The 144179-nt window shown below is 37.5% G+C and overlaps 1 long non-coding RNA gene across 2 annotated transcripts; it reads right to left on the minus strand.

The window, feature by feature from the left end:
- Positions 1-12798: 12798 nt before the first annotated feature.
- On the minus strand, positions 12799-111672 carry LOC137856258 (uncharacterized). Of its 2 annotated transcripts, none has more exons than XR_011096317.1 (3): positions 111324-111672; positions 106751-106859; positions 12799-13011 (listed from the first exon to the last, which is right to left on the minus strand). It is a non-coding gene; the product is annotated as an uncharacterized lncRNA (long non-coding RNA). The 2 variants fall into 2 exon arrangements; XR_011096318.1 differs by having other exon boundaries at positions 111317-111449.
- Positions 111673-144179: the final 32507 nt, after the last annotated feature.

Genomic DNA, 144179 nt, shown 5'->3' on the forward strand with positions numbered 1-144179 from the left:
GCTAAGACTCCTAGGGTAGTGACTAATGGGCCATACTCTAACAGGAGGTCAGTGATAAATGGTGTACCACAGGGGTCCATCCTGGCAGGTTTAGTGCCTTTATCAATGACCTGGAAGAGGTGAGGGAATACACTCTCATAGAGCTGACAGATGACACTAAACTGGGGAGCAGAATGTAAGCAGAAGCTGCAGGACCGAGACTTGTCTAGTCTGGAGAAGGGGGGACACCTAACAGCAGCTATCCAGTACTAACAGGGAGGTTGTTAAGAAGATGGAGCCTCACACTGGTGCATCACGGGAATACGAGAAACTACAACTAAAAATTCAAACGAGATTCAGACCAAGTATAAGATGAATCTTTTTCACTATGACAGTCAAGCAATGGAGGAGGTTACCCAGAGAGGTTGTACGGTCTCCGTCTTCACCGATCTACAAGACCTGACTGGATAAAGTCCTAAGCAACCTGGTCTGATCTCACAGCTGGCCCTGCTTTGATGAACCTTTGGGTCTCTTCCAACCTGAAGTATCCTATAATCCCATCATTTTTTATAAACCGTGTGTTATTTTATATCCTCTCCCTGGAAATTTCCCTAAAGATGGATGAGAGGAGACTTACACATCACCTGGATCTTTCTCTTCAATAAACCTGGTCTCTTCCCTTTTCTCCTACCGCCAACTTTGAAAAAGATCTACATCTACAGATCAGAGCAATTTAGAAGAGGAAAAAGAAGCACTGCAAAAACAACCATCTGTCTGCCTGATTTTGACTTGAAATTAGGGGCTGCATATATTCAAGTAACTAAAACCAACCAAGGACATTGCCACTGAGATCAAATACTGTAGTCCCACTCATATGCACACTTCTTGTTTCCTTCAAGATAGAGTGGCTGCATCCATACTGCCTACTGGAAACAACCCACTGATCCACACCATGTTCACACACTTTCTAGAAGAATGCTAATTGGAATGCTAACATGGAAATCCATACCACAAAATATGTTAACAGCTAAGCAGGGCCTTAGGCCAGAGCTCAAGTTGGTGCCATGGCCCTCTTCTATTTACTCAGACTGACCGCTCCAATGGAGTCACATATTTCTCCACGTATCTACAATGGATTCAAAAAATGAAGTACGACAAGTAAAGATCAAGTTTAAAAAAAAAGAAGAAAAAAAAAAGTAGAGCAGTAAATACTGTCTTAAAGGGCGATAACGGCAGCATCACATTTTCTGTTCACCAACAACTCATAATAGTGTGATAACACTATGAGAAGCATTACTTTTATACGGTTCACCTCATTCAGTTCATTTCACTATTATAATACACAGGTTTCATCTTAAATTTGCCCTTATGGAATCCTGCCATGGTCTATTTGCCTTTCCCATTATACCCTTCACACCCACTGAAATAATCTCAAAAAATTTTCCCTCGTATGTCCATCAGTACTCAGTCACCACGAGACCAGTAATACCATTTCCTGTCTGTCCTGCATTACATGAGCCTATCTTCATGCAAGTCAACATATTTTTGCAGGAGTCAGCCAGTTTTACAGGGCCTTTAACGCCAAATGTGCAAAAGTATCAACTATGTCCCTTCATTTTACCTTAATGAGGTGTCAATGAAAACACAACATGCAACTGGAATGAAAGAACTTTGTCCAGCTCCTGCAGACCTCTAAAAATAAATGTATTTGGCAGCAGTTTTCAACGATATAACCTTTAACAAATATTTTAGCCACATTCCAGTTCCACATGACAGGTGTTTTTCAGGCAAACCTTACATGCTGGTATAGCACATAGAGGGATGGCAAGGTGCTGTTAGGGAATGCAGGACTTTATTCTGCTCATTATGAAAGATCTCACTGAAACACATCAGATTTGGGACAGAAAAAGCAGCAACTAAATATTATTGCCTAATATTATGCACAGAAGGAAAATAATAAAATGCCCTGGATGCTGAATTACTCAATAAGGCTTCAGCTGTGGCACAGCTATCCAGCAGGTGCTCAGGTGACTGAGAAGAGTGAGGTACCTTGCTCGCGCAATCACTCTTAGTTACACATATATACATCATCTGCTAAAAACTTCCACCATCCATTTCATGATAGTGTGTCATGCTTAGAGGACATTGGTCTTGACACTCCAGAAATTATATTTGCTAGGTAACATTCTATCAGTGTCATTGCCATTCCCAAAAGATAGATTAGATTAAGAAGTTTATTGAGATATTTTTATTCATTTACCAGAGATTTCTATTTAACATATACACACCGAGGTGTGATGCAGCACAGCACTGAACAGGGACCTTTGCAAAACCACAACCATGTCATGGGCCTAAAAGCTTACATTCCTATCTTCTGGTATTCATGTGCTGGATACAGCCCCTGCTGGTCAATCACTGGGCTCTCCTTCTCCAGTATCAATAATTTGACAGGGTTCTACTTAGCATTCCTGCTAGGGAATGGAATCGATTTTTTTTCTAAGTCTCCAGACTCACGAAGAATGGTGTTTTTCACAAGACCAGACTTGCACGAGGCTCTGGCTTTTTTGTTTTTACTGAAGGTGTAATTATTGACAGATTATGAAGACAGACTATTTGATTTGGGCAAAGCTATCAGTGATGACTGCCTTTTATAGGTAAGGGATTATAAACATACCTATATAAACACCATGAATGTGGTTATCCTAAGAAAGCTATGCTCTGTTTCAGTGCATAAGCCCCACATATCTGTGATTTTTAAGAAACTCGGTTCTGTTGTTTTAACAACACTTAAACTAGTAGGTTTTGTTGGCATCAGAGATTATGCAATTTCAAACTCTCAATTGACATAGCTATCTCAGCAAATGTATTTACTGGAAATATATTCTGAGACACACAGATTCTTATCTAGAATACAATGGGCAATGCAACAGTAATCCGGGCAAGAATATAATCAAGAAAACAAAAAGTTAGAGAAAAAATTGCCCTACGCAGCAAATCAAACAATACTGCAAACAGTTCTCCAAGACGCTGGACACTGTTTCTGCAAGCTGAGTCTTAAATATATCTTAGGTTATGGGTGACAAGGGATCTTAAAGTATTAAACCTACATATTCAGAAACTACCTCAGATGAAATTATGCCATTATCACTGCCTTTATTTTCTTTGCTAGCACACTGTGAATTTCCCTCCAATAAGCACTTGAGTAAGTGCTCTGGAGTGAATGAATGAATTACTGACTGAGCTGTCAGACTGTGAAAGCTGTCCTAAAAGTGTGAATATAAAGCTGTTCATTTACTGGTTTTGACATAAATAATAATCAGGTTAAGCACTGAAGCATATGAAGGATCAAAACAACATAATGACAGGCTATCAAAACAGTCACAGCATTCCAAAACTGCCTCATAGATCGGAATACAGGAGCTGAAAGAATGAATACATGTAAGTGTTTTTAATCATCGTACAACAATGCTTTAATCCAAACAGAAGCTCCATACTTAGAAGGGAATTAGCTTTGGTGATGAACATTTACAATGGCCAGGAAGACCTTTCCTGTATGAGGAGGGAGCAGTACAGATGAAACCAAGTATTTATGTGAGGGTAATAATGGTGTAGAAGTCAAAAGTAGGCCAAGAGGGGGGAAAACGGCAAAAACTAAGGAATGTCATGCTTATTAAAAGGTTAGTGAGAAAATGTCCTGTTATGTCTGGTATCGTCATTCCATACTTTTAGGACTCTCCTGCTTCACAGCTGCTTGGGCAGACATGTCTTAAAAACCAAAACAAACAAAAAAAATTACAGGAGAGAAAAGCATACTGACTACACCCACTCAATGAGCAAACTATATGAAGATTTCTACTTTAATAGACTTTAGCCTGTAAGACCAAATCAATAGCTCTAGAAACGTCCATGAAATGACTATGAGAAAGAGTGGGAAATGTCATGTTTGCATTTCCTAAATAATACACAAACCAAGGGAATTTGGTTTTATGCCTCTTCAATTTTGATGAGTCTTTTCACCTTTCCATTGCCCCTAGCATTTCCATAACCTGGAAACTGAATCAAACTGATCTGAAGGAACTTTCTTTGATTATGTTAGGTGGATAGAAGATAGCAAGTATCTGCTAAATTTGATCACATCACCCTCATCCAATATCTTTCTTTGATAAACTGACTTTCTTTGATAAATTAACTCATATCCTATCAGAAATGCTGTAGATCTAATCTCTCTGGACTTGACAAGCATTGAAATTCCTCTCTAATTAATAATCAATTGATTATTAGTTTTACTTCCTGAACAGTTAATAATTAAGAGTAATTATTAATTATTTGTATATGATATTAGACAATTAATATTAAGCATGGTTAATAATATTTTACTATTAATTAGAACAGATGGTTACCCATTTAGCAGGAAAACAGAAGGATTAATAAAATAAATATAAAAGACAGGGGGGCAGAAAATATTGAAACTGAGACAAGTACTGATGACATAGGATATACAGGGATTACCAACAGAGTTCTCTGAGTATTACTCTTATTTTCATATTGTCACTAATAAGCTTGTCACAGAAAGGAAAAAGTGAGAGATGTGCCAATTAAATTTGGTGACAACATGTTAGGAAACTTCACTTATGCAAAAAAAAGATACAGAATAGCATAAAGGAAGAACTGAATGATCTTGAGCACTAGAACAGAAAGTATGGGATAAAGGAAAACATGAAAGGTTATATCTTTCAGAGCTAAAAAGAATTATTATTCATTAGAAGCTGGTTCATCCTATACCGGAAACTACATAAGAAGGAAAAAATGTGAGTTTACTAAGTAATCATTGGAGAACTGTGTGACAGCAGTGTTATGTGCATATGAAAACAGACAGAAGTGGAATGTGTAAGAGGCATTTCCAAGACAGAACTGGGGAAAAATTAAGAACTGCACTACTGTGACTAGATCTGTAACACTCTACCATCCATGGTCAAACCATTAATCAGACTCGGGGAAGGGGTAGCAGAAAGATCTGGGGAAGAGAGGCTTTTTAGCTCTTGAGGAGTAAACTGACAGCACAAATTCCTAATGCAGGAACTAGGACTAAAGAAAATCTCTTCAACTTAAATGTGATTAGATTAGATGATTCTTGAAGTGGAATTGGATTCTTGAACTGGATTCAATGATTTGAAGACGTACATCATTCCTGTGTTCCTAACCACTTTGACTATGGCATTATCTGTTATTCAGGTTCAAGTATATAAAAACCTACTGAAGTGGCTGTGCAGAGCTGCAGTAAAATAGTCCAGAGGTTTCCACCATATGGGCTCATGCTGTGAAGATGGAAATAGAGAAACTTATTGTGCATCTATGGATGAAAAGGGGAAGCTATTCAACTGGGGAAAATGGAACAGGCAATATTAGAATACTATTTTATATTTCTGCATATCTGCAGAGATAAAGAGAATTGTATTTTATTGATTACATGTCTATAGGTTGGCAAACGTATCTTCTGAGGAGCCCTTTTGTGATGCTGTTCCTACGTTCTTCTGTATGAGGATTCAAAACACAAAGTTGCTGAGTCATAAAACAAAATAGATCAGGAGCTCTCTAATAAGTATTGAATATCCTGGTAATTTCAGTGCACACACAGGAACTCCTCTGTGTTGGCTAGTGGAAAAGCAGTGAATGTCTCCTAGATTCAGGAAGCTGGAGATGTTTTTTTTCAATTTTCTTGACAAGAATTTTGGAGGCAAATACACTGAAAAATCACATTTCCCTCTTCTTCAGACTTGATTTTATGTGTATCAGGTCTAAAGTGGTAATGGATCATTGGGAATAGTCAACTTTGCAAATACATGTAAACTGAGCACAATGATGCGTTTCAGAATAATTTGAGGAAAAATACAGTTTATCAGATAAAAAAGCTGTTGTTTTGATTACAAACGTGAGTATCTCTGTAATTTGCTTAAAGTTTTCCATCTTCTGGAACTTTAGTTTGCATCTCTAAAGGATTCTAGTTGAAGAACTGACAGATGAACTGTCTGACTTCACACAGGACATGCTAAATGTAAGAGCACAACCCAACCCACCTTTACTGATTTGTCTACTTAAATAAAGGTCTCTATCTCACCTGAAGCTTTAATTTCAGAGTTTAAACTCTAACACTCTTGGAATATTCAGCCAGTGATGTAGACCAGAGTTCTGGCTCTCCATGCTGATAGAGAAAATTCAGGAATCGAATTCTGAGCAAGACCAGTTCATGTGGACTGAAAAACAGCCTTTGTTAAACACACTAGTCTACAAATTCTTCCATACCCAGAGAAGGAGGCAATTTATGTAAATGAAATGGGCTATATAATAAAGAATGTTGGAATACAGAAAGCAAGCAATAGATAAAAAAGATTTTCTAGTTAAAAAAAAAAAAAAAAAAGATACTAGATCCTGCAACACATACATTTTTGAGGTGTTAAAATAACTTCTGAAAAGCAGTGTTTTGTGCTTGTTCAGCCCTCCATCTCTAAACTACTATTTTTATGTGAACAGAGCTTAGGCCAGGTTTGTTTTCTTTCCAGTATGCTTGGCCAAAGCTCCCTAAGCTAAAGAAATGCAGGTAACATACTGTGCTTCCCAATTATACAAGAAACATGTAGAGCTTTCTACTGGCCATTCAAATCATAGTAAAACTGCAGCAGGGCAGCCATAATTTGATCTTCAATATTTTACAATTATTAATACTAGATTATGCATATATATTTTTTCAGGTAATATGCACTTGGCTGCTCAAGTAATACATTTTCAGAAATACTGAAGATGAATATTAACTGTCACATTTTGCCAGCTCTTGGATTTATCCTCGCGTGCACCTTATTGAGGAAACAAATAATTTTTAAACTTTGGATAACAAACTACATTAAAAAGAGAGATATTACATTTTAAAAAGAGATATTGATAGAATATATAGAGATGGGAAAAGAGGTGCCATACATTGTAAACAGTCTGCATTAACTTCATCCCATTTAGTCAGTATCAGTTTGCTAAGGTATAAAGTGATGGAAAAAATAGTTTGGTTTGAACTGATTTTCATTCACTTATAAAACTGCCTCTTGGGGTAAGCAAGTGAGTACCTACAAACTTATGTTTGCAGAGCAAGTGGGAATCTGTTAGAAATTACATCTAGATAAGGTGTATAAGCTGTGTAGTGAAATGCCATGGAACATTTGTTTTTAATACAGAAAGAGTTGGACATGACAGTAATTCTTGGACAGGTGACTTCCTGCCAGTAAAAATGTTTTCTAAATTTTTATTGAAGTGCTTTCCAATTCCTGCAAAATAGTTATTCTGAGGTACAAAAATCAATTCTGACATACACATTTTTAACATTTACTTTAATGCTTCTTTTGTAAAAAGAAAAGCAGCAACATGGGCATGCACATCTTTTAAAAACTCCAAAAGCCCAGGATCTTTTCCCTGGATATACTGAGTTGTGGATGCTTAGAGGAAAGCTATGTGGTGCAAGCCATGTGTGGATTGGTTCTTCCTCTGGTATAACAATGTCTGGCAAACAAGAGAAAGATGGTAGCCACACCATCCTGTGAATAACCACTGATAAGACGTAATCGTGAATTTGTATCTTTTCCAGAATGCATACAAATATTCATCTTCCACAGAGAACCCCTACTCCCCCTAACAACCCCCCCTCCCATATACATACACACAAAATGAGCAATTTGTGTCATGTTTGATAAAGAAAATGCCTCTTTCATTATGAAATGTGACTGCAATTACACCGTAATTGTATTACCATAGTTTTTTTAATAATTTTAGTCTTACAGAAATGTTTGAGAGAATAATAAATGGAAAATTGAAAAATTGCCTCCCTTCATCTGAGACAGAGAGTTTATCAGTGTTGAGGCTGCCTGTTTAGAGCAGAGGCACTTAAAATCTCCAGCAGTAATGTGGCCTATTACACTTTAGTAGAGAAAAATTCTAGGTCAGATCCAAAAATTCCATAATTGCCTCCAGCAGATCACTGAGTGAACAAGACCAAACTGAAAGGCATTCATTTCTTAGCCATGCAGGGACTTATCACCAAAGACATTCAGTCGGTCTTGTCCAGATTTGAACTAATACTTGGAAAAATGAAGCATAGCAAAAAGGGTTACTCAAATAAGGACAACATTTGAAAGTACTTCGTGCATTACCTAAATTATTCCTGCTAATTGAAGTTTTACAAAAGTAATATAAAAGGAAAAAAATATCTTCAGTCATAAAACTTCAAAATTTATCATTCAAACTAAAATACAGTCTTCTTTCCAAGCATTCGTCTTCTCCTTCTCACCCAAGAGACCTACGTGAGAGAAAGGAGTCCCTTTCCTCTTGCCTTCCCTTCAAAGTATGGCCAAAGCTTCTTTGATCATGAGGTCAAAACAGATTGTTTTTAGAACAACCTCAGGAACTATAGAACAACTCTCAGGAGTTCCTGAGAAAGCATTTCATCCAAGGAGAAAGCATTTTGTGTCGCTGCCCCAAGTATTAACAGAAATGTTTCCAACAGTAATTGCACAGTAATACTTTATGCTTGCATTTGCATTGTTCATATTTACTATTTACACTTTATAATTTCTTGGTCAAAAATGGCAAAAATATAGGCCATTTTTTCTTACAGGATATCACACCTATCATCAAAAATCTGTATTATAGAGTGTATCTGTAAATGTTCAGTACTCAGCCATTCCCATGAGAGCCGACGTTTTGAGATTTCCGAAAATCAATGCCAATGAACTCAACTACATAAACATGGATTAAGGACCATGGCTTTGAACCCCTGTGGGAGGTCATCATTGCAGATCTTTGCAGTAAGAAAACTGTAAACAGTTTTTACTTGTTTTGTTTTGCCACAACTAAACTTCTGTTTGATTCTGTCTGAAACTTGCAGTGAATGACTTCAGGGTTTGTTTTGCAGTCGATACATTCACAGCTGGGAGTCATTCATTCAGACTGTGGTTAACATTCAGAAGATGCTAAAAGTGGTTTAAAACAAAAGTTTGGCTCTAGGTATAGTCTCAGTGTTTTACAAAGACACCTCAGACAGGATTTAGGCAGACAGGCAATCCTGGCAGCTCATCTACATCATGAAGTGGAGTGCAGCACAGTGATCCCTAAACCAGCAGAGATCCAAACCACAAGTTCACAAAGAACAGGAGAGTGCTGCATAGAAGTAGCTCAAGCTGCACTGTTGTTTGCATTATTAGCTTTGCATGCTGCCAGGAACGGTGTTTCCTCCCCACCCACTCATCACTTTTCTGTCTAGAATTTTCACAAGCCAGCTTTGTACTCACAAACATAAAAATGTTTGAAATCAAACAGAAAATTACAGTTCAGGTGTCTCATGCCTATGTATTACCCCCTGGTTTCTAAATTGTTCTATTTTTACCGTCTGGTGTTTTAAAAGCATCCCTCCCACCCTGAATAAGTCGTGCAAGGCTGTGGCACAAACCAACAGTCTAGAGGCCCCTCTACAACTCCAGAATAGGCTGGGCACATCTATCTCACACTCAACCCATCAACATTCACCCGATACATTTAAGTTTTGGTATCTGTCAGCTTCACTGAAAGAAGTGTGCAAGTGTGCCACTGTTTTGGAAGGGGAAGGATACCACCTGCACAAAGTGAAGAGTGAACTAAAAGAGGTCACAAGGAAGAGGAAAGTTGGGGTCTCTACAGACCTGATTTTTCTGAAAAAGCAGGCATGCCTTTAAAGTTTAATTCCAAGAGTTTTCTTGTCTGAAGACTCCCAAGTGCAAGAAGGTGCCCTACTCCAATCCACCAGTCAGAGAACCAAAAGAATCAGACATCCGGGGTAAACACATTTTGAAAATCCCTCCTTCCATTACTGGCTCCTATCAGTGCTGCTCTGTGGTATCTAGCTCTTCCCACATACAATATGAGGACTCTAAATTTTTGATTCACAGCCACAGATTTGATGGCTTAAGGGATGCTAAGGGTATATCTGCTCCACAGAGTGAAGATGATCCACTGATCCCAGAGCTGTCTGTACAGAGAGGAGCATGTCTCAGAGACAGGGAAGCACAGTATAACCTTTTCCTAGAACCCAGGAAGAGCAGTCACACTAGCACTGAGCTAGTATCATGCAAGCTAGCAAACCCTTCCTTTCAGTATGTATCATAAGCTTGACTGCAGCGTCAGGCTGGTATAACTGAACAGTGTGCAGCTGCAATATTGCTGGTCATAATTACATTATGTATTTCAGCACTTCACTCTACTCCAGGTTGCCCAATCCAACTGGTCGTATTTGGCAAGCAGAGATGTTTGCTTTGCCCTCTGTCCTTCCCATCAGTCCAGTGAAAGACAGCTAACTACAGAGAGGCAGCTGAAAAGAGAGGCTGCTGAGCCAAAACAGAAGCGGAGGACACAAAAAAAAGATAGGAATATCTTAAATAGCCTTTGTGTAAAAATGTTAAAAATATTTTGTTAGCCAAATCATAAAACCATTGGAAGATGATTATTTTGCATTGGCCACACAGGATCTTTATACATATACATATGTTCACATGCTGAACAGCCTTTAAGTCATGCTGTCAGCACTTCTCAACATTCAAGTCCAGAGGTAATTTCTACACCAAAGTATCTAAAAGATAAGAATGATGCAGCAAAGCCTCCACCATTCCAGTTTTAATTAAATGAAGGTTGGCATAATGATCACATAAAACCATAAACAGAGACAAATTATATATAAACAGCACAACTAAAGGTTGATTGAAATGTTAAAGATCAGGAGTGATAATATGTAATTAGCCATGATTGAATCACTTAAGGCTAACTGTTGGTGCATAGAATCTCAGAGGAATGGGTTGTAATTTTGCAGTTTATCTCACTGAATAGCTCCCTGAATTTCAGTTTTGACTGAGGGGTTTTACCAGTAGTTACTGTTTCTGAAATAACAGCTGATTTCAGGCACCGTGTTTGATCAAAAGCCTCAAAATAATTGCTCCCCTTTCAGGTAATGAAATTGCAAGTTCAGATAAAAATGTACCTTCTGGAGTCATTGAAATTTATCTAGTACCTAATTATTTATAAATGACAGTTAATTATAGAAAAAAATAGTTATATGTAAGGCTTTAGCAACTGTAATGTTCTGGAACTTCCCTTGGTAAAATATCAGTATGTAGTGGTTTTCTTTAGTGAAAAGATGTTTAATTTTTTAATCTTCATGCATTACTGCATCAACTGAGCAAATAAAAAAGTATTAAAAATAGAATGGCGAGGCTCCATAGAATTATTATTTTTTTAGTTTTAATAAACATAGGTTTAATATTATTTATATCTTCACATCCTAAGCATAATTGCAGTTCCTGAGAAAGCTTGAAAAATATTGGCAGTTAATGAAAAGGAAAGCAAAAATTTGAAAGAATAAATAGAAAAAAGAATTAAGGCAATGACTTTACATAGCAGATCACTATTTGTAGTGTTGTAATTTTTTTTAATTCCTGATTTAAGATATTCAGTCTGTAAAAATCAGGTTGCTTAGACATTACAACTGATATTCCTAAAAATCGGAGCAAAAACATTTCTTCATAGTATTAGTCCCAAGTAATACCAGTAATAAAATAATATGTATGTATTATAAAGAAGAATGAAAGTCCTAATAAAGGAATAAAAATGTACACATACAGCAAAAATCAATGGAGAATTTTGGACAGTTAATATTTTCCTATGGGCATAATGGATATTTTCATGAAAGAAGGTTTATTCTATCTCAAACTCTGCATAATGCTTTAATTTTAAAGCTTTCAGTGTATGATGATAAAGAGGATATTTATTTTACAATACTATTATACGTGCTCTCTTTTTTTCTTACATGAGCAGATTTCATAAAAAATACCCAAACCAAAGAAATTATAATATATATATTAACAGTCATCTTCATGCATATGAAGTGGAACATCGACATTCTCTGTCTGAAATGCTGAGATCATTTACACATCTGGAAAATCTAAAAGTCTAAAGCTGTACCCATTGACAATCATAGAAGGAAGTGGCCAATTCATCTAACTAGACTAGATAATTTTTTTTTTTGTCTTTTTGGTACCCCTATAAGCCATGAAATACTATTTTAGCATCCATTAAGACAGAAGAGGGAATTTCCCACTTTGTAATTGCATTCATAATATGATAACTGTGCAGAAATTGGTTGATGAACTAAACGCACTTTTAGCAACCTAAAAGAATTATATTACCTTAGACCATTACCTTAGATTCTGCAGATTTCTCTACGGGAGAAATCAACTTTCCCCCAGCAATGAAGACTGGTTTCCACCAGTGGTCTCCTGAAGATATGATCAGACTGACTGAACGTCCTTACCTGAAGAAGGTACTTCCAGCTCCAAGGTTTGTAATGGAATATTTATTTACTGAAGAGCCTTTAGTATTTCACCTCTAAGTATTTATCTAGAGAATTTCCTTTCATAGAAATGTCCTTTTCACACAATTTGTTTTTAGAACATTTTCTTCCCTCTGCTCTTTTTCATATTCAGAGCAATATGTGAGAAAGAAATGCTTTAAAATAAACTAAGAACAGCAACAGCAAAAATGTCATTTTCCCTTCAGATAAAAGGAATATAAAATTCTATCCGCAGTTACATCCATAAGTTAACAAGATAGCTTATCCCATTTCATAGTAAAATTACACATTTAAGAGACTATATGATTTAGGCTCAAAGGTCAACAGTAAAAAGCAATGCTATATTTACTCATGGCTGGGTCTTTTGCCATTCATTTATGCTATTTTAAATGTATATGCATAAAAACACTTACAGATCCATATTCAAGGTTGCTGGATGGTGACCGGAGTGTACTTTTTTGTTGCCTGACATGCCCAGAGTCTTTGAAGCATGCAGCTATTCATTGGACCTTGGGACTGGATTATGTTGTTGTGCACTAATGTTCATTGTTTATATAATTGTCATTCCAACATATTGCTCATTCTTATTTTTTTATCTGCTTCAGACTGCTAGGCTTCTACTATGCCTATAAAAAAAGAAAAAGATAAAGTCAATACTTTTCTTCAGTACGCATGGCGTCTCAGAAAATGAATTGTAGCACTGCACATTATTAGATGTGCAGGTAATGATGTATTCCCTCTGCCAAACTCTTTACAGATAATAAAAATTACATGCTTGTTGCAGACACACTAATTATGTGCAGTTATGGACAAAAAAAAAATTGAATCCCTTCCTGAGCTGCAGATTAGTTTGTATTGAACACTGCCTTTGGCAAGGCATTTGTGAATTCTATTTTAATTTTCTTAGCAGCAAATTAGAAATATATTTGAAAACTATTAAATTTGAAATACAGCCACTGAAGCTGATGAATTAAATTGATAGTGGAATTTCTCCACTATCTACTCTTGACTAAAAGGAAGGAAATTATTTCTTTGGCTCGCACAGCAGGAGTTCAGTGTTTCATATAAGAAGGGTATCTAGAGATGACAGACAAGACCAGGACCATGCCAACTGCCACAGAAACATATGTAACTACAGTTTCTTTTCATCAGCTCAGTAAAGAATGATTTTGTGTAGATTCTTTCCTTTACTATTAATAACATGGGAACATCCAGGGGAAAAAAAAAAAAAAAAGCCAGAGCTAGACCAAGACAGACCACTGTGAAGCTGAAATTTCTACAGCCCTTAGAAAGGAAGGCATCTGGTCACAGGTTGAGTCACCTCCTGTCTGGCCCTAGCATTGCAGACGGAATGTATCACTGATTTCTCTCCTCAGCCTACTGTCTGCAAAAGCCTAAGTTTCCAGACACATCCACTCCGTTGTGCTAGGCTTTTTCAGCTGACAAAAGACGTGTTTCTAATTGCTTTGTCCTAGATTTGGGATGTGGCATGGCACTGGCAAAAAAAAATCAGTTATCATCTTCAAAAGAATCTCTTTCAAGACGTAAAAAACTTCAGACACTGGATTAAAACACTAGGAACTCCCATGCCTTTTAAAGAGAGAAAACTCTGCTGTATGCCTTAGAAACACATAGCTTAATTAGGAGAAAAAATGTCGTGGACCTTTTAGTTCAAGGGAACATCCCATGTCACTGTGCCTATTAGTAGCTCTAGCTATAAGAACCAGAAAACAAAAGCAGAAATACCATTATAAGATGAAATAAAACCTTAATCGTCATCCATCCGGAGCTGCAGGATTTATATCTCACATGAAAAAGGGCAGCCACACGGATTCATCACTGAATGTTCCTGGCCTTGTCTTTGCATCAAAGTAGCAGCTCGGAGACCCCAGACGTGACTGAGGCCTCTGTCCTCAGGTCTGTACAACAGGCTGATACAAAGTCAGCCCCTGCCCAGGTAGTTTGCCATGTTCTCAAACTCCATTACTTTGTACAATTCCCTCTCCGTGACACTGTGTCACTCCCTGCCCTTCTTTAAATCACCTTTATAGGTGATTTAAAATTTAGCACACAGAATCCTCACAAAAGGCACCAGAGCTCAAGCCAGGTCAGGAGGGCCAGCAGGACAAGTGACAACGCCAGCATTTCAGCTCTTCTCCTCAGCTTCTCAGAGCTGTGCCACCACTGATACTGCCTACAGGCACCTCCAATTTATACCAGTAAACCTGGGGGCTGCAACAGATCTGACAACAGAGAGGAGGGAAAGCAGGTCAGAGACTTGCCGTGCCACCTGCTTGACCCAAGTTTGTGCACACAGGCAGCAGCTGCAAAGGTGAAGGAAGGGAGAGGACATCCATGCTACCACAAAGACACCTCACTTCAAGGAAATTCTCTTTGTTCACTTAAGTGTCATAAGGTCCTGAAAAAAAAGTGTAGTATATATGTACTGCTGGGTGAATGATAGTATCTCTGTGTTATTACAGATCTCTCTACCACAAAACAGAGGCCTAGTGTGACACCACACAGCCTTAGCAGCTTGTATTCAGAAGCAAATTAGGCACTGAGCTAAGACACATTCTCCATCTACGTCTGTCTGGTAGCAAGCCTAGACCATTTAGGCTGTGCTAGCCTTGAGTCATAAGGATTTAGTCTCTGAATTTGGATCCCCCAGCTCTCCATTCTGCAGTTACTACTGCAGAGAAAGCTCAGAACCATCTGTACTGTCGATGCCAACTCATCCTTTAACAAACTCCCCTCAAAAAAGAAAAGATGAACTGTAGTAAACCAGGACTAGCTACAGCAAGATGAAGCCAGGTCTTGTGTTCATTCTTTCTATTTTCAGCAGAGCTGCTACCAGCAACAACACTGCTGGAGCAGTCAGCAAAGAGAACGACACCCTTGTGCTCACCCACTCGGTTTATATGAAAAGAAACGTCTGTTGCTCCTTTCTTTGCTTTGTGCATTTATGCAAGCTTATTATTTTATTCTTTCAGTTACTACAACCTCCTTCCCTCCATAAAAACCATCACTGGAAACATCTATAAGGCAGATCAGTTATTCTGGTCAGAAAGATTTCATTTTCAATTCCCATTATCATACCAAGGCAATGCAGCAACAAAACTCATAAGGATATATTCATTGTTAATTATACTTATTGTATAAACAGATTGTCATTTAGCACACGTCATTTAGATTACAAGATAAAGTAATGAGAAGTCATTACATACTCAATAAACAAAAATACACTTCAGGCTACATTACTGTAAAACACTTTTATCCATTGAAAGAGTGCTAAAGGAACTGACAGTCCGCAATCCAGTCTATTTCCAAATACAAATTAACTTTGTTGTCTCTAAGTTCTCCATGGGGGAGAACACAATCACAATTTTCTAAAATGCTTTTCTTTCCTCCTGCTTTGAACTCCCTTGTTGCTTTGAACTTCTTTCTTGAAAGGGCCCAAGCATAAATGGAAACTTCCATTAGATGGAAGGGACAATGCCATGATTATTGTAAAAGCACTGTCAAAACACACGAGGAAAAGCATGTTAAAAAAATAAAAATAATTAACTTATTTTTCTCTATTCCTTACTTCCGTTAGCTTAACAGAGTGTTCAGAATCTGCAGCCAGAACCAACTTTTGTTATCTCACTGGATCTCTGCAAGCCATCCCTGAGCCAAATACAAGAAAGGTGCTACAAAAGTATTCATACAGCTAACACTATATAGAAGCAAATATTCAAATACATTTCAAGAAAGCTGGTTTGGATAAATGTTTTTCATGTCCTTCTCCATTGGCACAGAGGTGAAAATTGTCCAAGGTTATTCAGGCAGAGAAATCTATTGCTCACATATATTGGGCAATATTTCCTCTAGCTAAGTATTTGGTCCAATTTTCTTTTTTTTTTAGGCAAATTCCCCAGGTTCATGTTGAATTAAATAAGCTACCTATACAGCACTCTTATTTGGTCAGATATCCTTCCATCCCAGTCTTCTCTGTTTACTTATAGCACAAGAAAACTCGCTATCAGAAAGTACTAATATTTACTTAAAACTCTTTAAATCTAGAAGAGAATAAACCAAAAGACATTTGCAGTGTGACCCCACAAACTAAGATTTCAGAGATGAATGGGGAGAAAAACATGATAATAAATGAGATGTGCTTAAAACCTCTTTAGATGTGCTTTAAAACCTCTTTAAGCACATTGACTGCTAGAGCAAAGTAAGCCAAGGAATACAGTTTTGTTTTAACACCATTCTGAGACAAGATGAGAAGGGCCAGATAAACGAGCTGTACCAAGTTCTCATGAATTGCCACATATTTATGGACTACTAAGAAAGTAGATGATGAAAGGAATTAATTCCTGATTTACATATTCTACTAATAAAGTGGCAAGGTCTTAAGGAACAAACACAACAGCTGCAAATTATGTAATTACGTATCTGTATGCAAATTTGCAGACATCTCATAAATGTTAGAATACTATTTGCAATGCTAATTAAGTGCCTTTTATTGCCTCTGCATAATTCCTACATGTGATTCTGTGCCAGATGTCGTTGTAGCATGCAAAACCTTTATTGTCAGGTTAGCTGAGGTAGCACACATTAACAGTGCTCATAAAAATCCTATTTTTAATTAAATTACCTGCAGTGTCTCAATAATTCCTCACTGTTTTCCTGTCCAAGTCAGTTGGATGATTCCTTTTTTCAAATTGCACAGGTGAATCACAATTTCCAAAAGCATGGAAGTATTTCTGCCTCACCTCAGCAATATTAAATTTAAAAATAAAAAGTGGGGGGGAGAGAGAAAGGGAGGGAAAGGGAAGTATCACCTCAAGAAGCCAAGATCAGTTCCTCACAGAAGTTTAACAGGGAGCACCACAGTGTCAAGGGACAGACAAACAGGGAATACTGCTTGTAACAAATCTGAAAGTGTCTCAGAGCAGAAAGTAGACTTATGAAGACTGCAATCAACAAGTGGCATCACTAAATCTCTCCTTTGGATTATAACTATAATGTTTAGTGTAAGTTGTAAGCTGGAACCTTATTTCCTCCTTAAGGTGTTTTTGATGAAAGGCCCAGTTTAAAAAATGTCTTCCACACACATTTCCTGATCTTAGGCCAAGTGACTTAGCAGGAAGACCAAAGAAAACAACATTTGTGAGAAGAAAAAAACAAGAAAATTAACTATTTATTCCTCTGAAAAAGTGACTGTCAATTATTTTGTATTTGTATAGGATCCAATAAAGTATAAATAGACCAAAAAAGTTCTTCTCTTTTAACAATTTCTCATCAAAAAAAGCTTAGTAGAAACTTTATGATACCCTTAATTTAGACCACCTTCCTGTAAAACTTAAAACCATGAAGCAATATTAGACTTTTCCCATGCAGTCAAGGAGGTGCAATCATTTTAGCTGGCCAATCCGTGCTGATTGAAGGAACAAATTTGTCTTCTGAGCAGCTGGATTCACACGCTTTCCCATCCTGACTAGGTTTCTCAATACACTCATCTAAAGCTTTAGCATTGGGAGAGTAATAATGTGATTTATGGAAAGAATTTTACCCACAGTTCAGTGTGAACTATGAAATCAGAATTCTCCACAAAATAAATTCATAGTAACCTATCTGGCTCAGCTCAGAATAAATCTCAGACTGTGGACCAAGATCTAGACTTTTTCTTTTTTTCAGCTTCCAGGTCATGGAATATTCCATCAAGAATGACTACTTGTGAGATTTAGGACTATTAGAGTCAAATAAGAAAAGTTGCAGGGGTCAGATCCAATTGCAAATTATATCATCCAATCGCAATTTACCTGGAGTATGGCTGGGGGCCTGCATGACCCAAGTGAAAAAACAAAAAAAAAAGTGCAGTCATTAGAAACACTTTCTTGAAAGGGGTGATAGAGAATCTGCAATAAGCTCTGTCAGATAAAGGGTGCAGTAAATTTGGGCTGGACAACATGATCAAACAAGCTATCCATTCAGAGCATTAAGGAAATCTGTCTTGCTTTCATCTGACTGAGCACTGATTTTCTAGACAAGCTTTATCTGGCAATTGTTCTTTCTTGACACCGTGCTCAGAGCTGGGTCTCCAAACTGGAAAACAGAAGGAGCACTCAAGTGTTTATACCATATGTGCATCAGCTGTCCACAAGGCCAATCCTTTACAAGGCAAGTCTCTGGATGGCTTGGACTTGGCAACATTATTAATTCAGAAAGAATTCTTCCTAATGAACAAAAAGAAAAATAAATCAAAACTGAACACAAAAAATATCACTTATATATCTACTGCTAATAAACATTGTTTGAGCATTAGGGTAGAGAATGGCATGGTTCTCTAAAGTCATAAATAAACCATATGAGTTGAAAATGAATTCAATTTTTTAATGTTTGCTTAACAGTGGGATATTTATGTTTCACAAAAGTCTTCACAAAATAAAAATGTTAAAACGTGCAAATACCAAGTGCAAACAGTCAAATGTCACAGAGTTGTGTCCTTGAAATTTGAGGTATTGACATTGCAAATCTATCTTTATACTATGATTTCTTGTCTTATTTAACTGTGTGAATATTAAAACTAACAAGTAATGATTTCAGATGCAGACTACAAATATTCTTAATTGGATGAAAAACCAAAAGACACATGAGCCAACGTTTAACTACAAGACTTCTGCATTCCAGAAAATCAAGTAACATATTTGAGAGGGACCAAAGTTCAAAATCTGGATTTAACTATTTAACGGTTGATAATCAGGTCTTAAGGTATTGGTCCAAATATAAATTATTGCCTGATCTTGGTTCACTTATTTTCAGTCCCATAAATTCTACTTCATTCCCAAAAGTACTCTTATACATTGTAATGCAGATAACATTAATAAATTGTTTTTCACTGTCATCCACATGGTCATTAACTCTGGTCTTTTGATCTTGCCAGCAATACTGTGGAAACCTTTGTATATGCACCATTTTCTCTTCATTTCCTCCTGTAAAATGATGCTAAGAAAAAAAAAAAAAATCAAAAATATTCCCTACACGGTTACTTTGTTCCCAGCAAAAGCAGTTACTATTGGCCAGGAACATTTGCAATGAGCCTAAAAGACAGGCATAGGTTTCGTGAGCTGTGTTAATAACTGCTGTGGGGAGGTTTCTGTCAGATTCCACAAGACACTTTGAAGAAACAATTGTTAAAAATGAAAAGAGATATTGGATTTTAATCTCAGGTTCTATTCTGCTTTAAAAAGCAAATTTAAACAATTTCCGATGAAGATGAGTTCTGAAACTAAAGTGGGTATGTCTCATTTTGACAAAGTTGAACTGAAACATTTTGATTTTCCCTATTATTTTAATGGAAAAAAAAAATGAGCAACAACGCAAGAGGCTTCAGTATATCTGGACAGTTTTCTTAAATAAGAAAACTTTTTTTTTTTCCTGAAAAAAATCGCATGTATTTCCATAACACGTTTTCCAAATTAGTGGAGTTTCAGCATTTACCTTCTTTTATCATCTCAGAAAATCCCACTTGCAGTTGTTGTAGGTGTTTTAAAAGGTAACAAATATCACCAAAGTAGAGTAATCTTGAGTGATATGGAATTTCAGAGTAGCAAGATCTAAAGAACAAATTAATTTGGCTACTGCTCAGCTGCTTCCCAGCAAGCTGGCTCAAGAAGCTCTGCTCCTTTGAGATTATGGTGCTCTATTTATTTCTTTTTAGCTAGAAAAATTCCCATTTAATGGTTTTGCTAAAAGTATATCCAAGAAAATTTATGAATTAATAATAGGTAAGCCCCGCACAATTAGATGATAAATCCAAGGGTTATTCAAATTGCTAGGATTAGCATAAGCCAGATCATAATACTGTGAGACGAATCTTTCTTGCAGTAAGATTTCTGCACTTTGGTTAAGGGCAAAAAAAAATGCTTTTTTTTTTAATACTTCAACAAGACTTGTGTGGGGAGTAGTCTAGCAATGCTTGCCTGGCCTTCTTAGCCTTTCTAGTTGGGTAGTAGTCATGACAGTGACCAGGGAATGGTCCCACACTACTGAACAAACTGGAGCTCTTTACTCACTTTTACCTACCACTTTATAATCAACACTCAAGAAAGAAGGGAACTAGAATGGGAGCTGAGAAGATACAGCAAACCGACACCCAGTCCTACCAGAGAATGCGAATTGATCTAATTTGTTTATTTTCTATAAACATTTAAAAAATATATAATAGAGGAGATGCAAGTATGGAGGGCAGATGAAAGGATGAACTTGAATTGTGGCTATAACACTCCAGGAAGAAAGGGCCTGTTTGTAAAATAACAATTTCTGTCTTTCCTGATGGAAATTCTAAGGGGAAGAAGAAAAGATCTGTTTTATTAGCGTAGGCTGCCTGTATTTTAATGTGGACAACTGTGGTACAATATTCCAAAACTCAGTCTTGCCCCAAAACCATACACAATAAAAACACTTGAAGACTCAGCAGTAAGCTAGACATAGCATCATATTTGAAATGAAATACTGCACACAGCGTGAAGGCCGAGGATATATTTTTAATTTTCCAGAGAAGCCTGCAAAATTGTGAATTGAAATCGGTAAGTTTAAGAGGAAGTGGGATATGAACCAAGGTTTTGAAATCTATCAAAATCACTTGGCCATTTTTATCTCCCACAAAAACTAGATAAGATTGGGAACACATATACTTTAATACAGAAGTCACATAAGGCCAAGCAGAGCGCTGGGATTTATTTTACCTTTAAGACTTGAAAAAGAAGACACAGTATATGACTAAAAGTGAAAGATATTCCCCAGATGTTTTTTAAAAGCTTCCAAAAATAAACCTCAGACTCAGTCAGTGTTAATAGGGTCAGAATTTCCATGCCAAGTAGTGATACCAAGGGGACTGAAGAACAGAGATGTATTTCTAATGTACAAATAATGACTTGTCTCCTTAGATTTTTATAAAATACCAGGCAAACAGTTCTTCAGCCTTTGTGCCTGCATACTCAGAGGATTCCTCTGCTGCAAGCAGTACAACTTGTATAGTAGAAGCACAAGTAACAGCAGCACAAATGAACTCCATGAAAACATTATTTACCAGCCATCCAGCCTGTCCTCATACATGTTTTCACCTACACAGCCCTTCAAGCTGTAGAACTGATAGACTTGTGGCACAGCTTTAGAAAACAGCATACTTAAAAACATTACAAAAAATATGGCATATCCTTCTAATTTCATTGCAAGGAAGTTATTTGCATTGCTTCATAAATCTGGTGCACAATCTGGTATTTTTGTAAGTCAGACATCATGGCTTCATACTTCACATCTCCTTTTTTCCTTCCATGTTCCTGTATGGTGAGTAGTGAAGTCTGTCAGTAGTTTCCTGCATATATCATAATCTGCTTTTGCTCAAATAAAAGAACTAAGATGAAAGACTTACAAAAAAATAAATAAATAAATAAATAAAATCATTTATCTTTGAGCTGTTCAAATAATTCCTTAACTATTCTTGCACTTCATTCATTCTGGAAAGCAATTCTCCTCAGTTTGCTACGTAAGTGTGCAGTACAGGGATGGGCTTTCCATTTACACTTCTAATGGTTTCCAAGGAGATCCAACCAGCCATTCTTAGAGTTCAAGGTCAGACAGTTTTGGTCTCAGTCTTTTGGCTCATTAATTTGTTATTACGCTGAAGTCAAATCCATTATGGGATACAGGTACAAATCCATTTGGAGGTAGAGGCCTTTTTTTGTTGAGTCTCCAGCTTTCTCTTTGCTTATTGAGAAGCCCCTTTTGAGCCAGCTCTCTGTGTCGATAACAATCCCCGTCAGTCAAAATAAGATTTGGGCTCTTTCAAATGCAGTTACCATTATGTTTACTGAGTGCATTAATGTTGACATATCTTTACAATAATTATAACAGAAAAAGAACCTCAGTATACAAACTGCTTGATTACATCCCTCTCTGCAGTAGAGGTGACCTTAATCTTGTTACGGATGTGTCCTGAAGGGAATGAGAGAGAACTTGCTTGTAAACCTCAGCCTCTTTGTATACACGTGTGGCATGGCACACCCACCTGCAAACAATCACCATCACTTCGTTCATGCACAAAAAATCACCTTCTGATTGACTTTCTCAAACTGAATACCATACTGCTGTTAAGATAGCAACAGTCAGTAGGACCCCAAAGGTTATGAAGGCAAAGCAATATTTGTCTGCCACTGAAAGTTTCCTTAACAAGATTAATACTCTCTCTTGCTTCACTGGTACTCGTTCCAGCCCTGTACACAGACTCTGATGCAGAGGACAATTAAGCAAGTGAAAGTCACTCTGCTAATTTACATCCCCTCTGAATGATGTTCAGACACAGTAGGAAATGTGTGCATTCTTCACAATTCTGAAAACATTAAATCCCTCCCTGGATACTGCAACTAAACTACTGCAAATTTCCAAAAGCTGCTCTGCCTCTTAATATAATTAAAGGAATCTTGGTATTCTAGCTTCTTGCAGCTGTTCTTTACCATTGCAAGTAACCTGTCTGAAAATTCAGCTCCTTGGTAGGAAGAGAAGACTGACAGATGGTGAATAAATTCAAGGCTAGTTTATTTTTATAACTGGAAAATAACTTTCAGACATCCTGGTGGTCTACAGATTGTTTCCAGGTCTTTTCTGTTTTAATGAAAGATAAAATATGACTTGGATTCATGTTCAGGCAATTTAATTTTAGCCAAATTGCAGAGAAAAGTAAATGCCAGCTCTTATTCTAAACTTTAACCTTCTGAATCAGTGAGACGTTTATCTTATGCAAAAAAAAAATATTGCAATAATAATAATACTTTCTGGTTTACAACTGATTTACCAGGAAATTAATATTTGGTTTTATGAACACATTAAGCAGATGGTACCTATTGTTGAAATTATCCCACAAAAGTACATCTAGTTGGACTTGGTTACAGTGCAATGTATTAGACTTTTAAGAAATTGGAGTGGTTGTTTTTTTTCATTTTTTTCTAACAAGCCATTTTAAGTCTATAGCATGCAACCTGGGAACTAACTGCGGTGACTCCATAGCTACAGTAACTTAAAAATGATTGACTTAATCACTTTCACTCATAAGAAAGAAAGAAAAGAGCATATTAATGCAAATAGCTTACATAGTTGTTAGAATTCTGGTCTATCATTAGTTTCATCAAAATCAGTGATACACTAAGTAGCCATTATAAAAGTCAAAGAATGGATTAGAAACTTCTGAATCCACTGAATTTAACATTAAACTTCCCTTGAGTTTCTGCAAAGACTCAATTTTGTCTTCATATAGCACTCTTGAAGCCATGCAAACATATCTGGAAGCAACTTGCAGAGAACTGCTGCCTTTCTTTTACAATTTAGATATCCCATTCCATCAAAAGGTTGCTCACTACAAACCGCTCACGATGAAAGGGAGTGGGATAATGACTGTACTTGTACTTTGAACTGTCTTGTGACAGACTTGCTCATACTCTTTCATCACATTAGATTCACTATCCTCTCGTCACTGGAATTATGTGCGGTGCAGTCAATAGAAAAACTCCCTTAACTTTAGAAGTTTTAAACCAGTCCCATATCCCATGAAACTTTACGTATTATTTAAGGACACTTATGCTCACAAGCATGTTTGATTGCAGTTGACCATGTCCTGTTTCCAAATTAATGAACGCAGTAAGTGGCCTGGGCTCTTGTAAGGAAACGGGCAACCCTGTCACCCTCACAGGTGAGCAAAGGCTAAAGAAAATACTTGGGTATTAGACACGTCTGCAAGCTATCTTTTCATTTCCATCATGTAAAGTCAAGCAAAAGGTGGAAATAATTTTTAAGAACAACTTCACACGTCATTTAATGAAATCCTAGCACTGAAAGAAATAGTTAAATAAACTATGGCTCAATTTGATGTGAATGTATACTCACACACCTGTAGGTAATCTGATCCTCTTTACACACAGTAACTGCAACTTTATCAGAGATTTTCCAGGCTACATGGCTAAAGCTAAGGTTCTAAAACCATTTAAACAGAGGTTGGTGGCCTGATTTTCAACAGTGGTATTTCTGCCATCCATTCTTCAAGACTTTGCTGCAGAAATATCAAAGCAACTAAATGAAAATATCTGTCTGATTTAGTCAGAATAGAACAATAAGACCCTAATAAACCACTGAGTGCTCAGCAGAGTGGAAAATCAAGCTAACAAATCAGGTATTAAAACCAAACACAAGAAATTGATTTTAGGTACACAGATACAGATCCATGTCTCCTAACTTCTGTCACTTAATCTCATTCCAGGCTCCTCTTCTGCTAATTGGAAAGGGATTCAGATACAGAAAGAAATTCACATGCTATTTGAACATCTCTAGGAACCAGGGAACTTAATGAGATAGGTATGATACTCCCAATTTAGGCGTCAAAATTAACAAGTTGGAGAAATTCAAACTAAGTTTGGAAAGCCCTGGCCACACAAGGAAAACAAATTTACATAAAGGTGTTGCACTTATGCAAATGTAAAAAGCTCCACAACAGACTTCTAAACACCACTGTTGATTATAATTAGGTGTAACAAAAAAACACAACTTTCCCTCTGTTTCAAAAAAACGATGTATAAAGCAGAAAGCCCCAATTAAAACAATCTGAAACTTTGTGGCAGCTTATTACAACATATCAATATCAAAGTGGTGAATAAACCAGCGAGCATCATTGACCTGCAAACTTGGACTCCTCTGCTCTGCGGTGGTGACAGGAGGCCTGCTGAGGAGGTCGGGCAGGAGAACCAGCAGGAGCCCCAGCGGGTTTCTGATTAAAACGTGCAGCTGGAACAGCGTCAAAAACCAAGCCACCAACACACAAACCGCCCCCGAGAAGTTCTGTGCTTTCATATTTTTATATTTGCATGAGCAAATGTTGCTCCTGGTTTATGGAAGAAGGCATGCTACTTCAATTAGCCACTATGCATCACAAACCACAATTGGAAAGCTGTAGGAAGGGTCCAACAGGTTTTTAAATCAACCTGGCCTTTCCTCAGGATAATTATTTGCAGACATTCAGCTGTAAAAAGTATTTTAGTCAGAGCATACAGGCGGCCCTCACTGCATGATGTGGCATCTCCAAGTGTCTTGTCAGTTTTTGACAGCTTTCTGCCGGTTACTGACAAACCTACCAGACGGGTGGGTACCTATGAGAAAACGCCTTGTGGCCAGGTGCCCACCCGGCTCTCAATTCATTCTTTTGCAGCGCACATTTGTGGAGAAAAAAAAAAAAAATGCATTTTTACTTTCTGCTTCATGTTTTTTGTCTGCATGTCCTCCAGACAGTCTCATTCCCAGAACATGCAGCAGTGAAAAACTTGTAATATTGCGGCCCTCTCCTTAAAAAGTAACTCAGGTGGTTTTGTTTGTTTGTTTGTTTTCCTAGGATCAAAAGTTAGCTTTCTGTGAGCCTCCAGAATGTACTTCTGTTATCAGTCATTGTACTTTGTGTAGTTCTCACTGTTCCAGGATGTTTATGTCTAAAAATTTCTCTTTTTTTTTTTAACTTTATCAGGTGACTTGGGGAACAGTATGAAAACCTGCCTATATCCGGATACCATCAGAGTGTGTCCTGAAAGTTCGAAAAGACAAGCTGAGGAACAAACTCCATTCTCACTGAGGTCAGGGCTCTAAGCACACAGCAAGACAGGCTTAAACTCCATTGTCATTGAAGTTTGGGTACATGCATTCTGCTTTCTTGCTTGTCCCCAAGCAAAACCAGCTACTGTTTATCTCTTAAACTGGGCCTTTGAAGACCCAGAATGACTGTTGCCTGTAACACGGAAGAGGGTTGAATGATCCTCAGTGTGTTGGGGGAAGCTTTGTCACTGGCTTCAATAGCTCAGGAATTTTGCACCTGATTATTTCTTCTCATATTTCATGCACAGCAATAAATCACACAGATCATTGAGTGAATGAAGGCCCACTAAAATCAGCCATGAAATTCCCACTAACTCCACCCTGGCCTGGTTTTGGCACTTTAAACAGCAAAATGAAACAAGATTCCTAGTCTCTGGTGAGCTAAGCCTAGTCTCATTGAAGAAAGAAATACACCAAGAAGTCGTATTCCCTATCAGCTCCTGGAGGTAAGGCCCTTCAGCAAGGGTAATTTAGCAGTGAAATTACATTGTCTTTTCTTGGAAATCTCTGTGATCTTCACCATCTGCTTCATGTGACAAAATAAAGTTGTTGATTTGATGCTGCATCTTCTATGTCAGAATAAAGGCCAGTTTCAATTTGCATCAAGCAGAAAAAAAGAAAAAAAAAAAGTAATTATAAATTATAATGAAAACAAGCACATGCTTTTCTACATTTTAATGAAGCAAAGGTAGCTGCACTGGTTTACAGTTCCAATCAAATTCAGATCACGTTAGTTGGATATTTCAGTTTCAGAAGAGTAAGACTGTAGCAAGCAGGTATAGTAAGAGCTCTAATGAGTTTCCTCACCACATAAAAATTATCCAGCAAGCTGTACAAAGATCACTCAAATGAAAACAAATACTCAATAAAGCAGATAATTGACTGCAATCTTATTTAATAAGATAGCCCCAAACTGCCCTGCAAAAATGCCAAAGCAACTAAATATAAACGTTTGTCTTTGTTAGCAAAGGAAGAAAAACTCCTATATTGTTTCAGAGAACTTCTATAGAGTTTTATGTGAGTCTGAAGTATTTTAAAAATAATTAACTATTTTATGTTGCAGTTTCTGGTTTGAAGTTTTATTTCAGCTTTGAATCCAATGGTTTATGGTCTTGAATCCTTGTTATCCTCTGAACTTGTCAGCATCAGCTTTTATTTTTGGTGCTGAAAGAGGACACTAAAATAGATTCTGAGCACAAATGTTTTTTAAAAGATCTAGCAATTTTTAGCTGAGGATATCCTAATCTAAATCACATTTGAATGTATTCATATACACAAGCACAGTCTAATGACAATGCAGAGTATTTCTTCCTTCCTTCCTTTCTTGCTTGCTTGCTTTTCTCATTATTATTGATCTCCCTCACATCTTGAGAACAAAGTTCATGGAAATAATCTTCAAACAAGATTTCCAGAATCTCTTTGTAGCCTAAATAATATTAGAATATATATATATATATATATATATATATATATATATATATATATATGAAAATTCTTTCTACAGAGCTGTTTTAATGTCATTCCCCATGGGAAAGCCTGAAATATCACAGAAAACAGAAACCCTCTGGCCAGTAAGGTACTACACATCCTGGTGTGAATCAAGCTAATTCTGTATTGCTCTGTCCTCAGCATTAAATGTGAACTAACGTACTTTGCTTGGGCAAGACACAAATAGTCAGATATTTGACCCCTGTCATTTCAGAAGGTAGAGCAGAGGTAACATTCAATGTGCTTTTCAACCCCAGCTGTAGGAATCACTTATAAGGGATAGAGTATTCAGTAGGTCTAAATCGTTATGTCCATCTTACCCTCCACCTATCTGTCGAGTCAACCAATACAGGTGATAAGTTAATGACAACAACTGTTTTTTAGAGTAACATCTGTATTCAAATTACAGAAGCTTCATTCTATAATCCATTTATACTTTAATAGACAGTTTTATAAATGACACAAAGCAAAATATAATTCTATAAAATGAATAAACAAATGTCCATTGTCTTCTATGTCAGATTTTTTGCAAGTGGGTTACTAATGATGGAGCAATTCCTCCTGGGAGTCTCACAGCAACCAAGGAAGTGAAACACCCTTTTTCCTTTGACTCCGTAACAGAAATTGCCACAGGTTCCCACAGCTTCTTCCCTGAGTAAATTTTTCCTCCTTACAAATACTCATAGTGTAAAGCGTTGTCATATTTGTTAACATAACTTCTATAAAGCAGTAAAAGCTCCTAGAAAGAGATTTAGGCAGATGCTGACGCATGAACTGTTGGTGAACTCTCAGCAGATTCAGAGGTTTGGATGACTATATTAACTTTGATCCTTATCTAGACTTTGTGCTTCTTTCTTCCTTACCCCATCAACAAACCTCCAGTCTTCCTTTCTTCCCAGTTACAGTCAGCCCTTACCGTACCACACTCTGGCCTGTCCATCCTCACCACACTCTGGCCTAATTCCCTCCTCAAAGCACAAAGGCTGACAAGGCAGCTGCTATGGGGCAGCCAGACTTCCCCACTTCAGCAGGTTTTCCATTCTCAAGGAAAGTGTTTAAGTGGGTTATTCTTCCTCTTCACCTACCCACCATTCCATTTTGATGGGACAGCATAAACCCACTGCTGCATCTCCCTAAACTCTCACCTCTAGATTTTTGAACTGAACTTCTAATATTTTGAGTACTGAATGATTCATAAAAGTGAAAAAGCAAAGACATGCCAGGCCTTCCAACCAGAACAGAAGCAAAGGAGAAAGAAAGCAGAACCTACTCCTCTGCAGCCTCCCCTCTGCCACAGGAAACAGACTGTGCCAAGGCATTTATATACTGCGTCCAAGAGGCCACAAGCCACACTACTTTGCATCACAATTCAAGCCCATTTATCTCACTAAGCTGAGATCCATGGATTTATACTGATGATGATGATGAATGGTATGTGTGACACTGTTAAACTTCTAGGGAAAAAAAAAAAGTCTCTGAAATAATATTTTCATATATTTGGAGAAGAAGGGATGCTATTAGAGTAATAGCAAGGAAAAATATATTAGAGTAGCTTCCTCATTGGTAGCAATTTGAACTGAAACAACTCACTAGCAGAACCCTCATGCATCTCCTGGCTTCTGTTGAAGGAGTGACAAGGAGGAACAAGACATGACATAACCTACATGCAAACTCCCAAATGGGCACACATCCCAAAACTGCAACATCTCCACAAATACATAATAGGTTCCAAGTAAAAAGAAGCCTCTTGTACCATCTCAAAGATGCGTATTCCAGTTCCTTTCTTTCTCTCACTGAGGTACTAATCCTATGATTACTTCCAAGCATCGTAAAATTACAGGATTTCATTTTCATTCCGCAGCAGATTTCCACTGTCAGAAATCCCAATAACATAGAGCCAAGCCTCTGTGTCAGATGACACTTACATTCAATTTTTGTCACTGATTTATTCTGTTGTCTTGAATAAACCAGTTAAACACTCTGCCTCAGTTCCTCCTTCTGCAAAGCAGAGAAACTAATCCTTAATCCCAGGTAAAGTCTTTTACCAGCTGTTGCTAAAAAGTGCTATGTATTTACTTAATATTACTACTAGGTCTTATTAATTTTTTTATGCTAAGTGTCGTTTTACAATTTCAGATGGATTTGGCAATTGTACATAGAAAAGTTCTATTTCCTTGACCTAGTTCAGAATAACTGATTTCTGCCTCATATTCACCTCTAGAGTTTCATTTCAACATGAAGCATCTCTAATACAATTGCATAAATCAATTCATTAAGCAAAGACATCAGCAAATAAATGGAAGAAAATGTTCCTTTTAGATCTAAGTCTACAAGGTCCCTAGCAAGCTTTCCTGTGGTCAGAAGCATAAAAGTGGACAAATATTAGCAATTGTGAAATCCTTCCCGAATCTAAAAAGCACAGAGGGGGCAAATTCTAAAGCCAAGGATCTTCTGTGGGCTGCCTAGCTGCCCCTTTTCTTGGGGTGGAATGGGAACACAATAAAAGCGCATCTTCCCAAATTTCCACAGGTATTTTTGCTAACACATAGTCTTCATTTGCGTCATCTGTAATATTTCAGCCAGGGCACAGATGGGATCTATTGGCATCCACAAAAGTGCACCTATTGAGAAGAGAATTAAAATAGCGAGAGATCTAGAATCCTTTGGCATGCTGCTGGTCTATCCTGCAAATCTATAAAGGAAAGAAAACTGAAAAACATTTCTTTGTGAGGGAATTAAAGGAATGTGATTCAGAGGCATAAAAGAAAAGTAAGAGCACAAGTTATTTCAACGGAAGTAACACGAAAATATATCCCCAGCTGTGATAATATTAGTATAGTGACCCATAACTACATACTAAGCAAAGTGGAAGTTGTGATCATAAAGGTGCTGAGGAAGAAAAAAAAAAAAAAAAAAAAAAAAGAGGAGGAGAAGGGGAGATAAAGTACTACTTTAAAGCAAATCCAAATGCAATATCTATCAACCCACCTGCTATTTGTTTCTGTCAGACCTGTCAGTCAGTGATTTTAGATGAGAGATTGGAAGCAATAGCATATCTGTCTGCTGGTAGATGCCACAAAATTGTCCTTCCAGAATGCGGCATCTTGTGGGCATGAGAGAATCAAGGGAAATGTTGCTGCTGAGACTTGAAAATGGAAATAAATAGGATGATTTTCAGTTACTGTGCTTGCAGTCTCCCATGACAAGTATGTTCGAAGCAGCTGAATGCTTAAAATAGGATACATTAAAAAGGGCAAAAATTGGTCCAGAGTTGGCCCAAATCTCACTTGCCTTTTGTAAACTGTAATTTACAAAATTCCCTCTCACTTCAATCAGTTAGTGGAGGTAGGTAGGGGATGAATGGGGTTCTGTGCAAGGTAAAATTACATCAAATAGCAGCATGTTGCCTATAAACAGCCTCCTCTGTCCCCAGTGCAATTTATGGCAGCTTCAAGAAATGATCTAATTCTTGCTTCCTGTACTTCCCTATCAAGCAGAGAATCTCCATGCTGTAAGATATCCTAACAGGCACCATTTATGTCAGAGCCTGGAAACAAGACCGCTGTATAAGCATTTTGTCAGCTTTCTCACTGCCATATTACACAGCAAACCGATTAAAGGAGTGTTATTTAAACTTTTAAGTCCAGTGTGCAACAAGAAAAGTACTCTTGCCACCTTATCACTTTAGAAAGATGCAGCAGCAACACCTGATTTACATTGATTTTTTCACACAGATACTTTAGATGCATTCCCACAATTTAGAGTCAATATATCAATGCACCGTAGGTAGGACGGTATTTGAGTACAGGCTTTTTCATCCACAACACTGGGAAGATTTGTTCATACCAGGTAGTAATTCTTATATCCTTGCATTTCTCCCAAGGGTGGGATTTCCTCAAAGGAAAGGAGAGAGGGTGCAGATCGGTTCCTGCCGAGGTGGCAAGGAAATGGCAGGTGACTCCAAGGCGCGGGGACAGAGGCAGGGGCAGGCCCAATAAGGAGCCCGGAGCCACAGGCCTGGTGAGGAGAGCCACCTTAGGGAGACCCTGCAGAAAGAGGGCAGCGAGAGGCTTTTCTCAGTCACTCACATCATCAAATAAAAATGTTTCTGGAGGAGTCTCAATCTCTCACAGGGGAGCGCAGAAGCAGAGGTCCTGTATCACATTACAGAGGTGCCTTGAAAGACTCGGTGTTAAGGAGAACCAGAGGTGTCTATCCAATGTTTATATCCCAGAGAGAGGGGACCCATCTCCACGTATCATTTGCAATCTCACCAAGAAGTACTGACTTCACGTGTAGACTCACCAATTTCAGTAGGTTCATAATATCATCCTTTGTATTTGAAATACCTGAGTTACACAAACATACCCTGTCTGTGCCCCTAAATTGTATCTGTGATGGTCTGCTCTGAGCTCCTGTAATATACAGTCATAGTGCTAACGTGAATAACCTGAATTCCTGTGTAAAGCAAAGCACAATATTTAGGAAAAAAAAAAAAAAAAAAAAAAGAAAAAAAAAAAAGAAGACCTAGGTCTAAACTGTTACATTTCCATCAAAAGAAAACATCCTTCAATGACATCTATGGCAATACTATGGCTTTACAAAATACTTCACTGTAAGCAAAGCACACTATTTGGCCTTGAAAATAAAAGCTATTAAACTTCATTGTTCCACATTTCTTTGTTGATTAATTCCTGGGTCAAGTGTATTCATTTTTAATATATGCACACAAGATGGAAGTCATTTTAATGCATTGAAAATTACTCATGTTCTTAAGAAAGGCTAGAGGGATCTCATAGAGGTAATTAGCATGGTAAGAATGAGTGACAATGCTGAAGGGCACAATAAGAGACAATATCAAAGTGCCACAACAAAGCTACAGTGTGAGACATGGTTTCCTTGAAAATGTGCACAAGCACTATTTTTATGTGCAGTCCATGCTGGGGAGTGGATGAATAGTAAAGAAAATGTCACTCCACTACCCTTAAAAATACATTCTCAATAGGTTTAAATGTGTCCACCACCTGCTAGCAAATACTTTTACTATTTTACAATTATTTCCACCCAACTGCTTTAGGATTTACAGCACATTTTTCAATGTGATGAACATTGATGATTCTAGGCCACTTGCCTGTCTGCAGCAAATTGAAGTCTGGAGCCTCTAAAGGTGTTTAATTGGCAAATCAAAATAAAATATGTGAAATAAAATAAAGTAAAACGTGAAAAATAAAATAAAGTAAAATAAAATAAAATAAATCAACACTATTAGCAGTTAAAGTGCATGTAACTAAATACAAACAAACTAGTTTTCTGGAGGTTTTCTTCTGAACTCCTTTTGGTACTGCACTACTTTTAGTCAAAGTCTGCATCAGTTCAAGTGAAGTTAAAAGTGTAAAAAATTATCAGTGAGCATTTTATTAATGAATGTATAATCCCTTCCCCAGGATATCATTCTCTGTACACTCCTGCAATAAATTCATTTTCCTTAAAGATGAAATGTTGCTGATTGCAATTTTTTGGGGTCATATCACCCAGGCAAACAAGAGCAGAATCAGAAATGCTGGAGAACACTCAGTATTCATACAACAGACTGTACATGAAAGTGTTGGAATTGAAACGCAAACTATTACTTTCAGCAGAAATATTTAAGTGCTGTCTTAGGATTTGTGAGAAACATTTTACTTTTTGTTGCCACCATTAAGAAAAGTAAGTGCTTATTTGAAAGCTGAATCCCAAAAAAGGATGGATGGATTCTGCTCAGTTCAGTGAAAACAAAACAAAACAAAACAAAAAAAAAAAAACAGAAGGCTGATGTTTCAGTCTTGTTCATAAAAGACTCAACAGAACTAGTGACCAACGAAGACTCATGGCCCAAGATATGCATCTTACCTTCAGAAAGAGAGTCTTTCTCCTGCTTCCCAGTCTGCTATCACAGTCTTTAAACTGCTAGGCTAGTCCAGTGCTACAAGACAGAAAGAACAAGGCTGGAGATTTCCAGAGACACTGACAGAACAAGGGGACTGCAGCAACTGGAACAGCATCACTGCAAAATGATGCGCCAAAAAAATAATGTTATGTCAATACAGAACAAGGCATTGACAGAAAACCCAGATGCCCTTTCTAGTTGTGTATTAGACTTCCATTGAAACTGTGAACAGTTATGAGACAGATCGCTGTACCTCCAGCTCTCAGTAAACCGGGGATAATACTTGCTTACACCTTGATCCCTGTAGAGGAAAATGCCTATTATTATGTTTGCTATACACAAGGAGGCCAGGCCAGATCTTAGCCTGGGATGTCTTTGTACTGCAGCAATACAATAATCAAGTGCAAAAGATGTGTGAAGTTTCAAAATCAAATCGTCTCTCACAGAGAATAACTGAAATAACACGGCAGCTACAGGGCAGAACAGTCTCCTTTATCAATTTGATTTTCTACATAACAGCTTAAGTTGTCCAATGTCATTCCATCATTTTAAAGCAGAATTGCAATGCCACACAGATTGCAAATATATAGCAATATTCATGTTCTACAAACTCCTGCTGTCCACAAGAAGACAGTAATCCATTTGCTTATGAAAATTCAGTAATCAGACCAAATGCATATGTAAGAAGCAAGGCACTGTTGAACCGGTGCTCTGCCTGAATTAATTTTCCAATACACTGATTATTTAGCTGAGTGCATAGTCAATAGCATGGTGATGAGTGTACTGTAAAATATGATGAAGAACAGACTTCACTATTTTACTGCCTTTGTCATGGATATTGGGGAAAAAAATGGATTTTACATGAAGCTATTTGATGAAACTAGACCCTCTGAATATTACATGCATATAAAATTGAAGTTATTTTCCTACTCTCATGTAGTTTTGCCACGGCAACTTTATAGGACAAGCAGCAGAAGAATTGCTCATTTCCAAAAGCAAAACAAAATTGCAGATTTTTAAGAGTATTTCTGCAGATCTGATGGCCAAACAGTACAACTAATGCTATCAGGGCATATAATCCTTTTGTTTTAGCAAGATATGTAGTGTTTCAGTTGAAACCATTTTGAGGTTACTCTGTGACTGAGTATTCTGCCTAATGGAGAAACAAATCAACCAGTGAGTGAATAGGGTTCTGCCATGCTGGGCACATTTTTAGCTCCACATGGGGCTGATATTAGCCTGTGGGCTATTCTCCTGAAGGAAGAAATTCTCTTTGCCTCCTTGTTTAGCTCCTTATAAAATGGAGCAGACATCCCCAATAATATACAACTAGGAAAAACTCTTAAGCTTATATCTCAGCCAGCAGATCTTCATTGCCAATTTCTTATCACTAAGATGACATGAAAGTCTAAAGGATAACAGATACTATAAATACTTGCAGGTATATAACTTTAGATGAGTTCTTTAAAAATAATAATAAGATGGTTTTTAAGCAGCTGAAATAACAAGAGATTGCTGGTTGAGAACAGAAAACCAGCAGATCCAGCCTTCTACCAAGAAACTTTCAATGAATGGAAGGGTTGGTTGTTTGGAGGGCTTTTTACCCTGTTTTCTTATGAATAACCAAAACCAAATAACGGCAGCTCCTGATACATAACACTGCTTCCTTACCACATGACATTTTATGTGAACACATCAAAAAGTCTACAAACTTGAGAAAGGAAGGTAGCCAGGTGGGTTTTGCCTACAGCTATCTCCCATAGGTAAAGGATATGGAAAGGCTGGCTATCTGGGGACCTTGGTAACAACCTTTCAAGTCTAAGTTCAAGGGACTGATCTAATCCCTCCCGATTTCCCCTTGCTGTGTGAAATTATGCAGTGGCAAACAGATTCCAAATTTTATAATGCCCAGGATGTTAGTTAGCATTATATTCTTGCTACATTATACTCTGGAGTTGGAAAAAAAAATCCTTTACATAAATTTAGTGTATATACCTATAGTGTGCATGCATATATATAAACTAATCTATTTTCCAGGATCTCTATAGTTAAATTGTACCTGCTTCACAAAATCTTTACTGCTTCCTGCTCTATTGTTGCAAGATTATTTTCTAAATGTAAGAGCTGAGATTATAATGTAATTATTTCTTCTTTGTGATAACTTAAGATTCACTAATGTAAAAATGATACAGATCTTTCTCAATATTGGGCAGTTAGTGGAAATTTTTTACTACTTGCTCATTGTTTCTGGCCTTAGCTTTTTGAACTGCATTATAGCACTATGAAGAAACGAGTCTAACTTTACCTATAAAGTTCCAGAATATTTTAACTAAAACCCACTATTCTGGTATCTGCTAGATACACTGGGTATGTTTATACACTGGAAAGCACAAGGAATCAGAAAAGATCTCCAGACTGGCTGATTAATAAATGAGTAGGGTAAGCATCCTTTCACAAACACAGAGGAGGGTTTCTTTTGTCTGACTTTGGAGAAAGGAGAGAAAGGGAAAAACAAAGATTTCACTATTCCTGTGAATTTCAGCATTTTTCAGTATCACAGGTTTTCTTGCTCTCTCAGTCCTTCTACTTCTGAGGTTTAACAACTGCAGTAAATATGGGAAATGAGTGGGCTCCATGGGCTGATCACTTGGGTTGGTTTGGGTTGTAACCACCACCCCATGGAGTTCCCTGCACAGCCAGGAGGCCTGGGGGGGCCTTCTGGGAGCTTTCTGCAACCTCAGAGATTTTCCTATTCTCTTTTTTTGCACAAAACTGAGACCGTCCATGTTTTCATTCAATGACATCAGTCATCATGCCACAGATGCAAACATGACAATCAGGGCATTTCTACAAAATGCAGAAAACAAGGGTCATTGCTGATCTAGCCCAGACAGGATGAGGACTCAAATTTCTTTTTTGCTTGTATTATGTATCATTTCCATTAGGATATCGAACAGACCTTGGTTAGTTTATTGGTTAGTTAGTTTATTGTTTTGAACAGAAAATCTGCCATAGGCATAGAATAGCTTCCAAGACAAGTTTATTCAAAAATAGCATAATGTTACAAGAAGGGGAGAAAAAAAAAAAAAAAAACAAAAACAAAAAACAACAAACCTTCAACCAGAATCCATTTCATCTCTCACAACAGAATTCCCACCCTTTTGCCAGCAAAGGCTTTTATGAAATTTGTTTTCAGTATTGACACTGCATGATAATCAGAGCTCAAGCAGAGCCTCCAAGCTTTGGAAAGCTATTACCTATCTATGCTTGCTAAGAGAAATCACTGCCCTCATGCAAAAATACATAATGCTTCTGCATCTGTTCCCTCTCTCTCTGCAGTACTTACCAAAGGATGTAGGGTAAGGCAGGACAAGGGGTGGGCAGAGAAGAAACTAACAGGATAACAATAAGTGGTACATGAGTTTAAACACTCAAGCAAAATATGGGGAAAACTATTCATTAATGTACCCAAAGACAGTTCAAAAGAATTCACTAAAAGCACATCAAATTCTGGACATCTAGTCAGCACATTTGGTAATGTTTTGTCCTTGAATTATCATTCTCACGGTAAGACTTTTCCATTGGTACCAACGTCACCTTTACCTTTGACCAGCATTACTGTCCTCAATGGAAATAACTACTGACTTAAACATCTGTTTAGAAATGGGTTTTCTTTAAACCACAAAACTGCAGGTAAAAACTATAAAATAAGTTTGGAAGATTGTGCTTTTTTATAATTACATCAGAATGTTGTAGATTTACCACTGCAATTATTCCAGGTTTGACTTTATTGATCTAATATTCTATTACACATGCCATGATAATTATCTGATGTAGTTACACAACATTCAGAATATACTAGACTTGGAAATTTTTGACAGCTCTTCCACCAGCTCATACTTGAACCTCAGGTAATGTATCTGTGATGCTTGTGTTTGCCATGGCATAATGAGCATCTTCGAAAAGAAAAACTGAAATTCTTAAATAAACATATAGGCAGGGAGGCTGTGTGGAGGGCAAGACATCTTCTACCATAAATTCCATAAAATTAACTTCAAAATATAACCCCTGGGTGACTGTGGACTTTATCTACTCCAATACAGCTTTCAAAGACAATAACGAAAGCAAAAATCTCTGATGCCTTCTTTTTTATGTGAAAGTTGGCAGTAGAGAAGATTCTCTATGAATTCTTTGATTAGCATCTATCTTTTAATAGGGACAGACTTGTTTAGACAGTAGTGTTTGATGCATTCAGAAAGGACTTGAGCAAAATTCAGTGATAAAAACATGTTTATCTATCATTTACATTTGCAGGTAAAAAAAAAAAAAAAATCTGAATTCATTGGAAGAGACTTCAAATCACAGATGTCTGTCAATCAAGTTCTATTTTAAATCTACGCTCTATCTATCTTTCTCCCTCTTCAACCAGTGAACAACACAATTGTTTCACTGAAGATTTTAGAGTATAGCATTTGGATTTTAATCACACGTAAGGTGCTGACTGGAGGTTTTTATCCATCCATAAAAAATGAATAACCTCTGCAGACTTAAAAAGATATATTTAATTTATATAAAAGTTACAATCAAAATAATCCTGCTGTTCTAAACCCTTGTTTTAAAAATTATATAAAATAGTTGGCCAAGTGTTGAACACTCTGGGACTTTGTTAGTTTAAACCATGTTTTACAATGAAAAATGTTTTGCTGCATTGCTCACAGTCTGAATAAGACTGTTCCAAGACTTGAGACTATTCAGTAGGTATAAGAACAGATACTGCTTATACTACATACCATTTTTTAGCATTCTCAGAACTCTTCAAAAAAAAAAAAAAAATCTTTATCCCATTAACTTCCTTTCATAGATGTAGGAAGAAATAAAGCATAGAAAGATCTGAAACAGTGAATCAACATTAGATCTAGGAATATCCATTCTGCAGACATGTGACCTGACCAAAGGAATAGTATGGCCAGTATACTCCAGCCTGTAAAACGGAATAAAACATGAAGTATGCACAAGTATCTTCACATAGGTAACACCATGATTTTTAGAACCAGAAAGAGAAAGTGCTTGTATGTCTCAGCTTACAAGTATCCTTTACATTAAAGATAAATAGGTGTCTAGCAAGTCTGTCAGGTTTCAACTATTTTAAATCTACGCTCTTTCTCCCTCTCCAACTAAAGAACAACTCACTTGTTTTAGTGGAGATTTACAGAATGCAGCATCTGGATTTGAGACGTTCATATTTTCCTGAGAGTAGTGGTTAGCACTCTGCCCATGGCTGCCAATGGAGAGTAAAAACAAGTCAGCATGCCTAGTTTATCTTTCTGTCGTAGTGGTAGCCTGTATATAAAACAGCCTCTGCTCTGTGCTAGAGAAGCATCATTACATACAGTGCAGATATTGTCTTATCACCCAAGGCAGAGTCCTGGAAAGACATCTTCTTTATGGCAAGCTGTACAATAGAGTCCTTAGGTTTTTTATATGTACAGATGGCCTTGATATTTCTAAATGGTGGACAATGTTTAGAGAATATTTAATGTTCAAAGCATATTGGGCCTATGAATGAGAAAGTTTAGCAGCTTCTCATATTACTTGGTCAAGAAGAGTCTCTTGTTAATCACAAATAAATTTCTGCTCTTCAGAAAATTGTTGTAGTCTTTCTCTCAATTTTCCCCTCTAAAATGAAAATGATGATTCTTGCCTGTAACAAAGGCATACTGAGAGCATAATGGGCTACATCTGAAACCCTTAATAAAAAAAACGGTACCACTGGCTTCTGTAGAACTACTTGAATGCACAAAACCTTGAAAACTGATAGCAATGGGATACATTTTGTTCTCCACAACAGACCCAACACTAAGTCAACTGAGTTGTATGTATGCACTCTGCTTCTGAAGGGATTTCTAATAGCTATAAAGTATCTGGAACTTTACACTGCTTTCCACATTAACCAGATTAAACTCTAGGTTAAGCAACATTTCTCCACTAGAACCAATGGAACTGCATTCCTTCATGTTGGTACAAAATTTACTCTATAATAAAGAATAGTACTGTGCATGTAGTATTCTGATAACACATGCCAGAACTGACTTCAATTCATTTAATTTCATTAAATTAAGACAATCTACTGAAGCCCTAAATCTGATCATCTAATGGTATAAACCAGAAGTTATTCTACTCAAGACAGGGAGCTTGTGCAAAACCAGAATAAATCAGATCAGAATCAGGACCAGGAGATGTTTACTGTCACTGAGAGTCTTATGACACACAATGCAATTGATTTAAACTTAGGCCAATTCTAAGTACTGGGCAGTGCTGTAACTTCCTAACATTTCTAGACCTGTTAAGACCTTGGCATAACACTCAGGTGAGAAATTTAGAGAAATAAAGCAAACCTTAAAGTATAGTATAGTGCTAGCCACCTGCTTGTTCAGAAATTATAATACTTTACAATACTTTTTTATAATACTTTCACAATACTTGCAATAAAAAAACAAATTCCTTTACAGATGATAATTTCTTCCAATAAACGAGTGGTAAATTTGAGATCTGAACAGTGTACACCTATAAAGCAAACTGAGGTAAATCCCCTTCATTTGTCCCTGTATTATGACAGAACATACACAGGTATGTGTGTAGGAAGGAGCCTTGCATTATTACCAATGTATTATTTCCCCAGCTGGACAGACACTTTTTATACCTCCTTGTAGGCACATATATTATTATAGGGGATGTTCATTTCAGCTTTCTAAGGTGACATCTCACAGTATTTATTAAATTGAGCTGTAAAGGCAACCTAAATCCAGACAGAAGTCATTCTTAAAGATTATTTCCATATGAAATTTTTTTGATAGATGTATGTTTTCAGTGCTGAGGAAAAGCAACTAACAATTGTCAGGTTAAGGAATTAAGGAAGCCTGAATAAGACATTTCCAAATGAAATCAATTTAGGAAACTATTCTGGTGGCTGGAACTCCTGGTGTTGAAGGAAAAAGTAAACCTCTTTGCACTGCAGGAGCTCTGGAAGGCTGGCACTATGCAGGAACTTGTGCAAATGTAGACACCTAACCCGCTGTTCCTAAAAGTGACTCTGAGATTCATGCAGAGCAGAGCTGTCAAGTGACCACAGATAACATTAAACACTTCTTTTCAAAAGAACATTGCTGCTATGGGTAGATGAAAGAAATAGCAAGCCTGCAACAGCATCACCCAGCAACTCAGCAACTGTAAATTTCAGGTGCAACATACCACAGCTCTGGGTATGGGCAGCATGCTTTCCATATGGCCTCAGTGACTGAGTTGTCTTGCTCTTGTGTATGTGCTTCAGTGAACCACAAAAATAAATAGGCTACAAATTACAGGACGGTAAAATGCAGCAATTGTGCTGTCATTTAAATCAGTGAGAACAGATGTCCGAGTGGCGACTTGTTACTACAAAGCCTCAATTCCAGCTTCTTAATTTCAGAGTTTTTCACAGTGAAAGATGAAAACAAAACCCATAATGTAAATGAAAAGTTTTGTGTTTAACAAAACAAACGATGACTGTTTTGTTGTAATTGGCTGGATTTTCCTATGCCTGGTAAGGTCCTAGGTCAAAACAGCTCCTGGTTTCCCCTGGTGTTGAATGAGGGCTGAGTTGCAGCCCTCCCCCAGCTCACGTATCAGCAGCATCTCTTTCTTCCACCCAACATCCCATTTTCACAAAGCTTGTAGGAACTTGGTATCTTTGAAACACCTCTGCTATTCTCAGATTAGATTGAAACTGAGAAATGGGCTCATATTTTTTAGGTGAGGAAGACAAATAAACGCCTGACCAACACAGACGCTTTCACATGAGAGCTCAGCCCACTTGTTCACATTAGGAAGCCATGAAATTTCTCCCAAGCACTTCTCAACACCCAGATAAACTCAGACTCAGAGACTCAGATCCTTTTATCCTTTTTTTTTTTTTTTTCAGTTACTACAGTTGCTTGCATACCTTAATGAGCATTCCCATTTGGCAACATTTCTCATTTAAATGGGAACCTACAGCACATGTTGCCAGTACCTCTAATAAGATGAATACTCTCCATTACCTGAGAGAATCTGAAACTATCACAGAACTGATTTTCTCAGCATTCTGCATAATTTTTCACAATCTGTCAATCAAGTGGCTATTTGCTTTATCTGCCATTTTAATCAGTTATTTTGATCTTGAGGCTCATTCAGTTGAGCAACAAGTCAAATCGAGGGGATGCTGCATGCACCAAAGAAGCGTTCCAGCAGCAGGAGCGTGCTTCCCACCCACATCACTACCTCACCCACATACCATACTTCGGTTTGTATCACAGCAGCATCTCAAGGAGCACCTGGGCTCCTTTCAGGTGAACTGAATAAGGAGACAGAAGTCCCCAAGGACACCAAGGGCACCCTCACCACCCATGGGAGTCCATTCCACAGGACACACTTGAGTTAGCTCCACCTAAAGCTCCTGAAATGCATGCAGCATAAATGTCAGATCCTCTAGATCAATTCTTTTGTTCTCCAGACCTGCTCTATTGCAATGTTCTATTTGCTGTAGACACAGTCCCAGTCACACAGAACAATACTCTGGACAGAACTTCTGCCAAGCAACTTCGGGCAGTTGACCTTAATTTGTGTACAAAAAGCTTTCTGTCTAGGCAGGCAGCAAGTCTTTTCAGTGAGTCTTTGTCATAGCCACCTCTGGCAGGAACAGAGTTTATCAGAAACACATTGAGTGCTCTCTTCAACTGCTCACAGAAGGCTACAAGGGCTCTTTCATTGAATACAATGGATTTTGGATCATGGCTTTACAAGTTAAGAGCACACAAGCATCCGCTTGTGCATACAGAGCTCTGTGGGCTCAACAGTTTAGCCACACAATCTCACCGATACCACCTCTGCCAGATTTGATGCTTCTGCAGCACTGCTCCTGATTAGTGGGACTTGACTTTACAGAACACACACAAAGCGATCTGTTATAATTAGGCAGGAGTAAATTATTAGCATTTCATATTCAAAAAGCAATCTTCACACAGTGCTATTTTGGCTCTCACTACCATCTTTTCCACAGGCATGAGATATTGGAATTGTAATGCCTAATAAATTCAGTGAAATATAGCGGTGCTCTGCAACATGCAGGTTTTAGACAGCCGACGTATTGGGATTGCCCATTTCCATGCATTTCCCACCCGCATGGCAGATTGCACAGGAAAGGGATGCCAGCCAGCACAAACAAGTTTCAAGTCTGACGCCTTGTTGCCAAATGCTCCATGAACCAGCTCAAACTTTGTCCATCTGAGCAGCCCACCTAAAGTGGCACAGAGCCACAGAAGGCAGGGGCCCCACAGGCAGCCAGAACCGTGCGACCCCACTGTCAAGGCAGGTATTAATTATTGCGTGAGCACCTCGGTTATGAAACCATGCCCACGGCTGAATTTGCTGCTGGCACAGCATCACGGATGTCAGCACAGCAATCTGAGGAGCAGTTAAGTTTAGGGTCTGGCCTCAATCACCTCATTTTCTTTCATATAATCCATCTATGGAATACATTCTGCTTATGGACATACAACAATTTTGTAAATCTACTTTTAATCCATGCAAAATCATACCCTGTGTATACTTGGAGAATGCTGTACAACTCTGCTACTTTGGCTTTAATGTTAAAACGTGATTGATGCTGCACACCTCCTGGCAAAAGAGCAGAATCAGCCAGATATGCAAAAATGCTCACTTATGGAAAAAATGCAGTAATTTTTAATGCAAATTCTAGCCATCTTCTGCAGTCCCCAGGAATATGGAACATGAGGACTTTTCTTGCTATTACTGCAGATCCTTCCTCACATAAACTCTTATCATCTGTCACTGGTGAAAAATGCACAAGCAGGAAAAGATAATGCAAATACTAAAATGCTGTCATTTAAAATGTTTGAGGGTGCTTGCTTCAGAATGATGAAAAAGCCCTTTTTGTATTGAAACTTAAGTGGTAATGTTCTAACTGGAACAGGAACAATATTTTTAATCCTTGCTTGAAAGATCAAATTAAATCTGCTGCAGACAACCTTGGTAAAGCTGCATTTGTCAGAGACTTTTTTTTTAATGAGAAAGCTACAAGTCCAGAGCTACTGGATGTTCATTTGTCTGAGTTTTCTGTAGGCATTCAGTGTGCTAGGGCAATCATTTCGAGCTCTAAGAAACATCCTAAAATACCAGAAGAGTAAAAGGGAAAAAAAAGATCTCTCGATACACATCCTGTGATTTCCATGAATACAGTCAGATTTCAACAACAGAATTTCAAACACAATTTAGTCTCAAATTCAAAGTACTTTCATGTTACCTTACATGTTTCAGTTACGGCACCCAGCAATATCAACTGCAGAATTTCTGGTGCCACGGTTGTTTCCACTACAAATTCCCTATTTTACAGGCATTACAACTCAAGTACTTGGAATCCCATAAGCTTGCAACCTATTCTATAAGCTATCAACTCAAACGCAATACATATTTTTTCCTTCCAAAAAAATTTAATTTAAATTGGTTCTGCCATTTTTCTTTATAGAAGCCAGAGAAGGGCATGAAATCAACACCTGACAGCTAGCAAGACAATGCATTTTCTCAGAGAAGCTAAAGAAATCACAGCATTTATTTCACTGGCTGCTAGTTGTTTACTGCAATCTGCTTTTAAACAAACTCTCAAAAAAATGAAATATATAATATTTTTGCTTTGCACAACCATTACTGAACACTTATATTAAAAATCATTCAAATATCCTGAAGTGGTAAAAAGAGGTATTTGCATTTTAACATATTCATGCAACTTCAATAAAAGTCTCTGCTGAATAAAAAGGGCAAATATGCCAATAATTCCACTGCCTTAAGTGTTATACAATGTGTATCTATAGTACACATTGCAAATTGAGATGTTAAAAGCAGCCTGGTGTTGAAACCCCTCTGATAGTTGATACCCAGCTCTTTAAAGTGCTCAGCTAACAATGCTGAGATAGGGCATGTGAAAAGACAAGGGCCAAGTAGAAAGAGACAGAAAGACAGACAAAACTAAGCACCCCGTTATAAGAATAATCAGCAAGTAGGATCAGCTTCAGAAAGAGTGAGCAAGCCCCAAAAAGGACACAGAGAACACAGCAGGGGCCAAAGGTATTGGTTTTCAGTGACTGTGGAAGCTTCTCTCCATTCTTGTTAGTCCTTAAATTATGAGATCAATATTTTCCACATTGGTTCCAAGCAACAAAAATAATTCTTTCTGCAGAGAGGCAAAAAAATTAGTTTCTTCTAGTGGTATTTAAAGAAACTGGGGAAAAGGTAAAAAACACCTGTTCCATTGACCACCAAAGTCAATAGGAAGGCTTCCACTTGAGGTCCAAATGGCCTGCTACTTTGGATGTGCATGAATTTTGTCATGTCTAGACTGGCTTTTTAGATTACAACTATCATATGTTTTCAAATCAACCTTACCAGCTGCAACAGGGAAATCCTCTCCTGTCTCATAATACCACTACTTTACCTCTTTTCATTCTTTCTGTTGCTCAGGTATAGAAATCCAAATGTCCTTAGCATGCTCTGTACTTGATGAAAGGGATTTTTATTTTTTTTTTTAAGGGTTATTAGAGGTACCTTACCTCCCAGTCTAGCCAGCTTACTCTCACTCCCTTGAAAAGAAATGCTATGACTAAAAAAAATCTTTTGCAATACTGTAATGGAAACCTATCACTTAGATCTTAATTCTCTGTGACACATGCAGAGCATCAGATAATGGGACACACTGAATTTGCGAACAGCATTAGTCATCCTTACCTCTGATTCTGCAAACTTTTTCCAGCAGAAGGCTTTTTTAACACTGAAATTGTTCCTCAATTCTCTTAGAAGATAATCAAATCATTAAAATTCTCTTTAAAAAAATCCAGCCTTATTACATCCATGCATGATATTTGTCTCTTTGGACCCTTTCTAAAACCAATGTCATTAACACCCCAAACTGATTACTGTAGTGTCTAAAAGCATGTGGGGAGTTATTTTTGAAGCCTGAAGAATAGGGCTACATTACAGAAAAAACTTGCTAGCATTTCACTGAAATAATGTTTGGCATCACCAAAACACAAAGCTTCAGAGGGTGCACTATGTATAAAGAGCACAGCAAGAACGCTGCATTGAAAAATTAATGAAAGTGAAGCAGATTGTTTTATTTCTAATTAGGAACCGTCGCTGACTAGGATGGTAAGGTTTCACTGAGAACTAGAAATAATTCTCATACAGAGAATTATACTACATTGCTTTTCTTGGAAATATTTCCAAGATCAAGGCTGCAATACCCTGCACATTAATAGAACAGGAAAAGAGGAAAGCAAGGGGAGTTTTCAGTGGCTCTTCACACAAAAGGCTGACATAAATCCTGAACAGGCCTGCTTGGGTTATTAAATCATTGCTTGATGAAAGAGCAGTATAATATATGCTATAAAGCACAGGGGATATAGTCGTTCCATTCAGATTTAACTTATTTTCTTTGTATTCTGTGGGAAATAATGCTTGATACAGACTGTTAATACATTTTCTTGAGGGTTTTGCCCTGAGACTTTAACTAAGGTAAACTCACCAAAAGGAGGGAAAATGGAATCTAACTCTTCTGGCCAAGAGCTATAGATAAAGCAGCTTTCCAAAAGTGAGCTATGCCAGCCAGGAGGGGAGTTGACGCGTAATCTAACATTGGAGTCATAGAGCATGGATGAAGCTATCTGAGCAAGTCATTCAAGTCTTTCTTTCTATGAAATGAAGTGACACAATTCATCAGGCCTAATCTAGACATTTTAAGATGAGGATGAGACGGGTGCTATGCGATGGCCTACAGTAGCTAGACAAAATACATAAGTACACATCAATATATGCAGATTAACATCTTCCCTAGTGTTCCCCCACAAAAAAAGAATGTCACTTTACGTGCTGCAGAGAGGCTCCCAGTAATATTTTTTCACAAATAAACTCTATAGTATATTCATAGTTGTTTCTTATCTCAGTGTATCCTGTTTCTGAAAAAAGATAGATAGATGGATAGATGGATGGATGGATAGATAGATAGATAGATAGATAGATAGATAGATAGATAGATAGATAGATAGATAGATAGAAAGAAAGAGAGAGAGAGAGAGAGAGAGAGAGAAGGAAGGCAATGAGAGTTTCCAAACAAAAAATCCCATTGGTTTCTGAAGTAACAGGGAGCAGCTCTTATCATCAGTTCTGGAGCATGATGAAAAAGAACCTGCACGCAGAGATGTGACAGCTATCAGCTATTTAGCTTCTTCCGTCCCTCAAGATATTCTTCAGTAGAGAAGCTAACCTGTTTGTATGTATCTACTTCTTCCAAGGATACCAGTGCATGATTTTAACCCAGATAAGTAAACCGCAGAGGCAAGTTAGCAAGTCAACAGCAGAGTCAGGAACCTAACTCAAGAGAAATAACTCATGTCCTTTCCCATGACTGCTGATTTACCGCAGCACAGGTAGTTGCAGAATGCTTTTGGAGACTACATGAAAATACATGTTGCAAGGGATGACTGTCAAGCTGTTAGAATCCAGATACATGAATCAAAAATCGCATTTGTCTCCCTGCTTCTGCCTCTAGCTATCGGTTACGTTAATTCCCCCCTCCATATTTTTACTTCTCCGTCTGCAAGATGGTGACTCCCTTCCCCACCAGCAGCTGCAGTGTTTCTTAATTTACAGCTGTAAAGTGCTTTGAGACCCTTTCATAAAAGTATAGGGAAACATAAAATACTCTTGTTTCTAAGCTTATCAGTACTATGAATAAAACAGCTATGCAAAGCCGTACTGAGAACATACTATTTTAATTTTGACTGCTCTGACATTGTGGTATATTTCCGTTTTAGAGCCTTTATGGGATTTACCATATTCTCCATTCTTAAGGTCAAACTTTTAGGATAGTAGCAACATGAGATAACAGACTTGTTACAATTACAGAGAAGGGAAAGGATTAAATCTGCCTGCTCATTTTGTATCTCAGCAAGGATAAGGATGGAAAAAGCAAAGAAAAATAAATTGCAAGGCTCTTCAGTTCTTTCTGGAGAGAGGTGCCTCTTATAGAAAAGCAAAGTTTCTGGGTGTTCATCTAGGCTAAACTGAAGCCCTGTCATTGCAGCCACTACTTTAATTCCTAAGAAGGGCAAAATAAGAGAGAGGTTAACAAAAGGAGAATTTAAACTTAGTCAAATATTTCCTTTGGTTTTGAAGCCAAGAAGTTTCTGCAGTTTATTTCTCTTTCTTTCACTGCAGAGAATTTAGAGCTCAGACACACTGACTGGAATGGAAGAGTAATCAGTCAGAAAGAACAAATAAATTTTGTGTCTGCCTCTGTTAGTGGGGAAAATAATTGAAAGCATGACTGCTTATGCGGTTCCTCTACAACTTCAAAAGTGTACAAAATCACAGAAAAGGGAATGCCATCTGTTTGTTGTTAGGGTCATGTCTTTTATTTTCCTACTTATACTCCCACTGAAAGCAATGAGAAGTTTTCAATCCTTCGTAATGAAAATGATATAACTTTGTTTTCTCTCCTATATTCAGGTTACAGGCTTTATTATGCATCTTCCTTTCCTCCCGAGTAAGTTTTTCTTAACTAATACATTTGAACAATACCTATAAAACAAAAATGGCAAAATAAATAAATAAATAAATAAAAACGGTCACCACATTACAAGAGCAGGAACGTGACACTAAGGAGAAATAGTGGACCTCCCTCAGGTCTGAGTGTTTGCATCGAGAAGATTATTAAAAGCAAAGGCCCTGCAATAACACAGAATGCGCCCTTGGCATAATGAAAGCAAGATGTAAAAATGTGTTGGTGAGGAGGGCAGCTTTGAAGCAGCTGCAAGCCCAGGCTCTATAATAATAACTGAAGGAGGATATGCTGGTAATGGAAGTGTGCCTTGTCTAACTTCAACTATTCATCTCAAGGGGCGATTTACAAGGTGATAAAAGGTTCCAAGCTGCAAAAGGTACTTTAGGCAGTTAAAAAGCAGCTTTTTATGATCATTTCTTCTGTACAGTACACGTTGTTTCATTAATCAAATGCTTATTCTATTAAAACTCCAACTCTTTTAGCTGGTGGGACACCAAGTTTTACTACCATGAAATGGCATTAAAAGCCACAGACTTCCCAGCTAAGCCTTTGTAATGATTCTAACACAGCCCAAGTGTGGCTGTCTGCAGTGGGACACCGAGTGGCACGTCTGCTCCACTCCATGCCTTGGCGAGTTTCTTGGCTTGCTTCAGTTCTCGAGGCCACATCACCCTTTCCCTGCAAGAAGGCACACAGGGCACACACGTCCTCCTTTAACCAGAGCAAAATAGGCGGCTTGCATCAAATCTGATGCTGTCAGCATTAAATTGCTCTTTAAATGAACATTAAAAGCCCAGCATGGCTGTGGCAAATGCAAAGCTTCCACTCACAAGGTACACCACTGCAATGCTTTAAAAACACCAAATTCATCTCCTAGGGGCCTAAAATCCAACCCTCACAGTGACAGCTATAGACCTGGGAATGTGGTGGGTGAATCAAAAAAACATTTTTAAAAACTTTTGTCAGATCCTTGAAAGAACCTTCACAAACCAAGGGTCCATAGACAACTGGCTAGGACACTCCTTTGGTTTTCTATTCCCTAACCCATCAGATTACTAAAACAAAGCAATTCTTCTTTTTGCAAATCTAGCCCCAAAATTGAAAGCATTAACATTCCTACTCCCTCCTCCACCAAACAAAACTGCAGTACAGTCTCCCAGTCATAGACATTAACTTTTTAGTTGGTTTAGGCATGGAAAACATCCTTTGTGCTAGGCAGAAAAATAGAGCAAAACAACAGATAAATGGAGTCCACAGAGCTGGATGTGGAGAGCAGGAGGGAAAGGATGGGGAAAAGACCTGGAAATTTATTTGCACAGCAACCACAGTGATCAACAGGCAATTTAACCTTGCATTTTAATGAACTTAAAATGTTAAAATAGTAACTATATTAATAAAGGAGAAAAAAATGAATGATGATAATATAGCAGCTGCCAGGGGCTTGTAAGTTGAAGTCCTCATGGAATTAATTTTAAACAAAATCAGTGTAGATACATTATAAAACACATTCTGGTAAAGTAATTTAAATTCACCAATTGCCTACTGCATGTTTCAGAGGTAGTATGAATTTCAGGTTGTTTTGCTAAAATGTACAACCTAAATCCTGTAAATCCTTGTGCAGGTTAAAAAATAAGGCAAAATAAATGCATTTCAAGGAACAAATCATAGTAGCATTAATGTTACTAAGCACTAAAGGAACAATGGGTATTTAAATATTCCAATACACTAAACACCAAATCAACATACTAACACAAGGTTAACAGATTTCTATATTTAGATAAGCAACCATAGTGACAAATTTCTTCTTGTTATTTTGTGAAGTGGTAATTTCAACATCAGCATAGAACAATCACTTTTTATTACAAATTCGCTGTTAGTGGGATTATCAACGACATTTCAACCAAAAGTATTTTGAGAAAACTATACTTATTATTACCTTATACAGCTTTGGAGAGTGTTTTTAAAGTTTGTAAATGACTATTTTGCACTGCTGGCCAAAAATATAGCAGGAGACCCACATTAAAACGTGTAATTTGTCACTCTATAACTTGCTTAATTTCTGTGTGCAAGCAATCAATGTCTCAGACACAGGCAAGGTGTTATTACTGCTGCTCAGGATCAAAAGGATTAACTATTCCACCATGGGGAGGTGGTTAGTGCAGAATTCTTTTAAAAGCACAATTACTGGCTGAAAAAATAAATAAATAAATAAGGCTGCACTACTCTTCATAATACAAACTGATACAAACCCTAAAGGCACTTGGTCATAGATACGGGGTGCAGATATAGGGTACAGAACCTGACCCAGATAAGCCCCCGCGAACTAAGTACCCACTGCATTACAGTACCCACCAAAATCAGAAGGACCAGCCAGCAGGTCAGCCTGTATGATGCACACAACCTCCCCTTTTAGTCAATGGGCAAGCCTTTATGGGAAGCCATTCTCTTTCTCAGCCCGGTCAGTACATATTTAAGGTTGCAGTCTTTTGCTGCCAGCTACACTTCTTCTTGGTGTAGTGCAGAGGAAATTGGCACCAGCTCTCCCCTTAGCCAATTACTCTACCTCAGACATCTGAGATACAGCATGGACCTGTCTGCACTTTCTCGTTGAGACCCCCAAAAAAATGACAGACGTGCTCAGCAGCACAGGGAAGAAGGTTTTCATTTCTGGCTATGACTCAAACCACAAGTCACTCTCAATTTTCTGGAAAGCAGAATAGAAAACACCAGCAGACCATTTGTACCTCGTTGAACATTAGCGGCTACCTAGGTAGATTTACATTAGGCAGGCTTTTCTCTTTCTACTTGTATTTTTTGTGAGGAAGCCCATAAGATTACCAAACTCCACGCATCATAAGTGTTCAGTCAACTGTCAAATATTCTAGCTAGACTTCTCCTGGGCAGGGTTCATTACATATTAGGAAACATGGAGAGAGGTTGAAGTCTGTCCTCACTTCTCAGATCACGAGCCTCTGGTGATTCCATTTCCAAATCACATTCACAAAGGCACACCTGAAGCAGTAAGCAGAGTCACTAGAAAAGCCGGGGAAGTCCTCTCAGATCAAGTCCTAGAACCACAGCAAAGCTATCTCATCTCTCATGGCTTTGTGGCATCATGGAGTACTTTAAATAAATACTATTATTGAAAAGATTAGGAGGAAGAATGGAAAAGCATTCAATTGAATACTGGCAGTATCTACTTTGCAAGAACAAGAAAAGCATTTTGGGTGACATTTTCAAAATGTCACCCAAAATATTCCCCTTACCCCCCACACTGATGATCTTGGGAAGAGTTTAGGAGGTTGGGCTGCTAGCTGAAAGCAGCTGTTCTACATAAAGGAGAGGCGAGGCAAGAAGGAAGGGAGGAAGGGAGTCCTCCTTAAAACCTGGAATTATCTTCTTGTGCTGTCCTTAGAAATACTTCATCATAACAACTTAGAAGTATAATTTTTCACACATTTCTTCTTGATTTATTATTAGGAAAGAAGGCAGAGTCAAAAATCAATATCTAACCCAGTTTCTTCTAGCCCTTGCTGTATTTGCCTCTTCCTGCAGAAGAAACTGGTTGCAGTGATTTGGAAGGAGCTGGCTGCTTATATACATGTTTAAAATCAGTTTTAGCATGAAATACATGAGATCAGCCAAAGAAAATGTTTAGGAGGATTAAAACAATCATTTACGTTTACATTTTACCGATCTGTTAACAACTGCACTAAACATATGTTTAAAAAGCCTCTTATTTCTGCAGAGTCAGCAGCTCTCTTCACTTTCTCAGAACACTTTAGAGTCATAAATTGTGTCTTGTTTTTGCCCAGGTACACAACTGGCAAAAGGCTACAGCTTAGCAAATTAAAGCATCATTGCTTTCAATTTCTCTTCTACTCTAGTTCTGCCAGTAACTCAGGCAGCCAAGTTGACACAAGCCTATCTTAAAGCCTCATACATGCTGATAAATTCAAATTAAATATGCAAAACTAAATTAATTCAACTAAATCACTCTATTACTTAAACAAAATAAGGGGAAATTATGAATTTAGATTGTTTTTACTATGGCTCCCATTTGTTCCATGTGAGGTGAATGAACATAAAGCAGAAGTGTCCCCATTTTGAAAGAAACAAAATACCATAGATGGAAGTCTTTTTATTAGATCTTTTATATCCAGTTCCAACAGAAGCTGAGAAGAGTATTTCAGATACAATTTGCAATCCTTTCACAGTTTAATATATTCATGATCTTCTGCTCAAACTGTAAAGTTCAGTAAACCACAAGCTGAAGGCTTGCATAGCTAGCCATCCAGCAGCGTTGTTTTTTGATCTTTCATTAATCAGCAGGCTGGCTCTCTTCTGATTCACCCCACTAACCCCTTGAAACTTTTTATTTGTAGAAGGATAATTCTTAAAATATTTCTCAATGAGGGTAATTACCTTCACTTTCTATATGCAATTAAACCAAGGAACAGAAGAGCTAAGTGACTGCCAGAGGTTATAGAGAAAGGCAAGATGAAAATATGGTTGCTTTCTTCTGAAAGAGCTGCTTAAATATTAATATATATATATATATATAATCTGAAAGAGAGAACACAAAAATTTCAGAAAAAAAAAATTACAGTGAACAGAGTCATGAATTTTGATCTTGCAGTAGTCAGTCCATGACAGAAGACTCGTCTCTTCTACTCTGATGGTACTTGGGATAAAATAAAAAAGAATTCAGTGCCAGTCTCATTGATAAATTGAACATTAGAAAAGCCCTGAATACAAAATTATCTAACAGATGACAAATTTGCTATAAGGAATAATAAAGCCTATGAGCAAAAAGTTCACCTTTTGTCCACATTTCTTATGCCTAAACTTGTATGATTTTTAATCAGGATTTCAGAATGTGACATTAGTATGCAATTAGGCTTTGCTTTTCATTATATGCGATTCGCAGAAGCAAAACAACATTCTTCTCTAGGAGCTGAAAGTCATTTGTTTAAATCTTGCAGTAAGATTGCATTTCTTCTGAAAAATGTCTAAAATAAACTCTCAGACCAAATGTGATTTTGGATTAGATGCCCTTGAATTTATCAGATACTGTAACAGTTATAGACTAGCTGGTAGGTATGCAGTATCTCCAGGTATTTCATCATATACATGCCCAAGAAGTAAACAGCTAACCAGATAATATGCATAAAAAGGCTTCTGTTACTTTTAGGAGATGATTTATAACTGGTCTTAGCCTTTATCTCCTGCCAGAAAACACCACTGCCAGAAACAACGTCATCATGAATGGCTATACTACTACTGCTAAATTAGTACCTTCCTGAAATTCACAAGAAGGCAAGGTGATGGGAGACTGTAGGCATTCCCTTCCTATGCGTTTTAGAAGCCATAAATGTTAGAAGTCATAAATGAACATGTTTACTCATGAAGAAGGACATCCTAAGGTATCACAGGACAATATCACAATAAATTAATAAAGAACAAAGTACTATCTTTATAACTAATGCCCACCACGAAAATAAAATGGCAGTCTGGGGAAAAAGCTTAACTTTGCAGAATAAAAATGCACCCATGTAGTACTGCCTGAATGCAAGAAGACTGCTACGATGATGCTGCCTTCAACCTGTAGGGCAAGTATGTGCTGTAGCTAACCCCAGACCTGTGGCCTTGCACCATAGGCCTTCCTTAGCTAAGACATTTGGTGAAGGGACTACAAAACAAGACCTACAAGGAATGGCTGAGGTTAAAAAAACGGGGTTGTTTAGGCTGGAGAAATGGAGGCTCTCTACAACTACCTGAAAGAAGGTTGCAACAAGGAAGGTGTCAGTCTCTTTTCTCAAGAGACAAGAGATAGGACATGGGGAAATGATCTCAAGTTGTGCCAGAGAAGGTTTAGGGTGAACATTAGGAATAGTTTTTTTACAGAGAAGAAAGCATTCAAACTGGCTGCCCATGGAAGTGGTGGAGATCCTATCCCTGGAGGAATTCAAGAGACAGGTGGATGTGGCACTAAGGGACACGATTTAGTGATGTGACTCAGTAGGTCATGTTGATGGCTGGACTTGATGATCTTGAAGATCATTTCCAACATACATGGACAAGGACCCATCATTCTATCGTCCCTATAGGACTGAGGGAAGTGAGGGGGGTGCAGGGAATGGACAATATCTTCAGTCACCTTTACTCCAATCCACTTACACCTGGAACCACAATCCGTCTGAGAAAGTAATAGGAAATGCCAAAGATGTGCCTCCCCACAGGCTCTGTTGCAAACCACATGACAGACTTATGCAGAAAGGTGCTTCTGGAGCTCCTCAATGTCTCCTTTCTGCATTGCTCATGCAACTCCTTATCTCCCCAGCACTCCAAGACCTGTATCTCCCTAGCAATCAGCCTTGTGATCCATGCCAAACCACAGACAGCAGTTACATCTTTCACAGAGAATTTCAGAACCTGCAGCTTTAACTCCCTGTCAGAATGAAAAGAGTTTTAAAGTAGAAAAATTCTCGACAATGCCTTTTCTTTCCCTTACTGCACTGAACATACATGAAAAAGCTCTCTTTAGAAAAAGGACAAGAAGAGATTTGTCCCAGTATACTCTACAGCCATATATTGCAGAGGAGATTCAGACTGGCACTGTGTTTTTCAGCAGTTCCACAAATGAGGGCATTGGAGTGAGTTGGATTTTCAGGAACTCCCTTGCCAAAATTCCCATAACTTGGGCCTGCCGAGCATTCCTAGAAGGGCACTATGAAATGTCAGGTGAAAATTGTATCCTGTTTCCCCAAACAAAAGTTTAACAGCAAGAAAACCTTGTTAAATGTCTTCAAAATCTCCTGCTACCAGAGATTAAAAGACAGCAAGATGAATCAGACCAGCAGATAACAAGAATTTGGGGAGGTGGAGGCCAAGCTATAAACTGCCTAAAAAGTTCTTTTCATTGCAAAATATTACAGTTTAACAAGCCTAACAAGTAAACTGCATGAGCACTATGTTCACTTTCACACATCCATACGTCATCCCCATGGTCAGCAATATTGTACCCAAGTGGAACAGAATTTCTTCCCACCATCTCTACCTGCACCACTGTGACATACTCAAAAGGAAAAAGCATGGTAATTATGTTAAATAACTGAAAAGAACTTACCCAGTTGTGCTTAAAGATTTTTTTATTTATACCTCAGGAAGAATCCAATGATCCTTCTGTGAATTCAAGAAAGCTAAAACACGAAGCAAAGGAAATTATTGCTGCTTTTATAGCAATCATATCAAACTCACTTCCCCCAGTAATTATACTCTTCTCCCTATCATGCACACCCTGGTTACATATTAAATCTCACAATAATGGATACTTTCATTTTGCCTATACAGGTATCGATTACATTTCTGAAGCAAAGAAAGCTCAATAACCAAATATATCTCCTTCTGCCCCCAGTGAGACATGTTCAGAGGTTTCATAACAAACATGTTGCTTAAATGATTGGACAATCACTTCTCCCAAAAGATTTGAGGCACTTTTATTGAATTTATTTCTCTAAGTTTGAAAAAGTATTGTAAAATGTCTTTGTGTCTCATCAAGTTGTTTTGATAATGGCCTAGGTATTGACTTGACTTAGAGAAAATAGCTTGTGTCTGAGCAATGACAGAGAGAATGGTAGGAGGCAGGAGAGATATAGGCATGTGGGTATTGTCAGAACGGTTATAACTCCAGCCCCAGGTCCCACCTCTGACAGCAGTTAGCCTTGGACATGTCCTTTACTTTCCTCTAAAGCTCCATTAGAGAGAGACACGTGGTGAGCTGTCGCCCACACGAATCTCATCTTAATGATTGAGACTGACTTAAAACTTTGAGCTGAATTCATTTCCAAAGACTTCCTTTCTAACACTTGCTTTTCTTTGGGGTATTCTTATCACCATAAACACTCATCCTCCTTCAAATTTATGACAACTTTTTTCAGTTTAGCGGGTTTTTTTAATGTATTTTTTTTCTTGGAAGCAATTATTTTCTCCTACTTGCTTTTCCCCATGAAAATGGAAACATTTCACCTAAAGCATTTTTTAATTCCTTTTTGGGGGAGAAACTTTATTATTTCCCTGAGTGAGCTGACACAAATGTGAAACTATCACAAATTCATTTACGCGTTTGTTATATTATTCCACCTTTGTTTAAGCTACACAGGCTGCCTACTGAATTTCACAAGAAGCTTGCCTTTTAACGAGTCCACAACTCTAACAGGTTTTCCTGACTTTCAGAGGAAATTGCAGCAACACAAGTGTGTGTGTGATCTGGACATAGTCTGTGTGAAAACAACTTATGAACACGTCTCTCAAACGCAGCATATGGTGTTATATGAAAAGAAAAATCAACACAAATCAGCAATTACAGCAACACTTCAGAAAGCCTGTGAAAAGAGTGTGCACCTACAGAGGGAAACCAAACAATTCATAATCTGATGAGGTTCAAGTTACTTCCCAGAGTCAAACTGAAGGGTAATCATATAGCACTGGCTCATTTCACAGTCAGAATGAGCAACAGACTTATTTCCCTCCAGCATGACGAGAGTGTAGCATAGAACTTGCAGAAAGCTTTAAGATTCAATTTCAGGGGTGGATCAGTTGATAGTGAATCATGCTCTCATGTAGGAAACCTGAAACAGGAGCTGTCAAACATCAGGGCATTCACAGCCTGTTGCAAGTGTTCAGTCAAGTCTGATTTAGCAGAAAGGTGTCTCTGTGTCATGCAAGAGGAGCTCAAGCTAACCATAAGGATTTTTTCCTAATTCTACCTATCAAACTCTTTTTCATGTCATCCTCCTACATGGCTTATTTTGCTGGTAGAATAAAAGGAAATATAAGGGCTAAATCATGTTCCAAACACTGCAAAAAAGTAGCAGCAAGAGCAATGCTCTGTAAGACCAATGTTTTATCGTACCTATTAAAGACTGAGGGGCAGCTTTCAATCAAGCCCAAGAAAGATGAGTAGCAAAAAAGAGAAACACCAGCTAGTACACTGCAATAAAACATCACCAAACTGGAATTCCAGACACACTCCTAGCATGTCCACAGTGACCACTTGTAGATGTTGCTGCCAAGAAGGATTCTTATTAGCTGCATTTCATGCCTTTGTGAGCAGTTGTTTAAAGAGCTAAAACAAGTTGAAGAGTTATTGAACAATCTTTCTAAAACTCTGAATTCTTACCATTTTTCTATGTCTTACACATCTATGGACATGTTCTGCAAACAACTATGGATGAAATCTGACTTGAGAAATGGGGATCACAAGGGCACAGTTTTCTTACCAAAGTGAGCCTGAGAAATCAAAAAATTAAAATTCAGATAAAAGAAGATGTAACGGATCACTGCTGAAGTCTCAAGGACATCTTATTAGGACACATACATTTAGCACACCCACAGACTTATTAAACATATTATCCTGACAACATCTCTATGAAACTGGAAATTAGCCCTCTCTTATCACTATTTTACATTTCAGGAGCTGATCCAAAAGAATATAAAGCCTACACAAAAACTACACAGCCTCCTTTAGCTACCTCAGTGTTACACAACATCTACAGCTGGTTGTAGGCAGAGCAAAATGATTCAGATGAGGTTGAAGCCCAACTTCCCTCCTTTGTTACTTATGCATGTATAGCAAGTCAGAACATCGTGAGATGTCTCTACTTTACTTGATACAGTACTGTCAACCTCAAAATTCAGGTGATCTGAGGAGTCAACAGTTAATACCAGTGATATATCAATGGCCAAGAAGCTTGCAGAATTGCACCTACAAAATTCAGAGGGTTTCAATACTTCTACATCATCTTAGAGTTTTAATTATAGCAGAATATGCAAAATGAGTTATTTGGTCTTCCCACAGTCTTTTTTAGGCTCACAGTTAAGTACCCACGAATATAACCAAGCTTTTACACATAGCTGGAAGGTTCTGGGACTTTGTCTAAAATAACTTCATACCAAAGAAATTAATGAGTTGTTTAAGTTCTTCTAACCAAGAAAGTCATAATAAATTAATATGTCTAATTAGAACCAACCTCAATGAGATTACATTAAAATCTCATTTTGTTCTATTAAAAAATTCAATAAAACCGTACCAATTAAATTAGGCAATCAGTAAGAACGAGAAAATTTTCTTGATGTTTCATCTACTTTGTTCAGCTATTAGGAGTCATTTTTAACAGCTTGTTGACAGTGCTCATCTCTTGACAGTGCTGCAGGTACTATCAGATGTCAGCTTTCAAATCTGCTTGGACAAATCATCTTTGCATTGCCATTTAGCACATCTGCCTCTGCAGGTAATTGAGCTCTCCTAGGAAGCCCAGGTCTTCAGAAGTGTGGGAGATAACAGTTTACAGGGGAGAAAAGGGAAAGCAAAGGGAATACTGAATTTCAAGCTAAACTGATACAGAGCGTGGAACTATAAAAATCTAATTTGCAAAACACTTACAACCTGTTGTAGAAACTACACAATCTCAGTTTGTAGATAAGTTCAGTGACACATATCAGTATGCATTATTTCGTTGCCTGCAAGTCTGGTGGGTGGTTCATACCTGTCACATTTTAATGCCTGCTGGCACTGTCTTCCTACATTGATCTTGAGCAAAAATGGGTTTGGCCATACTGAGCAAGAAAAATCTACTAACAAATTTCCAACAGCTCTTCCTCATCATGAAGTGCCTTTCAATATGGACTGTGAGGAACTAGCATAAAACACTTATCATTTTCTATATTTCTTATGTACAAATAAGAAACTGCTGTTACAGGTATGTCTCTGTTCTATATTTCTAACTTCTGCACCTCATGCCTTGTTATCTATGATATCAGGAGTATCTTTTCTTGAAGATTGGTCTCAAACACAAAATCAAAATCTGCATTGGTGGACTGAGATTGAATTACAGAATTGATCAAGTTGCTACATTAGCAGAGAGCTCTGACACTGAAATAATCTCAGTTCTAATAGCAGGAGAAACAAAAATGGAATTTTCACTTTTGCATACAGAAAAGAAATTGCTCTTGTCTCAAAATACACAATTTTTGGTGTCTTTCTCCATATTCTTCAGGAAAGAAAAAAACATTCTTGTTATTTATCCATCCTTCTACATGGAAACCAAGTAAATGGCTACTCTAGCTCAGCCCCCTATAGTGTTTTACACCCAGAAGACTCAACTGTTCTGAAGTGTTTTTACAATAAGGTTGTACAAGCCCATTTGAGCCCATCTTTATGCCTTCAAGTCCCATGCCAGAGTGCTAAAAACTGTCTGCTGCTTGTGTTTTCAGATTCCCAGGTATACCATATCTTGACTGAGAGCCTGAGGTCCCAATGGTCTTAGAATGGCTCCACTTCTCCAAAAGAATAGGCTAAGAAAGCCTATGTTTTCAGTAGCTCATCAGTAATGCAACCTGCATTCAAACACAAGTCCATCATGCTGAAACATTTATGCCACACAAATGAGCCAGCACCTTGAGAATACATAGTCAAAATAAGCCAGAGACTGAATACTGATTAAGGAATTCCTTTCAGATATACTGAATATCCAGTTAGTTCAGACGGCCATACTTTCCTGGTAAAGACACTCTTCCAGTTGCCTGGTTCCCCAAGTGATCTGTGTTTGTCCTCCTTACTGCAGAATATTATGAGATACAAGTAACATTTAATAATACATAAACAGTGCTAACAGTGTCAAATCATCCCACATTACAGGAATAAATATTACAATTGTCCTATTTGATAGTGCCTTTCCATTTGAAGTTACTTAGTGGAATTTATGCAGCTACAATTTTGAAGAGGTGAAATTGAAATGAAATCAACCTGAAATGATTTGTTCTGTACTCACTTCACCACTCAAAATTTTACAAGTTTTTATCTTACCTGCAATGAAAAGGAATGTCAAAAATTTTACGTCCTTCCCAAAATTGTTTCTCACCATTTACAGAACTCTGTCAGCTGAATACAAAGTGGAAAGGAGACTGTTCCTGTATTATCTATATAATCTGTACTTTTAAATGCAAAGGAGCCTTTGTGACAAGGCAGCTGTCACTTTGCTTTTCAGTTAGAATATTACAGAGTGACTCACTGTGATCCTTATCTCCCACTCACACTCCTGGGGGCTTTGCACTTTTTTTTTGGTTTGGTTTGTTGTTTTTTTTTTTTGTTTGTTTGTTTTGTTTTGTTTTTGTTTTGTTTTCTTAATCTGAAATTCAGTCATATTTACTGAGAACTGGAGGGTATAAGAAAACATAATGTTTCTGAACTGTATTTTGAAATTTAAAAGTGTCTTACTGCTACCTTTCAAAGTATGCTGTGCACTACAGGTTTTTTAAATCCAAAACCTCCAAAGTTACCACCTTCCTTATCTGCCCAGGATATTAGAAACTGCAAGAAAGCAAAAGAAATAGGACCTGTCTAACAAACATATTTAGGCACAGCTTTTACAACATTGTATTTAACAGAGACATAAGCCATTACTGTTTCATCTATCATTCTTATGCACATGCTACACATTATTCATCCCGGACCTCTGGGACAGTCCCATAAATCTGTATGGAGTCGGGTGTCTGGGGTAAAGAGGTGTGTTTAGGGTTTTGTTTGTTTGGGTGGGTTTTGTTCCTTTTCTGTCTCTGGGATTTTTTGAGGGGGAGGAGTCTTTTGTCTTATTTTAAGCTTTCTGATCCAATATGCCATCAGGGTTCCTTTGGGTCTAACATACAAAATACCATTTTAACATATCGCAACAACCTGCAGTATAAAGCCACTGCTGCAGCAGTTGTCATTTAGAACATTAATACTGCAGCTGGTTTAAATTTAAAAAATTTAATAAAAGGGCTTTGTCTGCATTAAGGACGAGAGGGGGAAAAGCTTTCATTTTTCCCAATAAAAAGACTGGTAGAAGCACAAAAAATAAATTTGAGTCAAGAAGAGATGAGCCCTGGAATTTTTAAAACATACATCAAAAGAGCTTCTCAATTTGGTGCCATCTCTGAGAAAAAAAGAAAAAAAAATCAGTTCTATTTGTAACTATAAAATGAACAGATTTTGTGAGCTTGTTGCATTTGTTTGGTCTCTATATGAAAGGCATTAAGGAGTAAGATTCAATTGCTAGGGTTCGTTCCTCAACATATTTCCAGAGTTCTTTCACACAGGGGTTTAAAACTCCACCTTTGGCTGACCCTTTAACTCAGTAGAGTTAAATCAGTAAAAACTACTTGCAGACTATCAAAGAGAACGTTTCCAGGAGGAGTAAATTGGGCTATAGGCTGCATGGCTTCCCTCTTGCCTCCCCTTCTTAGACTTCTTTCCCTACATATTCTTGTGATTTGTCTTTGTCCAATCATACATCATTTTAACAGAAACCTGGAAAAAAACTAACTGCTGGCTAATTTACAGAGCTGCCATTAAAGGAGGCCCCACACAGACTGGGCATCATTAGGAATTTGTCAAGTGTTCATAGACCAGATCTGGGGTACTGTAGAAATTCTGTTGTTTATGGTTCTTACATTAGTTCTTACGTACTTGTTACAAAACCTGCAGGAGTAATGCTGCTACATCTCCAGTGGATTTTTGCTTAATTATTCCATGATGTTTCAATTGATTTATACTAAGTATACAGAATGAGCTCATCATTTCTGATCTAGACATCAGAAAATCACATGAAAGGCACTATTACGAAGGCCATAGCTCCAAGGGAATTTCCAATCTGATTTCAAGTCAGAAAATCTGCAAGGAAGAGAACACTCGACCAAGCAGTGAATTTCTGATGCCTTCTAAGGGATGAACTCTGAGGATATTTTTTCCAATAGCTGAGCCATTCAGAAGTCATTGTCATGTGTGAAGCTTCTGTCATCTAATAAGCACTGAGCTCACACAGCAGTTGTTTTGTTTTGTTTTTGTTTGTTTGTTTGTTTTTTGCCTTTGTGGGGATACTACTGGGATTGCTTTCATCCTTCTGGTTCTCTTCTTTGATGAAACTTAAAAGTTGTTAATATATTAATTATTCCTCAGCCAGAAGGGAAACTGATGACCAGACAGTCAGGAACATGGAAAATCTTTTCCTTTCCAGTCTTGAATTGATTCAGTTTTACTGTTCTTTGTTAGGCTGAAATGTCATTCAGGTAGCCCAGGTTTTACACACCTCTGAGAAGTATAAAAAGGATGGGGAGTTTTTTTTTCCTTTTACAAGATCATTACTAAGTTCCCTTGAAAATTATTAAACCAGGTACTATACGAGGTATTATAATGATTCACTGGTAATACAGAAAAGGTTCTTTCTTTTTTTTTTTTTTTTTTCTCAAGTCTGCTGTCCCTGGGATGTAAATTAATCGAGGCCAAATTCATCTAGTCACTTTTAATTTTAAAAAGGCATATATGGACATCAACCGTGTTGTACCTTTAGTCCATTACTTTGATTATTTCTACTGGATTAGCTTTTGATACTGGATGATAACCAAGTTATATTTTGGTGCCTGACAGGTAACCCAGAGAAAGTTTGTATCTTGATGACATTTTGAAGATTTCTACCTAGAAACACTACACTAGGTTGCTCTAGGATGTGTGAAAAGATTAAGGAGTCTAGAATTAATACAAAATCTGACCAATATAACAGCAATTTAGAACTACTTTCTGATCCAAAAAGAGAAAAAGAAGAAGCTAAGCAAGATGGAAATGAGCAAGTCTGGGATTTGCAGACATAAGACCTTAGGAGCAGCTGGGCAACTCCAAGGTTATCTTAATAAAGTGGAGCTTGCTCAAAGAGATGTGTCTCACAGCATACTTTAGCCCTGTGCTGTCTCACATAGGAAAGGTAGAAAAAAAATCTGTTAATACATTTAAGCATTTTTAGGTAACAGGCTTTGCAGCACTGGGAGAGTGATTGCTCAGATAGCTAAGCCTTTCCATTTGAAAAGTTTTCACTTAATCTATTCTTCCACCTGGACACACTTAAGAGAAAAGGTCATTTCCATAGATTAATTAATTCACCTTCACTTTCTGCTCTCCTCTTTGCCTTTTATTTTCTTACTTCCCAGAAAATACCTCCTCTGAAGCTATATAAGCAAAAAACCCTCCAAATCACAGATTTTAAGGGAAGAAGGAACTCATGATAGCATTCAGTTTGACCTGCATATGGCACACCACAACCTTCCACAAATTAATATCAGTTTCAAGTCCAAAAACTGTGTTTGAATTAAATCTCAGGAAAAAAAAAAAAAAAAAAAAAAAAAAAAAAAACACCAAAGACCTAAACTACACCCTGACTTGGAATTTCCAGTGGCACAGAATGCACAGTGGCTCATGGTATTTCTGCTAAAAACTCTGGATTTAGATTATTCTCAATTTTTCTCATTTCAAATTCTAGCAATTTGTTCTACCATACCTTTCATTGCTAAAGCAGGGAGCCTTCCAATACATAGCATCTTTTGTGAAAAATTAAAGACACTATGTTTGTGATTTCTTTACATCCCTCACAACAAAACATGTGCTAACAATTCTGTAATCTATTTCCTCAGTCTTCTCTGAACCACAACCAATATTTAAAATAAGGTTTAAACAATAAAATGGAATGTATTAGGCTAATACATATCTTAAACATAGAAGAAATAAAATCCTGTATTTAAATTATTATTTATATTCCTGTATTTAAATTTAGAACAATTATTTTGGACAAATTGCTCATTTTATTAAGGATTTCTCATGTCTAAAATTATGTTTTATATTCTGTATTTACTAATTTCAGAGATGCCACCTATAGAAAATATGTTTTGATAGCAGCAGATTTGTATATAGTTAGATATGAAACCTAGGTTGTTTCTAACTAATATTTTAATCAAAATTATACCTTTTTTGATTCAAACATATGTAGCGTAAGGTATTTTTTGTGGACTTGACAAATTCAGGAATCATTCCCCAACTCTTCAGATCCCAAAGCCTCTCTTTGGAATCTATTTTCTCCCTCCTTTCTCTCATTTGTCTTCTCCTTTTCTTCAAGCACTTTTTAAAGGAGGTTGTCAAATCTGTTTTATAGCTTAGACAGGGGGAACAAAGGGCAAGAAACATCATTAAGTATCAATCTTCTAGTTTTAACAGCCTGGGTGCAGAGATCTTAAGAGTCCAGAACTCAAAAACATGATCTAATCTAACAGTTATAACTTCCTCTTTTAATTTTTTTAATGGGGTCTAAAATATATACATGTTTGAAGGGGGAGGGCTGAAAGTTAATCCTGGTTGCCATGTCACTCTACAAATCAAAAGAAAGCAATCCATTACAGATAGTTTTGAGGGCAACAGTACTACAGTGGTATTCCTGATGGATTTAGAAATTATGGTCTGTGGAACTTCACAGGCATTAAGCATGAAAATAAAACCATTAGATCTTCTCAACAAATGGAGTCACTATTGAAGGATATATTTTTTTCCTGCTCACAGTTGGGTTTTTATTTTTCCAAATTGGAAACACACCATGCAGAGGAAGTAATAACATTGCAGTAAAGTATTCAAAGCCCAATTTTTATTCACATTGATTATCTTTTACATTTTGAAGTATTGCCTTTGTACATCCATCTGTAAATGGTTATCAGATAGGAATTCAAAACCTTTTGTTCATTAAACCATTTTGTGAGAACACTACTATATTTTTGTTATATCTTTGGGCAAAGTAGAAATGAAATATGATGTGCATGGTTTTTCATTCACTTTCCAAGTTCAAAATCTGCATTTCTTTCTTGAAGTCAGAAAAATATATACATATTTAATCTCAGTTTTACCACTATAATATAAAGTGAACACAAAAAGATGTTCCTTCCAAACAGAATTTGAATGGTTTCATGAGTACCTGATGTTGTTTTTCTCCTTTTTAACTGTATTAAAATTATTTACACATCCCCAAAAATATGGAACTACCTTTTCTAGATGGTGAGTAGATGACAGACTGCAATAAAGAGGTGGGATCTTTCCAATTGCAAAGTTAATTTGTTTAGGAAAAAAAAAAAAAAAAAGGAAAAAGGAAAAAATGGTCTCCATCAACACAACTAGTCTCAAGCAAAACAAATAAAGCCTAGGAGAAAAGTCTTCTTGCAGGGCATTCATTCCTGATCATTCCATGACCCTATGGCCATTAGTAGTTTCCAAAGTTATTTATTTGGAGCATGATTTAGGTGAACTTCAATTAACTTTTGTCCTTAGTGAAGTAATAACCTAAGTATCATACCATCACTACAAAATATATTTCTGATTACCACTCTAGTTTTATATATTTAATTTTTTTTGAACACCTACATGAAAGAAAGCTATTTACAGATCTTGGGAAGCAGAAAAAGATATCTAACTTCTTTCATCACATACTGTATATCCCAGAAAAAAAAAAAAAATCCAAAAGATATAGGAAGCTTTTCCTTTTTTTTGTCGTGTAGTTTGTTCTGATTTTGCATTCACAGTGATCTCACACAGACATTTCTGCAAAGACCTTTTAAGTAAAATGTACAATGAAAAAATGTTTATTTTACAATAACATCTGAAAAGTTGGAGGTAATACTTCAAGTGGTCAGAAATTTCTCACACTTCTGCAGAAGTTCATGTGTTTCTTCACTTGTTTCCAATAAGCTAAAACAAATCTGCTCTCATGGAGACATTGGTCATCTGTCTTTTTAACTGTTGCCTATTACATCTTTGAGGCTTCACTTTTCGGGGTGCAAAGTGCCCCCAGCTGCCACAAATATCATAGTTACTGCAAATAGGACCCAACAGATTTTATCTATCTGGTGGAGATAACTCCCAAAAATTCTGCTACAAATGTTAGCTGTATTTCTTTGCTATAGTGATAAGTATTGTAAATGAAATCAAACAACAACCAACAGCAAAAAGCCTTACCAACAAAGGATTTTCAGCAGAATGGAGAGGATGACAGAAAAACAAAACTCGCATCACTTAACAAATTACTGGAAGGTATTAATGAGAGAATGTGGGCAAATAAATAAATAAGAATCTACTTGAAATAAAATAAAGCAAAGCTGGTCAATTAAATAACAAACCAGTAATGGTCACTGGGGTCTTTGAGGGACAAGTTCACACAGGTTAGTGGAGTTATACAGAGATGACTTGATGCATGGACTATCTTCTGAGTAACAAACATAGAATCAACTTTTATATTCTTTGGACCTATTTCTTTTGTTGAGTTGTTATATGATGAAACAGAAACAAGAAAAGAATGAACCTACATCTGCTTCTGAATCTGTTTGATCTCCTTCACAGAAAATACTGTACTGTGACAATTATTTACTTATAAAAGTAGCATCAGTTGCCATTAATACAGTAATACAGTAAAAATTGGCAATAGAGTAAAAACTAATAACATTGCTTTAAAAGAAAAAGACAAGGTAACAAAGCAAAAGAGAAGGGACTTTCCTGAAATAGAATTTCCTTAATAGTTCAATCATTGCAATTTAAATATGAGATAACCTCTACAAAGGACTTATTCTGGAAAAATCAACCAGTAATTAGCATAGCCAGTGCTGCAACTTGTAGAATCTGACAAATCAAGGAAGGGAAATTTCTAAAGCCTTGAAAAAAAAATTACATGCATAATTTATCACACATAATGAAAATCCTATTGCTGTACTGATGCATGAAGTGTTTCTCATCAGAAATAGTATATTAGTTCCATTTTTTTCTGAATTTTCATATATACTTTAAGTTATAAAATGTATTTTCCAATAAACCAAGGTTAAATAAATTATTTAAAGTATGACTTTATGTATATGCACAAAACTGGGTTTTCTATTATGAATTAAGTTAAAATAGACTGTAAATAGCAATAAAAAATGAACTTTTAAAAATGGATTTAATTTCCCTATACAAATTATACCACATTGAAATGCCTCTAAGAAATCACCTATGGCTTTTTTTTTTTTTTTTTGGATATGTGAATTAACGTGTAACAACTGAAAGTGAAGCTCTATAGGCTACATGTTGTTTTGTTGTTGTTTTGTTTTGTTTTTAGTTTTTTAATGAGTACTTCATAAAGTACTTGCTTTGATTTTTGCAATGCATAGCAGCACTATAGAGTTGTCAAAACACTGATCATTGATGATACTAAAACAAAGAGCCTTGTGTTTGTGTTTTAAGTTAGCACCACTTTTTGCCTATGTTTATTTTTGGCCATTTCTTATTATCTACTACTTACATGGTAAAATGCTTATTAGCTGCCATCATCACAGAAAGATCATGTTTTTTCATTCCAAAAAATTTACATTGTGGACCATTTATCTCTACTCCTAATTAATTTTAATATCAAGCTATTCAGTGACTGTTGCTAATTCTCTCATACACATCAGTTAGCACAAACAACAACTTTTGTGCATTCAGTGTGAAAATTTTCTCAGATTCAAAGACACAATCTAAACTGTCACAGTGGAAAAACATAGCATTCTGCTAATTGGTACTTCTGTATTTGTTTAATGTTGTAAGCTTTATTTCATAAATTTGTGCTTAAGCAAGTTAATCATAGAATGGTTTGGCTTGGAAGGGACCCTAAAAATTATCCAGCTCCAACTCTCTGCCATAGGCAGGGATGTCACCCACTGGATCACATTGGCGAAGGCCTCATCCAAGCTGGCCTTGAACACCTCCAGTTATGGGGCATCCACAGCTTCACTGGGCAACCTGTGCCAGTGCCTCACCAACCTTACTGTAAAGAATTTCTTCCTTATATCTAATCTAAATCTACCTTCCTGTAATTTAAACCCATTGCCCCTTGTCCTGTCACTACACTCCCTGATATTCTCTTTCTCTCCCCAGCTCTCCTGTAGGCCCCCATAGGTATTGGAACAATTTACTAACAACTTTACACAGTAACTACATACATGTGTTATGTGGCACATAAAGGTTGTAGTTGTAGCATTCAGTAGCCACACTTAAAACATAACAGACTTTTTCATGGTAAATTTACTTTTGCGTTTGTGTGGCTGTACAAGGGATGCACATATAACTGAGAGCACAAATAGGACATAAGGAGAAAAAAAAAAAAAATTATTTTGGTTACACATGTATAATTGCATTTAGTGGACTGAATTCTGCCAAGTCAATGGAACAGCATGTGGCATAAACCAGTTTAAAATTAGGCCATGAGAATCTATTCAAGTTACAATCTTTCCAAAATGTGAACACATATTAAGAGTCTCTATTGCTCGTAACAACACAATATATTAGCTCTGTAGTGCCAGAAAACTCAAACAGCAAGAGCATTTTCTTTGGTCCTGCTTCATGAACAAAGAATGCTTTAAAACTCAACCAAGTAGCAACACTAAAATAGGAATAGCAGCTCAAGAGACTACCAGCTGAATGGATTAAATATATTTTCTAATATCTCTAAAGCTGCACACTGAAAAAAGAAATCCCACAAATAAAATAACTGCAAAAGTGCACACTTTATGTGACTGGTGGCTTTTCGAGGGCTTATGCTGTGGTGGTGAGTAGAGCTTTAATAACTCCAGAGATACTATCATGTTACAGCACCAATAAGATATGGAATGCTTGGAGAAGGGGGATTCAAGAAGATGCATCAGTTGTCTGGAAAGGTTCTCTCTGAATGAAACGAGCTCCATGAACGAGGACCTATAGGCTGACCTTCATTTTTGTTTTGTTTTCCTTTCTCATCTAAATCCACTTAGTTACTGTAAACCACCAGCAATGACATATTTGGCTGACTGCATTTGCAGTAGTTTGGCCTCTCTCCACATCTGACTGGACAGATGTGCATATCCTAAGAACTTATTACCATGAGAGATGACTTTTGTTAACATGTACTCAAGAAGGAAGATGTGTTATGGCCAGCTGCTGAAAGGTACTGGAGAAATGCAACAAAGCCTATAAGAGAAGGGGAGGAACAGGCTTGTACATGATAGTAAATCATACAGTGTACCTAAACATCAGATACACATACAGACTGCAGCACAAACAGATTTCTTGAGCCATGGGGTTAGTACACACACTACAACAGCTTTTTTCTGAAACTATATAAAGCCCAAATTTTCATGATTGAAAGTATTCATATTTGCAAGATGACATCTATCAGGTTGTGTCTGCTCCAGACGTACTGGAGCAACCCAGATGTAGAATCAACACAATTTGCTTGAGAGAGGGTCAGTTAGGCAATGGAAGTGTCTGGTCAAAGTAACACATTTAATCAAGGGCTAATGAACAGACAGGAAAGCATATATCTAGGGTGGTTTATTGCAGAATATAGTACAAAACAAGAGAATAAGAAGGGGTGAGAAAAAAAAATATAAAGAGATACTGAAAATGTATGCAACAAATTTATGCAGATCAAGGCATTCCTTCTTTACTACATCAGTGGCGCCTGGCATGTGATGTGAGCAGCATAATAATAATTTTATATATATGGTAAATATCTACCATCTGTGTTCTAGGCACGAACCATAAAATGCAGCATAAAACAATTAAAATCAACAGAGACAAAGTTCAGGGTACAGAAAGCTTTTGATCCACAAAAATGGCAGATGTTATATTCAAGTGACTGAAGAGTAAAAATATGAGTGAAATGAACTACAAGTCAACCTTTAAAAGTACAGCTCACCCCAGATGCCAAAGGGTTATTTGGCACCCTTTTCATATTCCCAGTGAGACTGAGGAATGGTAAGAAAAATGTATTTCAAAAAATTAATTAGGTCCCTAACTAACAAAAAGTCAATGACTCTTTCTAAAGGATTTCACTAGGTCCTTCCAAGTTCAAGCTTGGAAATTCATAAAAATTGACACTGTATTGTTACTAAAGCACAGCTTTTTCCAGAGTTTCAGGCTAGTGGACAGAAGCCTTACTTTCTTTCAGAGAAGCATCCCTGAAGTGCACCTGCTCTGCAAAAGTCTCGGGCCTATCATTCTTCAGGCAGCACAAGTGATGTACATGTACGGACAAACCAATAAACCAGTTCTGTGCAATTTTCAGCCTTTGGTGTTTTCAGGGTTTAAGGTAGTCTCCTTCCATAACACTCTGTTCCCTCAAATATACTTCCTAGCTGCAGAATTCTGCAGTGAAACATGAACTCTTCAACTCTTCTAGCCAGCCTCTTTCAACTACGGCTAGTTCTCATCTCCTTCTATCTTCAAAGTCCCACTGTGGCTATTTCTTTTCAACTTGTTGAAACCTTGAGTAGAGAGCTACCCTAGCTCTACACCACATTCCACATCCACCAAATCAGACATAAGAGCTTTTCCTTCAGCTCAGGCCTACTCCTTAGCACGTTCTTTACTAGATGTTAGGATTCATTTTGTTCACTATTTATCTTTTTTCAGTGCACTAGTTTACGGGGCAAGGTTTTGATAGCGGGGACTGCAGGGGCAGCATCTATGAGAGGAGTTCAGGGGCTCCAAAGTGCATCAACCACTGGCCAGAGCTGAGCCTGTCAGCAATGCTGGTGGCACCTCTGGAAGAATGTATTTAAGAAAGGGTCAAAAAAAAAAAAAAAAAAAAAAACAGCAGCTGTGAGAGAGAGGAGTAAGAAAAATGTGAAATTACCCTGCAGACATCAAGCCAACTGAATCCTCACTAAGCTGCATTTCACATGATCTACAACTAACTCTAAGAAAACTAAGACCAGAAGTTGTAAACACAACTGATAATGAAAAACTATATATCAAATTCAATGATTTATGAAACCATAAAATTTGTGTTAAACTATCACTGTTTCTGGAATGGACTTATGAGACTAAAGAGAAAAATCCAAGTAATCAAGCAAAGTATAGTTCAGTTTGTTTTTCCTATACAGTGTAGTCCAAAGCTATATACAGAATGATCATCCATTATGCAGAAATCTCTAGTTTAATTTGGTCCAGGAAGATGGGATAAAACTGAGATCCAGACAGAATAAAGGATTGGAGGGAAAATGGCAATATATATTGACATATGAAAACTGTTCTAAGTGGCAACTTAGACAGTGTAGCACTCATATATATGGGGAATTAATTGAACTTAGAGCAATCACTGGAAAAGTCTCTGAAGTAGATACTGTGTCTAATTACTGCTAAGACTGTTTGAAAGGAAGACAATAAGGACAATGCCATGTACGGGTAATGGCAAACAAACACTGAACCCTTTTCAGCTTTTCTCATTGAAGACTCAATGCCGATCACACTGGCACAGCAAGTCTAAGGCATTAATCTGCCTTTGTCTGTCCTGCACAGATGATTAGCACGTGTGACATATTACAGCAGAGGTAGAGATTAACTCCAACATTACGTATGGTAGCCAACTGTATGGGACTTTCTGTGGGGACACACAAACATTTTTACCACTGCAACAAACTTAGCAAAAAAATGAAGTGCTATCACTGACCTTGTTACAGCAGCTTTACAACATCCAATGTACCTCAGAATTATGGCCTGGTGATGTTTCTTTGGATTTCATTGTTGCAGGACTCGAATCTGTTATTCAGTATTCTACGATACGTAAGAGAGTTTTTGTTGCACCTAACTCCACATAAAACAATTCGATGTTCTGGGCAATTTGAACAGGAAATAATGGCTGCAGGAGAATAATAAATGTTTCAGGTCCGTTACTTTGCTAGGTTAACTTGCTATAATAAATAGCATCCCTCTTCACCTTCTTCAAAGCTCTGTTTTGCAAAATCATACCAGCTGCTTTGCTTGTACCTCCTGGGCTTCTCTAAATTCATACAAATTTGACTACATTTAATGAGAAAATCTCCTACTTATGCAAACCCTTTCAACTGGTAGGTTTCTTTTAATTTGAACACGTCACCTCAGTTTAACAGATTAACAATGTGTATAAAGTTCTCCAGATCTAAAATGATGGTATTTGGTCATCACCCCACAAATGTGCAAGAAATTTCAGAGAACGGAGCAGAGCAAGGCTTAAGTCACACCCATTCAAAAATAGACTGACACAGTTTCACTCAAGTCAAGATGTCTGTACCGCTTGACACCAACTCAGTTCCTCACTCTTTTGGGTTTTATTATAGCTAGGTAATAACATGGTCAATGACCTGGATTCCATCAGAGCATCATGAACTTCCAATAGTTGATAGCGAAGAAAAAGAGCGTGTAGGTTGGTCATCATAGAGTCTCATTTACCATAGCTGAAGTGGTAAAGAAGCTGTTTGTATATCTGAAGTTTTTCTGTTCAAGGATAGATTCCCCAAATAACCATGGATATGTCCTCAGAGAAGTAACATCTGACATTTAATCTGATATTGGGTAACATTCTCTCCTAAATGTTCACTTTTTGCAAAGTCATTCCGTAGTCACTAGCATTTGATCATAACAAACATGACTATCACTGAGGACTATAAGGTGATAATTAATCAATATGTACTGCCAAGAATATTGCCATCTGATAGCATCCATTATCTTAGTGCTATAATTAATGGTTTCAGTGACAAGTTGCTATGATACTGTAATGATTTTTTTCCAGAACTTACACATTGTTAACAAGCACTTGGCAAAAGTTTTTGTGCCAACATACTGGAAATGCCAAGTCTCTGCTTACTGTCACATTCTCTCTTCTGGACACTCTCAAGGAAAGGAATTTTCTAACACAGGTTATAGGTTAATCATTTGAGTAGTTTCATTTTTGTCAGTCTGTATTAACACTTAAAACGTAAGCTGCTATGTACAAGAAGTCTTTAGCTTTGTTCTGAATATAATAGGTCCTCACACCTGAACAGAACTCTACTAAATACAAACACTTGATAGATTGCACGACACGTGGACTTCAATCATTTTTGTTGTGAAATGGGGTCTATAATCAAGACCTGAAACTTAAGTTAACACTAATCAAGGGATCTTATGGACTGTGATTCACTTTAAAAATCAGGTGCATGTGGACCTCAAAGTCCAGCCCAGTCAGGGCTATCTGACTCTGTTAATGTGTAGCCTTAGCAAATTGTGAACAACTGGATGTCACGACTGTGCTAAAGCAACCTGTTTAGGAAAGCTTTTCCCCATGAGATGCAATCATTGCTTTGTGTATATTATCTATTGTTAATATTAGCCAAACAGCTCTCAGGTATCGATGAAATAATTTTAGTCCATGATTAACTGGCAGAAAAGTCAAAGAGGAAGGCAGCTCTCTTCCTTCAAGGTCTTTCTGATCATAAACAATTCCACACTACTCAGATAAAAAAAAAAAAAAAAAAAATACATGGCACAAAGAATAGATAATAAAAATGAACATTGGCATTCTCTAAGTGATAAAAGTTTGTGAAGATGTTATACGTTTCAGCTTGCAGACACCAGTTAAACAGAAATAAAACTAATTTTGACAGCACATCACTAAGAAATAGAGCAGGTCTGAATTTAAGATTATTACAATTAATTAAAAACAGTTTAGCCAAATGTCATCATTATGTCAAAATAATGTTGGTGGATGTTACTTAAGCGTTTGATTGGATGAAGCCATTAACAAAAAAAGATAATTCTTTAGCTGGCACACATTAAAGAAAAAAGGTTTCATTACCTCTGAATTGAGCAGTGCTCATGACACTTCAATTTTGTAGGAGTGATACCACAAAACAACAGGGAATATGTGCTAGAAAATGGCCTAGATATTTTTCCCAAAAGATTAGGTTCAATCTTTATGTCTCTGAATACAAGCTCTCTTCAGATCCATTTTTATGTTTTATACCAACAGATTGTTGGGGATTTTGGCAAAACAAGTTTTGCCTGTGAAATTCTCCAATCCTATGCGATGCTTCATGACCAAAAGTAGCCAAGAATTACCTTGTAGCTATTACCAAGCTAATTAGTAATAAAACATTAGTTACATGCAAGTTCAGATGTATGCAGACTGGGACACGTCTTACCCTCATCAATGAATAAAAATGCAACTGAGAAGGTCAAAAGAAAGATTCATCTTTCGGAGGCTCATGTGAGGTGAGTTAGTGGTTTCCATCTACATTTTATTCAGAAGAGATTTCTACTTCTCAGTGTCAATTAATGTCATTTTATGACATAGCTCTATCATATTGGGATCCTATAGCCAGAGGAATCGAAACATTTCTATCCACCTCTAGATTATATATTAACTCATAATTTTGGGGATTTTAAGATTTATCCCTAAAAGAGATTAAAAGATGAGTCGTTTTTCCTTTTTTTCCCTTCAGTTTTTCTTTTGAGATTTCAGGCATATCAAATCCAATCTTCCCTTTTGAGGGTCAGAGGTATGACACCGGATCTTTTGAAGACTTAAACCACAGGACAAAACTGAAAAGTCTGAAATAGAAAATTTGTAAATTCGTTGATCAAGGATCATCAATTCCTTGATCAATTTATTCAAAAATTCTACTGAGAGCATTGTAATCCTATAAATTCCCACACTGTTCAAAGTCTTCTGGAAGAAACAAAGTATTTGATGAGCTTTTAACTCCTTCAATGGTTAAAATCAAAATTAAAAAAAAAAAAGTTGGAGTAAGCAGGCAACACTTGTATGACTTTTGTGTGCAACTAAGAAAGAGTGGAAACTATTCTAGCTTTCAAAACATCAGCTTCAATTCCTAATAAACCATCTATCATTTGGGATTCTTGTCCATATGATGAGTCCTTAAAAAATGCTATTTAAAGTGAAAACAGTTTTTCCATAGATTTAAAAACGGACAGCTGAGATCCCTAATGTGCAATTACCATGAAATTCCTTTCACTGTAACAACTTTCCCTGCCATAAGACCTAAAACCTGATCTTATCATGGCCCCAGCTCCCCAGTAGAGCAGGGACTGAGGAGCTAATATAAGTGTCTAATTTAGCTGTCATAGTCGACAAAAGGCCTCAGCTTAAGAAAGCAAGAATCAGATCTCTTACTATTCAAAGCAGGCAGACCATGGTTCCCCCATCATCAAGATAGTCATGAATACAGCCCTCTGAAGTGTTTAACCCTTTAATAGTGGTTTGCGTAAGCTGTTGGAAAGCATAGGAGCAATAAGGTGGTGCTCATGGTAATGTACAGTAAAGGAGGTACTGTTATGATTTCGCTTACACCTTCTTAATCTAACTTCTTATCTCAGCAAGAGGAACATAATACTGTGCTTTACTAGCTACTTTTTCTAAAACCCTGGCTCCTTCCTTTTCTTCTTTTGTCTAATGCATATAAACCCTCCATATGGTGAAGGGATGATTTAAACTATTCTCATAAATACCAAATGAAATATTTTCACAGACAATAAAAAGCTAGTTGTCTAATCCTCACTTCTTCAAGTGTTTTCCATTCTCTTTCAGCTGTATTTTAGCTTTTAATGTTGCTGGCTTTTCACCCGTCCCTCTGTGCTGTATTAACTTAAAGATTTAACTTTCATTAGTGCTTTTAAAACATTTTCAAATAAAAACCCATCAACATGTTTCCTTATGAGAGCTTTCTTCTCTTATTATTTTTAAATTGTGAGCACTGAAGATATGTCCTGGACTTCCCAGAGAAACCAAATAACGACCATGGTTAAGAATTAGCTCTTCAGGGCTGCTTTCAGAGTTTACCTGGGAGGTAACATGCCAGAACAATTTCAGGAATAGACGTGTTGTGAGTGAAGTTGGGTAACATTATCTCTTAAATGTTCACATTGTGCAAAGTCATCCTGATATTTTGGAACACCTCTGCTCCCGGTTTGTCTTGTGGCTACTTCTGGGTATTACTGCAGTTTCTCACCTGGGATCACATGCTTTAGTTCCACTCAACACTACAGAGAATCTGAGAGTGACCAACTGATAACAGCATATGGGCATCCGCAGACCTACTTACCCTATCAGTTTGGACAGCAGACTAGCAGTAACCCATCTCCCAAGCACTGCAGGAGAAGATCTAGCAGCTTTCTGAACAAACTTAGAATACTTGTGCAGACGTACTCCAAGCACAACAGATGTGGAACGCGCTAGTAGTCTCCACGTTTACAGTGAAGTGACATGTAAGGCATACAGCTTTTATATATGCCTGTGTTTGAAAATGTGTGCATCTGAAACATTACAGTAAGCACAAATAACAGGGTGAATTTCAAGATTAAAAAATGTCATGCTAGTTGTGTGTTTTTTTTTTCTCAAGGGTAAGGCAGATGGAAGGTACCATCATGCTTATCTCTCTAACTAGATGAGGATGTCAAAATATGACACAAAATCCAGGAGACGGTGGCCCTGATCCCTATCAGGGCTAGCAATTTTTGTTGCCACAAAGGAAAAACTCAGAGGAGGGCCCATTTTATTAATATCATTTCAGAAATCCTTCAAAAACAAACCTTTCTTAGTCTACTTTTTTTTTTTTTTTTTTTAAAACAAAATACATTCAAGAATAATGATTCTCCGTGAAAATATCCACTTCTAATCAGGTATTCGTGTCTCTATCAAGTACTCCTCCTGGTTGTAGAAAAATGTTTTTAAAGAATTTATGAAGAGAGAAATTCAGATACTAAAATCTGCAACCTACAATGAGAGGTGAAAGCAAAAGTTGTGTTTCTGTGCCTGAATGCACAGCATGCATCTCTGTGGGCTTTCCAATCATTACCAACAAAAACCCTTTACTATTCCAATGGGCACTGAGGCAGAGAGATTAAAGCATTTCTTCAAGACTATGCCATAAAGCTGTGAAGACCCAGCAGTTAAAAAGGCTCCTTTCAACAATTCACATGGTCAACATGTACGCTGACATTCTTCATTGAATCATGCAACTCTTTGATGTAGGAATTTGTCAACCACAAATATGCTTTAGCCTCTAAAAAAGAATTAGAGTTTTGAACGATCTCTTGGTCATACAAATGCAGAAAGGGCTGTGCATCTCAAACTCCAAAAAAAGTGAAACTTCAGCAGCTACCGGAGTCTGCTTTTAGTCAGACTGCCTAAAAATCATGCATTTGCTTTTATTACAACTCACATCACTCAACTGTTTGACAAGTTCTGAGAAAAATGTTGTCACTAAGGACCATAACCCTGTTTTATGAAGATTCAGAAGCTTTCACGTGAATAGAATTCCTGCCATAACAGGACCCAATATTCCTGACTTTCTTGTAATGAGATAACAGAAACGAGGTGTGTCCTTTTTTAAAGGGAGATCGAGAAAGTAAAGCCTATGAGATCTGGAGAAAAGAGAAAGTCACAGAGTAGCAGAGCTGTGATACATAAAACAATATTGATTCCTTACAAAAGTGTAAAGATAATACTTCACATCGACATGGAAATGGAAACCTGTGCTTAGCACAAAACAGTTTTAATGAAAGCAAGGACACAGATAGCCAAATCTACATGTACCCACAGAAAGCCTGCAAAAATACCCAAGCTGAAAGTAGCCTGTCTAAGACCCAATATCTTCATTCAAGGAAAAGCAAAAATGTTCAAGTGCCAATAAGAAGATGCTTGTCTTTCCTCGGTGGTTCGTTATTTCCAGAAGGCCAGGGAGCTGGGGAGGAAGCTGGTTGTTTTAATTTGGTCTGAAAGAATTCAGCAAAATTGTCCCTTGAGATTTATGTTTCCTTCTGATTTCAGCTATGATGGAAATGATATTTAGAAATCCTTGGTGAATAACCTAGTGCTTGTGGTTTGAGTCTTGTCTGAAGGCAGGGATCTCAAAGACACATAAAACTGAAATAAAGCAGACAAAACCCAATTTTCTCTGAGGATGCATGAACATCATGGCAAGTCTATCTAGCCCAGCATCCTGCTTCTTACAGAGGCCAGTAGCAGATGTAGACTGGAGTGTAAAGACAGAACAAGCATACAAAAACAGTTCTCTGGAATACTTTTTTCTGATTCATATGATTTGTGGCTTACAGACTTTCTGAGCCACAGGCAACAGCCTTCATGGGTTTTCTTTCCATGAACACATCTAATCGATTTTTGAACCCTTTAGTATCCCCCAAATCCTGGGACAATAAACTTTTACAGTGTTACAATGTAATGTGTGAAGAATCACTTTTTGTTTGCTTTGAACCTGCCACTTGCAGTTACAATTTCATCCCCTCCAGGTCCTGTATGAAGAAGAAAATCAACCCTGTTCAAATGTCTATACCACTCGTGACTTTATAGCCTTCTACCATCTTCTCCTAGAAGCCTGGACATGAGGAGTTTTGTAGGGTACTCAGTAAAAAACAGGCAAGCAAACAGGGGAGATGGGAAGGAGGCAGGGCAGGACAGCTTCTGATTGTCTTGGAACATTTCATCCATGGAGCCATATAAACTTTCTGTTATTCATCCTAAAAAAGAAGCTGCATTCATTTCTCACACTACACACTGCTAATCTTTTGTAACTGCATACAAACTTTGAACTACGTTTGTATAATCAAATTTTCTACTACAGCTTAATTGCTTGCACTCTTCTCTGGCAGCAGCTCTTTGAGGGGACAGAACAGAATCATAGTCGGAAAAAAAAAAAAAAACAAACCGAACGTAGAAAGAAAGGTATTCTTTATGTAGGTGATCAAATGGAAAAGCCCTACTGTGGGGTTAATCACATTGTCATTCTTTCCCAAAAGAGCAGTCTGTTATCTGTACATAAAAGGATGGTTTCGAGCATGCATCTCATTAGAAAATACTATAAATGGAAGCTAACTGTGACTTGGGTCCAATTATCACTCTTTTTAACCTTTTTGAGTAGTATTTAAATCATTAATTTGTTAATCAGTTGATGTACTGTCCACTGTGCCCGTACAAGAGAGATGACAGAGCAATCCGACAAGGGACAAAGAGGAGGTACAACATTTTCTTTCAGCAGCAGTGCCAGTTTATTTCAGGCTGTGACAAAACATTACACTCTGGCTGTTGGCTGTCAATGGACTAAAACAACTAGCCAACATTTGTCTTGCATCTAGACTGCAAGATCTTTGGAGGAGACAGACTTTTGTTGGTTTTATATTTAGAGAACAGGAGCACAGCCAGTTTCAGACTCATGAACTATGGACTTACTAGCAGTGCTAATAACACTGAAAAAATAAACTAACATTTGCAGAAGGATGTATGGGTATAGTGTGTAGATAATACTAACAGTGTTCTTTTTACATAATATAAATAATCAGAGGACAACGTGGACTCTAAGGAACTATATGCTGATGGGTATGGCCAGCAAATTTCACCATATGTAACCTAGGTGGTACATTTTAGTCTTCCAGTTTCCTAAACTTCTAACTCCATGAACACCACTAGAGGGCTCATATCTACTTAAAGGGTTTTTCCCCTCAATTTTACCCTGCACATTCACACTGAACACACTTTTTTCAAAGAATATGGATAAGTTTTATTGAAGATATCATTAAGTTATTTACATTGAGGTCAAACTTCAAGAAATTTAAAAAACACTAAGATCAGTTTAAAACTCGATCAGAAAACATTATTTTGCTGAACCCAATACTTTCAGCTGAAGTGTCTCAGGTTTGGCATCCTTCTCTATTTTCCATGGGACTTACGGTAAAGTCACTCTAGATAGACTCAGATTGTCACAGATGACAAGAGGGACTACAGTCTGGTGCTTCAACATGTCAAAAGCTACAGGCCATAACCCAGCTGGATTGCTGGGAGGAATGTGGAATCCAGCTGTCTATGATTACCCATGCCCAGAGCCAGCTTTCAGGCTGTTTACCACAAAATCTGAAAACTGCAGGAGTAAATTGGCTTTACTGGACCCACTTGGGAGCTGCAGAGTCTAACATAAGTTTTAACCTTATTTATTATTTGGAAAAAATTTTGGTTTATGTATAAATTCGTATGTATATCCCCCACAAAATTAGTATATAACAAAAATAGTAAAAAAATTATGAACCGTTTGGAATTCAAAAATATTAATTTTCTACCAGCTCTACTATAGCAGAGTTCATCATGCTAAAAGAAATTTGAATCAGAAGCTAGAAACAGAAAAAAAAAAAAAAAACTTTCCTTTTTTCCCTTTTTTCTGTGCATGTTTCTGCACTAAGCAGGTATCCTGATATGTTTAGATATTGCCTCACTTATAAAAAAACAAGCATCAAAATACCATTAATGACCAGGCAGGAAAAGTGACAAGAAAGAGATTGCCCGTGTAATATCTCAACACAAGGAAAATGTTTTACTTCAAAGCTGTCACCACGCTGTACACAGAAGCATAGCCTCCTCTTTTCAAAGCTTAGGATTTGTCACCATCATTACCGTTGTTGTTATTGCAGGAGACAGTGAGAATCACAAAAGCTACTAACAAAAAGAAGTAATCCATCTCTTCCTCTTCTTTCCTGTGAGAATCACACTATTTCTGTGAGATAGCTTATAGATGGCGTTGTGAGGAAAAAAATTACAATTGATATGGATTGTGTTTGTGGGTTTTTTTTGTTTGTTTGTTTGTTTTTAATTAGACAGTCTTGTATACTATTAACCACTCCCCGTGGGGTTTAGTTGGAGTGTAAAATGAGGTTCACTCCGCCATCCTTGATTCTCAGCTTTCCTTTCAGGAGAAAGAACAAATTATCTCAGCCACAGCAGTGAAGCCATTGCTGACGTGTGCAGTAAATTGTTGTGAGCAAGTAAGGTGTGCTGCCATGGCTGGGCACCTGGAGTGAACACTATGAACATAAAGGATTTCTCTTGGGAAATCACAGAGGTTTGTCTGAGACAGTTGCAGAAAAATAAAAGCGAGTCCCTGGTTACAGGCTGATTCTTCAGTAGCTGAACAGCCAGATCCTCACAATAGTAGCTTTAGAAAGTGATTTAACAACAGCCAGGCTGGCTCTGATGCTGCCTTTTCAAACTGCAATACAAATCATTTTCAGCTGGCTAAGCATCCTTCCCACCAGGGCTACAACAACCTCAGATTCACACTCCTGTACAACATCATCCAGTAATTAAAAGAACATCAGTAAGCCCTGGCTTTTCAAGGCTCTGAAAGGCATACAATGTATACAAGTGTTTTCTCTTTATTCCAGCATCCAGTTTTGCATTCCCTAAGGTCAGAAGGAACAATAATCCCTGCACAGTCTTCTGGCAAAGTCAGTAGAAGTTCCTGTCATTCATTTTAACACAAACAGGATTTCATATTTCAGGTTTAGCATATAAAGACTACTGCCTTGCACTGGTTGGCAGGAATGAAGGACTGTCAGGCCTCACTTTAAACCACTCTGCAGCTAGCTCTAACACATGCTGCAAGAGGAAGAGGGAAGCTTCTGCTACCTGGAGGCCAGACAGGACAGGTTTCCTCACCAGCTGAAGCCATGAGCTCACACTGTCCAGCATTTGCCAATACCAATCTTTGAACTTGCCACCACTGCCTTTCAGTTTGCTTCCATGTTGCTCATTGCAGATGTAAAGTTGCCTCAAAGAAAGCTTTATTGAAAAGGTTCTGAGTGTACCTGCCCAGAGAGTGTATCTATACCCTGGGGAACAAATGCCAAGAGAAAGTGAACTAGCCAGGAAAAAAAAAAAAAAAAAAAAAAAAAAAGTACAAGGAGGTACAGGGGTATAAGGAAAACAAGCTTTTGGGAGGAACAGGGAGGGGGGGGAAATGTCTGAGAACTAGTATAAAAAGAGGTAGAAATGTTTCATTTCATTTTAATCAAAAATCTGAGAGCTTCTTGGTGAAGTTCACAAGAAGAGAATGTCTAATTACTATAACATTTCTACTGATATATATTCCTAGCAGGCACTCCCTCTTGATTCGAGGGTAGAAAGTATCCTTCCACTTCTTGCCCTTCTTCTGCAAGTAACCAGCCTGTCTAAATTATTCTCATAAATGTAGAAAGTAAAGTTTTAATAAAATTTGTGAATATCATAATGGAATGAGGCAGCCAATTTTATATGTTGAAGCTCTAAGAAGAACAAAACCTTGCATAACATCAGCAAATGGCACTGTAAATACAATTTGAAAGATTTTTTAAAAGACCTGGATGTGAAAAATAGCTAGAAAAAAAAAAAAAAAAATCGATCTAAACTCAGTTAGGCAATCATTGCTAATTAAGAAGAGCTGATGCATTGACATATTGTGTGAGTCAAAAAGCAAGAAGGTTAGTAAAATTTTTGCAGTCAGGATATTCAAGGTTCTGGAAATGACACAAAGAATTCCAATTATCTAATATGAAACATATAAATCAGGAGTGAGAAGTGCCTCTGTCTCAATAACAGAGAGAAATACCTAAAATGTAGCAAGATTTCAATGATAAAAGGCAGCTTCTTATACATACAAAACCACAAGAAACAATCCTTGACCAAAGATGACTGCTTGATAGCTGTTTGAAGTAGAACTAGAGGTCATCAGATGTTAGAAAAACAGGACTGGCATTTTTCAGCAAATTTAAGAAACCAGACAACTAGGAGCTCCATTTTGCCAGTATTCAGAGGCATGTGATTTTGAGATATTAATGATTTAATGCCTGCTAAACAAAAAAAGGACACAGAGATGTCATGTTTCAAAGACACCCATATCTATATCATCAGCATAAAAATGTAAGTTGACACCATGATTATGAAAAATTGTTCTTGAGGCATAATAATGGGCACATCAGAGAAAAATAGTACAACTCACCCTATCACAGGGAGACACATCTCTACTGATTCCAGCAGGAATTAAAGACATGCAAGTGTTGCTCTCCAAAAGACTAACACACGTACATGACTGTGCCCCGTGTAAGCTTTGACTTAGTCTGTCATTTGAGGTCATGAAAGATTTGCCAGAACTATTGAAGAAAATTCTGAATTCACCAGCAAAATAAGTCCAGAGGAGACCTGCAAAAGTCCTGTGCAACAGACTGATAAGGAAAATCACTTCGACTAGGAGGAAAAATATATATATATATATACATATATATTTCAAAGTAAGTATACAGTGAAAGTGAAGTGAAAGCATAATGGTGTTCTACATTGCCAGCCCTGAGTCTAGGTAATTTGCTCTGTATCCTGCTGGGGGTCCATCTGCACAGCAGCACACATCCTACAGTCTCTTTTCCCTGAAGCTGTGGCACATGCCACAGCTGCAGCGTGTACTGGAGGATACACAGATTCAGTAAGGAATTTGTTTGCCCACAGGAATGGTATCAAAACTGCAGGTCAGGAGGTTCTTGATAAATTATGATTGTGGAAGATGATCCAAAAATTCTACCTCATGCTGTCAGAGCTCAAAACACTAAGAAATGAGGCAGAGATTGGGGGGAGTCCAAAATCCCACTGCTATCTGAAACTTAATTAATGATCTTCACAAATTTTGCATACAGAGGCCTGAATTCATCACTCTAGTATCTACTTGTAATTTATTAAAAAGCATCACAAGGATTCTTTTTGGTGCCAGATGTGAAAGGGTCACTTCCATCTCATGGGCAGCTTTCATCTGGAGCAACAGTCACCTACTCAGTTGTAATTGTCTGGCTGTTTTCCTAAAGTGTGCATAACCGCACGTTGTCTAAACATCTCATTGACATGAATTAACACAGCACTGGTTAGTAGGTACAGACTTTAAGCAGAATTTTGTAGAAAGTACTTGATGATCCTCCTTCAGACCTTAGTAGAAGCCTAGCCCTATTTTCTTTTTACTTCTGAATATATGGCTTGTATTTTCTGTAGTTTAATGGTGTCTATCAACTCCATTATGCTTGATGGAGCATAGAGAAGTGACAAGAAGGATAGCCTGCTAAAGAAAAATCAGAACTATCATGGCAGATTGTTGTAACAGATATGGTGGATGAGCATAGATTAAGCAGAAAAGGTACTAACCTGAGTTTAGCAGAAGCCATAGCTAGTAACTGCCTTAAACAATGCAAAGCATAGTTCATACATCAGCATCACTGCAAAAGTAGATTCTCCAGTAAGTAATTTCGTAGTAACAATTTTTAGCAAAAATCCACATACGTTAGAAAGAGAAAGTGGGAAAGAAGTGAGGCTTTTTGCTCAATTAGAAAGTTCTTTGATGTCTTTAACCACTCATTCTGTATGCACTGAAATGGAAACATTTATTTTAAGTAGTATTTTCTCCCCTTTCTCTTTTTAGATCACTTCAACAGACTTTTTTGTTCCTCTCTAGGGAAGGCAATCTGCTGTTACTTTTCTCTTAAAAAGTTCACAATATGGAGAACCATCAGGAACAATTAGCAAAAAAAATGCTGATGTGAACTCAGCAGAAAGTCTACATAAACTCTCCAAGGAAACCTCAGGAAATACAAGTAAAAAAAGCCAAAAATTCTCTGTCATTTCATGTACTTAGGAAGACTCATTCAGGAAATATGCAATAATTTATAGCAAAACTGTACATACTGCAGAGTCTATTAAGAGAGCTTCAACACAAGTGTTCTGTTTTTTGTTTGTTTGGTTTTTTTCTTTTCTTTTCTTCTCTCAGTGTTTCCATTATTTGCATAAGCTTCTGCCATCTTGCAGCAAAATCTCCTGTGATGGGCTACATCTGCCGCAGCATGTTGCATGCTGCCCTCCTCCTCCTCCTTCTCCCTGACTACTGAAAAACCACAAGCCGATATTCCCACTTCTACCCACAGTCTTCTGCTTACATGACAGCTCTGAACAGGATGGTCCCTCTGCACACCAGACAAGGTGTAGCTCTTGCACACATGTACACCAACCAGTAGGCACAGAATGATGTTATGTTACCGAAGCCTGTGCTAAAGCAACTGAAGCTTCATTAAAAAGTCTTGATTCAGCAGAAGGTGTTCCCAGGGAGAAGCCATTCTTTTTAACAGGTTGCAGCAATACCAGTTCCTGCAGGTCTTCCTGTTCTATAACTTTCATTTGACACTGAAGGGGACTAGACATATTTACATTTAGACAGCTATTTCTCAGTCTGTAAAGTACGCTTGATAAATATGCATTTTTTTTTTAATTAGGTCAGGTCACGAAATAGCTAAAAATAGTTAATGAAACACCTGAATTTCCTGAATACATTTTATGCAAGAGTTCATCACTTTCACTGATATCAAGGGTATGTTTATTCCAACTATAAAACTGACAAGTTCTGAATCAGGAAATATTGAACAAGTATTGGAATATGGCCTCTTGCAGCAAGATTAAGGCACCAAATCTTTTGTTTTGTGTAGGAATTCTGTACACTCAGATCCCTTCTCTCACATTTATTTCTTTACATTTGATTTTTATTTTTTTTTAATTTTTAAGAAATTTCATTTAAGGTCAGAATAACCAGACCATTGAGTTAGTCGCTACACAGTGGGAATAAAGCAATCAAGGACTAGCTGGCTCTGGGAAGCCCTAAAAGGAACAGCCTGGATCTGCTGGATTACCTCTTCTCCTTCCAAAAGCCCTCTGTCTCTTCTATTTGCAAAAAAAAAAAAAACAAAAAACAAACAAAAAAAAAAAAACACAGATGCCTTAACAAATGGATTCCACCAACAAGCACATCTCATCAAAACTGCTTATAGCTGTACACTAATCAGAGAGGAGTTTTGGTTACCAGAAAGAAACTTTGAGGATGCTGTCAGCATTTTTTCAGTTTGAAAACTCATTTTGCTATGGCAACTAGAGAGACATTCCTGAAAAACACACATAAAGAAATCAATATCCAGTCACATGGTAAACTTGTCAATAAAATGGATGAACAGCTGCAGGATTCAAAATCATGGTCTAACTACATTGTGGCAGTATGACTACTCTGCAGTCTCCCAAATATTTCAAAAAGTGCAACAGTTTTCAAAGTTCTAAGTTTACTCAAGGCACGTGAGCACAAAAAACACCCTATTTCCAAAACCCAAAAAAAGGGGATAGTCCACAAGTTGGGAGAAAAAAAAAAAAAAAAAATCATTCTGATGACCTCTTAAAAGAAAAAGATTGTTTTTCGGTGAAAATTGTCACCAGGTAATTTGCAAATTACTCGTTTCTGACTGGCTCCAGCTTTCAGCATTTGCAGGCCGTTTCAGCTGCATATAGTGCCCATTAAAGCAGATTCCCATTCTGTGTTCTAAGATCCAAAAGCAGAGAAGCACACAAAGACACACACAAATAATCTATTTACACGAAGCAAAACTATTCGTTGATGTGCCCCTCCTCTTCTGCTAGGTGCAAACCATGTATCAGATCTGGAGGAGCCTGCAGCCAGATTTATCAGCAAAGGACAGAGGGCCTGAAATCATTACAATTTCCTCCACTTTCCTCTCTTAGGGCACGACTACACAGTCCTATGGCCCAGCTGTTCTGCAGCTATATCCAGCCCTGTGCTGCTGGAGTCACAAATAACAGAACCAAGTCTTCCGGCTCCAACAGAGCCTGCAATTGCAGGGACGTCTAGGCTAGGCCTCTACGTAGAGGCCTAGGGCATAGGCATAATGATCCTCAAATAGCCTGGATTGACAGTCAGTAGATTACGTCCTCCTCTCACCAAAATATACACACATGCACAGAGGTTTAATATTATTATTATTACTGATTTCAGTTCATTCTTCAGTGACTGAAACTGTAAAAGAGCAGTCGCATCCCCTGAACAAAGTTCTTGCCTCTCACATCCTCCCTAAACACACAGCAGTGTCTGTGAATAGTGCTGTCAAAGTACAGCAAGATCCTACCACACCGGGGGCGACCAGAAATGACAGTAATATTCCAAACTGGTTTTCCTTCTGACTCCTTTTTAACATTTGTAAGAAGTAATTCCACCTATTTTATACGTGCAGCATTAGCCAACACCACCCTCACCTAAAAAGCATATGATTGCAAAGATATTAGCATTTCAGTATCTGTCCAGAACACAGAAATAATTTGAAAATGGTAATTAAGCCTTTGAAGAGTATCTAATTAGTGTGAAAAAGTACTTTGAACGCATGTGGAGCGCTCTGTCTAAATTCAATTGATGTAACACCTCTGAAGAACTCCATTTTTCAAGCTTCACCACCTGGGTGAGCACTAGTCTGTCTCTGAATAGTTTATGCTCTCAGCACCAGTTTCCCCAGGCATGAGGAGCTGCTCTGTGGCTACCTGAGGACTAGGAGGAAATGTGCCCAATTAGTTGACTGAAAGTGGCATATCACCAACTCTTAGGTCACATGCCAGGTAGAAAGGACTCCTTCCTACTGACTAAGGACTCCTTACTATTAGATGTTTTGTATCAATATCCTTATGTTCTTCCCACATATAACAATTGCAATCTCTTTTTAGCCAGAAATACAGATTCCAAAGGCTCTTACGGCTAGGAGGACAAAATTAAGTGTACATATGGCAAGTAATGTTCCTAAAGGGAAATTGAGTAGTTTCCAATGGGCATGCTCTCGCCCTGATCAAGCCTTTTCAAGCCTGCCAAGACTGGGGATGTTTTTGTGCTGCAGGTGAAGCGTTACTCAAAGGTGCAATGCTGACATGGTCAATGAGACAATTCTCTCAGTTATTGCCAACCAGCGTGAACAAATGCCCTCTGGTGAACAAAGGACATCAACAGAACAGCAATATCCTGCTCCAGAAATGCAGCGATGGTATCAGGTATGCACACTACTATTGAGGCAGACTCTGCAGTATGTATATTTATGCATACATCTCTCCTATGCTCTGTACCCTTCCAACAGGGCATTAAGGATGTCTTTCAAAGCTGTATAGACAGAAAATAATAATAATAATAATACCAACAAAGTTTCACTGTATTTAAAATGTACCAGTAAAAGTAGTTTAATATTGTATATTGAGGTTGTATGTTCACACACAACTGTTTTTGCCCTTTCCAGAACAGCTATTTTCTTATTTTCTTATTTTCTTGCAACTGACGTTAAGGCAGTACAAGGTATTTTACACAGGAATTGGTTTTTCCATTCTTCGTTCAGTCAGAACTGGATAGAAGTTCACAAAAAATCTATAACTGCACTCTGCTTCATACAAAGTATTAGACATAGAGAAAAATCCAATGATTCCCTTTTTAGGTAATAGATCATCTGTGAACAAGTACAAAAATGACACACACGGTTTTGCATTGCTGGATTTATAGTAATATAAATTACAGCACCACTACGTGTGTAGTAGCAAATGCAACACAAACAGGAACAGGTTCCAAACCAACGGCCACCAATATAGTTCATGACTTTCATCAAAACTTTAATGACCTGTAAATTTGCCTCTGGACTATAAGCACCTAATCAGGTGGTAAGTGCTGCTAATGACTGAGTTGTCAGGTGTTATCATGTTAATAACGGCATTCCCTTTTTAACTGTGTTGGTAAAACTCTAAAATATTTAAGAAAAATCAGCATAAAGATATTGGTATAAATTATTTCTGATTACTCCTGATGCAGCCTGAGATAGCTTCAAACACTTTGAATTATTTGCAACTCTTCTTAGCTTTTCCTGACAGATAACACATAGTTTACTCCTCTCTGACACTTCATTACAAATCTATACAGTGGCCCACCTTTAAGCACACCTAGTCAGAGTGCTGCCCCTCAGACTACTTTTTGAAAATGTAGCTCCACTCCACCTATTGATTATTACTGCCTCCTGCTGTACGACTTTTATGACTACAGTCATTCTTTCTGGAAATGGATGCCTCTAAAAGGAAATATCATTTACAGGTAAGGTGTTGGCAGTTATTCAGTTCTGCAACTGTCCACTGCATTTCTTCTCATTTGACCAGTTTCTCATAATAATTACAGCTCACATTTTTGCGTTTGCAAGTTAATAGTTCTTTCCAGTTGCATCTAATAGGACTGGAGAAAAGAAGGTACTGATGAGACAAATTTTTGTCTTCATTGACATGGCTCTCCAAGATAGTATCCTGGGACTACAGGATGAGCAGAAGCAGATTGGAAACTGTTTCAGCTGATTCTGGGAAGCAAACCAGCCCTCACTGATCCAAGCTAGGACTACATAGTCATAGCTCTCCAACCCTCTTCCTATCTCCTGCACTGAGTGTTATTTGGCTAGTCAAGATGAGCTGGACAAAATAAATCCCAGGACTGTAACTTCCTATCTGGCACTGCTTCATAACATCCCAAACAACCCTGTTAACCATCATCAACAAGACGTTCGAGTTTATTCTCAGAGTTAGATTTACTGGAATGAGGCATTTTACTAAGGAAATCCTAAGACTGCTGTACAGCAACAAAAAAACAAACAAACAAAAAAGTAGTTGAAGTATCTCATACAAATAGAGGTATATGGGTAGACACTGTGTTCCTGCCCTTACACCACTGTCAGCAGGGCCTACATAAAAGAAATCACCTATATTTATCGGCAAGCTACAGTAACAAACCACTTTTAACAAAGGATCCTGATCACAGACAGTGGGGAACCATACTCTCCCCACTGCAATCTTCTTGAAGTTTAGTGTCTGAAAACAGCGAAATCCCTTCTGACAATGAGAAAGAGTTGCACATGTTTATGCTGCTTTTGTACTCATAGGGAGCAGAAATCAATCTCTTGCTCAAGAACTAGATGTGTATCCTCTACTTGTGCCTTTGAAAATCTATTTTCATGTAGACAGGAGCTGAAGGACTTGAAAGTCATAATAACCATGAATAATCACAACAGTCATGGTGGGGAATGAGAAAAGACAAGAGATAATAATAGGGGGAATATTTTTCTTTAGAGGTCATTGCTTGTCAAGTGTGTATATCATATCATTTGTTTTGTGTCTTTTTTTTTTTAATGGACTCTGATTTTCCTTTGTGTTTTAATTGCCAAGAGCAGTAAGAGAGACCTGGATTATAGATTACTTGTAATAACGTTGACAAAGACAAGTTTTAATAAGAACGGGAGCTAGCTAGGCATAAAAGAAAAGAGGATGTTCTAGAATACGAAGTGCACAGGGGAACAGATATACACAACAGCTAAAGAGACAAATACATCAGCAACACGCAGTTAAAATGACTGGTCATGCAGTAACAAGACTCTTGAACACGTTAAAAAAAACACCACAGCACTGGAACTACACCCTTGGGAGCAGAATGCATCCATCAATAAGAATTTCACATTTTTTGCAGTAAAAAGGACAAAGCAGTGATATGCCTTCCTGATCATAAACACTATAGATTTTCTGCATCCAGTGCAATTTAAAAGTTTAAATACTATTCCCACTGACGTTAGCAGGAATCTGTAGCATTTAACACCTTGTTAGAGACCACCACTGCCAATCAGGATTAGCCCCTAAAGAAAGATTTTTTCTAGTATAACGTGTTTAGCCACCGTAAGTACTGCACTTAGTCTCACAAGAGGAAGAGTGGCTGCCGTTCTACCCTATTAACTTTCCTTATATAATCCCAAATAAAAGTTAACCAGAACAGGCGATGCTTAAAAAAAATTAAAAAAAAATAAAATAAAGCTGAACTTCAGCGATGAAAAAAAAAAAAAAAACAACTATAAAATATTCATGAGAATTTCTGAGGCAGGAAATACAGCCCATCACAGTTAACACAGTGCGGTGCAGATGAATGATATTCAGGGTTTAGATGCACACAGTAATTCATCTGATAGAAGAGCGGTATTTCCGTGCCATAAGTGGCATAAGGCTCCCGTACATCACATGCATCATCTACTAATATTCCTGCTTCACACTTGTTCAAACATTACTCAGAGTCTGACAACCTTGCAGGCCACTCTCTCTGCTGATTTTGCTCTTTCCTCACACTGTCAGGTTGCCGCTTCTGTGTTTTCACACAGCAAGCTGATGATCCAGTGTTTTCCCTCATGTTCTGGTAAATACACAAGCAGAGTATTTAAAGCGCTCGTGTTAGCCAATGTCACTGTAATAACAAACACCAATTTGGATTTTTTGCTATAAAACATGTCACACTGTGATTTGAATAACGATCAGCCTCAATACCTCTGTGGTAAATTAGATGCTAGAAATATTGTTATTCACACAAATATTGTTATTCACACAAATGCTCCTTTTTGCTGACAGTTGAAAAAAATACTTAGCTATTCATTTAAAAATGAGAATAGGGAAATGAGATGTCCAGACGAATATTGTCAAACAGACTAGACCAACAATGAAATCCTCAATGCCTTTCAGTCCACAGTTATATACACCAGCTATACTGGTATTCTGATCTGCAAAATGATGAACAAGAAATAGCCTAAGAACAAATACACCATAAATGCACCATAAATCATCTAAAAAAGATTAGTGTCCATGAAATATGAAACACAGCATGTAGTAAATTGCATAAACATTCAGGAGGAGTTTGGTTACCTGAGCATCATTTGTAGGCAGAATTTATCAAATTGTTAACTAATATTTTGTTTTTCAGACCAGTATCCTAGGTGATGAGATATAGGTGATGTTTTAAATTATAAATGAGCTGTACTTGGAGGCAACTCAGCCTAAGTTTTTATTAAATAAATAGGTACCTTCAGAAAGACAAACAAGAAATGTACTATTTTATGCTTCTAATGCAGAGGGCAGTGGCATATCCCTACCTAGAAAACTGTGCAGTTTTCTACTATGTACCCCAAATAATACACTTTTACTCAGAAGACCAGGGGACGCAGAATTAGAGGTTTATAAACTTCAAAGACCCCACACCAATTTCTTTAGTTTTACAAACTCAAAAAGGAAAAGCAATATGTAACACATCAGAGAGAAGGACACTAACACATGTTAATCTACATCATTTTACCCTCAGTGTGAAGTAGTTGAAAAACCCATCACTATCAACTCAGTTTTCATGAGGGTCCAATTTCTTTAAGTGTTGCGGCAGAGACAAGTTCTTGTTTAGATGGCTGAATATCCATTGTATCTTCAACTCTTCCTTTAATTACAAGCTCTGCCCATAAATCCTGTAATGTCTGGAGAGACCACACAATGCTTTTACAAGAGCCCAACCCTGTTCTTTGCCTGTCAAGGAATCCATTAGTTTTAGAGAGGTCTGTGAGACACAAATTACATTTCCTTTTTTAGCATAATACAGACTAATTATTAACCACTGACACAATTGCACCAATGAAACACATACAGTATGTTTTTTGGTTAGAACATTTCTCAACAAAAAGGAATCAGCAGCATTCACTCTCCAAAGAATAGAGGAAACAGAAAACATTACTTGGAGAGAACTATCAAACAACAAAAAAGAAATTAAAAATAGGTAATAGGAAACAAAGTGAGACTGCAGACATCCTACTAGGATGTTAACATCCTAACAAGCAGAGCCTAGTGCTCCACTCACAACTTCAACAACTCTGACACAAAACAAAATATATATTTTTTTTTCATGGAAATGGGGTGTAAAAAAGGAGATGCATAATGTATGAGACAAAAGCAAATTATCTCCATTCCCTAAGGGAGCAGCTTTTGTCTCACATGTAGGTCATGCCAGCATTCATATTTTCAGTATTCGTTATAAAGCCATTCAAGCATTATAGATTACTATGTCAAACTGGTACACTGGGATTTTTTATTGCAATTAATATCCCTTGTAAGGAGCTTTGTAGAATGAACTCGAATATCACCAGAAGCAATTAAAATCTATCAGAGATGTGAAATAGAAGCTTAGGTTAGCTAAAGGGAAAAGTAGTGCAGCATAGTTTTCCAGAATATGAGAAGAAGGGCAGTAAATTAACAGAAAATCGTATCAGCAAGGCAGGAAGAGTAAGAAAACAAGAGACAGGATAATAAAAACTGTTCACCAGCAGGAACAAATACACATGAAGTAAGCAGAGACAAACCCCCAGATTCTGGTTGTCCAGTTTGAGATATCATGGAGTTTCCTTTGATATATGTATGATGCATAAGCCAGATTTTTTATATATGTATATATTATAATTGTATATATATATACACACACACGTATCTATCTGTAGATAGATACAAAGATACATACATATATACAAATATAGATATATAAAGCTGTTTGAAACTCTTGGCTACACATTACTTTGCACTCTTTTTACTCTAAATAATATGAACAGCATGAAGCTGCATTGGGGCATGGGGGGATCAGGCTGGGTGTTAGGAAAGGTTCTGTACCCAGAGGGTGGTCACACACTGGGACAGGCTCCCCAGGGTCATGGCACCGAGCCTGCTGATGTTCAAGAAGCATTTGGACAATGACCTCAGACACAGTCTGATTTTTGGGTAGTCCTGTGTGGGGCCAGGAGTTGGACACGATGGTCCTTGTGAGTCCCTTCCAACTCAGGCTGTTCTGTGATTCTATGACCTATTGCAGAAATCATGTAATAAGGAAAGTCCCCATTAGTTTCATTCAATCACACAGATTTGGGCTGGTTTACCTATGTTATACATTCAGAAAAGTTATTTTATCTAAAATGTATATAGCTACGTAATCAGCATAGACCTTAAGTTCCATTTTCAAAAGATATATGTATGATAGACAGTCTTTTGAGGACTGTTTAAGTTGTAGTACAAGTTAAAAATCATCCTGCTGATGATCCCAAACACATGCTGATTTCACAGCGTTTTTACATCACATCACAATACTTCTTCTGCATCTTTAATTGTGAATTTACCTTCTGGAATCACATGCCAGTGACACATGCAGGTTCTTGAGCTGCAAATATCCAAAAGCCATTTTCTATGCTTAGTTTTCATCTTCAAAAGTGCATTACATGAATTTAGGCAAGTGTCCCCTTAAGCCCAGATGGCAATGGAACTTCAGCATGGAATAGGCGCATTTCCTCCCAACACGGTGTTTCTGAGCATTTTAGTTGTTTGAGCACTGGATAACTTCCAGGCCAAACCTGACACACTTTGGATTGAGTAGTGCTAGAATGAATGCAGCTTAATTGCCCTGTAAGATCTAGCAGTATTCAAGTGCCTAAACCTTGTCAACATATATTGACAATTTAGGAGAGCTGGATTTAGCCCTTCATGTTTATGCTCAATATGATTGTGCATAGTGAGCGGGCAGCGCTAAGAAAGAGAATATGCACATATGTGCACTCGCAGTCTTTGCCATTTCCTAACTTTTCAAATGTGGACATAACAACCCTAATACAATTCTTTTAGTGCAGTGTTTTTGTAACCCACCCAGAAAAAAAGATTATTTATCTTTGCTGTAAGAATCAATCTTATTTTCTACTCCATAGTAGGCAGGAGGATTAAAAGTGTAACATTCATCTAACCCTAAATTAACCCTAAATAGAGAGAATGCACAAAGGTAACACAACAGCACTGTTTTTTGTCACAGTTCTTGAAGACATTTTTGAAAAATAACATTTGGTAATGCCATTCATGGGTCACTATCCCACTCACAAAGACAGATTTCACAACAGCATTTAGTTATCATCAATGCCCTTTCACCTTCTGTGTAAATCTGTATTTAAAAAAATAATTTGGATGCCTCTTGCTCATTTCATTATTTCAACAGATTGTGATCAATTTCAGCCTATAAGATTAGCAGCGAAATATCTTCCACACAAAATGATGGAATTCTCTTCATAAAAGAGCCACCTACTGCTACTCATCCCAAAGTACTGAAAGTATTCTGTCAGGAACCACACCACTTTAGTAGACTGATGAAGTAGCTGTAAATCACTCATCTGTATCTCCTCTAACATCTATGTTCTATGACACTGCTTAATTCAAACTGGTAAAACCCACATTGTGCACCCCTTCATCACAAGTCAATGGGACTTCTTAAAGAAAGAAAGTGATATTCATAGAGCAGCTGTACAAGCAAGCAAATTACAGCCAAGTACAAAAACATACAGCAGTCAACATCACTAACAGAATTGTGAAATACCTTTGATTTTTAATTTATTCAAGTACAGCACTTCCACCTAACATGTTTGGTTCTGACTGTGGGTTAGTGGAAGCAAAAGGATAGTCCTGTGGTTAAAGAATTGAATTAAGACAGGAAATTATGTTAGCTTTGTCTTCAGCTTTGCCAGTTCATATGTGCCAAGACCATTCTGCAGTTTCCCATAACTTCAAAGCAAATTAGGTCTGCTCAGAAGCTCTGAAAATTCAATCATTTATTTAGGCACTTAGATAGGGCTTTGAAACAAATGATGTGCCCCAAAATCTGCTTCAAGGGTTGTAGCATCATAACTGTTTGGCACCGCAATTTATTATCTATATTATGTAAGCTGGGCTTTGATATCATACATAAATTCTGCATGCAGAATGAATAAAGAATATTCAACAGACAAGCATCCTTGTTGCAGAGTTCTTGAATGTATATCGAAAATTAGAACTTCCCCTTAGGTACGGATTAAATCCATATGAAGCAAAAAGTGGCTCATTTCACTTTCAGTGCTCCATTTAATGAATTCAGCCTGTTCTGAGCCTCTCGTAAAAGCTGCATTTCTGATATTCACTCAAGATGAATCAAACACTAAAATACTGAAGAATCATAAAGCCATATTTCAAAATGTCTGCCAGCTGAACAGTATAAATTAATTCAAAGATAAAACTCTGAATGAAGGTATAATTGGGTTCACAGTTTTCTGATAATCTTCTTTTTCCCCGTAATTAATATTGGAATTGTCACTAAACTTTAAAATCTGCAGCAGATATACAATCCCAGTTCAAAGATTATTTCCAAAGAAGCATTTTTTCTGACTGTTCCTCTTACATTAAAACTAACGGTGTGACCAGCTTCTGAGTTCAAAAGAATTCATCTGATGCCTACCGAGTATAATGATGTAGCTGAGACTCAAATCCGTCCCTTTGTTTACATGTAGAAGACAGCCACAGGAGCAAGCGATCAGATAATGTGACTATATATTCCTGGAAAAGAACCAGCTGCCAGGTTTCTTGTCACCAGTGTATCAGTGCAAGAATCTGTAGCCAGGGTTTCACAGGGCATGGTGCCAGCACAATTTGAAACTGATTAACAAACAACACTCTAGCCAGTGTAATTTATTTGGAGAGGGGAAAAAAGATGGAGGAGTACTTATATTTAAAAAGCAAGAGTTCAGGGATAAAGAGCTGGCATACCAACAGCTTCAGTACTGCAATGAAACTTTCATTTCCATGAAAATAACAGATTTTCTATTATTTTGAACACTAACAATAAAAAACAAAAGCTTTGGGCACAACATTTAATAGGAGCATGTATAAGGCAAAGCATGTAAATCCTTTAAATCTCCACCCCAATCAATGGTTGCTTCTTCTTGAAATGCCAAGAGATCTAGCCAATAATACAAGATACAAACACCAGAGATTTACTTTTACGGAGTACAGCATCAAGTGCAGTAAGGGGGAGACTATGCGCCAAACTAAAAAGAACTCTAGTATAACATGTCGTTTCTCAATGCATCCATGTGTTTCAAAACCTGCATCAGGACTTCAGGAGTCGCTGAATTTATAGGGCTTCACAAAGAGCAGCACAGCTTCTCTGGCAAGCCAGTCATCCACGTCAGCTTCATGTTAGCATTATAGCCTATTAACACCAGTTATAACATAAAGAGGCAGCTGAGACAGAAGAAATAGAAGGTGGGGTAGAAAAAACCTGTTAGCTAAATCCTAGGCCTGGCAATAAAGAAGAGCACAAGATGAGTTTAAATGTTTTGCCATTTAAATTGTCAGTAAAGTGAACCTCTAGGATAAGGTTGCATTTGCACTATGCGCTGACCATGAATCACATTTGGTACAGAATGGTGTCAGGATAGGCTTACAAGTGTAGTCAGTCTCTGCTTAATCCCCACTAGGCTTCAGATACCCAGCAGCACAATGCGGTGTAATTTAAAAGGGTCTGTGCTTCAGGTACTTTTCAAAAGTTCACCACAAAAGCACAGCCAACTCAACAGTAGTTGATAATTTTGTCTCACTGAAGGCTTGTCCCCCAGCACAAATACATGTTCAGCCTCTTGACTCTCTAACATTTACATTCTAAATTGGAATCAAAATAAAATTCAAACTTCTTACGTGAGATAAGTATCTCAGATACTGAGATCTTTCCTTGCTAGCCCTTTCACAAATAAGTGAGAAGGCCAACCATGAAATAGAAGAATCTGCATTAGAATGAAGATAAAAATCTACAAACCAAATCGTGTTCTCACTGGTAACACATGCAAGACTTGTGTGTTTTGTGTACTTTTAAAAAGCACCTAGCACATATCAGTGTGTCCCCAGATATCTGAGCATGGCATCACACCCATCAGAAAAAAAGGAATCTTTAAAACACCGCAGAAGACACCAATAGTACCAACTAGTTGGTTGCTGAGGACTTTCAGGTAATTACCCAGGCTTCATGGCGTTCAGCACTCAAAAATCTATTGCGTGGAACAGATGGGAGAAAAGCAGAGACATCATTTTCATTGCTTTTGAAATGAATAGGTCTGAAGTTTCAGAAAGGCAGGATGTTTTAAATAGCGCAATATAGCCGCTTGTTCACAACCTCATGGAAGTATGTCTAGGTTATATTGCTTGATGACTGACTCCATTACAGCTAATGAATGATGATGGTACTTCCAAGCATTAAAGTGTACCCAATACTCTATTCGTATGAGAGGTAAACAGTTGCAGACAGGAAATTAAAAACAACTTCCCCTTGCTCTGATGAAGCATGATAACTTCACTAATTCAGTCTTAGCATTTATTTCCTACTTCGGGATCAAAAAGTGATGCTGCCTAACACTTTACTGACTTATTTAGTAATAAACACCTGTTAGCATTTACCATCAAAGCTTCTTTGAATTGCGATTAAATCCAGATTCAAGGAAGAGATGGGTAGCTAGGAAAGTTCAAGTATCAAAAGACGTTACTTTTTTTCCCCTGGTAGAAGATATTCTAATTTAAGCTTTTTAGGTCATATGACATGGAAAGCTCAAACATGGATGATGACCAAGTTGCACTTCATTAGAATGTCTGGAGATTCAAAAATTCAGGATTAGCTGATTTTTAATGAATAGGAAAGGATCTTTTACTCATAGCTTTAGATAAAGGCCTGCTTTACCCTAAATTTTTTATGGAAGAAGAAGGCGGATGTAGGAAGGGTAAACACAAATGAGGGAAATGTGACAAAATTCTCTGTTCTATTTCTATATTCTAGTGATTCTACAATTCTAAGATGATATTTGTCATTCTTAATGAGGAACTTTCTTCTTCTATGGACTATAAATCCAATACTAATACTAAATGATGCAATGCCTTTTAAGGTCTATTATATATCTTCAGGGCATTCAAATATTCACACTATTGTTTAAACAGAACATTTAAAAATGCTGCTCACTTTCTTCTATTTTTCTCCTTTCTGACAGGTAGTTTAAATTGAAAATGATCAAACCAGTAAACAAAAATAGATTTCAGTAATTGCAGGTGACTATGACACTTAATTGCCTTTCTGAAGGCAAAGGTGAAACTAACTATATTAAAGAAAATTGTTAATTCTTTTTTATAATTAACTTTTTATGTGTTTTGTATTGTTTTAACCAATGCTTCCAAGCTCTGTTGAGCTATAAAACAGTGACAACCTTAGCAACTGGAGAGATTTAAAGTTTCGGTTAAGGGCTTGGTATGCTAATTAATTAAAGCTATTTTCATTCCATTTAAACCTACAATGAATTGCTTGTTAGAGAAAGCAGAGAAAAGGTACACTACAGAAAGCCTTTGTTATCTTCGGGCTGAATGTTAGAAATAAAAGGAAAATTGTTTGCTGGAAACTGGACGCCTCTCAAATTATCACATCAACAAATATACCTCCTCTGCTTTTTTGAGACCTCCCACAGTATCAGACCTGCTCATGCTGGAACTTCAAAGACTGAATCAGACTTCCTTAGGACTGCCTTGCTAGGCCTGAGAAACATTGTCGTGTTCCTACTGGCAGTACCTACAGAGAGCACAGGGGGAGAAATGCAGAGACAGGAGGAAAGGGAAGCAGGAGGGGAATTAGAGTGACAGCATGGAGAGGACAAAGGCAGACAGGATGAGATTCAAAGAAATAGACAAAGGTTACATCATTAGCACAATGCATTTCCCCGTGACATGGAACATAAGGCAAGTTGCTGCAACCCTACCATTTGCTCCCACCACACAGCTATGAAGGCCCAGGGAAAGTGTGTGCCATTTTATTCTTATTTGAGAGAAGCTGGCTGAAGATAAAATAATAATAAATAAGATAAATAAGATAAAATTACACTGCTACAGCCTGAAGCTGCAGAGGATCTCTCACTGCTGTTGTTCCATTTGGTTCCACACAACTAAATTTCAGGGGCTTCCTGTAGTTTGCTTTTTGATCAGAGAGACAAGTACAAAATACAGCTATCAGAAGCTAAGACGTGCAAGGAGAAAGCTTGCCAAGGCAATCTAAATTCAGTCTCAAGTCAATATTTGCTATAAATGGTCCTTAACAGCGTGAAAGCAAACTATTTTTCATTGCACCTCTGCTCAGTTAGGAATTTTTTCAATATGTTCCTTTACATATGAAATTTCATGTCCTACTACCTTTAAAAATACAATCTCATATGTTTTAGATTTGTCTGGAATATATGGCACAGGCAGTGTCCTATATGTTGTAGTTTACACACAGAAGTTACTGCTCTTCTGCCTCTAATGAAGAAAAAGTGGAACAAAACATCAGTGGTAATGACAGTAAAATAACTCAATGTCTTAATCCCATTTCTTGTACAAGTGGCTTTAAAAAAAACTAACTAGCTATTAATTCTGGGCCTCACAGTGCCAGAGGGGCTGAAAGTATTTTCAATTCTATTCAGCACCAATAATGTAGATGATTTTAAGATATGTATTCTGTAATTACTGCACTTTTGGCATATTTCCTCCTGCTTACTTCAAATTCTACAGAGCATTTCCACTCTAATACCATGACACCCAATGTAATTATGCTGGAAACTATTTTGCCTTTTTATTTAAATCCACCATGGTGCTTATAATAGGATGCTGTATTGGATTCTATTTATTTTCAAACTGCAAACATGAAATAGATGTGAATGTCACACAGTAAATATCATTATAAACCTCTACAAATTGGGAACAATAATTGAAATGGCACATACCTGTTTTTACTTGAGTCTGTGACAACTGGCACGTTTCTTGTTTCACAATGCAAATTACCCAATACAGACAATTAAGACCAAGTGTGGTTCCACCATACTCTTTTCTCTCAAAGTATTATCTCAGTAGTTCATTTTAACCACATTAATAGAAATGTTTTGACAACAAGGAGAAATAACAGCTTGGAACAGCTGTTATCAAATTTGAGTGGTACAGAAAATTTCTAAAATGCTCCTAAGTCTAGTCAGTTAATCATGCAGTCAATCTGTAACAGCAACCCTTATTTTTTCCTGTTGAAAGCACTGTATAAATAATTGCATTCAAATCAACATACATGTAAGGATTGTTGAAAGTGGCTATAACAATTTATTACAAACCTTCCCACATTTCAGGGGACAAATATATCGTCCCCTGAGCATTCTAGATAGCAAGTCACACATGTACTTGTCGCAAGTGCTCTTATCTTGTAAAACATAGCCTTGACTTTAGGGTATTAATTGTACGTAAGATGTGTCCCACTGAGACACTACAAAGCTAGTGCTTTGGAGGATTACTGCTGGATTAGTCATTTTTTTAAGAGCTGGTCTTTAGGCAACTGAGGCTAAAACTGTAAATCTGACAAGGTTCACAGTGCACTTACAGAGACTGTTTATTCTCAGTTTAAAGAAAAAATGACTCAGCTGCCAGTCTAATATGTGAGAATTGATAAAAGTAAAATTGTGCTTTTCTTTACCTCTGCCTAAAAACATCAGTGAGATCATTAGCATATCTATAACCCTTCTTTATTACACTCTTTATTAGCTTTGATCCAGCTCTAGAACTATAGCAGCAAGCTGAACCGTCACTCAAATGACACAGGTTATAACCAGGTCACCCTGCCTATGCCGGAGTAGCATGCTCATCTTCGACGGAGACCACTCATTCATCAACTTTGCCAGCTAATGAACAGATCAACACTGGCACCAACTAAGAACACTTCCTTTTTTCCCCAATTGGTTGTGGTTCAGATAAAAAGATGCAATGATGAACATACAGTGACAGTCCAAAACTATTTCCTCTCCCTGATCATACAAGAAAAAGCAGAAGCTACCGAATTATTCAGTACCCACATAGACTGCTTTTCAATATCAATAGGTGAATGAGTAATTATACGGAGGAAAAAATGCAGGTCGATCTGTAATAATTCAAGATTTAAAATAATGCTAAGAAGAAGGAAGAAGCACTGAAGAAAAGCATTCTTCACAGACTTCACAATGGAACAATTGTCAGCTATGTAAAATTATACCCAACTACTAACTGCCTAAAGGCATCAAAGACAACTATTATGTTGATTTTGTATGTGCCAGAATTTCTTTACATGTCAGTTAGGAAGGCTGCATGACCTCGACACGAGGACAACAAAAGGCTTTGTGAAATCTGCAGACTCGCACTGAAAAGCCTGCCTTCGAGAAACATCACTCACAGAACCTCAATTGCTCTAAGATGCTTGTAAAGACTGATGAATTTCATCTGTGAAGCTCTTAAAAACAGAGCAATCCTGGAACAGTGATTAAATATGGAGGTCTCTCCTTACCTACTCTAAGAAGTCTTTTTAAAGCTATGTTTTATCTTGCTTTTTAAAATTAACCATACAAATTAAATTATCAAGAAAAGGGCATTGTAGCTCTAGGATGTTCCCTATCCAGAGATCTCAAAGCAATTTAATGATGATGACGACTTTACCCAGAAATCAACTACAACTACATTTCTTATATGAAGAAAACTGGAGAAGACCTCAGTGTAATATCCAAATCTTCCAATCTACTGTCACTACCAGTTACAAAAATACCCCCTCTTCTACCAGGTAGCTAAATCACGCCCATTCAGGGCTTTGCAAGAGAATTAAAACTGATCTGCCAAAGATGTGGAATCAGAAAACACAGCATAAAACATCTCTATTATCTGCGGAACACTCTCCTTCACTGCAAGACAGAGTTAGCCCTCTCTTAAGGATCCTAGTGAGTGCCGAGCAAACCATAGAAGCATGTCTGCTAGAAGTTCTGGACACAGGGAAGACTAATTTTAGGGCTCAAGATGACACACAAACATTGATTCTTCAACATACATATTCATGATGTGGTTTCAAAAGCTAACACATTTTAAAATATATAGATATATTGCAGACTTGATATAATGGTATTCCATGTTTATTGATAACCATAACTATCATACTCAGTGTACAAAATTGCCAGGAGATATCTTTATCAGGTAAACATCCAGTGGATTTCTTCTGGGCAGGTACTGTGAACCTGCAGTAGCTCTTAGAAGGCAGGGTTAGCAGGAACTAGGGAAAAGTTCTGCTATATTGAGGTTATAAAATTTTCATTGTCTTTCCCTCCAGGTGACATAGAAAACAGATTGGAATAAACTTTGACAATCTAGTTAACATACTCAAACCTTTGCCACCAAATTCTTAGGAAATTGCAAATCTTTAGGCTCACCCCAATAGCACCATTCTTGTGGCATTCTGATATTCATATCCCTGAAGGGTTCTCTCAAACCGAATAACTCTATTACTGACAGAAAACTTTATATTTACTGTATAATGTACTAATATGTAACATACTCTTACTTACAAGGAGGTGGTAAAAAGTTTTGCCACAGAAGAACTTTTATCTCCCAGTTTATTACTTGATAATTCAGTAATCTATTGGATTTTTTCTGATGCCATTATTATTAATGGAAATATTTGCACTGAGCCAGCAATCCTGCTATACATGTTAGGGACATGTTAGGGCAAGATTCCCAGAATCTGAAAAAATTGCACCAAATAATAATTGGAGTTTAAATGTTCAATGATTTCTAAAATGATGGTTGTACTCCTAAAAGGCAAAACATTATTCTTATCCTGTGTGAAAAGAGACCACAAGCAATAGCTTTTAATTCATAACTGCCAACTTCTCCAGTGCTCTAGTCAAGTATAAGAGATTCTTATATTCTTATGGGATGATGGGATGGCTAAATACACTTATAGAACTAAAAAAAAAAAAAAAGAGTTCATATTCAGCTGGATGTTTCTTTACAGATATACAGATAAAAGGCCAAGTAAAGAGGTTCAAAGGAGAGAAGTGTGAGAGCAGAATATGCTACATTCAGAGTATTTCTCATACTCTGAAGAAGAATATAAAGCAATATAAAGCAATAGGTCTTGTGCTTGCATTTTGATATAAAGTCTGATAAAATTCTGATTCTAACGTTATCTTGGTCTGAGCAAATTCAGTCTGTTAAGCCAGCCAGGACTGGCTAAACTTCAAAGATTATATTTTTATAGAGTATAACAACCTAAAAATTGCCTCAGATTGTTCTGGGAAAAGCTGTAAAAGAATAGGTTCATGGTCTACAAACCCTATTACTGAGAGAATTTGTGTACGTTTCCAAAAACATGAGCAAGCAGTTGCCTCACTTCACTTGGATGGAGGTTCTCTTCTTCTAGGCACTGAGATGATAGAGTCTAGAAGCTCCTTAGTAAGGTTAGCAAGATTTGGGGCCTAAACTAACATATTCTGCACCCAACAAGACTTATTAGCTCAGACCTAATGCTGTGTTGAAATAAATTACTGGGTCTCAGATTGAGCTGACTCACAGCAAGTGGGTACAATAAACTCACTCCCACTTGCTGCCTCCATGGAGATGCAGTGGTGAAAACACCCTCAGGAGGGCCCTTACATGGCAGTAGACAGAATTTTATAATAGATGAACTTTTTTTTTTTTAAATAATCGTTGTATGAATAGTCACAATTAAATTGCAACAAAAAGCTGTATTTAATCAACCCCCTTTCAAAAATTGTTTTAATAGTGAAAAGCAAAAAGAGTTGGCAGATTGAGAATTATCTACATTATTATAATTAAAGGGAGCGACTCTCATGCTAGAACAAAAGAAAAGAAAATTTAAGCAAATAAAGACGAGCCAACTCAGAAGTGGGTTACTGACAAATTAAAGCTGCTGAAATATGCTTGCAGGAAAACAGGGAAGGGATTAAAAAACAAACTCCTGTGGAAAATCTGCTATCTTATTCCAGAAAAGCAGAACCAATTTTAAAGAAGGACTTTCAAATAAGAGGCAAATTGGCAACTTCCTAAGAAAGAAGGAGATAAGCTATAAGTAGCTTGGTTTATCAAATGGAAATTTGGATTCAAAAGGGTACACTGAAACAGAAATAACAAAAACAGGGAAGTTTGCCCAGGAGTGAGCCTCTGGCTTATTTGTAGGGTAAACACAGATCAAAGCTTGCCAAAACCAGAGAGTATTTAAGTTCTTAAATACAAGTGACAAAATCGAACTTTATTTTTAGCTATTAATTGCAGCACAAGAACTACAACAAAGTTTGATCTGAAACACAAAGAACTGTCTCAAGGAAGTTGATTCTGACTTGAGATACCATCCTGTCCTGGTTTCAAACAAACAAACATGCCTCCACTGATTTCTGACAAAATTACAAAATGACAATATACAGTGATAAAGACTTGCTCACAAGGAGCTCAGGCTTCAAATGGGATCTTATTTGAGCAGTTACACACTGCTGTGAGTGACAAGGTGGAGAAAGAATCTGTTGGGGAAGAGAATACATATGGCAAGTAACATACAATTTTATGCAATCACTACATGAGACACAGGTCAGTGAAACTACCAGCAAGGGCGCTCTCAAGGAAATCACAAGATAGCACAGAAGCAAAGTAAATGCACTTCTAATTTACCAGAATTGGCCTGAGTACACTATCAAGAGTGCAAACAGCTTTACTGGGAGTAAAGTTTAGTACTGCCTGAAAAGGAAACTGCAACATAGCATCATGTTTCTACAATTCCCATCTTCCAAAGCACTGGCCTCCAAGCATGTTGGAGTCAGCGTCACAGTATTAATGACCAAAGGACATTCTCTGAAACATGCAACGAATTAACATAAACAGGAGATTTCTTTAAGCTACTGTTGGAACCCAGACCTTCACTCCTGTTTGAATTAAGCTTAGATGACACTTTTACTGCTCCCTTGGTATAGCACAGACAAGTAAATATACTTGACTGTACTTTTCTCTATCCACGTGAATGTTTCCCTAGCCATTCTCCTTATCTCCAACTGGAGCTTTTCCACTTTGTACAATTTAATTCAATCCTCATTAGGCCGTTATGAAAGACTGGGTGTACAGACCTGTGAGAAAAGAGAGAAGGAACTTCAACACACATTATTTATATAGAGTGTAGAGGTTCCAACCAGAAAGGTTGAAAGAATCAGTCTAGAATAAAAAGCCGAGAGCCTCCTATTGGACACTCACTTGGGATTTTACAAATTGATGCTACACTGAATGTAAGGTGACTTTATTCTCTCACAGCTATGTAATCTACCTTATCATCTGTGTTTTGTCTTGAAGCCTGTATGAAAGCTATGCATAGGACCCACATTGCTCTTCAAAAACAATCAACCTAAGAATGAGAACTTTTTGAGAGATCAAATTAAGGAGTAAGTCCATTCAAACCTATAAATCCACATAGTTACTTTCAGCAATGCATGGACACATGCTCTGGAGAACTTGCAGATGGGGTAAATTACCTCTACATGCACAGTATCCTCAGCTTACATTAACCCATTGAAGAACACATAGGGAATGTAAGGTAAGTTTTGCTGCAATTTTAGCAAAAGTTTTTTTAACTGGCTTCTTGGAGAGACAGGTAATTAGGAATGGTAACCTTTGGCTGAAGTTGGATGACAAATGCAGATAAAAGCACTGCTATTCCTGTACTTGGAGAGAAACTTACAAATGCTGAGGAAAAAAAAAAAAATCTCAAAACTGGCTAAGCTTTCATCAGATAGCTATCTTCCATTAGATAGCTATTCAAGATTTTATCCAATATCAAAAGTAGATCTATGATTTGCTGAAGAACAAGAAGTATCTGAACTGAAACCCTCCAATCACTTCTATGGATTTAGCAACACCCGAGAGATTGAATCCAGCATTTATGGCCCTCCTGGCAGAACCCCCAATTTTAGAATACCCTAGTTATGACTGAAACTTTATCCTACATGTAGCTTTTCCAGGAGTAAGGCTGAACCCAATCCCAGAACAGAGACATTCACTATGAAGCAATAAAACATACTAGAGCACAGAAGAATTGTCACCACCATCTGGAAAAACTGAAACTCGTAGCCTTGAAAGGGCTGCAACTGCCAAATTTAATGACTTCACTTAACGTCATACAAACAGTTCCTGGTTTACAATGACAACAACCTGTTAATTTATGTCTTCATCTCAACAAGACTAAATGCCACATTAGCAGCTTACAGGAAAAAAAAAAAAAAAAAAAGAACCTAACTAAGTTACTCTCTTCTACATACATCTTATACAGGAGAGTTCTGGTATGAAAATACATACAAATTTACCAAAGGTAACCAAACCAAAGAAGAAAAAATATAGGGTGTTATTTACTTTTTTTAGGTTTTGTGTGGAGAGAAAAAAAAAAAAAAAAAAAAGAAATGCAAGTATCTTGTGTTAGTGCTATTCCAAACATTTTTGCAATAGATTGCTTTTGAGTATCACATCAGTCACTAAAGCGTATTACATAAAAAGATGTTTTGGCCACAGAAAAAAAGATCTGACTATTCCTAAAATTCTTGACTGATCTCTGGCAAACAACCTAACAGAACAACAGACAGTATGGTAGGCCTGATGTCCTAAGAGATGAATGTTAGTATTTGCAGAATTGTATAGTGAGAAACCAAGTTGTCTATTAATCTGGCACTACTTTCAACATAAAAGAGGCAAGTGTTATGATGGATGAATGAAACTTGAATAAACCATAATAGCTTTGCTATACTAGCCTCAGTTGAAACAAAAATACTAATTACCTTTTGGAGAGTAAGCAGAACCTTTGGTCATTAGGCATGGCAGAATGCTAACATCCAGGAGATTCCAAGCAGCTATGAGTCTTCAAACCAGTTAAGCACTCACCAGGTTCTGAAATTAAAAATAAATAAATAAATCACAATTCATAACCAGACTATTAAATTAATTGCTATAGGGAATTGTAGAGAAAACTATATACAAAGGGGTTCAAAAAGCAACTAAATAAACTCACAGAGGAGAAATCTACTAAGTGTAAGAAATTATAGTGAAACAAGTGGCAACGAAGCTACAAACTCCAATTCACAAAGCTCCCCCAGCCACAAACATCTGGAAGCTGGGTGCTATGCTTTAGGAATTATCATTGCATACTTGTGCCTAATAATCTGTCACTCCTACTTTGGCAGCTCTCAAAGACAGAATTCTGGGTTAACCAGTTCACTAGCCTAATCCAGAGCAACCATTCCTTATTTTATTTGCAATTACTATCACAGATATGCATCACTAGTTTTGTCTTATTTTCTTATTTGAAGAAAAAAAAAAAAAATATATATATATATATATATATATATATATGGATCAGATGTGACTGCACAGCATTTAAAATTAATCAAATCCTAAGTCTTGATTTTTTTTTTTTCCTCCAGTCAGTTCAAGGTTTCTCCTTTAGGAAGGGCGGTTTCCAAATTGTTTCTGAAACAATTCTCCACCTTGGACTTTCTCTTTTGAAAATTTGTGGTAGAGCTAAACTTTCAATGGAGAAACAATGAGATGGAAAACTAGCCACAGTAACAAGAATAAAATTTATAACAATATTTGGAAACATTTTACAATGCTAACATTCACAGCTCTAATGCTTTTTAAGCTTTTGCAGATTTTGACAGAAAACTCTATAGCAGACTATTATTTCTGTGTGTGGAAGCATACACAGTAATGGATGTTTAAAATACAAATATTGCACAGAACGAGAACAGTACATGATATGCAGTACCAAGATAAAATGGATATCATTGCCTTGTAACTTTCTCCCATGCTTTTTTTATTTTTTTATTTTTTTTTTTTTTGCAGTCAGGAAGAGCTGGCTTATGCCCATCTCTGCAACCTTGGGAACAACCATGGAAAACCCCAGTGAGACAAATACTTCCCACTCTTGTGCGTGTGCGTTCTCTGTACCACAGTCCTGTCAGGTGAGATGTGGTGCTAGCAATACGAACCACACCTACCTACAGCAAAAATAAATTGGTTTTAAAAAATATTTTACTAAAGATCATAAAGTTCTGGTGAGGAAGGTCTCACCATCCCCACAGCGAGACCTGCTGGACATGGAGAAAACAGGCCTTTAAAACAGTTCTGCTGAGTTCTTCCTGTCAAGTAAGATAACTCACCAGCTAAACTGCTTTCAAAGCCCTGGCCGTACTCTTTTGGTGTAAAGATTTTGGACAACAATGTTATAAATGAAGTCTCAACTCAATCTGAATTTAGTAATATTTATAAAAGAAATATTTATAAAAGGTATAAAAGCTATAAAAGGCAAGTAAACAGCGCTGGCTGTGCAGGGAGCCTACACTCCACCAACATGCACACACGAACATCAAACATTCTAAATATACAGAACATTGCTTTACATACTAAACCCGAGTATGCCTATACAATCAGAAAAAGTAACAAACAATCCTTTAAGTTCCATGACTTACTAAACTTGAGTACGCCTATACATACATACAATCAGAAAAGGTAACAAACAATCTCTTAAGTTCCATGACTTAACAGTCTCCATTTTCCATTCCTTAATTACAAACAAGTCTCCATTTTCCATTCCTTTTGAACAATGTCTTGCTTTAAGTTGTCAAGCAACTCGGTCTTCAGGCCTTATGCATCCTGTTCTTCCCAGATCGAAGAAAAGCATAGCCATCTCATTTTCAAGGCCATAAGACCTGGGTCAAAAGGCACATCCAGGTCAGCAGGGGGTGTAACAGCACTGGATGGCAGTAGCAGTGGGGGGGCCGATGGCGTAGCAGTTGGATCAGTAAAGGAGCCCGCAGCTCCCTCACCGTCTGGCAAACCACACGTTTCTGGCTGTGGTCCCACAGGGCTCTTTAAGGCCTCAGAGACTGCTCGCCAGGTGCTGAGCAATCCCACTGCAACCTTGTTGCTTTTAGTTGCAGAGTCCCACACCTTGACCTCAGTTTGGTCCCATATTTCAGGATCATAAACTGTCCAATTGTTAATAAGGAGAATAAGCTGTAAGGTTACCAGGACAGTCTTTGTTTCTAAGGACATATTATTCCCCATAATGCACACCTCTTACCAGCGAGGGGCAGTTGTGCGCGCAGGTCCACTTCTCTCACCTTGAGCTTCTTCCCAGCTCTGGCGTGCCCATTTCCAGCAACTTTCTGTACGAGATTCCCTGAACGGTTTGCTGAGTTTGACCGAACCCATCTTCATGAGGCGATCAACGTGTCTGCTCCTGTCGTTGTCTCCGTTCTGCTAGCCTGTTCGTTTTCATTCTTCTTTATTGATGACATAAAAAGAGGCAACACGATGAAGTTATCTTGAGGGCAGGCTCCCCTCTTATACCCTTCTCCCCACAGCAGTTCTTTTCAAAACAACTTTTCATTGGTCAAACAATTTTGCATATAACAACAGCAGCAAACACCCAGAAACTTCCATGCCTGGAATGTTCTCCATGGCTGGAGAACAAGCAACCCAAGACTGCATGGGGTCTCCTGAATCACCCTTCTTTGTTCCCTCTAAACTCTCTTACATTCCTGATGGCCTCATCATTAAGAGTCTAATCTTATCATCAACCACGGGGCTTTCCAACCCCCATGGCCAAACTCCCACATCTCCCCCTTCTTTATTAATATCAACCATTTTCTCAACACGAATTACCACTCCATATATAACAACAAGGAAGCAACTTAATTTTCAGTTTAAAAAAAATGATTTCTTGCCATTACCAAGCAGTCAGGTTCACCACAATATTGAGCAGACAAAATTGCCCACCTGATGATTCAATTTAATATCACACTGCTGGCTCGCTGCTTCATTTATTTAAATTGTGAATCTGATTAATACTTAGGATACTTACATTTCTTGTTAGCTTAACAAAAAACAAAGTGACTTGAGTTTAATGATATGTTTATTTTTAATTTTGACTTGCTTGTTACGAGCCACAGGAAAAAAAAAGCAGAGGATTTCTTTCCATTTTCTTTCTGACAGCAACTTGTGCTTGAATCATAAGGACGAATAAAATTGCTGAAGTTATCTAGGTACCACATGATTTTCAATAACCCATGCTTCTCTTTCTTTACATCCCTGAAAATGTCAGTATATCTCATGATGCATACATGAAATTAACAGCAACTAACCAACTCCTCTGGTAGCCATCTTACTGCTGCATAATGAAACATAGCCCAGGCTGCTTTGGGTTGCCTCAATCTGTTATGTTTGCCTAATCATCACTTTTTTTCCCTGTTAAAAATATTATTATTCACAGAACAGAAAATAAAACCAATATTTGTCAAAAGTTCTTTAAGATGTGCTTCATGGTACAGTTGGTATTTGTTATGTAGAACTACAAAACTTCAAAAAAAATGTATCGCAGGAAGGTCAGGACAAACAGAACATCATCAAATCCTAGATTAAACAGATACTAGAATTTTGATCAGGTGATACAAACAAAATTTTGAGTGTTCCCTGACTGATGACTTAATGGAGAAGTTACAAAATATCCCGTACTGAGTTCTTTCCATAAGTGTTTAATCTAGCAATTTGGTGCTAGAGGTTATATTTTTCAAAATAAGGAGAGGGGGAAGTCCTCTTAATTCCTTATAGGTATTTATCCTGCCACAGTGAAGTTTACTTATATGCATCTCACTGTATTTGATTACATGAAAGAATATCACTCCCTGAAGCCCATAGCTAAACTCCACTTCATGCCATTAGTTTTTACTTACAGCAGCTTAGGATCAATTAAGCCAGTATATTTTTATTACATTAAGTAAACTGGATGTGTTGAATGATTTTGGTTTTACTTTTTTCTATTAATTGTCAGTTAAAGTAATTGCTACCTGTGAATCACAGAAGTTAACACTAATGTTCAACTACTGTAACATATTTGTTTTCCTGAGCGGATTTTTGTTTATGTTTGCCATAATTTCATTGCCATCAAGGTTAACTTCGCTTATTGATATGTTACAACAAAGCAAATAGTTTTCTACAGGTTTCAGTAAGTTCCCATTCACTTACCGAATACTCCTATTTAAGACAGCAAGGTATAGAAATACAACAGCTGTCACAGGTCAGCAGCTCTTATACATCCTAACACGTGCTACTAAGGGAAATAAATCTGGTATATGAATCAAATGCCTAAATGAATCAAATGTCTGAAGTAAAATATCAGTTCAAAGGCAACTGAGGAAAGCACTCTCTACCTATGGTGGGCACAACATTCACCCCACTAAGCCAATGCTGCAGGCTTCATACAGACCCCAAAACAAATCATCACCCAGGTGGGAAACAAGTTAAACAGATCAGCTGCTCCACAGTAACATAACATATTTACACACCGCAAACCTGTAAATGCAGAAGGGTGCACCGAAGAGAAAGGATTGCTGCTCCTGCTGCTCTCAGGGAATGGGAGGGATTGAGGCAGCTCCTGCAGCCTCCTCCTGCCTGCCCAGCAGCACCCGTTCCCCTCACGCTCCATTTGACCCTTTGGTGGAAGCAGCAGTAGCAGAACTAAGCTCTGTAGGCTTCCACACACACAGAAGAGTTAGCAAGATGGTGGCGACTTCTGTTTTCCTGAGCACTTTCTCAGACTCAGCCATCAGCCACAGAAGAACACAGAAGCTGAGCCACCTTCTTACTGCTATCACACCAGGAGACAGCTGAGTTGCAGCCCAGTGTTGATAGTTCACTCATTTCAGCTGCACCTCTCTCTAATAAGACTTCAAGTAATAAATTCTGCCCTCAGTTGCCTAACAGAAATCAGCAGGGCTTCCCAGCTGTAAAAGAAAGAATAAATTATTCCAATAACATGGATTAAGAGATGAAGTTAAACCACTCTACCTCTACTGATTTCAATTGATTTACACCTGGGATTAATAGGCTATTGATGTTTGCATTTCAAGTATACATACCAGACCGTGACTTCAAAACAAAACCTTCCAGTTAACAAAGAAAGCAGAAACAAAACAACCTTGCTTGTAGAGCTGAGAAGAGTGGGACAGAAGGACAATACATCCCAAGCACACAAGGGAGGGGGGAAGCCTGGGAGAAGAGTCTTAATGAGGTAAATATATCCTAGCTTCCCTGCTAAGTAGGGAATCTTAAATAGGTTTCAATAAGCTAAGACTGAAGGATACAAAAGTAAAGAAGAGAGAGTAACAGCTGGAATGTAAAACACCATGTAAGAGATACCTGAGAGCTAGAAATCAAAAATCTCTGTTTCTGTGATAATAAATTGGTAAACAGAGTCCTCCAGCTGAACTGAAGCAGAGGTCAGTGCTCTAAACTTGGTTTATGAAGTGATGTTCTTCAACGTTTTTCCTTCCCAGTGGACATTTTGTACACTGGCATAGTTAGAAATGTTTTCCCTTCTCCATCTGTTGCATAGCCTGAGACAAAGGTTGTCTTGGTAAATAAGAAACACGCATCTTTCCTTCTGAATGCCAAGAAACTACACAGGCTAATTCAAGAGGTAAGAGGGGTTGTTTTACTTCACAGCAGAGATGGATTCTCCAGCTAGAATCCAGCGTGTTTGTCTCTCCGGAATAGTGTTTGATATACAATCCACTCATAACTATCACATGCAACTCTTGATAGAACAGATAGCTCTGAAGTACTCCCCTGATAAAGCTTTTTGTAATTAACCCTTCAACAAGAAAAAGCTTATCAAGACTTTGCATATCACATAATGCAGTTTGTTTCCATTTTTTTCCAAAACCAGTGTAAATTCATGCATCCTCAGGAGTAGGACTTGGCACTGATAGATGGAAAAATATTTGCAGCTCATTCTTATGCAGCCAGACCTTTAGAAAACATATTGTGTATTTCAGCAGCTCAAAATTTGATGCAGAGAAACTTACTGCATACTCAGATTCTCTGCTGAATTCATACCTGCCATTGTTAAAAAAGAGAATATGAGTTATAAAGCCCTTAAGCAAGGTGTGCAGAGGATTAATCACATTGCAGTCTAACTGGGCATTGAATGTCACCAGTGCTTCACACAAATAGTGTGCCGTGGAAAGTACAATTACTAGACTGCAGATAAAGTGATCCATAAAACGAGAAATCTTATCGTGTTTGGCAGTGCATTATGAAGCACTCACCATTAAGGGATGGGAATAAAATGTTTATGAACTAATTTATTCAAAACATGTTTGTAACTGTCTGTGTTGGTACTGTTTGATCCAAGAAAAGGTTAAGCTCATTTGGGCAGGAAAGACATAAAACCTCAAACTCTGAGCATATCCAAGTCAGGATATTTTTTTCTTCAAACTGAAGCAACATCAGAAATACTACCTGCAGTCAAATCACACAAATTCATTGCTCCCTGGTGGCTAAAAGAAACTCACTGTTTTTCTGCTTGTATTGTTCAAATATCTGTTATGTTGTGTTATATCTTTGTTTGTTTTTTTCTGTTGTCATACACAATAGCACAGACAAGAAACCTACTATTTTCTTCCTTTCATTTTCCCTTTAAAAAAAAAGGAAAGAAAGAAAGAAAAGACAATTGGTGTTTGTTTGTGATCTCACTGATATAAGCTTGAACACCAACACTGGAAGAAATGCCAGCTTGAACAACGTGAATTTGAAAAAAAAAAAAAAAAAAAAAAAAAGCTGTTAGTAAGGAAAAGCTGAAAGGCATTACCTTCTGTATTCAACAAAAGCTGTAGGAAAAAAATCAAGCTCAGCAATACCAAGCAATAATAAAATAATGATTAAAAAATCTAAAACAGCTGCCAAAATTTAAAGTCAGAATGCAGGCTGCAGAATGTGCGTCTGGATAATAATGGTGTAATATAGAACTGAATATCTTCTATAAACCACAGCTGACCCTTCTGCAAAATAAAATGGAAAGGCTAATAATGCAGTTTAAGTGATAGCCTATTACATTTGAGAAAGCAATCTTAACTCCCTCAAGGTAATTAAAATTTCCTTCATCTCAGCCTGAGCAGTCACCGGTATGTACATCCAATACAAAGAAGACAGAGCAAGCTTTAAACCATAAAGGGTATTGAGCTAGAGCTACCCACCACCATGAGAAAAATATTCATTTGGCAGATTAGTAAGTTAATTATAACCAGGATAATATAAGGACATTCAAGCCAGTCTCACTCTATGTTAATGGACACAAAACTTCAAAAAGTGAGCTATGAAACAGGGGCAACCATATATAATCCAAAAGTAGGGGGATTTAGTCCCTGAAAGGGGGGCTAGGAAAAAAAAAAAATTAGAACTTAATCTTGCCATTCTTTCAAGTAGGACACACTGTCTTCTTTCATGTGCCCTCAGCCTTACTTCCAGCTGCATAAGAGTAGCAGGTGGTAAAGATTACAACTTTTAGGAAGAAAAAAATTAAGAGAGAAGGAATATTCCTTCTCCTTTCACTCTGAAAGAATGTGCCAGCTGAGGATATAACATCTGGTCTACCTGTTTCAGCATTGGAGGACAATTCCCACATAGGTACATAGGTAAAGGTAGTAGAAATTTTTCTGCTGGAAAATTTCTTTAGAGAAATAAGCTTTTTTTTTTTTCTTTTTTCTTTTTTTGACAAACTGACTGAGTGAATCTGCTCTGTAAATCTGTATGGTTTTCTGATGCCTTGTTTGCCCCACAGAAAGCCTCCAAGATCCCAGCAACCTGAGCTCCCGGGACCAAGCTGAGTTACCAGCAGCCAAGCCTTCACCTCTACCACAGCCCAGGAGCTCTGCTGGGCTCTGCACAAGTTTTATCCCTTCCAGGGAGCTCTAAAAAGTTTCAAGAAAACAGAAGGGAGATGGTACTGTTAGTTTTTGTGTGGATAATTTTTTAATTCCTATAGATCGTGGAGGTCTAAAAAATGCACTTTTCATTCCCATTTTGAAAGATTTTCCTTTTTAGTTTATGATTACCCTTATAACGTAGCTCTTGGCCTTGTAAATCCAGTTGTTAAATGTGGCACAAGAGTGGACTCTCTATTTGCTAAAAACAAGGATGTCTAAGAAATACTGACACTCCAACCTTATTCCACAGGGTTCATTTTCATACAGCGTTGTCACATTCAGGAAAATCATCCTTTTCAATTTCACAGCAGATTTCTCTTTACTAGAATAGTTTTGTCACTGTTAAATCAATCCAAAATACACTGAAAATTCTGAAAATTATAGGATTTATCCTGTCCTAATTCGATCTTGCTGTTTCTATTACTTGCTCTAGCAACCGTGGTAGCAGACTTATAAACCTGGTGTATGCATTCTACTCAGAACAACCAATTCCCATCAACGCAAATTATTAGGTAGAAGACAGACTTCATTGGTAGAGATTACAGCTTAAACAGACATACATTATCTACAGAGGAAAAAAAAAAAAGATTTCCCTACTGAAAATTGACAAAGTGTATTATGTTCTTGCTTAGTGACAACTTCTTTCACTTGGAAAAGTAGTAAATGTATGCTGTAAATGTATATTATTAAAAGTCACATGGCCCTGGAAGTGACTATCTGAAAGAGATTAGGGACGTCAGAAAAAATCAGGCATCTGAGGAAGAGAGAGCATTACCGTACACAAGCACAGGGATGAATGAGGCAAAAGAGAGCTAGAGCAAGTGTTAAGCAGAAGAGAGTGGGACATCAAAACAGAAAACTAGAGCTAGATTAAGACAAAAGAAAGAGTATTTATTGAAAATATTTTTATGAGATTTTTTTTTCTGTGTGTTTTTTTTTTCTTTTTTCTTCCTGTTCAGGCCACTTACTTTCTTTATCAAAAGAAGTGGGGAAAACATACAAATATTCTAGGTTCTTTCTACTGCAGTTATTTCTGATTTGATAGAGAAAGGTATGCCATTTTTTTCCAGCATACTACTAAATAATACTTAGCTATCCATCTATCTATCTTTTATGTAGCTCTTGGTTACAGAATTGGCAAAATTTTCTCTTCTTTCTTACAAAGGCTCACTTTTTAAAATCTCAATTTCTGTTATCTGATTTCCTTTGAAAATAAAATTCCAGTTCTTTTTACAGCTCCCTAAAATATTTGTTATGAAGTCAAAACATCTGCAAGCCATTTCACATCTTTTCAACATAAGGCAACCCAATGCTTAGAACAATATAACAGGTTAATACTATTAATTTGGCCCAGCACTACAAATGCCATAGTGGGACATGTCAGCCCAGTAACACTCAACTATGTGTTAAATGGAAACGTGTAAGTTCAACTGACCCCCACACGTGCAGCTGAAGATGGGTTAAGATTTGAGATCTGATTAAAGAATAGCATTAACTTTCAGAAGAGGCTCTGAAAGGTCAGTTAAGCAGGAGGTCCCAGAACACAACTTGAAGATGAAGCTAGTAAGTACAGACTTTGTGATGTGAGTGATACCTAAGCTTTTCCTTCCTCTCTTTCCCCCCATAACATACAAAACCCATTGCCACAGGGTAGTCTGACTGCTTCTCTCTGGCCATCTTCTGCACTGGCTGAGGTGGAAGCTCAGCAGACAAGGTGATGCAATGCTGCAGCAGTGCTTGGGCTCTGCCTCCCAGCAGAGGCTTGTACTCAAAAGGACTGTGCTACAAAAGAAATTCCCCAAACAGTAGCTACATAGTAACATTTTATCACTGTAGTGTAAAACACATGCTGCTGCTGCTACAAATATAGTACCATTTTGCGGTTTTGTTTTGAAAGATTAAAGCTATGAAAACACTGGAAAGGGCAGAAGTAAAGAGGTGACTGAAAAGCTACAAGACTTCAAATGATGGCAAGTAGTGACGTAGAATGAGGGCATGGTGAAACTCAGCTGTGACAGAAAAATGGTAGGCCATTGAGCCATGCAATATAATATCTGCATTCAAACAATCCTACACCTAATCTGCAAGGCTGAAATGCAGCACTTAAAAAAAAAAAAAAAAAAAAAAAAAAAAGAGGCTTGGACCATTTTCTGACAAATTAGGTGGTATCCTAAGTGAAGGGCATATAGATCTTACTCTTTCTCTAAAAATCTTTCCTCCAAAGTTTGTTAACTTGTTTTTGGTATATTAAAGATTTATTGTTGTTATAAACTCCTGATTATGTCTCTACACAATGGGATATAGACTTTTCATTAGCTACCATGAATTGGAATACTTACCTGATAAAAACTGCATCTACCACAATGAGTTGTGGTGAATAAAAGCCTATGTAACTATCTGTTTATCTGCTCTTCAAATTATGTGTTGGAAAAATTGAGTTCAAGTTCTTACCAGGATTAGCAAAGGACAATTTGAGATTGAAAGCTGATCCTGCAGGTCTCAATGAATATAGTACAAATTTAGCTCATACAGAAGGTAAGCAAAATAGAGAAACAGCTTGAAAGCTATGCACCATGTAAAGAAAATCTGAAGTTTTGTAAATTAATAGAGCTCCTTTGTTAATCAGGGTAACCCACGTGGTTTACATATTGTGCATAACACACCTGTACCTTCTTTTTCTACTGCAAGTTTCTTTCAAACAAACAAACAAAAAAAAAAAAAAAAAAAAAAAAAAAAGGACTACTCATACTACATAGTCTTTCCTAAATGTATAAAGTTGCAAACCCCAGTTATTTTTGAACAACTCCTTAAAAAAAAATAAAATCAGAACCTAACAGCAAGTGAAATTCTTTTTGGACGGTATGTAGTCTACTTATGTAGAAGAAAGAACTCACCTCAGAATGAGCAGTGAAAAGCATTCATAAATATTTAATGCCTCTTATTTCCTTTTATGGTTTTCCTATATTTAAATCATATAGTTATTGTATTATTAGTGTCTTTCCTTTTGTTCTTCCCTTCAGTTCAAAATGCAAAGATGAAGATGCTGCAAAATGACAGTTAATTGGCAGATTCCAAGCACAGAGACAAAGTGCATATCAACATATAACGTGAAAAGCCTCTAATACTCGGTATAAGCAAATCATAGATGTGTCAAGAAATGTTAGGCTGACAGTTATACAAAGAAACTAATTTTTCTTCCATAAAACAGCAATGACAACCTCCACTGACTACAAAAGCAAAATCCATCAACATTGGACATGCACAGCATTGCTGACATGAGTACAAAACCTGTTGATACTGCTGGGACATCCAGCTGCTTACCACAGTCTCATTTCTCAATCTGCCTTGCTGCATAGTCTTTCTAGAGTACATTTCTTATTTCTGAGTTTTCATCCTCATTTGTTACGAACAGCATGAGTAGCTGTGGGCAAAAAATAGAATGGACACAATTCTTCTCAGTACTTTTACACTGTGGTGTTTTTGCTTTACTTTAGCCAAATGTAAGAAAAGAATCCGAGGACAGGGATTTTGTCTTGTTTTGTTGGTTATCTTTGGACTTGGTGAAGCGAATTAGCAAGACCAATACTTCACTTGAATTTCTCAAGTACAGACCTCAATCCTTCAAGCTGATCTGCCCAGGCAGATCTTTTCCTCCAGCTCCATTTATGCCTGAGAGTTCTTCTAATGCTATTTCAAATAAAGTATTTTAGAAAAGGAACTGGTCTGCACCAACTCTTACACTATCTTAGATGTCTTTTATTTTTAATGCATATGAAATTAATTTGCATATGAGATGATTAATTAACTTAATCAGATAGTTAACAATTTCTCTACAGTCATGTGATTTTAGCTACAAAATGCATGAGCTGCATTTTATTCAAATGTACAGCAATCTTCCACCCAGCCAGGAACTGAACTATTCTTCCCAAACAGAATGTCTGAAATTTACTTTTAATGTGAGCAAGCAAAATCTCTGTGAACTAATAAATCTATCATCATGTCCAAGAAAATATAACTGTTCTAGCAGTTGCTGAATCTCAATGAACAGACAAATGTATTAATACCATCTTATCTCCCAAAAAAATCCATCTGCTATTAAATCTTTAGAAACATAAATTTAAAATGTGCTAGTTGATGCCTATATCAATTTTATGACACCAAATTTTCCCAACAACAAATATAAAAAGCATGGCACTTTTTCAAAGTAAGAAGTCTCAGGACACTTCTAGAGTAGATGTACAAAAAAATCAGCTGTAGTATTCAAAGCCAGCCAAACAATTCAATGTGAGAATAAGAGAAGTGTTGGGTTATTTGATTTAGAAAATGGCAGCCTGAATAAGTACTTGTTGGTATGAACTCAGTTTGCAAAAAGGTAAGTGCACAAATTAAGTGTCCATGTCCAAAAAAGCACCTATTTAATATATAGTAAACAACTGTCACACTCGTGCTCGTATGGTTGGCTGACTCTGAGCTGTCGTTATTTCTGCACAGAACTCTATTGCAGCATATCTAAGGTAACAAAGAAATAACCTGCAAGTTTCTGACTAAGCAGAGGTAACACAAAGCACATGCCAAGCTGAATGCTACCTAGAGCGACAAATTGCCAAAGAACGTAAAACAATGCTCTCCTGCTTATTTTGTCTGCAGTCCTTCCTATAGAGCCCTCCCAGGTTCAGGATGTAAGGCAGTAGATACCATGTGCAAGCAAAGTGTTTGAGGGGATTCCTCATGTCTATAAGCAACGAGGAATCCCCTCACCCTTTGTATTCCCCATGAAAAGGGAATTGCCTGGCAGCAGGAAAGAGAAGGGCACTGTTTTATGGCTTCTTCAGACAGAATACTATGCTACATCTGCTTCTCAAGGAGGAATTGCTCCAAACAAAATCTTCATCTTTGGAGACAGGAAATTTCAATTTGATTGTCTTGTTAAGAAACCTTGACTGAGCTCTGCAATACAACTACAAGTAATTACAGAAAACCCAAGCCACGGAAAATCAAACTAAGAACAATTTAGACCATGCTGGGATCCAGGTGAATCCATGATACTGTGTCAAGGCCAAGTACATGGCTTTACAGACTGTGGGAAATATGTTCCTGTGTTACTAACACAGACAAAGCCATACTAATCATTACTTCAGCCAAAGATTTTGATATAGAAACTGTGTACAGAGTGCAGAGGAGGAAAAAAAATTGTCCAAATCTAATCAAAGTTTAATTTGAAGTTTTTGAAGGGAGAAAGTGGAAGACAGTTTGAACCTACCACTTCAAAACAGACCTCACAACTTTAAGTTTCCAAATGTGATTAAACAAAATTCCTGTATGGTAAAATTTAAAGTAAAAGCTGTGCTTTGTGTTTCACAAGGACTGCACCCACTCTATTTCCAGATTGATAGAAATCAGGGAAGGACAATATATGAAAATAGTATTTTCCAACTAATTCAGTAAGCAGAAAAAAATATTAATACTATAATGGTTAATTCAAGACCTCTTTAAAAACATGGAAAGTCAGAGACCTATATAAAATGTAGGATGAATATAAAGCACAGGACTGAAATCAAAAGGCCAAGATGTCAATTGACTAACTTAGATGCAGGGAAAGATTCTATAAATATTGTAAAATACAGAACCAAAGGAAATTACAGGTCAACTGTTTCACAGGGAAAGCAGGCAAGTTGATAAGGAAAAGGCTGACATACCAAATAGCTTTATTCTTTACACAGAAGGTGCATTGGAACTATGTATTTTAAAAGTGAACAGGAATGTTGTCTATATTAGGGAAATTATAAGTTAAGGAAAATTTACATAAATTACACATATTGTAGTTTGCAAAGCTTGATTAAATTCAGTCTTAAGGACTCAGTAAATCAGATGAAACAGTCTCAAACTTCAAGGAATTTTTCTAAAATTCACAGTGGACTAGAAGAAGTCTCAGGGGACTGAAGAAGGATAATTGCAGCACTATCTTTAAGAAGGAGAGAAAGAAGGAACTGGTGAATTGGACACAGCCTAAATTTGATTCCTGGAAAGATTCTGGAACGTATTACTGAGCAATTTATAAGCACCTCAAGAATAATAAGATGATAAAAAACAGATGACATGGATTTGTCAAGAAAAAAAGTTGTATCAAACCAGTATAATTTATTTCTTTGACAGAGCTGCCAGCTAATGGATAACAGGGAACCAATAGATCCAATAGATGTGATAAACATTAACATTACTTTTTTTTTTTTTTTCCTGGTAATATTCTCTATGGCAATCTCATAAGTATGCTATGGAAATCTGGTCTGGATTATTTCTTTGTAACACAGGAGAATAACTAGTTGAAAAAACTCACAATGCTAGTTTTCTGCAGTTCCATGTCAAAATGAGAGAGTAATTTAGAAGAGGGAAAAATAAAAATAAATAAATAAATAAATAAATTTTTAGTAATTTTTCATTGATGATCTGAATGATAAACAACATGAAATATGAAGACTATGGAAACCAGAAAACAAAATTTGCAGAAAACAAATCTTAATAGCTTTGCAAGCATTCTGAATTCATTCAGCTGTATTTCCAGGATAATTTTTAAAACTTACAAAAATTATTCAAAATTAGAAGCTGGAATCCATGAAGACAGAGGGAAACATTGTACTTAGTATGAAGAAATCTAATGCCCTAATTTCCAATATGACATTGGAAATATCTGCCTAATTTGTGAAAAGGCAAGTTAATCATAAGCCGAGTATGGAGTTAACAATTAAAAACACAGTGTAAAATTGTGAGATTCATCTTCAAATACATTAACTGGAACTTTATATGTAATATGGAGTTAGTTATTTCACCTTACTAACTGCTTTGAGCCCTCAGATATAAAGTACATGGCCCTGTCTTAGATACTGACTTTAACAAGGACACAACAATTCAAAAGGAGACCGAAAAACATACAAACAAGTTTAGAAAAACTGTTATCTGGGACTAAAGCTTGAAAGAGATTGACCTCCTTCAATTTCTTCTAGAAAAAAAAAAAAAAAAAAAGAAAGAAAAAGGAAAATTTGTCAATACTTAGAAGGTTGTTGTAAAATGAAATGGTGATCAACTCTTCTTGTGTTAGCTCATAAAGAGAAGAAAATATTATATCAATTTGAAAAAAAAAAAAAAAAAAAAAAGATTCAGCTCAGATTTTAAGAACTATTTATGGGACAGGAGAGGTACCTGAATTGTCTTTACGCTTTTCAAGACAGAAGAAGGAATTGATCCTGTCTGACAGGGCAGGATCTGATCAATAAAAGCTGTAAGCATCGGGCTACTGTATGAAGCAAGGAGGATGCTGCATCCCTTCTTTGCTGTCTGCTCTAGTAATCCCAATTAGTAGAGCACATATGATAGAGAAGAAGGAAAGCTTATTTCAGGGACCAACGCAGCACAGGCTGTTACTGGGCAAGATGAGGAGCAAAACTTCAGACTTCTGGGAAATTTTAGTGTAAAAACAGCCAATGGACATTTGGTCCACAATTTGCTAACAAAAACAAGGAGAGGTTTTGTAATGCAACTTTGTATTAGGCTCTGAGGCACAAACAGATGGGATTTGGGTGCTTGACATCTGTAAACATATAGTCCCAGTTGTTTATACAGTCTAAGGAACTTTGACTTAATGAGATTGAAGTTCTGTTTTTCAAAATTACACTATATGTCTAACCACATCCCTGTTTCCTATAGCCTCATCCACCTGTTGAGAGAATGGATAAAGCAGTGTCAGTACCAGCAAGAACTTAAGTCTTCAGCAAATCTATGAGCAAATGCATTAAAATAAAATAAAATAAAATAAAATAAAATAAAATAAAATAAAATAAAATAAAATAAAATAAAATAAATAAAATAAAATAAAATAAAATAAAATAAAATAAAATAAAATAAAATAAAATAAAATAAAATAAAATAAAATAAAATAAAATAAAATAAAAATCTGATGTAGTTGGGAGAAAAAGAGTAAGCCAGAGTTGGGTTGTGTATGCCACGTGTATCTGCTCTATTACTATTGCCAGTTTATAGCAGGTCAGAATCTAGCAAAATAGGCAAGTTTGGTAAAGACAGACAGTGTCATGAAAAAGACAAACCTAGTGTACTGTAAACTTAACGTCTGATAAATGATGAGGGATTTTTTCCCCTTTCATTCTAAATATAAAAGTAAGGTTTGCAGAAACTGGAGAAAATTGCTGTGGAAGATAAAATATCTGCCTAAATGAACACTGACACTACAGGCATTTAATAAAGAATGAATACACTCCATACTATGCTTCTTCCCATCACCCTCATCTCACCTCTTGAAAATCATTTCCTGTTAAAGTATTTTAGAGAGATGGTGGGAAGAAAATAGGTTACTACCCTCATAGCTTTGTTTCATAGGATGGGAGAAAAGAGTGGTAGTGCTCTCTGGCAAGGAAGGTTGAGCATCTGCACAGTTTAATAAGGTCCCAGTGAATGATAATTAACATCATCACATTTGCACTTCAACTTCCCTTGCATACGCAATGGCAGTATTCAGTGACCTATGCAGAAATCCTGGGGCTGCACTGAGCACCACGGTACTCTTGCTGGTGAACGTCTACTGGGTTTGCAGAGCCTCATTCTCCTCTCCCTTATACCTCAAACCATTTAAATCAGAAAGAAGTATATATCTACCAGGACAATGTAGCAGCATCTGTGCAAGAGGAGAATTAGGCGTTTCAGACATCAGAGTCTCACTGCCCAAAATCCACAGTGATAACCTAAAGCTGTATCTCTGGGAACAATAGAGGGCTACTCAAGAAGTTATAGGTCTTCTAAGTGCTTTTTGTTACTCAAATCGAAACGGATCTATAGCTGAAAATCTCTCATTAACAGCCATGATGCTTAATATGTCTTTAGGCAGACATTCAATCCATCTCTTCTGTGTTGCTCAAGTCCCTATTTCTCCCATCCAATAGTTCAATGGTTTCCTAACTTCTGTTATTTATAAGGTTCAACAAAGTGACAGCAGGTACTCCATCTAAACTTAATACAGTCTAAAATGGAAAGGGTTGGTAAGCAAGGGAATCTTTTTCATGTCTCTTCTACCACCACCATTTCCCTGTTTTTGGTAGAGGAAATGTTCCTTCCATTCTGAGGCAAAATATTCCCAGGTACAATTTTTAATGTTAAAAAATACATATCTTAGCATATACATACAAACCAGCTAACAAAACTGGTGTGTCTGTCTCCACCTCTGGTTAACCATATCTCACATTTTATGCACTTTTTCCAACTAGTAGCATTTCTTTGTATCTTATTTTCCACTGCAAGCCCTACAAACCCAGTCAGCTACAATCTTAGTAGCCAAAGGGATCTCTCAAACTAAGAGAAAATGGTTTTAATTTGAAAGGGTTAAAAAGGAAGATTTTCCAAATACAGCCACCTACAGTGAAGGACCAAAGTAATTTATCTAATTTTAGAAACAGTTCCTTTATCTTCAGAGAGTTGTAATGTGACTGCTGCCTCTTATAACACTTCTGAATTACTGTCACATTCACCATGACAGATGTGGGTCATTAGAACTGAGGAATTAACTACATGCAGAAGGGATTGGGAACAGGCTGGGTTTGATGGAAAACCTAAAAACTACCAGAACTGGGGGGTCAGGTAATGTTTAAAAATTACTTTCTGCCAGTAAAAACAGAACTGTAGGAGGTAATTATCTGACTCTATAAAAACACTGTGCTTCTTGATTGGACTAACATGTGGACTCCATGAGTTTCCTGGACCCAGAAAACAGTAAAACTGTGACCCTGATAGAGTCTGACATCAGTCATCATAGGTGGCGCGGAAAACATTCACCACATGGAAGAACAAATCCAGAGTTCTAATCCCGAAGGATAACAGAAAATCTTTACACCCTGCAGAGATGCTTGCCAAAGTGCATTCATGTGATTTCCTCTGGAAAAAACGGTAAACATGATGTTTGGTCAATTATTTTATTAACGAGAAAAAAATCAAAGTAAATCTACACAAAGGAGTATCACAACAGTCTTTCATGTAACAAACTGTAGGAGATCTCAAAAGCAGAATGACATATATCTAAGCACAAGCAGAACTTACCTTAAAGAATTGCTTTAAAATATAATGTTGAAGGATAGCTTGTGGAAATGAAAGGTTTCAGTTAACCCCAGAATACACAGGCTGCCCTATCCTGCCCACGCTGCTTGCCGTGGCAGCACCCATCTATCTACTAGTGACTACTGTGCACATGCATCATTACGTACTTCACCAGCAGCAAGTTTTTCCAGTCACCATGGATTCACACAGAAAAAAAACAGGACACTGAGAATTACTATTTCACTGCAGATTTGAATGAAGACAAAATTTGCTTGCAAAAATATACAAGAAAGCAGACTAATAAACAGAACCATGACAAGAAATTGCCTCAGGTAAAGTAACCTGAAAGAAAAAATCAGCTACAACCTTCTCTGCCCCTTATCCCCAGTCCCCTTTTCCTCTTTCCTCTTTGCAGTTAGGTTTGTAAAAGCCTTTGTTCTGATGCTACACAACAAAATTTAAAGAACTGCAACTTAAAAGAAAAAGGGGGGGGGGGGGGGGGGGGGGGAAATGTAGAATTTTCACCGCTGTTTTACTCAGCAGACCCAGTACCATTAGAAAGGACCTGTATTTACCCCTAATATGCAGAGAGGTCTGCCCTCAGTGTCTGAAAACAGCAGCATTTACACACAGTGTAGTGTAATTCATCTGCAAACACGTGCAAGGAACTGCCAGAACTGCCTCCCCCCCACCGTACGTAATTGGGAATGAGATATCTAATTAATCTTAGTTGATTTAATCATTGTGACAGAGAAATAACGGCCAATTTACCAATTTTGCTACTCCTTGAAAGCCTCAGCTGCTGGACTGTTCATTCATTGCTGTTCCAGTCTCCAACACGAGTAAAACAATTTTCATGTGCTGGGCTCTGTTTCTGTGCTTACAGTAAGGCTGCTGGGGTTGTGCTCCACCACACCACGTTTGGAAAAGATAAGCCAACAATTCCACATTTATAACAGGAGCAATTATTAATCTAGGTCTTGTTGTCAGTACGTATTTCAATTGATCCCAGCTGTTCACAGGAACGGGACAAGCAGGTGCTAGAGCTGTATGCCTCTGTTTAGGGAAGTAAGCAGAATAATGATTTGACAGCAATACTCATCACAACCATTTCTGCCCCTGCTGTCACACGTGTATACGCCCTACCAGGAGAAATCCCTTATGCAAGAGAAAGCTAAGTATGATGCGAGTTGTGACTTGTGGGGAATGTAAAATGATTCTTCCTGGAGTTATCAGACACGGCTGCCTAATGGCTGACATTTAACAGATGTGTGTCCGCATGGCGAGTCAGCCCAAAACCTTCTTTGATCAAAATGAATACATCCTAAAACACTAACGGCATTTTACAAATGCTTTAAATTCCCGACTAGTTGCAACACTCCAATTCACAAACTGTCTCCTCATCTAGAAACTGTTTTACAGCATATTTCTTATAAAAGTATTGACTGGACGAACGATGCCTTTTAGTACAATAATATATATGCTGTGTTATATATGGATCCAAAATTGATTGTTTTTCTGTTAGAAGCTACGTCTGTTTCCTGAACTTTCTTTATTTCACCCAGTGCTGTGAAAGATGCCTGCAGCATAGCAATCTCTTCTTCAGTACTTAACTCTTCCTGTGCCTCTCACAGCCCCTGACATCCAGCAATCCACACCACAAGCCTTTGAGACAGGTGATATATTTCAGGGAAGTTGCACTCCTGCATTTTTAGAGGATGAGACGTTTTACTTTTCAGGAGGTATACAAAATGAGAGGGTCCATATGGAGCTGTGATTCTAATAAAGGTCACTTTCCGTAGCTAAAATGCATTGCTTTAATCACTTTAGCAGTCCAAAATGGAGCTGGATGGACGTTATTTGTGAACAGCTTGACTAATTTTTCCTATGCCTTGCAAAGCTATTTATACATAAGTATATTTTCTTCTGTTAACCATCTTTGAAAGCAGTCAAAAATACTCTTTAGACCATCTATTCTGAATGCTTTTTCTTTCTGCCAAACGGCCAGCAGGTCACAACCATGTTTTGTTTCTCTATCCAGCCAGCTCTGCCTTTAATGCCTCCACCTACCAGGCCGAAACGCGCTGACAGAAATGCAAGAGCCCCAAGCCCAGCAGTCCTGCACTGTTCTGCATGTCTGCGCCTTGACAGGCCAGGCCATTTCTGTGTTTTATTACCTGTTATTACAGTGTCTTTACATTTGACCTGTAGCTTGTGACTATGAAATGTGGTACATATCAAGGTACACTAGGTTATTGAACTTTTAGTACAGTAGAAACAAATGTGACTTAATGCTATAGTTTAATTGCCATTTAAAACAAATGCCAATCTTCTAAGTGATTTAACAAACAATTGCTTACAAGTAGCAGGTGTTTTGCCTGCAGATAAAAGTAGATAGCAGCCAGTTTCTCCAGAAGCTGTAATGCCAACGGTAAAGTTATTGTAGGAAAAAAATATACAAAGTTTATTGAATCTGTTATGTTTTACCGTAACAGGCAGGGAACTTGCATTACTCTGTGCTCCTAAAGAGGTATTTACATCTATAATGCTAACCTGTTATTGCTTAATAATGGATCAAATTCAGCATGAACTAGGAGCCAAATAATGTCACAGGCAGCATTCTCACTGGACTCAATAGGCGACATCATAGCCTTTGAGGAAATGCCAGAAGGGCAAATATACTTGAACCACAGCAGACAGTGCTGCTACTGCTGCCAAGCAGAAGCATGACCTGCAGGTCCACAGCAGCAGTGATGTCTGGAAAGAGCTGGACTAGAGCAGCAAGAGGCACTTTGCATATCTTTATCTCAATGAAACAGTGCTTAAGGACAGGGAATAGTCATCAGAAACATAGGTTTGATATAAGCTAAGAGCTTACAATAGCATAGCTTAGAATTAGGTATATAGGGCTTCCTGTCTGGTTTCAGGAACCAGTTCCCCTTTAGGGAGGACAGAGGTTGTGGATTTCAGTCAGCAGGTGTCTGATTGCAAAATAAATACAGAGTACTTATATCCAGACTTTACCATACACAGCAGATAAACGCAATAGGATTTCTTTTGCACTATAATACCACTTATGGATACTTTTCCAAATTTCTATGGGTCCCCTTTTCACAGCAGTAACATCTAAAGCTTCCTTTTCTCCGTCTGTGATGTACAGTTGCATTACAGACTTATGAGTATTAGCACAGAATGAAAATGCAAAATGTCAAGTAGTTTATGCAAAAATACCTAGAATAACACAAACATTATTTCCCAGCTGAGGATATAATTGCTGTACCAGCGTTATATTGTAATCAAGAAATGGTTTTGAAGTGACCCACTTCATAGTAATCAAGAGCATAGCAAGTATCATTTGCTTACTATTCATAGAGACAACCATCGTCATGCGTTTGACTATTTCACATAGAAGTGCAGCCATAATACTTAAATATTGTAATATATACCTGCCCGTTTAGGATATTAGGGCTACCTTTTTTGCAGAATGCCATAACCATATGGAACTTCATATCTAGGCAGTAAGAACTGAACCGACACATTTCAGCTCTCAGAGAAGAGCTCAGGCTGAAGGAGAACTGCAGCCTTTGGGCAGCTGTAATGAAAAGAAGCATGAATTATACACATCTGAACTCAGGGCAAGGCTGGAGGTGTAAATGCATTTGAGTGCAGACCCATCCCCAGGACAGCAGGAGGAGGTTCTGGCAGCAATGTCTGTGGAGCCGAGCCTTCCCCTTCTCTTTTTCTAGCATGACAAAAACTCATCGCCAAGAGTCAATCTAGAAGGTTCAAATTCTGTCTGGAGCATCAGTATGGCAAAACAAGAAGCACGTAATTTTACAGATCCTGTTTTCACCCTAATGCTATGAGAACCCATTTTGGAGGGAAAACACAAGCCTGAGCTTTCTGAGTAATAAATATCTTAGTCAACAGGAGTGGGACTAGGGCACCTCAATCAACAACCAGCTCCATTTAACCTGTGGACCTGTAGCCAGTTCACTGTATTTAAGTAAGTAATTAATACTTTTGCAAACAAAACATGAACTTTATATATTTTTAAACTAGAAATACTCCACTGTGAAGGACAAAAACACCTTCAATTTCAATTTGTTCCTGTAAGAGCCATGCATATCAAAGAAAATCAAAGATAGGCAATCCCAGGTAAACATGGAGAAAAGGTAAAGGACCTGTCAACTGTCTTAACATTTACAGATCACAAGATGCTTGTGGCTTTGATATTTTTCTTACCTACAAGTACATAAAACATTCATATCCTGATGAATCAGAGTGTGGCCTTTATGCACTGTGAGACAGTTTGCTACTGCAATCTGATCTATTATTAAACAATTTACCAAAAACATATTTTTAATAATTAAAACTGACTGCTTATCATTTATTAGCCTTACATAGGCGTTTGGCATGTACTTTAGTATAAACACTTACAGTGTACCAACATTACATTAAAAGGAAATTGAGATAAGCTTAGGAGCACACAAATGCATGCCTATGCTCTACAATTTAAAACAAAATAAAAATGTCCAACTAATAAATATGTATGCCTTCTCTGTAATATCTGAAATACTCAGTTACTGTCCCCAGATCAGAACTAAGGCTTTTATTTTGAGACAGCAAAGCGAGAGCTGTTTTTCTGATCCTCCCATCTTTCTCTTCCTGTTCTTTTTTCACCCTCTTCTTTATTGTCTTTAGTTGTGCCCATGGGAGCTAAGCTGTAGTGAGTTTTATACTTTGCCTAGAGGGCAGAGAGATTTGTGGTCATTCTTATCTATTCTGATAATGATTTCCAAAGCTTTGGCTGTGTTGCTGAGGAGGCCTTGTCTTCTGCCCTCTCAGGCTTCACCCTTGAGGTTGACAGCTTCATAATTCCTGAGGAACACAGCTGTCAGGAGAGGTTGTAGTCACAAAGAGAGATTCTCCGAGGTAACGTGTACCAATTCTGTGAAGGACTTTAAAGATTACCACCATGACCTTGAATTTAACATAGCATTCGGCGAGGAGTCAGAATCGTGAGGCAAGTATCAATATGATGAGCCCTAATGGACATTTTGAAAGAAGCAAGATGTTGTGTTCTGAGACACTTGAAAAATGTTTCAGTCTTTGTCAGAGATACACACTCACAGATCAGAGCTCACATTGTGCCAAAGCACTCTCGTTCCTGAGTAGCAAAACATTTACTTACTTTCTGATCTAAGTGTATAAACAGTACTATTTACAGCAGTGGCCTGGGCTGCACTTAGAGGTAAGCATACACTTAAGAGCTTTGTTGGACTGGAACAGTATGCAGTGTTTCTGATGATTCAAGCAGGGAGTGAAGATAGATTTCCCATTTGATAAACAATTTCTGATCAGTTATAGGTGAAACAAATGTATTTCTCATTCTGCCATGAGCTGTGCGTGCTGCAGTTTGAGCCTAACAGATTAATTTCCTAGTTTGCAGACCAGTCTGACAGTAATCGATCCATTTTGCAGAGGACATACCAGGTCCAGTTCTTACCAGCCCTCCCTTTGACACGCTTGCATTCAGCTGAAGGCAGATGTCTTTCATGCAGAGACGGAGACGAGCAGGAAAGCAGATAGCTGGCAGAAGCAAGTCAGAGGCAAAGCTGCAGTCCTGCTGAAGAGACAGCTGCTACACCAGTCATTTCACCACCTACATGTGATGACCGCTTTAGCCTTAGCACTTTAAGTAATCACAACAAAGCATAAGGCAAGAAGCAACACCACAGTAAAGGTAACAAGCACACAGAAAGATCAACAATAAAAAAATGCTGCTATTTTCTCTAGGGAGTCCATCTTTGAAATGATCTCAACTCCATCCATTCCACAACCATAACCAAGCCCTGGTTTCACAGTGAGTTTGAGAGCCTCAGGTTAACTAGTGCAGTACTGTGTCTTGGCAAAGGTTGGCCAGTAGCAAAAGCCATGGAGAAGAGCATAAAAAGGGGAATTACTGAACAAAATTTCCCCATTGCACAATTTTACCCTCCAGCAATCACTGTTGGGATTTTATGAGCTGAAGGTTTCATCCAAGCATCGTTCCAAATATCTTTCTTCCAGAAGTTTGTGTAATCTCCTTTTAAATCCATTTCTTCTTCATGGTGTCCTATTCTAATGCATTGCAAAACCTAACTATGGGTCATGTGAAAGAATCTTATTTTCCTTTCTATCGTGTGTCTTTTTGCATTGTTAATGGAATGTCTGCTACTCCCTGTACTGAAAGAAACCAATTTTTCCATATTGTTCTTTTCTGTATCTATATCATTTATGCTTTTAGATTACTATAATGTGCTCCCTGCCTACCATTCAGCCCAGCTGGCTTGTTTGTAAGGTGCAAGTATTTCTAGGGTTTTAGCAGTGGTTCTTTACATTACCTGATTAAAAACAGTTTGTATTTCCTCAGCACAGAGTTTGGTGACTTAGAGAGGACTTTACTGGGGGAGGAGTGGAAGCCAATTTGTTGTGTTTCTGTCTTTTAAGATTAAAGGGAAAAATACATAACACTAACCACAATAGTGTGACCCCAAATTGTAGGTCATGACCCAGAGATCTCTCAGCACTTTAAAAGGATTTAAAGCCCAAAGCTCCTCTGTTTATTTCCATGAATTTACTCAAAAGCATAAGGAGAAAAGGTGTTTGTGACTGGTTGGAAAGCAAATCCTAAATATTAATAATCTTGAAACAGAAAGCTTAAAACATGTGCCTGTATCAGCTCTGTGCTAGATGCTACCACTCTGTAAAGTGGAAACGGTCTAGACTGATAGCAAATTCCAGAAGAGAAAAGTTTGATGGTCAGATTTACTGTTCCTATAAAAACCTTTTCTTAGCACAGCCATGGAAGCACATTATAAGAAATCTGTGTTTGAGTTTATTCACAATAGATTATGTCTTCTGCCTGCTCCAAATATAATATAAATGCAACCAAACATTAACTGCATACCGTCTTCTAATCAATGGTATAAATGTTGAAAATATGTGTAAATAAATGACCGTATTTCCCTGGAGCAACATCTTACAACATGACAGCTGCAGAGTTTAGCTTGAAAACTTTGGCCCTTATTCTCATTGCACATCAACATAACTTAGGATAATGATGATCAAATAGATACACTTGGTTTTATAATATTGGAAACAAAAAGGAAACTAAGCCAAACAAAGTATGTCAGGATGGGAGCACACACAGCATTGCACAGCAGCTGCCCCGACACTCAGCTGTTCCCTGAAAAGCCACCTTGATTGTAGCTCTGTCCTGGAGGAGGTGTGCAAGGAGTTACCATGAGGCACTTGAAGATTTTATTTCCCTTACCACACTGAGATTCACTTGAGCCCCTAACTTCAGATGCAGCCTGGGCAATACCATCTCTTGCAACTGGGATACATTTAAGGGCCATGTCTAACAACCATTTGCAGCTCGAGTACGCTTCTCCTTTCCAGAGACATAGGATTTTAGGCCTTGCAGAACATGACAGAAGATATTAAAACAGAAAATTTGTATGAAGAGATATCTCTAATACTTAATATTTACTGTAATGAGTCAGATCTAAAAGGAGATGCAGAATGCCTCACACTAAATATTCAGATCCTTGTTTAATCCCAGTATTTCAGGATGCCTGCATGAACCTAAGCAAGGCCAAAGTTGTCTCCTTGTTTCTATATATATGCACAAAAACAACTATCAAAACTCTGAACTTTTCCATTTAAATCATAATAGAATTCTGAATTGTTCTGTCCCTACATCTATTTTTATTATTACCTCCTTTAAGAAAATAGCTATGAATTTTCGTAGTATAAAAATAACCTATAATGCTACACTAGAGACGTATTACACAACTTAGTGGCAATGGAAAAACTTTTCAAACAGAAAACCAATAAGAGTAACACCTGATGCTCCATACACTCAAGAAAACCCAGACTGATCATACCTATATTGAAAAATAAAAAATAAAAAATAAAAAGATGCAGAATTGATCTCACTGTATACATAGGACTGTTGTAGACTGGATTTCCAGGTTGACATTGTTACAGGACAGAAAATTTTCTTCAGTATACATTAGCCAGCTCATTGAGCCAAGTGACTTTTTGAACAAATCTTCAGAAGATTACTTAACATTTATAAGTTAATTTATCCCCCAGTAGACCCTGGGATGTACGCTATCCTAAACTACTGTAAGGCCATACCAATTGCTCGGCATGAGTTCACAAGGGCTAGGTGACCTGTTCCCAAAAGGACTAATCAAAAATCCTGTCTATGCAACTTCCTTGCATGTTGCACTTGTTGCACGCTGTCTTTAACCAGCCTGTAAATTATGTAAAGCCAATCTCACAACATTTTACACTTTGCATAATCTTTAACAAAATAGGAGTCAGATCTAGGCTGGGGCATCTGGTGTCCGTCATAGTAAAAATATAAAAAATATTAAAAATTATAACATTTGTAAAATATATGAAGACACACATATCTCCATCTGTTTTCCTAAGGTGTCAACACCATGGTCTTTTTCAGAAAGACTAGAGACCTGATCTGCTCCTTTAGGAGAACTTCAGCATCACTTCACTGTTCCCTCTCTGCCTGGGAATGGAGCAACCTCCCTCCCAAGCTCTGCATCAGCATTTTCCACCTCGCTCTTGGACACCCCTCCTAATACCCACTGCTCCAAAGACATCTGGCAAAAGGACAGACAAGTCAGAATACCAAAGATTTTTGCACTTCAGAGCTTCCCCATGCAAAAGAGGTCATGTATTAGGCAGTTATTAAGTAGGGTTGGAATTTAGAAAATATGAAGAGTGTGTTTATAGAAGCGTTTTCTCCCGCAGTGTGAATAAATTGCTGTTTCCTAACAGAAGTTTTGTGAAACATCCAGCAAATTCTTTACAGGTTAGAAAAAGTGCTCAAGTTTCCCTAGGCTGTCCTATTCCTAACAAAACTGCCTGGCCAATGCATTAATAGATCAGATACCATTCAGTTGCTTTCATCTTCTAATCCTGAAATCTGAATATTAATTTGCAAGCAAACTCAAAGCAGACGGAACATATTTTGAAATTCCATCTCCAAGAAGGATGTTGCCCCGCTAATCTCAAAGGATTGGCATAGCAATTTTACCACATTTTCTAAAAAATCCATACAGATTTAAGGTCGAGTTCTGGATTTAATTGAAGTAACCTTTTGTACAATCTAGCTTTAATGAAGTGCAATGAAGTTAAACTCCATAGGGGCCATTAATCTGAAACACTCCATTAAAGCAACTACAAGGGGAGTTTTTAATAAACAGTGTGAACTAATGCCCATGTGGAAAGGTAATTGAGAGGGAACTGGTGTCTGGGCCAGATTGTTATTAAATCCTTATCACAGGTAAAGCTGAAACCCCAAATGGCAAGCTGCCATGTGATTTATAGTGCCCTTCTCTTCCCGGCCTTAAAGAAAAGGCTATGTTTAATAATAAAAAAATCCTGTGACTAAGCTATAAAATAACCGAGCAATTACTTAGAATAATTTATACAGTGCAATACACTGACCTTGCTCTAAGCATAAAATCTACAAAATAACTTCTGTAATAAAACTGTGAACTACTAAAAGGACTAAAGGTTTAGCCGTTTTTATCGTGCAGAACCTGAGGGTACTATAAATACGCACTGCTCTCCTAATAGGAGAGCTTACAAAAATTCGTAATTTTTTAATCTTAAATAAAGCTGCTCTGAAGTCTGATAGGGCTTTGCCACATCCTGGGAATGGCTACTGGCATATTTTAAAACTTAGCAGGGCCTTGAAGTCCACTTTCTAACACAGTGCACACTTAGCAAATCACCGACCTGATATGCAAGTCTGGTCTTCTAGGAAACAATGCAAAAAGGGGCCGAAGTTTGCATCAGTCCTGCATCACTTTGGTTCATGGCAGGCTGGTGCTTTGAAGAGCCAAGAAAATACTGCTGTTAAGCTCTTGAAAGGTACATAAAGAACAGATACTCACTCTGAGTTTTTACTAACATCTCTAAGCAAACTTGTCTAGATGCAGAAAAGTCTAATAAAATCTAAGTATCTATTATTGTAAAAGTCTTTTTCCCAAAGGAATCAAAACTTAAGATATTTTCAAAAGTTGTTCAGATCACACTATTTGATTTTTAATTTTGTGTGTATCTTGTCCTTTCACATCTTTAACTTTTGCTTCATTGTATTAATTAGTTCTCAGCATTGTTGTTTGATGTTTCTTGTTTTGGCTTCTCTGTGTTTCAATTGACTGGGAAAGGAAGAAAAATTTGGATCAAATATAAGAACATTGGTAGGACTTAAAGCTTACCCCAGCAAGACCTGAGCAAGCAAAGGAATTAGAAAGGAAGGCTGATACTTCTGGCTAAAGGAGAAGCAGCAGAGGTTACTTCATGCACAGGATGTTCCTTCACATAATGAGGCAGTATTAAAAGATATGGAAACACTTAGAAATACATCACACCAAAGGGAGCATGGAGGGGCAAAAAAAGGATGAAAGAACAGTGTTTGGACTGTTACAAGAGAGGACACTTCCAGATGAAAACTGCAAAAATATATTTCACAACATTTCAAAATAATTTAATGTAAAAATAATGAATGGAGATTTCTTCACATCAAAATGATGAAAAGCATGGCATTATACAGAGAACAGTAAGTGCACCTAGTACATCCCTGACTGTCCGTATGCTTTTTATCTATGCTTCAAATAGGTGTATTTTCTCTCTAAATGACAGGACTGGGATGTGTTTTGTGACGAGGCATACAGTAAGCGTAAGATTACTACAATGAAAGTTTGATGGAGTCAAGTATAATCAAGAGCAGATTATTTCAGCCAGAAAGAAAAGTAACTGCCTTTATTTTCAGTCTGGCACTAATCCAGGTTATAGCAGATGCCATCCAGGAGAATATAGGCAGAACTGAAGGACACAGCAGAACTGAAGGACAGAAATTGTCAACAGGTTCGCATCGCTCGGGACAAAAAGTTGTTATCTTGAGTAATCGGATGTGGACCAGCTTGGCGATGTGCCCAGGGTTACACTCAGCTACAGGCTGGCTGTGTTTCCACCATCACCACCACCAGGCACCCCTTCCCCACGCAGCGCTACCTGTGATGCAGGAGGAACACCGAGGCGGCCACCTGGAACATCCAGGTTTAACCACACAGAAAACATCTGCCCGTCAGCTCATTCAGGGGAACCACTCCATTTCCAGCAGCTTGACATGTGCTATCTTTTCTGACTTTTCACCGAAACACATTTTAGCACTCCATCGTGGGAAGAAAGATCATTCTTTCACACAAGTTTGACTCCTAACTAGGGTGCATGTGGATGTTATAAACACCGTACGCAAATCTGCACTTGTTTCTGTTTGTTGGCACCTGAAATGCACAGCCAATAAATACAGCACGTGGAAACTTTGGGTCGTGAAGAAATGATTCCAGTGTTATTGTGTGCTTCCTCAAAAGAGGGTGAGAGGTTCCTATGTCTTTATACTTTATTTTAAAATAGAAATATCATTCAGTTAGGTCTTGGCAGGTGGACAACTCAGACATTTTATTATGGGTACAAGTGAAAGCTCAATTTAAAAGCCCTGGAAAGCAATGGACTTCAGCATGTGACTGAAGTTAAACACATTACTTAACTACGTTATTAAATAAGGATGAACTGAAGTGTATGGCTAAATGTTTCACTGAACTTGGCCTAGAAAGGAATAGTTCAGCTCCTGCCTTATGATTTTTCCAGTGCTAAACCTAGAGTACGATGAAGCCATTGCAAACAATTGAATGTGCTTAACAGTGCTGGTCTCCTTCCGCTGCCAGCTGATGCTTATATATCAGTGGAGTCCCTCCACAGCTCGTACCAGCTCAGTGCCTGCATCAGCACCTGATCAGGAAGATTCTCACTTAGGAAAGGCTAGGAAAAAAAATACAAAATCTGTTGGTGTCTTTGAACATGACTGAGCTACATTTCATAGGGAAATACCCTACAGGATAGGAAGCTTTGGTCAAAAAATCATGTTAGTGAAAATGCCGTCTCCGCCAAAATCAATTTTTTTTTTCTTGTAATTTCAGAAAATAGATTTAAAATTTAAATATATATATATATAAGTTTTAATAGACCAACAGAAACAAAAACTAGTTAAATTCTCTCAGACTAAAGGATTTCAGTGTTGAATTTTAAGCCTGTATTTTGAAATGGAAAATCAGAATTCTCTGCCAAGGAGGAAATTCACCCATTTCTCAGCTCTCAGTGCTGTCTCCTTCCCACCTATTGTCCTCCCTTCTCCACTGTGCCACCACAGAGCCTCTCCAGCACTGCCACAACTCTGCTCAGTAATGGCCAGGCTACCAGCCAGTCCCTGTTCTGCTGTCTAGAGAAGGTCTCTGAGGAAAATCTGAGCTGTTACTTTCCTTTGGGAGCTGTAAGACTTGTTTGGGATACTGTCAGAAAATATTAAGGATCCTGCACCTCTCATCCCTAATACTGGTGTCATGTTGGTTTACTACTGGCACATCATCCACTTCAGCACCACTTCCTTGAGTAACAGCTATCTATCAAATCAGCATCTTCTGCCAGCTGTCATCTTTAAAAGGAAAAACCAAGCTGAAAATAATCTTCCAGCATTGCCCAAGCTTCTCAGGACACTTCCTAGAGGGTGTAAGTAGTATACTCTATCTGGATGGATACACATATGCACACAACCCCACTACATCTATACATACAAAACATCTTTTAAAATGTTTCATAATGGTGTCCATGTGTGTACGTGTGTGTATCCGTACAAACAGAACAAGCAGGCACATCCATTTCTTTCAGCTTTAAAAAGGTGTGTTATCTCCTGAGCTTAAAGCAAACAGCAAGCTCCAGAGGAATAACATAACACCTAGTCAGAAACAAACACACTGAATATTCAGAACTATTGATATCTGCTGTTCTGCAATTGCAGTTCCCCCGATACACACATAATTTTTTAACACATAAAATTCCCTGCCCCTTAACACAAGGAAAATTACCCAAGCCTCCATTTAAGCCTGGCTGTCAGGAACCTCCCATGACAGATGAATGGAAAAAGTATAAAACTCTGTTCCTCTTACAAAATCCCACCGGTCTCTTTCTGCAGAGAGCTTGGCCTCTCTGAAATGGTTAAGACGAAATATGAAAATAGCATTTCACTTTTTGGCAATCTGCAAAATTATTCTTTTAACCCACTTGCAGAACTCAAATGCTGTTTTGTTCTAGGGGGATATCCCAGCTGAAGCAAGACTGGCTCATGCAATTCATTATCTGCAAGCTACTTTACATGAGTGATGGATGTCTTCCACTTTTGCACTGTCATGTGAAGGAGTTAGATCCTCAGATAAATCCCAACAAAGAATTTCATTGACCTTACAGTATATTTTATGCAGCATAGCTCCAGAAATGTGTAAAGGCTGTGAATATGCACTGGCCAGTAATGCATTTTCAGAATATAATGTACAACAGTGAAAAAGTAAGAAAAATAAAGCTTTATCTTTACTGCCCTCTTCAGGCTGTATTAACTTTGGGTTTGCTAAACCACATATTCGCCAATACAGCAGCTCCTTAAGAGTCTTATTGAAATAATTTATCTCTGTATCTTGACTAAAAGAAGCTGCTATCTAGGCTGCTAATGGTGTGAGGATCTACGGGTGTAGGAAATTCAAAAAAAACTTTTTGATGGCTTCATTAGGAAAATCACTGTATGAAGCTGTCACAGTTGCAAGTAATTGAGTGATCCTTAGCAAAGGAGCTCGTGAGCTTTTTCAGAATAGCAGCAACTTGGTAGCATTCATATCAGCTGTAATTTGCAAGCGTTTATAAGGGACAGAAGGCTAGAATCAAGCATTTAATAAATGTATCACTTTTCAACTCTTACAAAGTTTACTTTTCATATTATTTTTAACCATGTAGCATAATTTCCTTTTCCAGACAAAAACTTCCATATACTATCTTTTCCTACAGCCTGAGACCCTTTACTTCTTTATTCTAGGTCCCATCTAATCAATATTCATAACTTTTTCCAAATGAAGATCGTCTTATACTTCTCAAAGTATTGCTTGTTCTCTGATCCAGTAGCTTGATACAGATGGTAAACTAATGTTTACTTGGAACTGATTTCTGAAGCATCCATTCACCCAGTTTCATAAAGAATAGATGTTTTATGATTTGTTATATTTTAAATGCCATGACTAGTTTTATTATTTTCTTGAAAACCATTAGAGCTTTCACTTTTCTGTGGTATTTCAGAGTTTGATATTCCAATCCCAACACTAGCCATATAAAAACGTAACAGCAAACTATGCCTTGTGCATAAAACCTTTGTCTGTATCTTATATATAAAATGTACAGTAAATTCCCATGAGGTTTGCCCATTGAATTCAACGTGACCAGCCTCTACGTTTCTTCTGCCAACACGGCCACACTTTCTGAGGGTTCATCAACACTCCAAGCACGTCATCCCAGTGTTCTGCCACCAGGGTTTAGATTTTGAGCAACACTGTCCTATCTTTTCTGTTCATCTTTCCTTAATTGAGCTGACATTTATTCTGGCCTTGTGCCAGTATTTTGGACTCACTGATTTAGTTTCCTTTATGATTGACTTTTCATTCAACCTTACTTTATCTAGACCTCTTACAACATTTCCATCTTCACTTTTTTTTTTTTTCCCTACCCCTCTGTCATCATCCTATTCATTACCCTTCTCCATCTTTTAAAAGTATATGTGTATGAGTCTGCTACTTCTGAAGTGATCTGGGCAGGACTCAGGCTGTATTAAAGTAGCCTTGCTCCTTGAATTTTTTTTTGAGTATGAGGTATGAAAATCCTAAGTAAAATATCATATACTATCAAATTGCTTCTTAAAATGTACATAATATGTAAATCGTACACATAACAGCTTCTCTAATGATCATAAATATAATTACAATTGATATAAACTCTGTTGTGTATTTGCTTATAAGTAGTAAGGCTACAGGTGTGGCAAAGATTTTACTTATGTTACTACATAAGCTTGGGGCTTTGCTTATGGCATATTCTAATAAAAATTCTATTTTTGGTCACCTTTGGAGGAGGAAAGGGTTAAAAGGTCGTAGTGAGGGGAAAACTAGAGAAAGCAAGAAGTCCCTTCATTGCTTTGTTGTTTGTGTTTTCCACCATTTCTGGGTGCATTGACTAGTTTCCTTAGACCGTGACCTGCAAAGCATTTAACTTTAAGCATATAAAGCAGGATTAATCACGTGTTTAAAATTAACATGTTTTGGTTCCTTATTGAACCAAGCCCTATGTCCCCCTGATTGACTACACTGGATTAAAATACAATTAATTTCTTATTTCCAAAGATAGGTTGTGCAAATCAGGCTCCTCAAATTGCATTTTCTGATACCTGTTTTTTTAGCATGTTTGTCACTTTAAATACAGTGAGTGAGGAAGGAAATTAGCAGATGAGGCTGAATCAGTTAAAAAGAAACACAGTACGGGTTTATTGCCTTTGCTAGCTTATCATGAAGCTACTTGTAGAAAAGAATTTCTCATCCACAATGCATATTACCACATATGCACGTGTTTATACATACTTTATAGTCACTGAATTTCTCTTCTGCTGTTTTACTTCAGTTTTCAAGACATGCAAGACAAACAGATACAAACAAGACATTGTTTGTAGAATGGAAAGTTTGATTGCTTTCCAAAGTTTTCTAACAGTTGACCTGAAATGTGTCAAAGCAACTTCCATCCCTTTTGTTTCTATCCAGCTGTCCCAATTTCCTAATTTCACCGAGTCCCCCAGTTGCCATGTCTTTGAAGTTTATTTGTTCTTTGTGATTTTTTTTCCTTTCCAATGATTAATCTAGCACTCGAACGGAGAGTGATTTTGCATTTGGCTGTAATTTATTCTAGCTAAGAATTTACATGCTCAGGAAGGAACATCATATTCTACAATTGAAGCATGTGGAGATCAATATGATCACATCTTTGGCATTGTGTACTGCAGCAGATAACTAATCACCATACTGCGCGATGCTCCTGCAGCGTAACTAACTGTAATGGGAACATGTTGTACACAGAATAGTGCGAGACCTTATGTGGCAAAAAGGTTTTATAGTCCAGATTTTGAAATCTTGAAGATTTTAAATGTTACACATCCTTTCTAACAAATAGTGTAATTTACCATTGGTATTTTTTCCACACAATCACAAGAAACCAGGTGATGGTCATACCAAGTATCAAGCCAAAAGTCATTCACTTTTATTCCTTTTCATGTTTTTACAGTCATCAGCTTTGGCTTAAGGCAGTGACATTGTAATAAACATTGCTAAATGTCTTTTCAAAAACTGGATTGATCTGAGAGTTTTTTTATTTTTTATTTTTTAAATGAAGGGGAATGGGTGATGGAGAAGTGGTAAAGAATATGTGCACCACTCACCAGGTGTTTTTTTTTACATCAAAACTCGGGCTTTGATACATTTTCTTTTGAGGCATTTTGTTTATTTACAAGCTTAAGTAGGACACTAACAGGCAAACCCTTTTCTTCACAGCAATCTTCAGGCTTGGCACATGGATGACAAGGCAAATGTTCCCCAGGAACAGAACTTGCATTCAGCCCAATTCACAAGCTACAATAGCAAGTCTCAGCGCTGCGGGACAGCTGCCAGAACAGGGGGCTCTGAAATGGCCAATGCACTCAAGCAGTGCCTTGCCGTAACATCCCCCTCTCTACTGAATCTAAAGGGCTGCTGAAGAGCCACACTTTCTGACACATAACTTTTGAGATCCTGTCCAACCACATGAGGCCCCAGAAAGTTTTTCTTCCTGGCACTTGGAGCTATGCTAATCAGGAAATTTGGCAGAGGGAGAGGAGCAGAAGGAGTCCCACTTCATAAAACAAACTAAGTGAACACCAGGGAAAACTTCCTAAGCAGGAAGGTCTCTGACTTGCAAAGAAAAGTTCAGATTTTTTTTAAGCAGGTAATACAGGAAAGGAGAGGAAAAAATGCTATGTATCAGTTCAAAACTCCGTGAAATATTCAGCTAGTATTTTGATGAGCACCATCTCAAAAAGGAGACTGTCACGTTCTTCACTTTACGATAGCAGTGGCTCATGTGGCTGTCCTATTACCTCGGTCGTCTGATGCAGAATTCAAAGCCATTAATCTATCTTTAATAACTCCATAAAGGTTATTGACATTAGTGATTCACTACACGACCGATACCAGCACATTTAATGAAGAAGAGGAATTGTTTTAAGAAACAGACAGACTTTCATGATGGCTCATAACTCCTGTTTGACGTAGACATAAACATGCCACAAGCTCTAAGCTTTAAATTTTAAGACTTTCCTGTTTCTAAGGCCATGTCTACAGAGTGATGTGTAGAAATACTTGATCTAGCTTCAAATGCAGTTACTAGACAGCTTGACAAGACAAAAGTTCAAAGCCTAAATTCTTTGGTTGATCCTAAATCTTGAGAACAAGTAGTTGTTTTCTCTTTGGTTGTTTGCATCTCTGTCATTTCTGGAACCTAGATGGCAATATTTACAACTGAAATCACAAGTCCAACAGAAGCAAATATTGTAAGCACAGAATTTTTTCGAGCATAAATTACCCTTTAGTGTCAACAAACTTTCCATTATTCAACTGTAAGCTATGTGATTTATTCTTTTCGGACCTCATATGCAAACCAAAGCATAAAATACAGTGTCCTTAATGTGAAGAAGAAAAAACTTCCCCCGCTCTGGTAGCAATGACGTTGTTTGTGAGCCTTTCAACAACAATCATTGCACTATTGGTCATGCGCCTTGAAAAGAAAGAGAGATTAGTGTTTGTCTTTGCCTTCTGAACACCCTTAAAATCCAGTTTGGCACATATGCAGCTAATATCTGCTGTCTTTCATTTCTACAACATTTTGTTTTAATATCATGAACCACCACTGTGGAATCATCATTGCAACACATTCTTTACCATTTTTATAAGTCACAACTGTTTTGTGCAAAAGGTTAAGCATGACACTTGTAGACACCTTATTTGTAAGAAAGGAAAACACACTGAAGACATTACCACCTCTTCTAATCCACTGACATTCCTGGGCCCCTCTCCTGTATCACCTTTCTTTTTCACACTCCTCTTTCTTCTTTTTCAGTTCAGCTTTTGGAGAGAATAAAAAAGAAAATTTTCCATACTTGGACATTAACAAATCCTTCTTAACACCTCACACCTCTTCACTTTCCACTGCTGCTTTTTCCAGCTAAGCTAAATGTCAGTGGGAACTCCTCCCTCTCCTTACTGGATATGACTGCACTCTCACCAGATAGGCACTCTTACAGATATGCCTCACTGCACTCTTTTCTGATTGCTTTAAGAATAGTCCTTGGCTCAAATATGACTGATTGCCAACCGCTTTGAAACAATCAGTCATCGCCCCTGCCAAGCACTGTCTTCTCAGGGCCATTGTATTTCTTTGATCAAATGGTCACTCTAACCATCTGATTCTTTCTGCAGCCCTTCCTTATGGCCCCACTAACAAGGTGAACTGTGCAGCAACTCCCAGAGCTATCTCTGTAACCTCACATTGTCTGCAATCCTGTTTCTTCACCTGACTTCAACAAATCTCTTTCTTTAAGCCTAGCTAGCTCCTAGCTGACAAATAAGCCTGATAAGCAAGCACACTGACAGACAGACTTTTTCACAGTTTGATTTGCATTTTGGGGAAGAGAAAAACTAATCTCTTTTTGTCAAAGACCGCGTTTCCATTAAAGACGTTTTCCAAGTCATCATACAGGGAGACAGTCCATTGGAGCACGTCTACATATATGACACTCCAAAGGACAGAAAGTAGAATAATACTTATTGCTTTTGTTACCTCTAATACACTTTGAGCCTCTGGAAAATGCGAAGCTATACTCTAAAATAAAACAGGGGATATAGCACATATAGTCTAGGAAATGATTCAGGAAGTGATCTAACATGCTCACATTTTAATTGACCTGGCCGTTCCAGGCACCCAACCTGCCAGTCCAATATCGCACAGGACGTCCTGCTACTTCCTGACATCCTAAGACAGAAATTCTGTTTTGTGCTGGTGTCAGATTCCCTTTTGCTGGTTCCTTCTGCAGCTATAACTGACATTTCTGACAGGCGCTGTTCTAGACTAATCTCTTGCGAAATCCATCTGTCTGTTCCCCAAAGAACACTAAGTGCTTCCTGCTGCCACTCAGGGGAAAACACGGGAAGAACAATTTCTCCTCTCCTCCTCAGCTACATCAGTGCTAAAATGATTGAAACTCTGTTTCTACTCATATACACTTTCAGTTTCCTGCGTATCTGGGTAGATATTAAAATTCACAATACTC

The sequence above is a fragment of the Anas acuta genome, chromosome 4 (genome assembly GCF_963932015.1).
Source record: "Anas acuta chromosome 4, bAnaAcu1.1, whole genome shotgun sequence".
NCBI lineage: Eukaryota > Metazoa > Chordata > Aves > Anseriformes > Anatidae > Anas > Anas acuta.